At 46.9% G+C, this 143,757-nt stretch overlaps 2 protein-coding genes across 4 annotated transcripts; both read left to right on the plus strand.

The window, feature by feature from the left end:
* The first annotated feature begins 18,321 nt into the window (after positions 1-18,321).
* On the plus strand, positions 18,322-76,631 carry SSH3 (slingshot protein phosphatase 3). Its single transcript, XM_029575969.1, is given in 15 exon segments — positions 18,322-18,774; positions 31,371-31,408; positions 31,599-31,791; positions 39,844-39,962; positions 44,659-44,730; positions 52,743-52,808; positions 56,987-57,181; positions 57,280-57,373; positions 57,685-57,813; positions 58,080-58,126; positions 61,520-61,666; positions 67,579-67,779; positions 70,981-71,581; positions 72,435-72,800; positions 72,802-76,631. Coding segments are annotated over 15 exon segments (3,609 nt in total). The 5' UTR covers positions 18,322-18,336; the 3' UTR covers positions 73,705-76,631.
* An 8,452-nt stretch (positions 76,632-85,083) lies between these two features.
* Positions 85,084-142,357, plus strand: LOC115074985 (MLX-interacting protein-like). Of its 3 annotated transcripts, XM_029575027.1 has the most exons (18): positions 85,084-86,387; positions 86,722-86,828; positions 99,865-99,947; positions 107,419-107,508; positions 113,804-113,845; positions 114,998-115,157; positions 116,132-116,227; positions 116,881-116,940; positions 117,077-117,132; positions 118,510-119,083; positions 123,308-123,354; positions 128,925-129,024; positions 131,079-131,152; positions 131,298-131,414; positions 132,227-132,354; positions 135,146-135,269; positions 137,377-137,506; positions 140,748-142,357. In XM_029575027.1, exons 1-18 carry the CDS (start codon positions 86,014-86,016, stop codon positions 140,867-140,869), a joined length of 2,484 nt encoding a protein of 827 aa, XP_029430887.1. In that variant the 5' UTR covers positions 85,084-86,013; the 3' UTR covers positions 140,870-142,357. The 3 variants fall into 3 exon arrangements, with proteins under 3 accessions (XP_029430887.1, XP_029430888.1, XP_029430889.1); XM_029575028.1 differs by lacking the exon at positions 116,881-116,940 and having other exon boundaries at positions 85,085-86,387; XM_029575029.1 differs by lacking the exon at positions 107,419-107,508 and having other exon boundaries at positions 85,086-86,387.
* The last annotated feature ends 1,400 nt before the right edge of the window (positions 142,358-143,757 follow it).

The raw sequence follows: 143,757 nt of genomic DNA on the forward strand, positions 1-143,757 counted from the left end.
CTTCCGGGTTCTGAAAAATGTAACAAAGATTTACTTCTGAAATGAATGGGTTTCCACTTGTTTATTATAAAGCAGCTACAGATGTAAAATTTGTAGGTCCTTTATAATAAGATTCTTCTTATCGTCCCCCAGGTCAGGCTAGATGCATGTTTTTTTTCTTCCCTACCAGCAGATGGAGACAGACAGACAAAAGCTTTACTGCACTCTTGATACTTAACCCTCAGTGCCACCTGAAGAAATTGCTCCCAGAGGTGTGAATTTAGGGGATTCTGATAGTCAGTGGGGCTGGCTTCCACAGATCCTATTCTTTTCCTCTCGTCTGTGTATGGCTCAGTCCTGATTCAGGAAGATTCAACTCAGGGACTTATATTTTTTACCCTCTTCCATTGTTTTTGGTTTTGGGATGCTCTCTGCCTTTAAGAAACACTGAAGGCAATACAGAGAGCGGCTGGGAATCATTAAGGTCCAGCGGCTCAGGGCAATTGGTTCTTCCTCACCAGGTTAGGGCCTGAATAACTTGCACAGAGGTGTGCAGAAGGCTTGCTGTAGAGAGGCCGGACAGCTCAGGAGAGTTGGCAGTTCCTTCCTGCCTAAGCTGCACGGAGGGTGAGGTAAAGGTGTTGTATTCGAGTGTTGCCTTTTCCCATGCAGACTAGGCAGGATGACCGTGTCTGGGAAGCAGTATCTCGAGCATGGGGACTAGAGGGCAGTTTTATTCCTCTCTGGTATGTGTTAAACGTGCAAGGGTGGTGGAGAGTCCTTCTAGGGATGCCCATTCAGCCACGGATCTTAAAAAAGAAAAAGCGAAGAGACAGGAGTCCCACACTGCGGTTTCTGCATCTCAGGCAGAAGCAGAGAGCGTGGGGACGGCAGCCATCTTGGTAGCTGCTCCCGTGGTGCAGGGAACTTCAGGGGAGGATTCCCAGATCCTCCACTTTTTTTTTTTTTTTTTAATATATTTAAAGTTTTTATTGAACCAAGAAATAATTCAGAAGATCATGTATCAAAATTATACAACTTGACTCAGCTCAACACCCCGATTTTTTTTTTTTTTTCAAATTTTCCCCATCCCTTCCTCCTCCCCCCCCCCCCCCCCCCCCATCCTTCCCTCAACAATGTTCATGAAAGGAGTTGCCTGAATTGTCCATACCAAATCAAATATGGTCCCCACAGTGAAATGTGAAAGGACTTTTTCTCCGGACGGCAGTAAGGGAGCTTAAATAATGAACAGTCCAAATCCTATACGCAGGTTTAGGGGTGCAGGGTTCGGTCTGCCTCAGGGCACTGCCAGCTGCCCTCCCACCTTACTTGCCATCCTAAGTCTGGAAGAAGACAACGTGTATTCTCCCCCGAAATAGACTTATTAATCAGATTTGGTATGATATAACATTTAGAAAATAGCAACAATTCCTATCTCTAACCTCCTGGTCACTAAGCATCCATTTTCCCTAAAGAAAGTTCTGTACCATGGGTGGTAACAGACTTGCCATAAACCTTAGCCTGCTTAATATATTAACACTTATGGCTAACTTGCTTACCCTTGGTCTAGGCTTCAGGCAATATCTCTGTTCACCTCTGAAGCAGGCTCCGACTGGAGAGCTGGAGAATGGGGGCAGGGGACAGGCTTGGTACTGGCAGAGCAGGCAGGGGATGCCAGAAGGAGACTTGCTTCCGGCTCTGGTACTTGTCGGCTGTCTGGGTTTGCTCTTGCCCCTCACCGACAGACTCCATCCTCCTCTCCGCACCTGAGCAGGCAGCTCGTCTCTCCGGTCTCCGGGCCACACCTATGCTTCTCCCTTCGATAGCAGGGAGTGCGGATCTGCTTCTGAGCAGCCTCTCGCTTGCAGGGATGCTCAGGATTCGCTCTCCGGGTTTGTGCTTTCTTTCTCCCTTCCTTTTTCAGGGGGTCCTTTGCTTGCCTTTCTCCTGCTTTTGGTTTCAGGGTCGCTCTCCCCGGGGAGTCTGTTGCTTCAGTCTCCTTTTTCTTCTTTGTCCCCCCGTCTTATACTTCCCAGCTACTTAATATGCATAATCTCATGCATAACCTCGTGGTAGGTGGAGGGTCTTTGCCACATTGCAGGACTTTCCCCCCCTTCCCATTACTTCGGGAGGGGTCCTGCCATGTTCCCCCTCCCCAGTTCTTCGGGGGCAGAACTGTCACATCTGTATGTGAAGCTGTCTTGCCGTATCATTTTTCTCTGACCTATGGACTCGCCTTGGCTCATCCCTGACACTGGCTTAGGAGCTTAAGTCACATTGTCTCTTTGCTTGCTTTGCTCCTATTGACACAGGGACATGTAAACAGGCACATCTGATAAGGTATCCTTCAGTGTAACAGCACAAAAGTTCTTCATTTTCCACTGAGTCAGTGCAGTTTTAAAGCTCCCTTGGGTAAAAGTCTTTCTTCTTTCTTGCGGTGACAGTGTCTGGGGCCCGTCACCTCACTGACCTGTAAGTTTCTTGGCTATTCTGATTCATAGTTGGTGAATCCGGTGGTAAAACATGAGATGTCTCCCTACAATCCACAACACACTCGTTCTGGAAAGTGGTTTTCACAGCTTTCCAAATTACCATCACTTCAAAGAACTAATGTATGGAGATCCTCCACTCTTAATACCGGCTGGGCAGAGCCTGGGGGCCCTTCAGAGGAAGGCAGGGGTTTCTTATGACCTGCCCTTTGTGTCAGAGGAGGAAGGGGAACACTTTCAGAATTTCTATTATGGATGTACAAGGCCGTTTTGGTGAAAAAGGGGGCTGTGTCTGGAAGTTCTCGGCTGGTGACTCGTCCCAAGAAGAGGAGGTTAGAGCCGGATGCAGACATGGGTCTAGATTTAGGAGGCTCCGGGGAGGATTTATTTAATTACAAAATGTATAGTCTACTGATCCTCAAATCTCAGCAGATAACAAGCGACATGCATAATAATAACAGAGTACAACTACAAATAACTGAACAAATCCTTGGAACAGCCACATTAAAATCGGCAAAGAAACTCAAAGCATCAACAAAACAATACGAACATAAGATTACAAACGAACACATGCAAAATATATAAAACCAGAAAGGAAAACATTCTCAACTAATGTCAGGCAGCAAAAGCAAGAGTAAAATCAGCCTTAAGCTTCAGACAGCAAAGTCAGTCATGTCCAGCCTTAATGTCTTCAGGAAGGGCTTTCCACAATTCAGGACCAGCTATGTTAAAAATCTGTGCTCTAGATTCAACCAAGTGTGCCTGTTTAAGTGATGGAGAGGCTGTACGGGCTGCACCCACCCACACTCGGCAGCTAGTGTAAGTCTGAGCTTTCACGTGCGAGTATGGTAATCCTAAGAGCAGAGCATTACAATAGACAAGGGCGCATAAAATCAATGATTGCATGGCAGTATGACAATCTGAATAGGAAAGCACTGGTTTCAATGACCGCAACATAAACAACTTGTAACAAGAGGCTGGAACCAAAGTATTAAGAAGTGAGTGTAGTGACAAAGATAAATAAACTAAAATCCCCAGGTCACGAGCTTGCAATTTGATAGGAATGGAATGCTCACCAAACGGAAAACTGAAAGGAAATTCAACAATCTCTAGGTATCACACTTTCAGTTTTTTGAATATTTAGTGCCAGTTTATTATCATGTAACCAATTTTTAATTTGAATCAGACAAGAAGATACTTTTCTGAAAGCAAGATCAGATGTAGAAGTAACTGGAACGAAAAAACTATATGTAGGCATACATTTTAAAAGATCAATCACCAAAATACAAGTCTAAATTTGTTTGAATTAAAATGAATTCCAAAATCCCAAGAGCAGCATTCAAAGCACACTTCATTTTACTTATAAGAAGGTAATTTTGGTGTAATACCCCTCACCTCTAATCTGAGGCTCCTCCAGCATCATGCTGCATCCAAAGAACATGGCTGAGCTTCCATTAGCTCTGAACTCCTTTTATAAGTCCACCAGCTGGGATTTCCTGTGGTGCTGGTTGATGTCATCACATCCTCTGAGTATATAAGGAACCAGCCATTTCCTCATCAACAGGTCCTCCTGTTTCATAGTGCGTGTTGCTTCTCCTGATCCTGCCTTCACGTCCAGTTCCTGTTCCTCTCTGTCTTTCCAACTGTTGACCTTACCTTGCCTCCCGTTCCTGTCTTTACCTTGCCTTCAGATCAAGCCTTGTTTCCGCCCTAGTTCTGCTCTCCCCTCCACTCCCTGGACCCATCCCTCTTTCTACCTTGCTTGTTCCAGTCCCTGCCACTTGCTTTGCCCTCTCTTGCTCCCTCTCCGTGCATTGGCTCTTGTTTTCCTCTGGACCAATTTCTCGTGCTTGACTGTCTGTTATTTGACTCTCCCTGAACACTGCCGGCCCTGTCCTCTGCTTGGTGTTTGTCTCTGCCTGAATGCTGACTGCCCAAACCTCTGCTCGGAATGGAACTATTTGTATACTGTCAGCCCTGACCTTTGGTCTGTTCCTGAACTTCCTTTGCTCAATTGGACCTCGCCTAAGTCCTGTGAGCCCCCAAACCCAAGGGCCTGAAGTGCGGGGGAAAGGGGTTGGCAAAGGTGAAATCTAGACCTTGTCCCTGAGTGTGTCTGACTACTAATGGCATGGGCCTTATGCATTCACCTGCTAGGCTAAGTCAACTTCACCTCAGTTCAAAGGGTTCACTAACCATGACAGATTGCTGAAGCCATGAGCTTTGTGGAATCATCGGCCGCTCAGGCCAGACCTGATTTGGCCTTGGGAGTCCAGCAACATCAGGAACAGCTTCGACAAATTGCAGGCCTCCTCCAGGAAATGGCCGACTGAATGGGAGCTCTACAGGACCATCTCCTGGTACAAGCTCCACCAGTCCCACCACCGTCTCTGGCTGTCCATACCTCTGGACCTATATATTTTCCGCCTTTTCCAAGGTACAATGGAGACCCGAAGGCCTGCAGAGCTTTTCTAAACCAATGCCTCATGCGTTTTGAGCATCATGCCACCAGTTTTCATCCGACCAACGAAGATTACATTCATTCTTTCACTATTATCGGGCTCCTCCCTCTGAGGAATTCTGAGGAGTTTCTTGCCCAGTTCAGACACATCTTTGATGAACCCAGTCACTCCTCTTCATCTGCCTCAGAACCCTCCATCTCAAGCAAGGGACTATGTTCCTGGGAGATTACATCATTCATTTCAGAGCTCTGGCCTCTGAACAGATGGAATGAAGAAAGCCTTTTGGCAATACTCTGGTAGGGCCTAGCAGAGCATATAAAAGGCGAGCTTGCTGGAAGAGATGTTCTCATGGACTTGGAGGATCTCATCAACCTAGCCATCAAGATAGATCTTTGTTTCCAAGAATGAGCCAAGGAGCAGGAATCCTACTGGCGGCATCTTAAACTGGCTTCTAGATTCCAGCGCCCCTAGTGGCTTCCTCCAAGGAACAGGTCCCACCCATGCAACCTGAGGAGCCCATGCAACTTGTGACAACAAGATTGTCACCAGAAGAGAAGCAGAGGAGAAGAACCCTTAAGTGTCTTTATTGCGAGAATCCCGGTATCACACAAATCCTATCAGACAGAGGTTCGCCTCTAAGAGGAGGAATGCCATCACCACCCTATACCCCATCCATACATTTTAAAACCCAGTTGCCCAACCCTCAACCACAAAACCTTATTTATTAAAAGGATAGCAGATCCCCTGAAAACTGAGGAAAAAACAATAAGAAGTCTTTCAGTTCTGGCAAGATTACCCATCGTACGGGACCCATGACTGCATATATTAATTTCCTAACTCTGCCGTTAAAACTCCAACATGGGAACAACAGGAACCACAAGTGGATTATGCATGTTCATCACGTACTGTGGTTCCAGATGATGCTGAGCTCCCAGAATTTTTCCATAGCTGCTTGCCTCCTTTCAACACCCCCTGCCATTTGGGATATTCTTTTCTGGAATTGTTCACTTTGGATTCTGCAGCCAAATGCCCTTTGATATCTGCCGCACTCAGGACTGTGGCTCCTCCTCTCTGGTTTTAATCTTATAGTGGTGAACACTGGAGGAGAGGGGCACAGCCACTTATATTTTATGCTCTCCTTCCACTGCATGGTGGTGATTTCTTTCATTTCTTTTCACTTGCAGATAAATCATTATAGAGCTCCACTAAATGGCCATCCCAGTCCAACAAGCCCATCTTCCTGGTCTGTCGAACGATCCGCTCTTTAACTGGAAAACTGTGATGCTAGGCTCTTATATCATGTGGGACATTTCTCTGCAAGTCCCCCCAAGCTCTGTTCACCTTTTCAATCAGAATTTCAGACTCCAAACTGGGACTAGAGCCCATCACCAATATAGTCTTGCTTATATTTATAACCACTTGAGCACAGTCTACATAATCAGACATCTCAGGGATACCCCTGAAGGCAAATTACAACACCTGGATTGGTTTTAAAGAATCTTACTCTTGTCAAATAGCTCCATATGAGCCTTTTCCAGTTTGTCAAGGGAGTTCTGCATTCACTTCAGTCATCACCACCTCCTTCATTTTGGCTTCTGCCTCCTTATGTTCTTATAATTAAGTTGACTTAGAAAATAGCCACTGCTATTACTAGCGTCAGTAGCATGGGATATACTTAGTTTTTTGGGGTACTTGCCCAGGTACTTGTAGCCTGGATTGGCCACTGTTGGAAACAGGATGCTGGGCTTGATGGACCCTTGGTCTGACCCAGTATGGCAAGTTCTTATGTTCCTCTATCCTCCTCCCTATGTCCTCCAGCTCACAGTGCAAATCAGCCATCATATCCAATAGCTCCTTTTTGATCCTCATCATGTTTGCCTCAGATCTCTAAACCATGTCTTAAACTCATCCCGGGATGGGATATCAGCTGCACCAGAATCACTGCCTTCACCTGTGCCGCTACTGTCATCCTCATGCGAATCACAATCCCACGGGATAATTGCAGGGAGCGACAGTCACCACCATGAGAAACTTGCTGGGTAGACTGAATGGTCTTTTTCTGCCATTATTACTATGTTAATAATGAGTGAGAAACAGTGATTAAGAGACCTGCTCAGACCAGGGAAGAGAAACGAGCAGACTTTTATGGACATGTACAATATTTTCTATATATCACTTCAGTAGCTAAAGCAAAGGCAAACTATTCCTATTTACAATAGAGAAATATCCAGTAGATTCTAGATGCTAAGATGGCATATTTCCCAGACTACTTGTGTTTAAAACTTTCTCAGTCGTGCAGTACTTTATAAAAACAATACCCCAGCTTACTTCTATAACAGCCATAAAGGGAAGGTAGGGAAGGGATCACCGGAGCCAGAAGCAGGTCATTTACATTTTCTGCCTTTCTGGCAAAACTGTTGGCTAAAGCCTTAGCTGGTGATCTGTCATGGTAGCTCTGCTTTATACCTCGTCTAAAAGCTCTTTCTGTAGAAGGACAGAAGGTTAACAATATTATTTAATAGAACAAAAAGCAATCTCAGCCTGGAGCAGAATAATACTGTGTGTTGGTCTGGGGGCCCAAAGAAGGGAGAGGTCTCGCTCTGCATCCTGTACTCCTACCATGGGTGTCTCACAGGCTGCTGGCTCCTCCCTGAGGTCTCTCTTCAACTGCTTGTCTTATTTTCATATTTCGAATGCCTGCATTGGGTGCCGTCTCCTCCATGAGGTCTCTGTCTGTTTATGCTTTATTTCATATGTTAGATATCTCTTCGTGTTTCCTTCCCTGAGGTCTCTCTTCAGCTGCTTGTGCGGTATTCATAATTATTTTCTTCGCCCCCCCCCCCCCCCTGTTTCTGCTGTATTTGTGCTGTAGGTGTCTCTGTGTGCTTCTGTCTTCTATTCTGAAGTCTCTTTTTATGTTGTGTCTGTGGACCCTTGGGCGCTGTGGAGATGACTCCGCCCACGGGGAGGGGCCCCGTGGGGAACCACAGCGATAGGCTGAACTCGGATAGCAGACACGGAATGAATGGAAGGCTTTATTGTACTACTGCTGTAGATAGGTGGTATGAAGCAGGAAGGTAAGGCACTGAGGTCCGCGAGGTGCCAATACGTTCAACGGTCTCGGATGTAGAATCTCTCCCAGATGTTCAAGTGAGGTGGGGACCCACGGTGCGGACAACGCCGAGCCCGGTGGGTGGAGTTGGAGCACCGGATCGTAGAGGTACTCACAGGAGTGTAGGCGTCTTCCCACCAAGAGGGAAGGAAGTAATTTTTCAGTCACCCTTCCTTACCGTGAGCTGGAAGCTGTAAGGATTGCTTTCAGTAGTAGGCCTCTCCCTCCATGAAGGCTGTTTCTGATTGTTGAGAGGAGTTGAAGGGAAAGAAAAGGAGAGAGTCAACCCCCACCCCTAGACACAGGAAATTGCAAGGTTGGAGTTCAGGATTCATCCACAGATCAACTGGGATAGTTATCATTCTATGCTCTGGAGGATAAACCTGTTCCAACCCCAGCGTGCAGGGGGACATCCACAGAGCTAGAGACCATTTAAATCCTGGCTCTTGTACAGCAGATAACACTGGATAAAAATGGACACTTTATTTTTGCACCTATTGATTATTTTGAGAGAAATCACAGTAAACTTTAATTTGAACACCCATCCAGTGCATCCAACCTGGTTTGTAAATGTATCTGTCCCAAAGAGCTATAGTAATACAGACACATGGGAAAACATCACTGCCTAGGCCAAGAAGGTCTGTGTTCACCCCCATAGAAAGACACCTGGGGCACAAAGGAGAAGGGAAAGAGTTGTGAAGACATAAGAACATAAGAAATTGCCATGCTGGGTCAGACCAAGGGTCCATCAAGCCCAGCATCCTGTTTCCAACAGAGGCCAAACCTGGCCACAAGAACCTGGCAATTACCCAAACACTAAGAAGATCCCATGTTACTGATGCAATTAATAGCAGCGGCTATTCCCTAAGTCAACTTGATTAATAGAGATGTGAATCGGAACAGGAATCTGTTTTCTTAGAAGCCTCTCACGAGGGATTTTGTCAAATGCTTTCTGAAAATCCAAATGCACTACATCTACTGGTTCACCTTTATCCACATGTTTATTAACCCCTTCAAAAAAAATGAATCAAATTTGTGAGGCAAGACTTCCCTTGGGTAAATCCATGTTGACTGTGTTCCATTAGACCATGTCTTTCTATATGCTCTACGATTTTGATCTTGAGAATAGTTTCCGCTATTTTTTCCAGCACTGAAGTCAGGCTCACTGGTCTATAATTTCCTGAATCGCCCCTGGAGTCCTTTTTAAATATTGGGGTTACATTGGCCACCCTCCAGTCTTCAGGTACAATGGATGATTTTAATGGCAGGTTACAAATTTTAACTAATAGATCTGAAATTTCATTTTTTAGTTCCTTCAGAACCCTAGGATGCATACCATCCGGTCCAGGTGATTTGCTGCTCTTTAGTTTGTCAATCTGGCCTACTACATCTTCCAAGTTCACAGTGATTTGGTTCAGTTCATCTGAGTCATCACCCTTGAAAACCATCTCTGGAACCAGACAGCTTTAGTTATAAATTCTTTTGTATGTCCTTGGAACCAGTGACAATCCAGAACAAAGGGTTACACAATTATTTTATACCACGTTTCTAATAATAAAGGAATCAAAGTGGATTACAATAAAAAAAAAAACATCAAACAAGTCATATAAATACAATACTTAACTCACTAATCAATTTATAGGAAAAGCAATGCAAATAAAAAAATTACACATCATAACCTTGCAGGCACAACAAACATCACATGTAATTTACTATATAACATCATGACCAACAAAACATAACAACAAAACAGTTTCATGGAATCAGCTTTACTGCAGCATTTTGGATCATCTGCAATGCATATACCGGACTTTATTGTTATACATCTATATCAACTTCTCTAATAGATTCTGTCATGCATGCCATGCTTCATGTGGAGGTGGGGAGGTGATCCAACTGCTGGGTGAAGTTGTATATCATCTGCATACATTTTGCATTGGATGCCATGTGAGTCTAAGCTTCACCAGCAGTTGCAAATAAATATTAAATAATACGGCTAATAGCGCTGATGCCTGCTAGACTCCTGGTGGAAGTAGCTTTAGGCCTGAAGAGCTATCACCCATCGTAACCTGCTGAGTAGTTCTGATTAAAAATGAACAATACCCACTGCAGCACGATTCCTGAGACCCCCCACAGGATCGCAGCTGATTCATGAGCCCACTGTGGCAGATGGTACTGAATACTGCAGCATCTTTAACAATTTAATGGTAGCAGCACTGGCACAGCATCCCCTCCTTCCTTCACATCTGCCTTACCCAGCCCCTATCCCCCTTTCTTACAGCATCCATCCCCACTGCCTCTCCATCTTTCCCAGCAGCTGTTCCCCCGTCTCTCCTTTCCTCGTACAAGCTGGGAGGTGTGGAGGGAGCTTTGCCGTTATTCCTCACCGCCACTCTGCCTCCTTTTGTGCCAGCACCGCAAGCATGCTGAGAGCTCACGGGCCAGCACTTCCTGCTGCTGGTCTCAGCAGAAGTGCTGGCCTGCAAGATTTGAACCTGCCTGCAGTATCAGAAGGGGCAGAATGTTACTGCTCCTCCTGCTAGCAGCTCCTCGTTGTCGCCTGGTGGGACCTGGAGAACCCAGCCAGGCACACTGCTGCATCTGTCCGGCTAGCTCCACCCAGGGTGGTCTGGGGATCCCAGCTAGCCACACTGCTCCGACCCAGCTTCACTATCATTTCTTGGCTGACTGGGGCCTGGTGCCGAATCTTTTGCTGCACATCCCCCTACATTTTGGCACTGTAGGCAACCACCTAGTTTACCTAATGGTTGTACCAGTCCTGGAGCCCCCACAGCCTCATCTTCCTGTAGCAGTTTCCTGACTGCTCAGCAGGGGGCAGTCAGAGGGCAGCTGGATGCAAGGTGCCTAGAAATAAGAATATTTTGAAGAAAATAATTTTAAACAAGTAGAAAGAGCAACATACTATCGTTCTAGTCCCATTGCACTTCGTATTGCAAAATGCACAAGATTGCTTCCTTTCTGCGTTCCTGAATAGCACTGCCCAAGCTTGAAAACAAAAACAGTCTAATATCCCCACAATGAACCAAGTTTGGTTGAGATAGGTCCAGGCGTTCAGAAGTTATAAGGGAGAGGGACACTCATACAGACAGTCATTAGTATGATCTGATAAGCCTCGTTTCGTATTGAACTGAGGCTAAAATGGCTATCCTTCCTCCTCTGGGTGTGTAGCACTATATTGTAGCACTATATACCATCAGATAGCATTTCTTGCTGCAAGCAGAGCCGGTGATGGGTTTCTGGCTGCCCAGTGCTACTTCAAAATTTGGCATCCCTCTGCCCCATCCCCTGGCCAACACTGGTGCTTGATGAGGCTTCATTTGATATACTCCCCCCCTCCTACCTGGCTGCTGATGATGAAATCTTGCAGGCCAGCACTTCTGCTGAGACCACCACCACTGCTACCTCACCTGCTCAGATCCTCAAGTCTGTACTGGACAGTCGCACAGATGCCTGCACGCAGGAACTGTAAACTGCCGCGTGCTCACAATCCCAGTGGCAGCATGGCGCTGCCTCTTCCCCTTACTTTGGAGGGATGCCTGGGGGGGGGGGGGGGGAGGAAGGGCGGCACTTTGGCAGGACACTGTAACTTGTAATTATGGCTTGAGGCTGGGGGTAGAACAGAAGAAGTTAATGAAATAAGCTTTGCAGAGCTGCTTGACCAGGAAGCCTGCTCCGTGCACCAATCCTCAAAAACTCTCCAGACCCTCACCTCCGCCACGGAGGTGGAAGACTTTCTCGTCTGCAAAAGAGTAGAGATAACATCCTCAGAGTAACCTTTCTCTCTCAAGTGTTTCCTCTCAAAAGCCAAGCTGCAAGATAGAAGCGAGCCGCCTGATTTGAAAATATGGGGGACCTTGGTGCAGACGTTTTGGCAGATGAATGAGCCTCAACGGGCCGTCTACTGCTAAATTGATCAGATCTGCAAACCAAGCCTCTGAGCCACTCCAGAGACACCAAAATCAAGTGGCCCCGGTGAACCTCCACACGTCGCAAAATCTTGCCCACCAGCGGCCTCCAGCGGAAAATCCCGCAGCCAAGGAAGAACCAAGGCATCGACTCCCTCTGCGCCGCACTCTCTTCGAAGCAGGGCGCCTTAGCATTTTGCGGAGTTGCCATTAAATCCATGCAAGGCTTTCCCCACCTGCAAGCCGTTGCTTACACCGCCAGCTCCCACTCTCCGGGGTCCAGCTGTTGATGGCTGAGAAAATCTGCTTGCACATTGTCGGTCCCAGCTATGTGAGAAGCCGCTGTCAATGCCAGATGCCGCTCTACCCAGTGGATTAGCTCCTGAGCCACCGCTCGACTCTCGGAATCACCTGCCGATTGATACAAGCCATCGTGGTCGCAATGACAGACAAGATTCTGACTGGTCGGCCGCACAAGAAAGGAAGAAAATCACTCAGCGCCAATCGCACCGCTATCACCTCTAAGCGACTGATGGAACATGATGCTTCTTCCGCCAACCACTGGCCTTGCACAGACTGATCTTAGTAGACAACTCCCCCGCAGTCTAAGAAGCAGCCACACATGAAGTCAACATGGCCACCATTCCCCCCCCCCCCCCCCCCCCCGCTGCCCAGGAACAAATCTGATGCTTCCCACAGTGCAGGCAGAAGCCTGTGAGACCCGTGCTACTGATCGGACCCCCCCCCCCCCCCCCCCCCCCCGTGAGCAGCCCCAACTGCCCTCTCCCTCCGAGAGGCAGCGGGAGCAGAGGCCACTTTGGGAAAGCCACTCGTGCAGAATACTGCCACGTGGCATGCCACTTCATTCTCCGAGGGAAAAAAAAACTTACAAGAGCCTGTGAAGCCGAGCCCCGACTGGTGTCGGCCTCGCTCTGCTGCCTGGCAGCAGCGCCTTTCACTCTTCCCGTCAGTTTGCTTTTTTTTTTTTTGCTTTAACAATCAACAAAGAAAATGAAACAGGAATCACTTCCCTGTACTGAAGAGAAGCCACAGGCTCTGTAGTCTCTTCTGGAGGAGAGGGAACTGGTCCCACCAACTTTCAACCCCCCCCCCCCCTCCCCGTCCACCAACCTTCTGGGAGGAATTCACCAGTTCATCCTGTTCCTTCTTTTTTTTTTTTTAAGTACAGACTGCAGGTTTTGCACCTCCACCATGTGCTGGAGACAGAGAAACACTGAGGGACTGCAGGTGTCACTTCGGGTTATGTTGCAGGGTCAGTAAAACTTTCTCGGTCTCCATCTGCTGGACTGATCCGGGAAGCACAGAGCGCTTTCCCCTTCACCTGGAGGAAATACAGTATGGGATTCTGGGGGCTCCATTGTACAAGATGCCGAGGCTTGGATGACCATGCTGGGGAGTTTAACAAAATTTGGAAAGAACGCATGATCCCCCCCCCACCCCCCTTACTTCTCTTGTATGATCACTTGAACAACAGCTTTTCCCCCACATGTTAATAGAGCCTTTATCACATTGATTCCTAAGAAAGATAAGGACCCACTTCAGCCGGGTTCTTACAGGCCAATGTCACTGTTGAATTTTGATATTAATGCTGCTCATTTAGCCTGTGTCGTTCCTTCCTTGATAGGGAACCATCAGGTGGGCCTTGTCCGAGTACGTCATCCAGTCTTTAATGTGCGGCATGGACTACCTCCTCCAAGACACCTTCTTTCTTGATTAGTTTTGACGCTGAACGGCTTTTGACTGGGTTGCATGGGGTTACCTTTTCTTTGTTTTACAACAGCTTGGACTTCGTGTTGACTGGTTAAGGGTGGTTCATTTGCTTTATTCGGCTCCCACTGTTAAATGGATCTCCTCACACAGGAATGGCCTTTACAGCGGGGTACGAGGCAAGGTTGCGCTTTTACTCCCCTTTTATTTATTCTCCCTTTGGAGCCGCTATTGAGGGTTGTTCACGATAACGCTGCTATTTCCTGTATTTTGTTTGGAGCCAAAACGGTTAAGATCGCGGCTTATACGGATGACTTACTGGGTACATCTTAGTAACCCCGTGGCATCGCTGACTGCTTAGATGATGGAATTTTCTCTTTTGGGCTCCTTTTCTGGTTTTAAGTTAAATCAGAGGTCCTGGCTTCTCCCGTACGTTTTCAGGAGGAGTGGGGTAAGAAGCTTCAGCTTCAATGAGCAGGGGATTCTTTTCACTATTTGGGGGTCCAACTATCCACAAACCTAGCCTGGATTCATGATTTAAATGTTCTCTCTTTGTTGAGGTTTTTAAAGAACACATTTTGGAGTGGAAGTACTTGCCCCTCTCTGTGACGGGCAGGGTGAATTTATTTAAAATGCTCCTAAGGCTATATATTCTGCAAACCATTCCCTTGGTGTGGCAAAGACGGGATATCAAATTGGTTTATGTCATGCTGCTCATTTTGTTTGATAGGGGAAGAAGGCACGGATTTCCATAGGTAATTTGGTGGGCTCCTGGCAGCAGGGAGGTTTGAGGATCCCTGATCTGGAAGAGTATAACATGGCCTGCCTTTTGTGACATGTCAAGGATTGGCTATTTAATTCTTCATATTTCAACAGCTCTGGAGTTGATTAAACCGTTAGACCCCAATTTTGTGTTGCATGCTCACTTGCTTAGTTCGCCCATCTATTCGTTGCAATTTCTCTATAATTTCTTTACGTAAGGCATGGGTCTGTCTGTGCTCTCTACTGGGTCATGATCCGAAGGAATCTGTTTATTTACCTCTTAGGGGCAATGTAGATTTTACTCCGGGTATGCAATCTTTGGCATTTCTTCAGTGGGCAGCATGGGGAGTGGTTTATCTTTTGGATGTTTTGGATCCTCAGGGTGTCATGTTGTCCCATCAGGTGCTACAAACGCAGTTTGGCTTTCTCCCAGGACTTTTTGGGCGTACCTCCAGCTGCGCCATTATGTATCTTCGCTGCAGATTCTCAGTCTTACTGATGCCTTTGTGGAGCAGCTTGAGGAGTTTTTTCAAGCGGAGAGGCGTAAGCGGTTAGGGATATCACACTTGCCTAAATCTCTAGTTAGATTTAAACCCGAGGTTTCTTGCGTCTTGCTCCATGCAAAGTGGAAGGCGGAATTGCCTAATCTTTATTTTTATTTTATTTATTTGTATGTTTTTATATACCGAAGTTTGGCACAGGCCTTCACTTCGGTTTACAGGTATAACAACGGTTTACATGAGAATTCAAAACGATTTACATTAATAACTGTGGTAGCTGACGCAGGCCATCACTCCGAAATACGAGTATAACAACAGTCTATATGAACAGTCAAAATTGTTTATATCAAAAACTGTGGGAGAGTGGTATAACAAGAGTTTACATAAACAATCTTAGTATTTACAGAGTGGTATAACAAGAGTTTACATAAACAGTCTTACTATTTACATTAATAACGATGGGGGTATGGTTTAGTAATTATATCAGTTAATTTTAGTGGTTTCATAGTAAGGTGTTGCATCGTGTTGAGTATCTATTACAGGAGGTAAACCATTGGTTACACTGAGATCAGCTGGTTGTAATGCAAAGTTTAAAGGGTAGGTAGAGTTATAAGGTGATAGGAGTGTCTAACGGTGATTATTTTCTTGGTTAGGTAGGGTCATATTGAGTTGATTTCCCTCTTCTCTATTCCTTTAGGCGCACACCTGAGCTGACGGAAGATGCAACTTTGTGGGAGATGCAATACACTTACCCCCATCATGGCTGCACAGAGTGGGCTATTTGGTATCAGTGCTGTGAAGTACTTATTGCGTTTGGTGGGACAATCACTTACTTTTGCCCCCCCGAGGGTGTTCTTTTTGATGTGATCTCCTTTCTTCAGGATCAAGGGAAAGGACCATTGTCTCTTGCTTCGGAAAGCCTGTCTTATAGCACAGAAAGTCGTTCTTTTGCAGTGGCGCAAAAGGGCCTCTTCCTACTTTTTGGTTGTGGAGGAATACATTCCATGCTTTAATGCAAATGGAGAATCAACTTAGGACTCAATCTTTTAAAAGTAAGCTTGATTTTATTCATGTCTGGCACGCTTATCTCCAGCAACTATCACCAAAGGCAAGAAGTGCAGAAATGAACTATCCCGGATCTGGTACAGCTTGTTAACATAGAACCCTGATAAGATATCTTACTACTGGGGGGGGGTGGCTCTCGCTGGTGGGGAGAAATAATTGAAAATGTGAAGGCTCAGTCGACTGTACCCTGATTTTGATGTTTGGCATGCTTCAGAGTCATGTATGTCAACTCGTATTGTTGTTTTTCAATAAACAGTTTTAAATATAAAACAAATCGAAGCAATTCTTTTTCACTCAGCGCATAGTTAAGCTCTGGAATTCATTGCCAGAGGATGTGGTTGCTGCAGTTAGTATAACTGGGTTTAAAAATGGTTTGGATAAGTTCCTAGAGGATAAATCCATAAACTGCTATTAATTAATAAGCAATAGTAGCTTGAGATTTATTTAATGTTTGGGAACTTGCCAGGTACGTGTGTCTTGGATTGGCCACTGCTGGAAACAGGATACTGGGCTTGAGGGACCCTTGGTCTGACCCAGTATGGCAGATCTTATGTTCAGAGCTTATGTGTCAGTAAACAGATACAATTTGGTGGAATTCCGTTTAGGAAGAGGAACAAGACAAGGTTGTCCTCTGTTTGTCCTATCCTTGGAGCCTTTACTTCAAAAGATTTGTGTCAATCGAGCTATTCATAGCGTTTCCAAAGGAATGCGTTTGAAAGAGCATTTTAAAAGGCCTGTTTTCACAGAGGATATTCTTCTTCATCTTGCTGCCTTCAAGTTAAATCTAGACAAATGCGAGACATTACCAACAACTCCAGAAGTGAGACAAACATGGAGAGAAGAGTTTCCAATGGGATAGGTTGATGAGTCTTTTTTATATTTGGCTATCATCTTGCATACTGACCCAGTTAAAATGTATCAAATAAATTTTAAAAAAAATACTACAAACTACTGCTAATACGTTGAAGACCTGGAGAGTATTCCCTGTGTCCTTAGTGGGAAGAATTCATCTTTTTCAAATGATCCTTTTACCAAAATGGCTGTACTTAATTCAGACAATTCCATGTTACTTGACAGGACAAAATTTGACCCAAATAGAGAGTTTAATAAGAGGTTACCAGTGGAAAAGTAAAAAACTGAGAGTAGCATGGATCAAATTGGGGGGGGGGGGGGGGGGGGAGACCGTAAGTTTGTACCTGAGGCAATGGCGCAAGGTCACGAGGAGCAGCAGCGGGATTTGAACCCCGGGGTGCTGCTCTAATCACCACGCTGCTTCTCCCTTAATGCTTCACCCTTTTGCATAGAGCAGCTTACAAGGTCCCCACTTTGCTCCTTCCAGCATCACTTTTCCCCATGTCTAACCACAAAGCTCTGTAATGATCTGAGCAGTTGATATTCTGCCGTTGTGCAGCTTGGCAAGTGAGCCGGCTCAACCTCTCTGCCTAACTTAGCCTATATCTATGCAATGGCAGGGCTGCACTACTGAATATCTCAGACTATTCTAAAATTAGCCAACTTGGCTAACTTGAAATATCGGCATTAGCCTGACATGTTATCTGGCTTACTCAGCTCCTCCCTGTTAGGCCCATTCCCCTCCCACCAATTAGCCAGATAAATATGTATCTGGCTCAGTGGCCACGACTCACCCTGGCTGGATATTTAAAATGTATTGTTATAGGTGTTATTAGAAAAAGCAATAAAAATGCACCACTTAAGCCAGATAAGTTGTGACTTAGCCGGCTAAGTGGCGCTGAATTTGAATATCCTAAATAGCCAGCAATACTAGTGTGACTCCCAGGCCCTCTGCATGGCCTGCCAGACAGACCTGGCTACCTGAGCGTCTGTGTTGCCATTAAGTCTTGCAGTTTGCCAGTCAGACCCTGCTGGTGGTTTCCTTCTGTCAGGAGAGTCTGAGCTAGGCGACCACTGACCGTTCTCAATGTCCCTCTCACCCCCTCTCAGATGGGTGGCTGCTGCCCACATCCCCTTAGTAAAACAAACAGGCTTAGTCCCACATTTAAAAGGCTGACCCTCCTCCCTGGTCGTCAGCTCAGCAGCAGCAGGAAGCATGCACTCTCGGTCTCTGCGGCTGCTCCTTCTCCTCTTCCTAAGGGAAAGGAGGGGAGAGGTGAAGAAGGTAGACGAAAGTGAGAGAGAGCACAAGGGAAAACGAGTGAGAGGGTGGAGGCGATGATGCACCCCCACCAACCGGATCTCCTTTTGCAAATCCTGGAGTCGCCCGTGGATGTCATGAATGAAATTCAGTTGCATCCTTTTATTTGAATTGGATTGGGTTTTTGTTTTTTTTGGTGCATGGGCAGATTTGGAAAAAACCCACCACCAACGTCCTCTTCTCGCCAGAGCGGGGCATGGGGCAACGTCTTCAGCCTGAGCCTGTGGCTCGCAGGCAGCCTGGGTAAGACCCTCCCCCGTGAGGGAGGAGGGAGCAGGAGGAGGAGGGAGGAGAGAGCCAGATCCTGGAAGGGCAGCCGCTTTTCTTCCTGGTTCAGGGCTGCAGAGGGCAAGGAGGGAGCCAAGAAAGTTCGCTCCCAGCCCTCCCGGAACTGGCGGGGGCAGCCGGCCCAGCCCTCGCGCCGCCGCCGCCCAGGGCGCCAGGGCGGCCCCGGCAGAGCTCCGGGAGGCCCCCAGCGCTTCGTCTGTCGGTCTGAGCCCCCCCGGGCTGCCATGGCTCTGATAACGGTGCACCGGTCGCCCTCGGGGAGCCCCCACGGCACCCCCACAGCCCTGAAGGTGAGTGGCTAAATCGCCTGAGCCCCCAACTTCTCCAAGGGACAAAAAGCAACTTTGGGGCTGCTTCAGAACGTGAAAGCCCATCGTCTTCTTGCAGAGTTTCTTTTTGTCTTTTTTTGAAACGTAACAGGGTGCAAATACTAGCAGTGTAAATTGAATGCATTTTCTGCTTTCTCCACTAGTTCTTATTTTGCTTATTGTGCGCTTTATGATTTCTGGTTCCCTTTTGCTGCTCTTTCAACTGGTGTTGTGAAATCTAAAGCGTGGAGTGATGTAATGCAGAGAAGTGTGAATGTTGGTACTAGCTCGCTAGTGCACAGATCCTGCTCCCTACCCGCAGAGGTTGGTAGAGGGAGGATCCCCACTGTCCTCACAGGCTTGTCTGAATCCTGGCACTAGTGAGCAGATCCTGTTGTTCTCAGAGGGTGGGATTCTGGATCCTGGCAGTGCTAGTGTGTATATCTCACTGATCTCAGAGAGTGGGTGCACGAGTCCTTGCATTAATGTGTTGGTGTGTGGATTTTGCTGTAAGCGGGGATGGGAATGTGAGTGCTGGCACTAGTGCGCTGGTGCGTGGATCCTGCTCTGTTCAGGGGCTGGATGTGAGAATCCTGGCACTAGTGCGCGGATCCTGCTCTGCTCAGGGGCTGGATGTGAGAATCCTGGCACTAGTGCGCTGGTGCGTGGATCCTGCTCTGCTCAGTGGTGGGATGTGAGAATCCTGGCACTAGTGCGCTGGTGCGTGGATCCTGCTCTGCTCAGAGGCTGGATGCGAGAATCCTGGCACTAGTGCACTGGTGCGTGGATCCTGCTCTGCTCAGAGGCTGGATGCGAGAATCCTGGCACTAGTGCGCTGGTATGTGGATCCCACAGTGGTCAGAGGCTGAATGCGTGAGTCCTGGCACTAGTGCGCTGGTGCATGGATCCTGCTCTGCTCGGAGGCTGGATGCGAGAATCCTGGCACTAGTGCGCTGGTGCGTGGATCCTACTCTGCTCGGAGGCTGGATGCGAGAATCTTGGCACTAGTGCGCTGGTGCGTGGATCCTGCTCTGCTCAGAGGCTGGATGTGAGAATCCTGGCACTAGTGCACTATTGCGCAGATGCGTGGATCCTGCTCTGCTCAGAGGCTGGATGTGAGAATCCTGGCACTAGTGCGCTGGTATGTGGATCCCACTGTGGTCAGAGGCTGAATGCGAGTCCTGGCACTAGTGCACTGGTATGTGGATCCCACGGTGGTCAGAGGCTGAATGCATGAATCCTGGCACTAGTGCACTGGTATGTGGATCCCACAGTGGTCAGAGGCTGAATGCATGAATCCTGGCACTAGTGCACTGGTTTGTGGATCCTTTCCAGAGCCCACCCTCTTCAGCTGGATATGCTGTATTCAGATTTTAAACTATCAGTGAGAACCTCACTGAGGTTCTGATAAGGATCAGCACAGCAGGAACTTTCAGAAACTTTAAACCTCAATATCTCCTCAGGCATATAGTAAACTTCAGAACACAGGTTTATCTTTCTGTCAGCAGCTGGCTTTAACCATTTTTGCTGTTGCTGCTTTAAACTGCACCTTGTGACACTCCAGCTACAATCTGCCATAGACACGTGTTCCTGCTCACGGTGTGGTGTAACTGGTTTGTTCAGTTTTGGGGAAAAATTCCTGCTGCTCCAGAACTCTCAGCGTAAGACGTATTCCTCAAAAGTTGCTGGTAAAATTCCAGCACTAGTATAAGACAGGCTAGCACAGGCCCCTATGGTGCGGATCGGAGTGTGAAGAGAGCGCTATTCTGCTTGCCAGGGAGCATTGGCGCTAGTGTAGTGGGCTGCGCGCTCTCTTTCTGGGCTGAGCGCAGGGCTTTCCTATCCACACCTGTCAGCTCATGTGCCCCCTTTTAGAAGGCAGCAGCGAGAGCTGGACCCAGGAGAAGCCAAGAATTGTGCAGTAAATAACTTTTTTTGTTGTTGAAGTTACAGGCTCGCTGGGAGGAGAGGGTATATTGGATGATGATGCATCTGCAGTAGAGGAGAGCACGGTGCAGAAGCTATTAAGCAGTCTGTGCGGTTTGTGAAGATTTGAGAGAGACTGGGTTAATACTCAAGTAGTTTAGGACCCCAGTGATCTACGGTTTTATCATTAGAGAAGTGTTCTCCACTAGGACTCCATGCATGTAGTTAGCATGTGGAATCCGTGCAGCCAGGGCCGGCTTTTGGGGGATTGGTCCACTGTGTGCTGCAAGGGATGGTGTGGGAAATGGTGCAGGGATGGTGCTGCGGAGGATGGCACAGGCTGGCGCACACTAGGGGACTCCATCGCTGCCTCTCGATTGGTCTGAAGAAGGGCTGCCCTTCCCGCCACGGCGATACGGCTCACAGGAGGGGGATGAGCTGTTGGGTGCTGCCACTATTGTGATTTGGGGGTCCAGAGAAGAGCGGCTGCCATCCCCGTCGGGTGGCCCGACCGGCGGGAGAGCAGTGCTGGCAGCCCAGGGCATCTAACTGCCTTCTCCTGCTGCCGGCACCTCTTTCTCCCAGGCTGCCATGCTGTTCGGTCGTCCGATCTTTAAACAGATGCAGAAGTCGGCAGCTAGAAGTGGCAGGCCCCCAGTGCCCCTGCTGCCAGACTGCCGGGGTGAAGGAGAGGATTCGGGAGCATGGCCAGCCATTGCACCGGGAGTAAAGTTTATACGTTTCCCAAGTAAGGAGGAGAGTCCTGGAGTCCTTCTTTACCTTGCCGAAGGATTTGTGAGAAGCCTAACGCGCTGCGGAGGTCTAGGGGTATTCAGAGATTTGGCATTCTGTCCCCGTCACCTGCACGTGTGCCCAACCGCACCGGTTACTACAGGAGGCAGCTACAAAGGCCGGGCCTCCATTTCTGCTCTCCTGCCGGACAGTGGGATGGGAGGAGAGAATGGAAGGTGAGGAGGGGGACAGACCCTGGGAGGCAGGAGGAATGGCTTCCAAGCTCTCAGGGAGGGGGAGGGGGAGCTCAGCAATTCTCTCTCCTATTTGGGGGAGGAAGTGAGAGCTGTGACTCAGGGATTGAGCTGGGAGGACAGCGGGGAAGGACCTGGAGGGCTGGAGAGGGTTGAGAGGAAGTGGAAAAGGAGCAGGTGCGTTGGAGAGAGTGAGAGAGAACTGAAATGGGGAGAGCTGCGGAAGTGGCGAAAGCGAGGGGGATGGAGAGAGCTGGGGATGAGAGAGAGAGGAACGAGATGATTGCAGGGGGGGGTGGGTACAGAAGGTGGAATGGAGGTCTAGGGAGGGGGGGAATGAGATGGAGAAATGGAAGGGCTGGGGAAAGGGTGAGAGTGAGATGGGAAGCCGGGAGCATTGAGAACTGGAAGAGACGTTGGAGGTGATGGGGAGACAGAGGAGTAAGACTGAAGGTGGGGAGAGTTGAGGGCAGGTGTGGAAGATGGTAAAGAAATGGTGATGGAGGCTAGAAGAGGATGAGAGAGGTGACTGGAAAGGGTGGGGATGTGTGGAGAGTGTCAGCGTGGGGATAATTTGTTGGGGAGAAGGACAGATCCAGGTAGCTGGAGATTGGTAAAAAGAAAGGAGAGATAGAGGGGACAGCTGGGGGAGGTGTCAGGTTAGGAGAGAGAGACTGCGAGGAGTGGGGAAAGGAGGGATGAAATCTAACTGTTAGTGGATGGAGAGCCCGAGGCAGACAGAGAAATAGAGAGAAAACTGCATGTCCTTCTGTACTGTGCAACATACACAGATATCCGAGATGCACATTCTAATTACTAATCTGAAAATAAAATGCTTTTTTGCTGCCTTTATCTGGACATTTTATTTTTGGAATTGCATTGGCTCTGGTCTCTTTTTTTTTTTTTCCAGTTTCCTCTTGTGGGGCTTCTAACGCCTTTCCGCGGGTTTCCTTTCCATTTTCTGTGTGTTTTTTCTCGCTCCCTGTCATGGTAACATAGTACATGACCTCAGATAAAGGCAAGTTGGTCCATCCAGTCTGTCATCTTCATTTCCTCCCCTCCATGATCCTCTCTTTCTCCGGTCTTGCACTGTGTGCAGAGAGTGGCTTCTTGGGGTTTCCAGCTCGTTTCTTGTCTGAGCATTTCTATTTTGTAGTCCCTTATTCTGGGTTTGGGGTGGGTCGTTCTGTCTGTCTCCTGCATGTGAGGGATTCTGCTAGCAGTCTGTGTTTGGAATTTGTAGCAGTTCAGCGTGGCCTGCTTTTCTAGTACAGGTGTATTGGGGTTCTAGGGCCCAGTGTAAGATTTGGCGTGCTACTCTTTCATAGGCAGGGTTGTCGCTGTTTGAGTCTTGGGAATTGATGCTATTATGGTAAGGCAGGTTTGTAGGGATTTATTTTACTTCACAAAGTGTCTGGTAATGGAGGTGCTTCCTGTTGCTGTTAACTGAGGTAACCCCAGAATTTATCTCTTTTGTGTATGCCGAGTTGTAAGGTGAAAGCTCCTAGTTGTGCTGTGCACTCATTATTGGAGGAGTTTTCTGTGGATGCAGAGGTGCAGGGTTTACACTGGGGTTCTGTCCAGACTTCATTAGTGGTACCCAGCATGGTGGGGGAGGGGGAAGCACTGCACCAACAGTGCCTCAAGCAGTGCTGTTCACTTCCGGTCCTAGAGGACAGTGCATTCCCTTAAAAAGTGAAAGTGAATCCCACTGGCCTAGGGGCAGCAAAAGCCTGAATGTATTACTGGGGGAGGATTGGGCAGGGATCATGCCAGGGAGAGCAAAGATACAGAGACCCCTGAAGAGGATGCAGGCGCTAGCAAAGAGAGAGGCAATTCTGGTCATTGAGGGCCATAAGCTCTGCAGGTTTTCAAAATATTCAGGCTGAATATTCATGAAATGCACCACCTCCATCCAGTGTGGATATCCTGAAAACGCAACTTGTGGCACTCGAAGACCGGAGGTGCCTATCCCTGCGGTAGGACAAGTGAAGCTAATATTGGTTTTGGTGGGGGGAGGAGGGTCAGAGGGGGTACCACAGGGCACTAGTTTATCCTAGAGCCAGCTCTACATTTAGCTCTCTCCATCTGTCCTTGCTGTAGTCGTGTTTGTGATGTCTCTGGATGCTGCTGTCTCTTCCCCTGAGGTCTCTCTCCATCTGTCCTTGCTGTAGTCGTGTTTGTGATGTCTCTGGATGCTGCTGTCTCCTCCCCTGAGGTCTCTCTCCAGTTGTTTGTGCTGGATTCATACTTTGGGTGTCTCTGGATGCTGCTGTCTCCTCCCCTGAGGTCTCACTTCTGCTGTTTGTGCTGTGTTCATACTTTGGGTGTCTCTGCATGCTGCTTGCTGTCTCTTCCCCTGAGGTCTCGCTTCAGCTGTTTGTGCTGTGTTCATACTTTGGGTGTCTCTGCATGCTGCTGTCTCCTCCCCTGAGGTCTCACTTCTGCTGTTTGTGCTGTGTTCATACTTTGGGTGTCTCTGCATGCTGCTTGCTGTCTCTTCCCCTGAGGTCTTGCTTCAGCTGTTTGTGCTGTGTTCATACTTTGGGTGTCTCTGCATGCTGCTGTTTCCTCCTTTGAGGTCTGTTTGTGCTGTATTTATGCTTTGGGTGTCTCTGCTTGCTGCTTGCTGCCGCTTCCCCTGAGGTCTCTGTCCAGCTGTTTGTGCTGTGTTCATACTTTGGGTGTCTCTCTGTGCTGCTGTCTCCTCCCCTGAGGTCTCTGTCCAGCTGTTTGTGCTGTGTTCATACTTTGGATTACAAGTGCATTGGAGCATGTTGTTGTTGTTCACCATGGGAAGGGTAAGAGGAACTGACAAGATGAGGGGAGGGGACAGGAGATCAGACACACAAGACATGGCAAGTCTCATGTGAGAAGGCCCAGCCAGCAGGGGCATGGGCTGTAGAGCTGGGTGGCATCTCGGTGCTGGCTATTGGCTAATGCCCTGGTGTGACCACACCTTGAGTACCGTGTGCCGTTCTGCTCCCATAGAAAAGGTGCAGAGAAGGGCAACCAAAATGATAAAAGGGAAGGAACGAGTTCCCCTAATGAGAGGCTACACAGGCTAGGGCTCTTCAGCTTGGAGAAGAGAGAGAGAGGGCTATAAAATCAGGAGTGGGGTGGGGATGGTTATTTAATCTTTCAAGAAGTGGTAAGAACTAGGGGACGCTCCATGAAACTAACTGGCAGCAGATTGAAAACACATTTACAAAACTGGTTTTCCAGTCTACGAGTCAGCTCTGGGATTTGTTGAAGGCGTACGTGGTTAAGTTTAATAGTAGAGCTGGATTTGAAAAGCTTGGGACAGGTTTCTGGAGGCCAGGTCTATGTAGGCCTGAGGATGGTTCTCTCTCTTATTTCTTGTAAGGGATCTTCCTGTTTAATTTCCGCTGGGTACTTCCTAGTGAGCTGGACTGGCCCCTGTCAGAGGCAGGATGCCGAGCTCCATGGGACCAGTGGTCTGTCCCGGGATGGCTTCATGGCCAGGAAGTGCTGCAGGGCACATGTGAAGGGGCTCGTCCAGGAGGTGCTGTGGGGTATAGTTTGGGGGGGGGGGGGGGCTCAGGGAATGGGCAGGGTATGGAGTTCCTGCAGGGGATGTGGTGGTGGTGGTGGTGTTGATTGTGCGAGGACAATATTGAGGGGGTGGTGCAGGAGTAGCTGTGTGGGGATAGTGTGGATGAGGCAGGTGCAGGGGATGGTTCATGGCTGCGGGGAATGGACAGGGTATGGAGCAGGAGGTGCTGTGGGGTATGGTTTGGGGGATGGGGCAGGGTATGGAGTTGCTGCAGGGGATGTGGTGGTGGTGGTGGTGTTGATTGTGCGAGGACAATATTGAGGGGGTGGTGCAGGAGTAGCTGTGTGGGGATAGTGTGGATGAGGCAGGTGCAGGGGATGGTTCATGGCTGCGGGGAATGGACAGGGTATGGAGCAGGAGGTGCTGTGGGGGATGGTTTGGGGGATGGGGCAGGGTATGGAGTTGCTGCAGGGGATGTGGTGGTGGTGGTGTTGATTGTGCGAGGACGCTGTTGGGGGGGGGGGGGGGGGGGGTATGGGAGTAGCTGTGTGGGAGATGCAGGTGATAGTACAGGGGATGTGGGGGATTGAATAGGACTGGCCTGGAAGTTGGTCCCTCGTGTGCTTGGGGGGAGGGAGGGTGCGGGGTATGGAGCAGGAGTTGATGCAGGGGATGGTGGTGAGGGGGGCAGGAGGTCCTGCAAGGGGGTTGGTGTGGACGTTTGACCCATCAGATGCTTGCATGGATGGTGCAGGAAATAAGTGCAGGGGCTTTGTGAGATGCTTTGCAGCATTTCTGCTTCTAACTTCTCCCAGACTTTCACAACTTTTTGCCTTTTCCTGTGTCGTCTTTGTGAAGTGAAAACGTTGTAGCCCGACCCCCAGCAGCGCGCGCTCGCCCTCTGGCCCCTCTTCTCCGCCGGGGCGAGCCCGACGGCAGCAGCAGAGATGCCGCGCACACCCGCGCTAGCAACCGTCCCTCCGCCCACCTCGCACCATTTCCTGTCTCTTTTTTCATCTTACAAAGAACTTCCTCCCCTGAAGGCTGGGACCCAGTTCTGTTTCCACTGAGTCTTTCTGTTCCTCCTGGCAACGAGGACACAAAACCTCCGAGGGGGACCCCAGCCCTGCCCACGGCTGCTTCGGTTTATTTATAGAAGCACCTCCAGCAGGCCCTGGCCTTGCCGGCTTACAGTTTTGGCTTCTTAATGACGTCTCTGAAATTGTGGCAGAGCCAGGCGCTCCCTCGCTTGTGCTGGGGGACGGTGCCGGCCTCCCCTTCGGCTCGGTGCTCTTTTAACGCCCAGGCTGCCCTGGATGAGTGGATTCATTTTGGGGGCCACTGAAGGCCTTGTCCCATTTTTCCCAGTTTCTAGCCCCGCCTGCCGCCCTGTGTTTCATGGACTCTGAAATCCTGTCGGCTAGCGGGGAGGGTGAGGGGTGTGGTCCGGGAATAGGACAGCGGGACTGGGTAGAAAGGAGCAGGGCTCCCCCCCCTAGAGCTCGGTGGAGCCGATCAGACCACCAGGAGCGCTCTAGTGCCAGGAGGAGGTTTGCACAGTCTCTAGGGGTGATGCTTGTAAGTGGCATTGCTGTTGTTTTCCAGGGCAGGGGGTGACAGCTGTATACCCACCCCTCTGCCCACCCCAGTGGGTCCCATTTTGTACTGTGCTATCCCATACTTGGGACCTGTTAGTGTGTGTCGTGGGCATTTACACGATGGGTAAGAATGAGTAGACTTGGGGACTGCCTGATGTGGCCTTTTCTGGGGTAGATGTCTTCAGGGGGAGGCCTGCTAGATTTTGGTGAGGGCCCTGGTGCGGGCATTAGCATGCATCCAACGCAAGAGCACAGATGCAACTGGATTGTGACCTCCTTTGGCGTGACCCAGGTGCAGGGCATGGCAGTCACCTTCTCTCCCTGACCCTGTGCCCAGGCCGAGATCCCCGGCCGTGGTTCGTTCTGCTGTAACAGTCACCACTGGAATGCGCATCTAACCTTGTCCAAGAGCTCTCCTGCTGTTGTCCAGGGCTTAGTTGCTTATGCAATTTGGTTTGCCTGGAGCCTTCTGGACCTCCCTGTCCACTATAGCATTGCCCAGGACACAAGCAATCCTGCACCTAGTGTAGGCCAAGGAGGTGAGGCCTGCAAGACTTTTGTGTTAAGCTTTGCACTCGCGGGACAGTCGGGCAAGCCGCCTCACTCACCGAGCCGCCGACTCTCTCTCGCGGCTGAATGCTGCCAACAGCTGCCCGGGGCTCTGCCAAGCCACCGGCCTCTCTCTGTGGCTGAATGCCGCCAGCACTGCCCTGTCGCCACAGTCATGGTCACGGTTTCCCGTAGGCGTTCGTACACACACGCCCGACAGCCAACCATTTAAGAGGCCTGTGGCGGGAAACGTTGCCCGGCGTGCCTTCATGACATCAGACAGCCCTCCCTAAATAAGGGCTCCTTGTCTTCGACTCCATCTGTCCGCCGCCACCTGTTCTGAGCCCAGTGTGCTACTGGACTCTTGCTCTTGGCCTTCGGCCTAGGCACCCGCCTACCTTTTATCTATTTCTCTCTATTTGTTTATTTATTTATTTATTTGCCTCCATGCTATTGTTCGGAGCAGATTCCGATTTTTACATACTGTACATAATAATACAATTCTGACACGTCTGGCGCAGATACATAAAGGAGGCCCTTACTACCTTTGTGAGATTGATTTATTTATTTAAAAACATGCATTACCCGCCCTTCGTACATTCAGGGCAGGGTACAATTGTATATTCACAGCCAGTGTAACAAACAATAACAGTAAAGAAGTCGTATCCTATCTCAGGGGTCAGGACTTGCCTCTAGAGGTAAGCAAACTGTTTCAGCTTTCAAATGCTTTTTTTGAACAAAGAGGTCTTCTCTGAGGCTTTCTTAAAGAATGTGGGTTCTTTCGTGCCTCTTATTTCCTTTGGGAGAGAGTTCCAGAGGAGGGGATGGGGGCCTGCTGACGAGAAGGCAGGTTCCCTGGGCTGCTTTCGGAAACGGGATATGTAGTGAAGCTTGGCCGGAGGCCTGGAGAGCTCTGGCGGGAGTAAACGTTGCAATCGAGGTGAACTCCCAGACTTTGTACTGAGGCCTTAGGCTGTGGGAATTCCTTGCAAGCGAGGACGGGGATAGTAAGGGGTGCCCTTGCCAACTTCGCAAGAGGAGCCCTAAGACTTGCCGGCCGCCAGAACCCAACCAGCGGGTGCCGCTGGCTGGGTATAGCTGAAGCCCCAGCCTGTCCCGCCACTGGGGCGCGTTCACCTGCTGCCGGCGTAGGCCGCGTAGATTCGCCTGTGGGGGCCGCAGCACCAAGGGCTCACGCCAGCCTTTTCGCTCTTCTGGTGGAGGTTCCCCCTCCCTAGAAGATCTCACCAGGTCCCCCTGCTGAAGGTTATGTCTCCAAATGGGTTCGTTTTGCGCACATACGAATGGAAGGTATGTAAATGCAGTACCTTAAGTAACATAATAGCAAGAGAATGGAAAAAGGGAGCATATAAATGTAACAATTTCATTAAGTTCAAATCTTAACAAAAATGTTCTAATCTTTTTCTATGTACAGGTATATTTCTCATAAACCCAACTCCCCGAGACATGCGGCTTCAGTTTACCAAAGCATTTATACTTAAAAACACCCCACGCCTCACTCATACATAAAATCCATATACACACACAAAACTAATACCACAACCTGAATTGCCTGTACAAAATATTACATCAGAACAATCTCTTTTCCATTAAATACAATAATTAATAATCAAATGATGGTGACCCTTTTTTTTCCCCTTTTAATCGGGCCAGTGGCTCCCAATACAACTGGGACACTATCTGTCTCTTTCAGCCACATTTTCTTGATCTCTGCATTTTTTGGATAATTGAGGAGCTTCTCTCTCTCTCTATACTTTGTAAGGAATAGTCGCTTGGTACTGATACTTCTCTAGTAGCGATGCCGCTCTTGTGTTTTCTCCTTCCCCACGATGCCTGGTTTTCATGCATCAAGCTTTGTCCCAGGTGAGTGCAGCTGCTTTATTCTCTACACTTCTCTCTGGGTTGTGATCCCAGAGCTTTCCTGGGATACCCGTTCTGTTACCAGCAAACCCCCCTGCTGTGTGGGTAGCAGGAGACAGCAGGTTTTCTCTTTCAGCACAGTGCTATCCAGGTAGGCTCTTGGTTGTCATCATCCTTCGCGCCTCTCCATCGTGTGGGCAGGAGTCACAGATAACCGGCCCCGTGCCGTCTGAACACTCTTGCAGGTCTTTAACACGTGTGTGCGTGTGTGTGGTCTATGTATTCGGCTGTGCGACTCTTATCAGGCTGCCTTCAAAGCAGATTACCGGACATTCACCTGTTGTTGGCCAGCACAGGATGAGATGTGACCCCATTTGGGGCCAGTTTACAGTGCAATGACCTCTATAACAAGGGGCCTTGGAATTTACAAGGGTCCGAGCCTTCTCGGTAGCCGGTCCAGTTCTAGGGAACTCCTTACCCAAGGAATTGATGCAGCACCAATCGGTTTAAAAAGGCCTTAAAGACCCTACCTATTCAGACAGGCGTTCGGTCTAGATGGACCCTCATCCTCGGGCTTGTTTCAGACTCTCTATTACCGTACATTATATTTGTAACCAGGTCTCAATTTGTCTTGTATTTTTATTCTGAATGTTACTTTGTAAGTCACCTTGAAATGGCTTTCTGAAAGTGCGACCCATACATTTTAATAAGCTGAACCTGCCAGCGGGGAATGTTTTTTTCAGCAGAGCCTGTTTCCCGTACAGTGAGTCAAAGCCTGGAGCCGAGATGGTTGGATCCTCAATAAGACCCTTTTTTAGATGCAATTTCAGCAGTGCAGAGCCCCGGATCGGCCACGGCCGGAGGCAGGGTGCTGGGCTCGATGGACCTCTCTGGTCTGACCCAGTTTGGCATTTGAAAAGTGCGTGCATTTCCCTTCCTCACAGCCAGCGAAAGTCCGCATGGGGGGGGGGGGGGGGGATCGAGAGTAAAAGCCGTCGGGCAAGTGGAATGAAAATCCCTGTTTTTGCTCTCGATTCCCCTGTGCCAGGGGTGAGTCGGGTCTGTGCAGTAGTGGCCAAGGTACGGACGGACGGACGGACGATAGGCTCGTCGGCAGTGCCTTCTCCAAGTCCAGCTGGCTCCCGGTGGCTTTGCCTGCATCTCCCGCGCAGCCGCGTGCTGGCGAGGTTTTGCCCGTGGTACTGATTATGGCTCTCATGACCTTGTTTGGATGCTTCTGTGTTCTGACTGCAATATTATCAGTAGCGTCTGACAGTGACAGAATAACATTTCTTACAGATACTTATTGGTGCAACCCGCATAGAGAGCACTTAATGTTAAAGTGTGCAGTGTGCGTGTGTGCAACCTGTTCAGAGAGCGTATTGCGCAGAGCACTGGAAAGCGTGCAGCTCAGATAGTGGCCAGTGTGTGTGTGCAGACCGTGTAATGAGCACCGGTGCAGCGTGCGTGTGTGCAACCTGTTCAGAGAGCGTATTGCGTAGAGCACTGGAAAGCATGCAGCTCAGATAGCGGGCAGTGTGTGTGTGCAGTCCGTGTAATGAGCACCGGTGCAGCGTGCGTGTGTGCAACCTGTTCAGAGAGCGTATTGCGTAGAGCACTGGAAAGCATGCAGCTCAGATCACGGGCAGTGTGTGTGTGCAGTCCGTGTAATGAGCACCGGTGCAGCGTGCGTGTGTGCAACCTGTTCAGAGAGCACCATTAAAGTGTGTGTGAGAGCATTGGAAAGCATGCAACTCAGATAGTGGGCAGTGTGTGTGTGTGCAGTGCACATTTTGTGCACTAGTAAAGCGTGCAGTCTGCATAGTGAGCACTGTTACAGTCTGTGTAGTGTGTGTGTGTGCAACCTGTTTAGAGAGCACCATTAAAGTGTGTGTGAGAGCACTGGAAAGCATGCAGCTCAGATCGCGGGCTGTGTGTGTGTGTGTGTATGTACAGTGCACATTTTGTGCACTAGTAAAGCGTTCAGTCTGCATAGTGAGCACTGTTACAGCCCGTGCTGTGCGAGCAGCCAGCCGAGCATTATTAAAGCTTGGGAAAAGAGTGTCGCCTATGAAATAGAAAATATGGGGCTGGCTAAGCAAGCTCTGCTTCTCTTCTCAGGATGAAGAGCGCAGCAGGAGGAGTCGGATGCAGAGACGGTACGAGACCCCTCTCCGGCGCGCTTTTCCTTGGCTCGCTCTCTCTTTCTCCTTGGCGTCTCTCCTTCTTTCTCTCTTTTTTTTTCTTCTCCCACCTTTTCTTTCTGTTTTTCTCCTCTTTGCCCTCCCCTCTGCTTGCCTCGGGCTCTCCCTGCCACGTTCTTCACCGTTTTTTTTCTCTCTCTGACAGCCACAGCTTCGTCATGGTGAAAGGGGCAGCCCTGCTCCTACAGGAAGAGGAGGAGCCCGACAGCATCCAGGCCATCCCGCCGCCATCCCTAGGCCACAAGAGGAGCAGGAGCGCCCAGACTCAGGACCAGCAGCAGCGCTGCCACCTGCAGGCCATGGTGGGCCTGCTCCGGCCTCAGGATGACATCAGGCTGGTGAGTGTGACCCGCAGGAGCCGCCGGGCCTTTCTCCTCGGCGCTCCGCCTTTCTCATCACGTTTTTGGGTTACAAAGCCATCTGGATGGGCCAAGCCCGCCTTGTGTTCAAGGACCGCTGTGGGTCTCTATTTTCAGATTTGAAATGGGGCAAAGCCAAGACGTCTTCGGCCGGTCGGTAGCGTTTGTAGTAACGGGTGCCGGTTGGCGGCCCTTCAGCCTCTCTTGTAAGACCCTGTTTCCAGGTCAGGTCAGTCCAGGTTTTCAGCTCCGGTCGCAAAGCTCGTTGAGAGCTTCTCGATGGGGAAACCTGGCCTGGCCTAAGACCTGCAGCCTGCTCTTAACCCTGAATTAGTTCGACATATGATCAGGGTTGCTGATCGTTGACTCCTTCCTTTTTTTTGGTTGCAGTCCTGAAGCAGGTTTCTCTCCGTCTTTAAAATCCTGGGAGGAAGGGCAGCCCTGGGGGGGGGGGCCTTGGTGGTCGTGCTGCCCGCTGCCATTCCTGAGCCCTGCCTCTGCCCGCCAGGGCTGCTGTAGAGGCAGGGCTCATAGGTCCCCACTGGCCAAATTCAGGGTGCACGTGTGCCAGAAGGAGCTGGGCTAGATGGTGAATAGTTTTTATAAAAGGAGGAAAAGCCCTGGCTGGCTGAGAGTGCACCCGATAGAAGCTGGCTCCAAGTCAGCTGGAGAAAAAAGAAAAAAGTCACAGGAGGAGTCAGTGATGACACGAGGATAAGGAATAAAGGTACAGATTATGGCACAGCCACAATGGGGGAGAAAAACCGCTCAGCAGCATAGATTACTTTTTTTTTTTTGTGTGTGTAATTCAATATTTATTAATAAAACTCATCATCAAAGCAACAATTGAAGTGTCAGTTTGTGCAATAAATTTGCAAAATAGCCATCAAATATGCATGCACACCAGAATTATAGCATGCGAAAAGTACAAAGCCCAGCAATATCGTTCAATATATGGCGTAACGCAGTGGCAATAAAACATCCCAAAAAGTTATAGCGGGCTGTGTTTGCTACCTAACCGTGATTGATCCGACTTCCAGACGTTAGCAGAGTGCGCTCGGGAATCGTTCTCGCATGCAGCGAGCGGCCCCCAATGGTAAACTCTCATTATTTTATTTATTTGTTTTTACTATACCGATCTTCAACTGGTTGTAGCACATCAGTTTACAGCTCAAACAGAGGAATCTATAAGAATAGAGTTCATATTTTAGATTGAAACATTGTAACATGATTAGTTTAATAACATGGATAACATTGAGACATTGTAACATGATTAGTTTAATAACATGGATAACATTGAGACATTGTAACATGATTAGTTTAATAACATGGAAAACTTTGAGACATTGTAACATGATTAGTTAAATACATGGATAACATTGTGACATTGTAACATGATTATTTTAATAACATGGAAAACTTTGAGACATTGTAACATGATTAGTTTAATAACATGGATAACATTGTGACATTGTAACATGATTAGTTTTGTAACATGGAAAACTCTGAGACCTGAGTGAATATGTGACACGGGGAACTAACTCTGTGATAAGTACTTTTGTGGCAAGGGTAAGTTTGGAACAAGGGTAATTTTGTGCCTAACGTGGGTGTAGATGTAGCCAGATGGCTTGATTCGCATTGGATTAACCATTCTAGGTTCTGTTCTGGGGTGGGGGGAGTGAGGTGTGTGTTGATTGTGGGGGGGCTCAGCTTGGTGTGTGATGTGGCGCTGTGGGAGATGCTTTTTTGAAGAGCCAGGTTTTAAGGTGGTTCTTGAATGAATGGGTTGTGGAGTCGAGCGCGAGTTGAGATGGTAAAACTGTTCCAGATTGTTAGGGATCGCTCTCTTGCTGACGTCACATGAGACGAGCTGACTCCATTTTTGTCAACCGCGGTGATCCGGTCCTGTTTTTACCTCACCGGATGCCTGCACTGCTGTTCTTGGGGGGGGGGGGGGGGGGGGAATCGGAAGTGCAAACCCCGGCCTGGATTAGCCTATCCACACCCTTGAGAACTGCTGAAGTGGGGGAGGGCCGAGGGCTGGGTTACAAGAATCGCTGGAACCTGACGAACGGGGGGGGGGGGGGGGGGGGGGGGGTGGTGGTGGAAAGACTTGGGGGGGGGGGGGGATGGGACGTTGCGGTGGTCCGGGAAGGAAGGCGGGGATTCTGCTTAAGGCCTTTGTGAATCAGTGCAGCCAAGCCTGGATGGACCAGGATTGGGAGCCAGCTTTCCCCCCCCCCCCTCCCCCCGGAGAAGGGGGGTGACCGGGTGTGGTTTCCTGCTGTCTGGGGCTCACGTGACCTTCTCTCACTGGCGCCCCCTGCAGCTGGGGTGGAAGGCGGCTCCGTTCACAGAACGAGCACCGCTCTCTAGGTTTCTGCACACTCGCAGTGTCTCCCCCCCGGGCTTACGGGAATAATCTGTATCAAAAAGCTCGTTTCCATGGGGGGAAAGCATTTTATCCACAGGAACTGGCTTCCCACATTGCCCTCCCCATGGGGAAAGGATTGAATGATTCCCGGGTCCTGTCCCTGCTCAGATTGGGTTTCTGGCCTGCTGCCGCTGCTTTGCTGCCGTTTCTCCTCTTTCCTGCGCATTCTTTTGTGGGAAATCTTTGATTTTTCTCTGTCAGCTTTGGAAATGTGCGTCTCTGATCTCCTTTTTATATTTTGCACAGGAGGAAACTCATGACTGTTTTTCTGTCTCCGGCGCGGCTCTGCACGCAGAGTCTCAGGCTTGTGGTGCTTCCCAGTTCACTTTTTTTGCCTGCACGTTTCTATTTATACATTTTGGTGTCTTTTATTTTGTATTGGGCGAGGGTCTGCCTGTGTCCTGCGCGTACGACCAAGGTAAATTTCTGTGGCCGGATCTCCAGCAGCCCGGCTTGTTCTGTTTTTTTTCCTACCTGGAGATGCATTGGGGTTTTAGGGCCTGGGGGGGTTAATATTTGCGGTGCTGCCTTTTCACAGATGGCGTTGGTGTGGTTTTGGCGGGGCAGGTTTGCTACATGGGTGCTGATTGTGGTTTTTTTGTAGGGCCCGGTAGCAGAGGGAATTTATCAAATAGAACATAATCCTAAAGTTCTGAGGATCCCGAGTTGAGAGGAAACGAAGGTCGAGCCTCTCGGATTCTCGGTTTCTTTATATGACTAGTACGGCGGTCACACTATTTGTGTCTTCTTTGCTGGGGGGGGGGGGGGGGGTTTCCGTGGACGCACACAGTGTCTGCCACAGACAGGGCCGGAGAGAGAGCAGGAATTAGGCCCCTATGTAACGTCCTGATGTGATACTTAATAAGGGAAATCATTTTCTAAATTTCCCTAATAATTTGTATTTATTTAAGAAGGCTTTTCGAGCTTTTTTTGTTAGCAAATTCTTCAATTACAATTGAAATTTTTATTTATACATGTTAGAGATAGATTTAGCTTTTGTTTTTTTAATTTTGCCCAACAAAAGTCGGCCCCAGCCAGATGGCCATGCTGGCACCCCCCTCTCTCTTGGAGTGGCCACAGAACCGGAGCTGCGGGCTTTCTGTCCCGTTCTGTAGAGTTTGGGGTTACTCGCGCTGCTTGATTGATTAACCCTGCTGAGTTACTGAAATGGTGGTTTTACTGGGGGAGGTGGGCGGTTTGAACCTGGCAGCAGATTTCTTTATTAAATACAAGGCCCCCTTGCATCTCTTTATAAGCAGCATAATACAGCTCCTAGATGCACTTCTGCCCAGTCCAGGGGGAAATGAGAGTTTGTGCGGGAGATGTTTTATCTCTTCCCAGGTTCATGATTTGCAGTGGCTCTCTAGCAGGTTTTGGGGAGATGATCAGATCCCTCTACATACGCAGGTGTTTGGCTCTCTCCTAGCTTCCCTCCCTGCTGCGCGCTCTCTCTCTCTGCCCTTCTCTGCTCCTCGGCTGTAACTCTCCGTTTTCAGCTTGTGGTAATGTTGATTTTTTTTCTTTTCTACTGGTTGTTTTTTTTTTGGTTTGGTTAATTTCCCAGCTTTAATTAGCAGACAATCCTGCCACTCCTTAAAGAGACACACATCGTCCGGGACTCCACCCCTATATATATATATATATATATATATATATATATATATATATATATAGTGTGTGAGGGGAGGCTGGTAGAATTGGCATCTGGGTGGGGGGTGGTATAAGTGTCTTTCTTGAGTTTGTGCCGAGGACGTTGTGTGTATCGGATCTGTATTGTCTGGAGATGCCTGTGTCTAAGGCAGGTGGAGGTGTCTGCAGGTGTATGTACATCTATTGGGCACGGTGTTATGTGCCTGGCGCTGCCTGGGTGTCTGACTATTTATGTTGGGACGGTGTGTGCCTGCCAGTCTGGGCCTGCGATAGGGTTTTCCTCTCCCTGGGAGTCCGTGCTGACGGGTGGATGTGTACCTGTGTGTGTGTGTACCTGTGTGTGTGTGTGTGTGTGTGTGTGTACCTGTGTGTGTGTGTGTGTGTGTACCTGTGTGTGTGTGTGTGTGTACCTGTGTGTGTGTGTGTGTGTGTGTGTACCTGTGTGTGTGTGTGTGTGTGTACCTGTGTGTGTGTGTGTGTGTGTGTGTGTGTGTACCTGTGTGTGTGTGTGTGTGTGTACCTCTGTGTGTACCTGTGTGTGTGTGTGTGTGTGTGTGTGTGTGTGTACCTGTGTGTGTGTGTGTGTGTGTGTGTGTGTGTACCTGTGTGTGTGTGTGTGTGTGTACCTCTGTGTGTACCTGTGTGTGTGTGTGTGTGTGTGTACCTGTGTGTGTGTGTACCTGTGTGTGTGTGTGTGTGTGTACGTGTGTGTGTGTGTGTGTGTGTACCTGTGTGTGTGTGTACGTGTGTGTGTGTGTGTGTGTACCTGTGTGTGTGTGTACCTGTGTGTGTGTGTGTGTGTACCTGTGTGTGTGTGTGCGTGTGTGTGTACCTGTGTGTGTGTGTGCGTGTGTGTGTACCTGTGTGTGTGTGTGTGTGTGTGTGTACCTGTGTGTGTGTGTGTGTGTGTGTGTGCGTGTGTGTGTACCTGTGTGTGTGTGTGCGTGTGTGTGTACCTGTGTGTGTGTGTACCTGTGTGTGTGTGTGCGTGTGTGTGTACCTGTGTGTGTGTGTGTGTGTGTGTGTGCGTGTGTGTGTACCTGTGTGTGTGTGTACCTGTGTGTGTGTGTGTGTGTGTACGTGTGTGTGTGTGTGTGTACCTGTGTGTGTGCGTGTGTAGGGGGTGTTAGTGTTTTGGAGGGGAGAGGAGGAGGCATTGACTAGTGCTCGAGTTGAGAGCTCAGAAATGTTTCCTGTCATGAAGAATTGGACAGGCCAAGGCCTGTGACTGTGAGTTTGCCCCCTGTATTCTCATGTGTAAGCGGGTTTGGGTTCTGAGCCAAAATGACCGACCCAAAATGGAATCCTTAACCTTTTTCCCTCTCTCCAGCTGCCTCCCTCTCCTGTGCACAGGACCCGGGGACCCGGCGGCAGCGCAGAGCGCTGGTGTCCGGCCTGGCCCTCGTCCCGGGCTGGAACGGCTCTGCTCCAGACGCTCTTGGCAGTCGCCAGCGCTAGAAAACTAATTTAGGGAATCGGTGCCAGGGCTTTTACCTTGGCTAAGCCGCTGTGCACCAGACATCTGTTTCAGGGGGAGGAGAGGGGGGTGGAGCCAGGCAGGGCTCACTGCCAGAAACTGGAAACTTGATCCCAAATTTGGATCAAATTTGGAACGATTGGCTCCTGTTGTCTGTTTCTCTGGCTTAAAATTTTTTTTTCACTTTTCCCAGAGCAAAATTATCGGAATTCTTTCCATCTTTTTAAAACCTTGTTTTCTTCAGCAGTAGCAGCATCCTATTAGCTTGCACTGCTGAAATGCCCCTGCTGGAGAGGGAAGAGCAGGGGCAGCTGCAGGCACCTACCCCCGCTCCCTGTTCTCTTCATTACCACAGTGCCCCCTGCTGGAGAGGGAAGAGCAGGGCAGCTGCAGGCACCCACCCCCTCTCCCTGTTCTCTTCATTACCACAGTGCCACCTGCTGGAGAGGGAAGAGCAGGGCAGCTGCAGGCACGCACCCCCTCTCCCTGTTCCCCTTATTACCACAGCATCAACTGCAGGGGAGTAGAGCAAGGCAGCTGCAGGCTTCCTCCCTGCCTTCTCTCCACTGCCCCCTGCTGGAGAGGGAAGAGCAGGGCAGCTGCAGGCACGCACTCCTTCTCCCTGTTCCCTTCATTAGCACAGCACCCCCTGAGAGATGTAGGAGCAGGGCACCCTGCCTCCTCTCTCTGTTCCCCTTATTACCACAGCATCAACTGCAGGGGAATAGAGCAAGGCAGCTGCAGGCTTCCTCCCTGCCTTCTCTCCACTGCCCCCTGCTGGAGAGGGAAGAGCAGGGCAGCTGCAGGCTTCCTCCCTGCCTTCTCTCCACTGCCCCCTGCTGGGGAGGAAGGAGCAGGGCAGCTGCAGGCTTCCTCCCTGCCTTCTCTCCACTGCCCTCTGCTGGGGAGGAAGGAGCAGGGCAGCTGCAGGCCTCCCAGTTCTTCTGCCTGAGTAAAGGAGAGATTTATTTAATTTATGTAAACATTTGTATTCCGTCCTATGTGCAAAATTGTGATAGACACAGAAAGTGAGAATGCAGCAGATACAGGGAAGGGGAGAAAGAAAGCCAAACCTTCCTCAAAGTGAGGCTCCACAGCCCCTACACGTGCACACGCTGGAAGCTCGATAAAATGCAATATCAAGTCAAAGCGAGACCCAACCGAAGGTTTCTAAGTCTGTGCTGGATATTCTCCAAGAGAAGTAGTCGTGTGTTCTCCTCAGAGTGCTTTAAGAAGTCCCCTTTCCCAGCCACCCCCACCTCAGTCACACGCTCACAGGTTCATATCCCGGCCTCAGAGGAACCTGTTCCAGCCTGAAGAAAGGGCATGTCTCCTTTAATATGCTGATTACAGCCCAAGAAAAGTGTCGGGCTCTCTTACGATGCCGATTCCAGCCCAAGGAAAGGGCAGGTCTCCTTTAATATACTGATTACAGCTCAGGGAAAGGGCAGGTCTCCTTTAATGATCCAGCCCGAGAAAAGGGCAGGTCTCCTTTAATAGTGAAAGAAGGAAAGCTGGATAAGTGCAAAGTGATACCTGTAGAGAAGAGCAACCCGCATTATAGCTACACAATGCAAGGTTCCCCATTGGAAAAGGATCCAGGCATCGTTGCTGATAATGCGTTGATGTCTTCTGCTCAGTGGGTGGCGGTGGCCAAGAAAGCAAACAGAATGCTAGGAGTTATTAGGAAAGGAACGGTGAATAAAACAGACTTTCATATAATGCCTCTGTATCGTGAGGGCACTTTGAGTACTGTGTGCAGTTCTGGCCACCGCATCACAGAAAAGAAATAACAGAATTAGGAAAGGTACAGAGAAGGGCGACCAAGATGATAAAGGGGATGGAACGATCCCTATGAGGAAAGGCTGAAGAGGTTAGGGCTGTTCAGCTTGGAGAAGAGACGGCTGAGGGGGGATATGATAGAGGTCTATAAAATGAGTGGACTGGAACAGGTAAATGCAAATTGGTTGTTTATGCTTTCAAAAAGTACAAAGATTAGGGGGGACACAAAGTTACTGGGTAAAACATTTAAAATAAATAGGAGAAAATATGTTTTACTCTATGCACAATTAAACTCTGGAATCTGTTGCCGGAGGATGTGATGAAAGCTGTTAGTTTAGCTGGATTTTAAAAAGGTTTGGACAAGTTCCTGGAAGAAAAGTCCATAAACCATTATTAAGGTGGACTTGGGGAAATTCACTTCTTATCCCTGGGATAATAAGCAGCTTGGAATCTATCGACCTTTTGGGATCCTGCCAGGTATTTGTGACCTGGATTGGCCACTATTGGAAACAGGTCTGACCCAGTATGGCCGGTCTTATGTAATATTATACTGATTCCAGTCCAAAGAAAGGGCAGGTCTCCTTTTAATGTTCCAGCCCGAGAAAAGGGCAGGTTTCCTGTAATGCTTGGTGTGTAATACGGACTTGCTTGGCTCGGTTCTCAGCTCCCGTCTCTCTGCTTTCCTCAGGCTGTACGGCTGGAGTCTGTAAGGGCTCATCGGATCAGGTACCTGCTGGTTGTTTCCACCCTTGGGAGCTGTGGTGAGGATGAGACCATTCTGCTGGGGGTCAACTTTCCAAGTGACGGGTAATAATAATTTAACTTATTATCTACTGCTATGAGCATGCACAGGCCCAGGGTAGCTATTACATGTTCAGAAGGTATGCGCCACAATGGGAAGGAGCAAAGTGAGGCTGAAGTTATCCAATGGCGAGATCAGTACAGATGAAACACGACTTGGTATGAGCCGAGGACTGAGTAGGGAGAGTACAGGTGGGGTACAGAGGAGGGGAAGTGACGTGAGGAAGCACAGAAGCACAAACGGGGAACAGATGAGGTACAGGGAGCGTGGAGAAGCACAGAGGAGGGGAGGGGAGGGAGTGTGGGGACGCACAGACGGGGTACAGACTAGGAGCAGGGAGCATGGGGAGGCACAGATGAGGTACAGAGAGCGTGGAGAGACAGATTTGGTATAGGGAAGGGAGCATGGAGACACACAGACGGAGTACAGAGGTGGGGGAGGGAGTGTGGGGAAGCACAGTTGGGGTACAGAGGTGGGGAGGGAGCATGGGACGCACAGTCGGGGTATAGAGGTGGGGGGAGGGAGCGGGGGAAGCACAGTCGGGGTATAGAAGTGGGGGGGAGGGAGCGGGGGAAGCACAATCGGGGTATAGAGGTGGGGGAGGGAGCGGGGGAAGCACAGACGAGGTGGGGAGTGAGCGTGGGACGCACAAACGAGGTATAGAGGTGGGGGAGGGAGCGGGGGAAGCACAGTCGGGGTATAGAGGTGGGGAGGAGCGGGGGAAGCACAGACGAGGTGGGGGAGGGAGCGGGGGAAGCACAGACGGGGTATAGAGGTGGGGGAGGGAGCGGGGGAAGCACAGACGGGGTATAGAGGTGGGGGAGGGAGCGGGGGAAGCACAGACGAGGTGTAGAGGTGGGGGAGGGAGCGTGGGACGCACAGACGAGGTATAGAGGTGGGGGAGGGAGTGGGGAAGCACAGTCGGGGTATAGAGGTGGGGGAGGGAGCGGGGGAAGCACAGACGAGGTGTAGAGGTGGGGGGAGGAGCGGGGGAAGCACAGTCGGGGTATAGAGGTGGGGGAGGAGCGGGGGAAGCACAGTCGGGGTATAGAGGTGGGGAAGGGAGCAGGGGAAGCACAGACGAGGTATAGAGGTGGGGGAGGGAGCGGGGGAAGCACAGTCGGGGTATAGAGGTGGGGGAGGAGCGGGGGAAGCACAGTCGGGGTATAGAGGGTGGGGGAGGAGCGGGGGAAGCACAGTCGGGGTATAGAGGTGGGGGAGGGAGCGGGGGAAGCACAGACGAGGTATAGAGGTGGGGGAGGGAGCGGGGGAAGCACAGTTGGGGTACAGAGGTGGGGAGGGAGCATGGGACGCACAGTCGGGGTATAGAGGTGGGGGGAGGGAGCGGGGGAAGCACAGTCGGGGTATAGAAGTGGGGGGGGAGGGAGCGGGGGAAGCACAATCGGGGTATAGAGGTGGGGGAGGGAGCGGGGGAAGCACAGACGAGGTGGGGAGTGAGCGTGGGACGCACAAACGAGGTATAGAGGTGGGGGAGGGAGCGGGGGAAGCACAGTCGGGGTATAGAGGTGGGGAGGAGCGGGGGAAGCACAGACGAGGTGGGGGAGGGAGTGGGGGAAGCACAGACGGGGTATAGAGGTGGGGGAGGGGAGCGGGGGAAGCACAGACGGGGTATAGAGGTGGGGGAGGGAGCGGGGGAAGCACAGACGAGGTGTAGAGGTGGGGGAGGGAGCGTGGGACGCACAGACGAGGTATAGAGGTGGGGGAGGGAGTGGGGAAGCACAGTCGGGGTATAGAGGTGGGGGAGGGAGCGGGGGAAGCACAGACGAGGTGTAGAGGTGGGGGAGGAGCGGGGGAAGCACAGTCGGGGTATAGAGGTGGGGGAGGAGCGGGGGAAGCACAGTCGGGGTATAGAGGTGGGGGAGGGAGCGGGGGAAGCACAGACGAGGTATAGAGGTGGGGGAGGGAGCGGGGGAAGCACAGACGGGGTATAGAGGTGGGGGAGGGAGCGGGGGAAGCACAGACGAGGTGTAGAGGTGGGGGAGGGAGCGTGGGACGCACAGACGAGGTATAGAGGTGGGGGAGGGAGTGGGGAAGCACAGTCGGGGTATAGAGGTGGGGGAGGGAGCGGGGGAAGCACAGACGAGGTGTAGAGGTGGGGGAGGAGCGGGGGAAGCACAGTCGGGGTATAGAGGTGGGGAAGGGAGCAGGGGAAGCACAGACGAGGTATAGAGGTGGGGGAGGGAGCGGGGGAAGCACAAACGAGGTATAGAGGTGGGGGAGGGAGCGGGGGGAAGCACAGTCGGGGTATAGAGGTGGGGGAGGAGCGGGGGAAGCACAGTCGGGGTATAGAGGTGGGGGAGGAGCGGGGGAAGCACAGTCGGGGTATAGAGGTGGGGGAGGAGCGGGGGAAGCACAGACGAGGTATAGAGGTGGGGGAGGGAGCGGGGGGAAGCACAGACGAGGTATAGAGGTGGGGGAGGGAGCGGGGGAAGCACAGACGGGGTATAGAGGTGGGGGAGGGAGCGGGGGAAGCACAGTCGGGGTATAGAGGTGGGGGAGGAGCGGGGGAAGCACAGTCGGGGTATAGAGGTGGGGGAGGGAGCAGGGGAAGCACAGACGAGGTATAGAGGTGGGGAAGGGAGCGGGGGAAGCACAGACGAGGTATAGAGGTGGGGAAGGGAGCGGGGGAAGCACAGACGAGGTATAGAGGTGGGGGAGGGAGCGGGGGAAGCACAGTCGGGGTATAGAGGTGGGGGAGGGAGCGGGGGAAGCACAGTCGGGGTATAGAGGTGGGGGAGGGAGCGGGGGAAGCACAGTCGGGGTATAGAGGTGGGGGAGGGAGCGGGGGGAAGCACAGTCGGGGTACTGTAGTTCTCAGTCACCCTAGGTTGGCCAAGTTCCTTGGCCAATGTCAGTCTGGAAGGAAAGCTGCCCTCACTGCTTTGGTCTCTTCCTATTACCACCTATCGTTTCTATAGTATCACTAGACATATGCAGCACTGTGCAAATACACATAAGAGAGTCCCTGCTCTGTAGAGCTTACAGTCTAGTCTGGACAAACATACAGGACAAAAGAAACTGGGAATTTAATTTATTGAGAAAATGTTTAAAACCAACAAGGCTGTGATCATTTTCTGACCTAGAATCTCTGGGTTTCATCCAACTAAAAGGTTTCCGAAAATGTATTTATCACATTAAAGCAAGATTAAAATCAACAAGGCTCGGATCAGGGAAAGCCAGGGTTAAGATTTAAGTTCTCAGCTCTCTGCCTTGCCAGCAGGGGGCTCACTAGAGCTTGATCCTTGGGGATCTGACAGGTATGGGTGCAGCTGAAGGGTTCTCCATGTGACCAGTGGTTCAAGCAAGGAGGCCTCTCAGCCAAATGTGTACAGAGTGCTTGTGAAATCTGAGACAGCCGGACTGCTGGTGTTACCTTAACATAAAGTGCTTTCAGACCTTATAAATTGTCGTGATACTGCTTGGAAGTGTTCCCTGTAGCTTGCGATGGAACAGTCCAAGCGCCATTCCCTTGCACGCCTCAGAAAGAGCAGCGGGAGCAGGCAGCGATGGGCTGGGGGAAGGCTCTCAGGAGGCTTATTTTATGAAGATGGAGAACTGTCTTTGACTAGAGCATAGCTGGAGAGAGCTACTAGATGAAAGCTGGGGGGGCCTCCAGTGCCGAGCTCGCTCTGTCACTGGGCAGCTGAATTCAAGCCATCGGGAGCCAGCCTGGGGACCCGGACTCCTGCTCTGGGTATTCTGGGATGTGTAGACCTGCATTTGTTTCCTTGAAGGAAGACTACAAATCCCAGAATGCTTGGGGAATCTGCCTTTTCAATCACAGCGCCACTGATGTCATGGCGCGAGCATCTGCGGCGCGCACCAGTTCCATTTCTGTAGGATAACAAACCAAGGAGGAGGAGGAGATGTGGAGTTTGAGGTGATTTGTCAAGATTTACCTGACCTGAGAAGTAAATCTTGACCGAGGTGAAACAGAAGAAAGCTGGTCCTGTACGCATATTAATTACATACATTCCTCTTCCCTCCCTAACGGGTTCTCTGGGTGAGCTCGCCTAAGGACCTGTAGTCTTTCTGGGAGACAGCAGGCGCGGCTGCCGTGTACCCGCAATCTGCTTACGCATCAGAGGTTCTAGGATCCAGAGCCAATCGGAAAGCTCGTGCTTTATGATGTCAGGCGCTGTGCTGACCCCTCGGGTGACCATTGTCAGGTGGGCAGCAGGAGGGGTTGTTGGCAGGAGCAGCCACCCTCTTGCCCTTGGGGGCACACTGTCAGCCCAGCTGTGAAATTGCCTTGGCAAGAAATGAGAGCAAATATTTAAAAAAAAAAACAAAAAAACGTTTGTTCCTGTTCTGGCTTCCATCTCTTCCACAAACAGAGATGAGGACGGATGAAAGGTTGCTATGTTGGCAGCTTTTGGATTTCTCATCTGTTTGGTTGTTTGTTTTTTTTTTTTTAATTCAAACTGAAGTTCATAGAGAAATTTGCTGATTTATGCCAGAAAGACCTGAGCTTTTTTTTTTCCAAATCGAACACCGTGCAGCCCGGTCTGGGCTGGTTGCAGAAAGTCCCAGCACCCAGGCCCTGCCACTTTTAAAGCACGAGCTTGTGCGAGGCGGTTCTCTGGTGCCCCCGAAGACGGCTTGGTTTCTGGAAGAATGCTAATGGGGGGGGGGGGGAACGTCGGTGCTCACCCCTGTTTTGTGTTTCTCTGGTTTCAGGTGCAGCAGCTGCACCATCGGGATGGTCCTGCCTCTCTGGTGTAACACCCAGGTCTTCCTCGACGGAGATGGGTAAGAATCTCCCAAGACCAATGTACATTGTACTTCACCAGGGTACTCTTAGAAACGGGGGTAATAAGCATAATTTTATTTTTTTTTCCTTTCCTTTGATCCAGCAGTTTCCTCCTGCTTTTCTGGTGCTGAGATCCTGGCCCAATGAACCTTCATTTGCAACTACCCGGGGATTCCCCTCCTATTTTAAATTCCTCCCTCCCCGTGCCCCCAAAACTCAAGGAGTCTGCTCATGGCGATGACCTTCCTTCAGCCAGCGGCCATGCACCAGAGCTCCCTGTGGAACCTAAATCCGGCCACCAGGTGTCGCCCTTGCACAGTGTCCTGAACCCTAGGTCTGTGGGTGCCACCTCTGCGGCACACCCGGCCCTCCCAGGCAGCAGACGACCCCACTCGGGGATGAAATGGGACACTGAACCACCTGAGCTGTCCGTCTGGCCCGTTCTCTCTCTCTCTGCCTTGCTTCGCTGGGAAGAGATGATCTTTACAGCCTACAGGCTGCATTGCCCCCCTGGTGGACGCGCACTGCTCAGTGGAGACTCGTTTTGCTGTCCCCTGGTTTGGCTCTTTTCTTGGTACCTGTGTAGTTTATAATATTCTGGGCAGGCTTGTCTCTTACCCATGGAAGTTCTGCTGCACAGGCAGGGACCCGGGGGCATAGGATATTATGGCTCCATAAAGAGAGCCTGCCTGCCTGCCTTGATTTCTGTGCCCTGTTCTTTAGCCTACGTTTAAAAAAAGGATCTCTCTTTCTGTGTGGAGGGTTCCAGAGGTTGACACTAAGTCTTTCCGTAGCTCAGACTTGCAAACGTTTTGCTCAGCCGCAGTTGGAAGGCAGGGGAGCCTCTTGTCCTCTCCTCTAGCGCCACGACCTTTCTGAGCTACCACAGGTGACCTTCACTTCCGGAGGTGGTCAGTTGCCAGTGGACCGAACGCACGTCTCAAGGAGGTACTGAAAGTAGTCTGCTGCAGTTTGACGTTTCCTAACCCAGTAACCTCTAAATTTTATTTATTTTATTTAAATCTTTTTCTATACCGTCATTAAGGTGGGTACCGTCACAACGGTTTACAGTAAGGCACAAAAGTAATGCTATTAAAATCTATCATTTTACACAAGTGCCATAAGGTTCGGTAACATAGTTTTTAATCAGTTAGTTGTTAAATGTGGGGACCTAACCTCAGCGGACGCTGGCGGGCTTTCCCCCTTCACTGTAACCTCCGGAATTAACGCCACTCGTCTGGTATGGAAGTACTGGAGTGCAGCAAAATGCAGTTCCTGTGCCCCAGCGGTGCTCCCCCCAGGAGCTTTTCCTGCTTAATTCTGGCCCTCATGTTTTCCAGTCATTAACAGTCTGCAGGTTTTGTCCTTGTCTGAAACGCTGAGATGCGTGCGTGGAATGTGCTTCCCCTGCCCTGCTTGCTTCCTGCCAGTCACGGGTTCTTTCCCAAACCTTCTCAGGCACTTTCTAAATGTCTGCAGTATTTGTTTTGCATAATACAAGCTCCAGTTTGCAAATATTTGAAGAAGTCTTCAGGTTTTGAGCTTGAAGCATGGTGTTGTCCTTCTTCTTTTTTCCCATTTTATGCACCCTTCAGAACGAAATCTCATCCAGGACCTGTACAAAGGCCTTATCACCTTTTCCCTGCTGGTTGCACGTCTCCCGACCATTCCTGAGTTGACGTCATCAGATAGGATCACCCCAAAGTGTCTCTTCTGGGGTAATATTCCCAGATGACAGGCGTGAACCTCACTCGTAAGCCAAGGTACATCGGATGCTAATGGTGTCCAGAGAGGCTCCTCCTGCAGTTTATAGGGTGCAATATGTGCAGGCCGCATTGCAAGCTTCTTTGTAATCAGGATGGCGGTGATCAGTACAGCTGGGACTACTTCTCTATCTTTCTGCCACATTTTCTTGGACTCTGATTGCATCTCTTGGTACTGTAGCTTCTTCTCTCTCTCTCCACACTGGAATAGTCACTTGGTCCTGATGTTTCTGTTACCAATTCTGCTCGTCTCCTTCACCACAACGTCCGGTTTTCTTGTGTTGAGCTTTTTCTCAGTTAGAATTAGAATTCCATGCGATCACAATGACTTTCTCTCAGGCTCGTGATCCCACTGCTTTCCTGGTGGATGTTCTCATGTTTCCCCAGTCCCCAGTGGATGAGCCGTGCCGCCTTGTCGTGCCTTTCCGTATGCAGATCTTCTGACATCAGCACGTCACATTCGGCGACGAGATGTGCAACTCTTTCCAATTCTATTTTACAGAATCTGCATTCTTTTTTCTTTCTTTGCTGGCAGTGAGCCGTCTTGTCCATACTCCAGAGTCCTGTGCTGCAGTTATCAGTCTCTCATCTTTAGGTTTAAGTTTGTCAGATTTTGCTGAAGTAACTCTGTGTTTCCCACTGTATTTTGATTTTTACCAATTGGTTTTTCTCTGTCGACGAGCAGGAACGAATCCACCGTAATGCATGGGTGACGTCCTTCAGCGGCACCGACCCAGACCCAGCTGACCGGGCTCGGTAAACATCTCACGGGGCAGGGGCGGGAGTTTCTGAGCACGAACACTGCTTCAGGAGTCCCTCTGGCTTTCTTTGTCCGAGCTACCTCACGGTCTTGTTCTCAGTCTCTCTCAAAAGATTTTGTTTGGGCTGATTCTTTGGCCTATTTCTTCCTCTGACTCTTCCTTGTTTTTACTTTTTGCCACTGCGTCGGCAGTTCCTGAACAGAACTTTTAAGTTCTACAAAAAAAAAAAAAAAGACTGCAGTTGTAAGGCCTGCATTGGTGAGCGCCAACTGTCCATCCAGCCCTGCTCAATCTCTGCCACTGCTGCCTGGGCCCGGATCACGATGCCTCGTGGTAGGGCAGCAGCGCCGCATCTCTTCTCCGAGCAAGGCGTCAACGGACTCTCGGCACAAGAAGGATCCTTTCTCCCCATTTCCCTCCCCCTCCCCCCCCCCCCCCCCCCATGGCACCAATACCTGGATCTGTCCCAGGTCAGGGGATCGGGCGTGGTGCAGAAGATCAAGGCACCTGCTGGGTTCTAAAAAAAATATAATGGAGGAAAATTCAGAGGAGATGTGAGAAAATACCTCCTCAGGTAAAGACGGCCCTCCCTCTATCCACCTGGAAGTACACGCGGGGTGTGAGAGGGCGGTGGAGACCAGGAAGAGCCCACCAGGCAAGGTGTGGAGGTAAGCAGATGGTTGGCTGAATTCAAGCGCGCTTGGGAGTGACGCAGCGGGAGATGGTAAGGCCGAGGGAGAGATGACCAGAGACCGAGCAGGGCCGTTTGTGACTCTCTCTCTGCGCAGGGGCAGCGAGCCACAAGTGTTTGCCCTGTGTGATACAGCTTGAAAAGAGGGTGCCCTGTGAACCGCAGTGGCACGTCTGCCTTTTTCCACTGCTTGCTCCCATCCGGTCTCTCTGGAGCTTGATAAATTATTTTCCCACAAAAAGACTACAGAGAAACGTTTGTTGCTATGAAATCTTCTCTTTTTCGGAGCAACCTGCTACTGTTAACATGAAAGGAAATTAAGTTATTGGTGCTGGTTAGAAATTTAGCCCTGCAGCATCCTCCAGCTCGTTTAGAAGCTGCCTCTGCTGGTGCCATGAGCCTTCGTTCGTATCTCAACAGTTTTTTGAAACTATTTTAACCTTCCCCAGTTAGCAGCAGCAGTCCTGGCCAGGACCCCCGGACTCTCTGGTTTCTTCCATAAGCTGCAACGTGTGTCCCTGGCATTTGGACACTAGGTGTCACTGTTGTGTGATGGCTGAGACTTCCCAGCCCTGGCTGGCTTAAGAAACAGCAGCCGGACTCGGATTTCCTGTTTGACCACACGCAGCTCCTGCCACTGAGCCTCTATGCCAGCCCATTGAAGGGCAATACTCAAACTGCCCAGGCCAGGGGCTTTGTACCTGCTTTTCTAAGGGAGATTTGCCAGGGGTCCCATTGCATCTGTTTTTTTTTCTGAATGTAACCATTTTATGGAAAATACTTCTCGTAGACTGGAAAATAGGAAGGGCCATGTTCTCATAGGGTTATATGCACGGGCATGCATAAGCAGGTCTGCTGGACATTAGGCTTGCACTTTATAAACTGCAGCCAGAGGTGCCTGTCACCACCTCTAAGATACACGTGTGTGTTCCAGGACTGGCACATTTTGTAATGCAGGGATCTCGAAGTTATACACCTAGTTCATAAAAGCACTTGCATATATTGTAGAGGTAATTTAATTGTAACGTGTGAGTAATGACCCTCGGTTTATGTGTGGAAGGCGGGCATTTTATAAAGCTTGCTGATGTTTGCGTGCCCCTTACTAACGTATCGAAGGCTGGTTTGCCAACAACTCCACCAGTTCACCCACACCCCCCACCATTTGCTGCAGACGCCCCCCACTCCCCCCCAAAAAAAAACAACTGTAGGAAAAATAGATTTGCTATCCATGCCTTGTTTAGCAAGTGCCAGTGTGGGATGACGTGCCTGCATGCATGTACTTCCTAACCCTACGCAGGACGCCCTCTAAATTCCCTCTTTAAATGCACGAACTTATGCGACAGTTCACGCGTCCTCTCACCCTTCTGAAAATGTGCTCACCACACACGAGGCTGCTTACACGTGCGCACGCTGATTCTCCAGCAGACCTCCCACAATAAGGCTCTGAAAATAACCTGCGTTATTTTCCAATCCCGCCTAAAACACGCCCCTGAGCACGTCCTCCCTCAGTCCGGCTAGAAGCACGGGTGCTAGGGAACCCCGCGCGTGGCCTTCTCTGCCTTCTTTTCCCAATGTTTAGGTATTTAAGTCTTACCGGCACTCTGTGCATTCTCTGCTGTGCCTCAGTGCCCTTCCTCCCCTCTCCTCCAGTACAGCGCACGTTGCTACGTATAGGACGATAAATGGCAAAGCATGCCAGCGACAAAGTAGGTAGCATGTTGAACTGAAGCAGTCTCGGTAGGCTTTCCTTTTGTTTTATCCTCGTCCATGGCCGAAGACCAGGAACATCTTCAAATCAGCAGCAACTTTTAAAATTCCATTCCTCGTGTTAAACTGCAGACGGGGGTCGATGCTGTAGCATGTGGCGTGTTCCTCCAGTTTGGCATTATTTGTTTTAACAAAGCGCGGCCGTCTTTTCCGTTTGTTTTGAAACGTGTTTGGCTTGCTTGCATTTTTTTTTTTTGCAGCCACTTCATTTAAAAATCGGCTTATGCCAACTGAAGGATTGTTTTCCATCCAAGAAGGTTCGTTCCCTGCTGACATTTTATCTGGAGGATTGAATTGCATTCTGCTTGCTGGGTTGGCAATATTTGTCCAATTATTTTAATGTCTCCTGTCATCCTGTTGACCTTCCGTGCTTTTTGCTGTTTACTCTTAAGTTGTGCATGATATTTATTGGCCTGTATTTGTATTGCTGTGAATTTTTTTTTTTTCGGTTCCTATCGTGCGTTGCTGTGAGAATCCCCTGATTCGGCCACTAATCAGATCAGAATGGAAAGTAAAACTGAAAAATCTCCCATGTAAGCACACTTCTTTTACAGACTTAGGCTGAAGAAGGATACCGCTCGTGTTCGGACACATCTTACATCGTTCCAGTTCAAGATATCGCAGTCTGTGGAGAATTTCAGGTGTTTTCTAGGATTATTATGATCACCGGAGCAAAGTACCTGAGCGTGTCGACTCTGGAAAAACCAGGTTGAGCACATCGGACAGTCGTCTTCCTCATAAACCTTAAACCCAGCAGAGCTTGACAGGCCGCATGTCCCCTCTCCCAGAGAAAGCGTTACTTCCCAGCCTGGCCCCTTCCATGGGAATCTAGCACAGATTGTGATGCAAGGCTGACCTTTTTGCCCTGCTTTGTGACGATTCTTAAAGCGAGAGGATGCGCGTCCTTTCACTTGGAAACTTGCCGTGGATATAGAGTGCATGCGGTCAAGGGGCTCCTGCTTTTTCTGCAGGAAGAGTTTTGCTGGAAAGGTTGCATGGGAAGCTATGAAAATGCCGTCTAGGTGCGCACTTTTCCTCCTCTGACCTGAACGAGCCCCTGGGAACGACGCCTCGCGCATCGCGGAAACCAACGAGGAAGGGAGGGCGATTCTCAGACAGGTAAAATGCCTTTCCCCACGCTGTCATCCTTGCACTCGTGGTAGACGACATGTTACAGGTTAGGGGAGGGTTTGCCAATATTATTTTGAAAATTGCTTTTGTAGAGTAATCCAGTTAAGCTTTCCCAACTGTCTGGCCCATAAATACTTCCTGAGTCCGGAAGGTCTTCTCACTTGAGCGAACGGTTTTTATTAGTCTCCTTATTTGCAGGGAAAACTGTAAGGTCATCATGTCTTTGTTTCTGTTCTCCTTTAATAACTCTTGAACCGCTCATGCAATGTCATTCACATTTCTGCCACAGATTCTCCTGGCTCACGCATTTTACGTGCCCTAGACACCTCTCCCCTTCTCGACCCTTAGAATTCCCTTTTCCGTTCCTTTCCCATGGGTAATGCACCCTGCCAGCTCAATCCAATTGAAATCTCAGGGAACTCAAGAGTGCATTCTGATGTCGTCAAACATTTTGAAAGCTGCCCTGCCATTGGTTACTAGTCCTAACCATAGGCAAATGAATGAAGTGAGGCATTATGAAATGTCCACCCATCTCCTTGTTGGAAACTGAAATCCATCTTTCATCAAGTAGTGTTTCGTACCTTATCTGGTCAGTGCGGACAAAGCACTGGACAAATGACGAAAGAGCTTTTCTCCTTTCAGATGAAGCATTATCTGATCATGAGAAGGGGCTGGAGTCTCAACTCTTCTCTGTTCATGCGTCTGTGTTCTTGTTGATATATTGTTCTGCGGAGTAATCGTTATATAAAACGAAAGGGCTACAAATGATGCTTAAATGCATCCTTAGGCCAAGCCAGTCTTACAGTTTATTTATTTATTTAAAATAATTTATATACCGGAGGTTCCTGTATAATATACATATCACCCCGGTTCACAAGGAACAGTAACTATCGCTACATTTAGCGGTTTAGTTATGCTCAGACCTGTGCCCATGGCAGCAATATTACAGGGGTGGCAAATTTCCCGCCCCTCTCTTGCCGTGCCACAATCGGCCATTCCTGCCTTGGATCTCTGAAAACCACCCCTTTTTTTTCACTGCCCCGGCTGTCCCCGCAGACTTCCGCAGCAGTGGCACGATTCTCAGATAATGGTGAGCCTGGGGACCGAGTCTGCGTTTACAGGCCCCAGCTGCGCGTGGAAGTTGAGAGAGGGGGGGGCCTGTGAATGTAGGTTCAGTCCCTGTGCTCGGGGCAATCTGAGAAATGTGGAGGTTCTGGGGAAGGGAGAAGGGGAAGTGGTGGGGCACTCCCGCTGACAGTACAGAGGGGTAGCAGCTGCCCAAATCTGTCACTGATTCTGCTCAGAAAGGAAGCTGACATCGTTCTTGGTGGCTTATTCCTTTTATAAGTGTAGATTTCCAGAGTTCTGTCGTGCACTACGTTTCTGGCACAGATCACCTTAGCTTTGTGCAAAAGTCCAGTGAATGCTAATGTTGTCTGCTCCCTCGGCCGTTCCCAGCTGTCCAGTGCCATTCCTTCTCACATTATTTGCTCCACCATTGCAGGCAGAATTGCTTTGTTTCCGTGTCTGATGTATTCCTCCTAGGCTCTTCTGATCCTTTAGTTTTGCTCAGGTTTTCCTTCACTTCTTTGGCATTTTCTGATTAGTTGTTTTATAGGAATCGAGGAGTGTGTTCTACTAAAGCCTCCATCTCTGTGCTCGTTCCTGAGCTTTTCCCCATCTCTCTCTCTCTCTCTCACTCACACATACTTCTTCTTCCTTGCTTACTGTGGAGTGCATTACCACCTTGGGGGGAGGGGGAGGGGTAAGGCCTTCACCCCCAGCATCTTGGGTAAGAGGACACCTCTGTCCCAGTCATTAAAGAAGACTTGGAAGCTCCTTATCTCTGTTTTAAGACTCTTGTTCCTAATCTCTCTTTACTTTCGTTGTTGTTTTAGTGGGTTCAGCGTGACTTCGGCTGGCGAAACACGGATTTTTAAGCCTATCTCCGTCCAGACCATGTGGTGAGTGTTAGACACCTCGCCTCATCTCTCCTGTCTCCTCCGATTGGCTGATGAATGGGATGTCTCTCTTGTCACGGCTGTCCCAGGATTTAGTTGCCAGGATGCCCCCGCTTGTCGGTTACAGCTGGGCTTCCATGCTGCTCACTTCCCTGAAGTCTGCTTGGTGACTTAACTATTTATTTAACCTGCTTATCTGAAATTCTTACAAACCGCTTACAGTCGTACTAAGCAGCGCACATCAAAACGTACTAAAACACAAACAAAAGCGAGCATAGAGCAAAGAGGCAAAGAATTTGTCTATATCAAACGGGACAAATTCATCAAATGACATGAGAAAAGCTGCTTAGGGAAAGATTTAATATCAGGAGAAAGTCACAGATGGCTGGGTAGAGCACTGCATAATGTTGGACTGATTACAGAAAAGGCCAAAGCACGAGCTTCCACAAGACAAACACGTTTAAATGACGGCACAACCAGTAGTAGATGATAGGATGGTCCATTCCTTTTAATTGCTAAATACAAGTGTCAGAAATGTAAATGGTATTCTTTGAGCCATGGGCAAGGCTGGAAGAAGCATTACCAAGCGAGCTGCTGTATTTTGAAGTAACTGTAGAGTGTGGAGCCAATATTTAAGTAACCCAATAAGTAAAGCATTTCCATAATCAACTGAGGTTAAGATAAAAGCCTGAACTGTTGCCCTAAAGACATTGTTTAGCAGAAAATAACTCAAATGTCTTAATAATTTGACCTTCTAAATGCCTGTTCCCAAAAGCATTCTAATGCTTTTGGGAACAGGCATTTGGGAACAAATCATGGCTGAGACAAGCTGAATTCCTAAATTTCTAACAATCATTAAATGGTATAAAGGTCCCATCGATTGTTAAGCCTTGATATGATTCTGGAGCAGGATGATGTGAAAGTCACATAGCTCTCTGCTTTCAATATATTCAACACCAACTGGTTGGATAACATCCAAGATTTAATTTATCCCATGCAGTAATTAACTTGACTTAATGTGTCAGCATGAACAGGCAAAAATATCTGAATATTATCTGCATCAATTCTATAAAAAGTTGACAACTGATCAAGGATCTGACAAAGTGAGCAAAGATAAACATTAAGGGGTGAATTTTAAAAGCGTTGCTTGTGTTTAAAAGGCCCATATTCGCAAGTTTCTGAGCCTCGTGCAAGCAACGTGTATTTTAAAAGCTGCAAATTAAGGGCTGGATTTTAAAAGCCCTAAGTGCGCTGGGCCTATTTTTTAAAAGGCCCAGCCATGCGAGAAAAGCCCCGGGATGCTTCGAGAGAGGGGTGGTCCAGGGGTTACAAATATTTGCATGAAACAAACATAATTCTTTAACACTGTTTTCTCAATCACATTTGCCAGAGTTGACAAATTGGAAATTGGCCTGTACGCCACTTTTTAAAACAGGGCGAACAATTACTTTTTAAAGGCATCAGGAAAGATGTCATCCTGCAAAGAAAGGTTCACAATTTTAAACAAAAAAGTTTAGAAATAAATTTTTCCCAACCCATAAAGCCCCAACTGGACAGGGATCAAGAGGGCAAGCAGATCATTTCAAACTATTCAAGATGTCTTCCACTTCTGTAAGAGATTCCAAGTTGAAATAGTTTCAAGAATTTCCGTAGATTGTAACGGGTGATAACACCCAATCTCATCAGAATGGAATCGACTTTGTCAAATCTTTGCTGATTACTCTGTAAGCAATCGGGGTACGTCTTGTCTTAGCACCAAAACTTGGTGGCCTACTCAAAGGGTTAACTATATGAAACAATTCATATGGCCTGCTAAGTGACTTATTTAACTGCTTAGAAGAAGAATCTTTTTTTGTTGGGATTAAAAAGTATGAAAACAACAAGAGTAGTACACAAAAAATAAATAGATGATAAAATATATAAATACATAATTAAAAATGTGATAAAATATTACAAATTCTATCATCAAAGTAGTAAAATTTATAATAAAACAATAACAAAACATACTCTTATGTGTTGATAGAATTTTATGGCTTCTTGTTAGGGAATAAGGACAAACAATTATATAATCATTCCCAAAAGTAGACATCTTGTCAAAACATGGCTATGTCAGGTGCATTGGATCCATTATTATACTAATTTTATGTTTGATTTTATTGTAAATATGCTGCTGTTATTAAATTGTAATATTTTATCACATTTTAAAATTCCTTTATATATTTTATTATCTGTTTACTTTTTTGTGTACCATTCTTGTTTGTGTGGTTCACCTACCTCTCTGTCTTTCATGATTAAAAAGTAATCTGTAGGCCTTGTGAGTTTGTTAAAAAGCTTCTGCTTGGCATACAACCTGTTTTTTTTCTTTTCTCAGTCAACACTTGGTCAAACCATAGCACAGGACCTCTAGGTCTCTTTATTTTCCATGATTTCATAGGGGCTACATCCTGCACTGTGAACATTGGGTAGAGTTAAATGAGTTCACCAGGGCATTAACGGACTCATAGGCAAGATCATTTGTCCTCTGTGACCAAGCTCTACAGAAATTCTCAAACTTCAAATGACTTGTGTCTCATTTTCCAGATTTCAGGTTATCTTACTATTTAGTTGAAGCAAATTAAGCTGAAATGTGATCTCGTGATGGTCTGACCATAAAACCGGATCATTAGACAAATTTGAAATCAGTCCAGCGTCGTCAGATACAGCATGAATTATAAATTGGTGTAGAATATGACCAGATTTGTGAGTTGGAAGAGAGAATCAGTTGTTTAAGCTGTAAAGCAGCTAACAATATCTGAAGTTCTTTAAATAAACGTTTGAGCATAATATCCATATGAATAATTAAATCTCCTAATACAGGATTTTTCTTGTCATAACAATGGACATGAAATAGTCGTCCAAGGATAATAAATCAGGATTCTCTAAGCCCAGAAGATGATAAATCAAGGCAAAAAGCCAATCATTCAGTTTCAGCAGCCATTACCTACCTGCAGATCAGTGGAATAGAAATTAATTAAATAAATAAAATAAATACGTGAGTGCAAAATTAGATAATTTTTATGTATAAGTAGTATTCCACCATCCCATTTCCCAGTCCTTGCTTGATTAAAAAATGTATAACCAGGGGGAGATAAGGAATTTGAAAGAAGAGTGTCATAATCATGGCGCCATGTTTCAGTGAGCAGTAACACGTTCAATCTGTCATCTGTAATTAAAGAGAAGAGTAGAGCTACCTTACACTTATCTATAGCTTATACATATGTTTGCTCTGTTTAGTGCTCGATATTTCGCTTCCTTGTGTCAGAGGTGGTAGAAGTACAACATTGTGCGCAACAGTGGGTAGTGCATCGATTCTTAGACCAAGGAGGGTTACTCTTTGGGGAAAAAAGCATAATGACCATTACCTTGAACAGCAGAGATGGTAAATTCAGCAGGAGGCATAATCGGAACACAAAAGTCAATCCAGGAAGATAAAAATGCATTGCAAGCAAAGGCGCTCACCCTTTACAGGTGCCTTTCACTGACCTTTGGAAGAGGCCCCCTGGGTCTCAGTTGTTGATGCCTTTGGGAACACGGAGTTAGAGGCAGGGTTAGCAGACCCTAAGGAAAGCAGCGGTGGGGGGAGCTCGCTCAATGGAAGAAGAAAAGTCAAGACAGGGAAAGCGCACAGTGCAAAGGTCCCGGAAGGAACAAAAAGCAGCAGAGTCAGATAATGTTCTTGGCACTTTTCAAAGCTCAGCGGGCCTCGGTCATTGTTGCCATCAGGGAAGGCCAAGTTGGAGGCAGAGTTCGAGGCGGGATTAGCAGGCTCCAAGGAAAGCATTGGGGGCTCGCTCAGTGGAGGAACGAAAGTCTAGGCCAGTAAAGTGCAAAGGTCCCCATGCCATCTGTGCAGTGTTCAGAAGACCAGTGCTGGTGGCAAGTGAAAGCAACTGCTGAGGGGTTTCGGGGCAACAGGCATAGGAAAGCACGGGCAATAAACCGATACAGTAACTATTCAGGCAGGAAGGAGAAAGGGGCAATAAACAAAGAGAATGGGGAGGGGTAATAAAGAGATACTGCTGAGCGGGGAGAGTAGCAGGCAGGAAAAACTCAAGGGCAATAAAAAAATAAAATACGGGCATCGTAGAGAAGCTGGAGTCTGGTTGGGTCTGCTCGGTATCTCACGTCTCTTTTTCCCACAGGTCCATGATGCAGGTATTGCACAAGGCCTGTGAATCTGCCTTACTCAACAACCACTTCCCTGGTGGCTGTGCCCTGGAATGGGCGTACTTCTACGAGAGCACCATCGCCTCTGACCAGAGCTGCATCAACGAGTGGAAGGCCATGTCGGACCTGGAGTCGGTGCGGCCCGACTCTCCCGCCATGTTCGCTGACCAGTCAGTATGCTCCTCTGGCTCCTCACGTCTCTTTAGGTAGGACTCAGGGGAAGGAAGAATCACCCTACCCAATCTCGCACTGTTGTTGTTCCACACAGGCCAACGGAGGGCGAACTCACCGAGCGGATGATCAGGGCCAAGCTCCGGGAAATCATGATGACCAAAGACCTGGAAAACATCACCTCCAAAGAGGTCAGTGGGGGAACAAAATGATGATCAGGAGGGAGGAGATCATGGAATGCAACGGCCCAAGCTGTAGATACGGTACCTCTGATTCTGTTCTGATGTCTGCACGTTCACCCAAAACTCTGTTCTTGGGCAGTGCATACAAGAGGAGCTCTCCTTTTGTTCTTTCTCCCTCCCTATTTTCAGAGTCATTCGTTTGATTTCTCCTTCATGCTCTCTTGCTCTCCACCTGCTTCCTTCTAGTCTGTACCTCTTTCTTTTCTTGCCTCTTTACCCACTGGGTTTGCTTCTCATGTCCTTTCCACCCGCCTCTCTAGATCCGGAATGAACTGGAGAAGCACGCAAACTGCAACCTGAAGGACTACAAAGAATTCATTGACAACGAGATGTTGCTGATCCTAGCCCAGATGGATCGGCCGTCCCGGATCTTCGATTACCTCTATCTGGTACGTACGCCACCTCAAGGGATCTTGCGACCTCCCAGGCCTCCTTCAAGCCCACCCTAACGGGGAAAGGATTCGATCTTAGTGGAACTGCTCGGTTCTTTAGCAAAGCTGATGTAAAAGGGCCTCGTAATTCTGTAGAGGTTTAGCGAGGGGAAGAGCTAAAGCTTCGTATTGGGTGTGATTAAGGCACTAGGGTTTTGATCTGCTCTATATATATATCAGCCGATTCACTGCTCCTCTTCATTTTCCTTTTCCTGGCTCTCTAGGGCTCAGAGTGGAATGCCTCAAATTTGGAGGAACTTCAGCGGAATGGGTAAGGCTTTCCTCCCTCCCACCCCCATGCTCAGCAAGGTTTGGTGCACTGTCTCTTATCATGGAACCAGAGAACTGAGGTGGCAGATTCTGTATCCCTGTGCCCATCCCTGAGCTCTCCAGTCCTAGAGGTTACAGGGGCTGTATCCCTGTGCCCATCCCCTGATCCATCCAGTCCTAGAGGTGACCGGCTCTGTATCTCTGTGCCAGCTCCTGAGCCCCGCAGTCCTAGCGGTGACAGGTTCTCTGGGGACAAGCAGGATAGCAATCCTCACGCCTGGGTGCATTTGACGGTGGCTATGGTACTCCTGGCATCAACAGTGCCCATGGCGCCTGCCACAACATCGATGGCACCGTCTGTGCTTGGGGCATCAATGGCTGTTTTTTTGGCAGGGCCTTGTGAGTTTTGTTTTCTTATGTACCTTTCAGTAGTTTGTGCTTCATTTAATTTTTTTCAATGTTTCTCTCTGCCGGCTGCATGGCGAGCCTTGTGCCCAGTGCAGCTTGGCGGAGGTTTCTTTTTCTATAACTAAATAATGCTGCAGCCGCAGCTTATCAGTGTTACCCCTCTCCTACTGCCTTTGTTGGTGCATTGTGAGACCTGCAGTCCCTGTATAGCTTGGGTAGGCCTCTAGTCTGGGGACTTGCCTGAGTTCCCATCCAGGCAGGAGTTCCATGAAGTTTTGTCTGACCGCTGGGGCATCGATGGAGGCCCAGACAGTGAAGGAATTCCAGGACTGGAACGTTCCCATGAGGAGGAGAGCTCATCCTCTCCATGCTCCTGGGGACTGGGCTCCATGGGCCTGTTAATCTTCACCTCTGGTGCCCTGGATGACATAGCTTCCCCTCCTGCTTGCCAGCTTGCTCTAGTGGAGCAAGAAGTCTGCATGGAAGAGAGGGTGAGCATGAGCCTGGGCATTCAGCTCTGCTGCTGCACCGTTGGTGCCGTGCCCTGACATCAGTCAACCATGCATATCCACATGGCAGAGAACTGGTGGTCAGATGCTGGGCGTGAACAAGTACTGTGGGCACATTCACTGTAAAGCACCATCCATGCCATCCAGCGCTGTGGGCACCACCGACACTGTCAGCTGCCATCAAGTACCAGGAGCGCCATTGAGGCAGTGGAGGCCACGCTGCAGGCGCCATTGAGGCTATCGAGAATTATGGGCACCACTGATGCCGTGAGCATTGTTGGGCATTCCTTTGATGCTGCTGAGCACCGTGGGTGCCAATGGACACTACCAAGGCCATGGGAACCGTTGAGTGCCAGGGGCCCATTGATGCTTTGACCACAGTTAATGCCATCGATGATGTGGTGGGCACACGGGCGCTTTTGATGCCAGGAGTGCCTTAGCTGCTGTGGAATGCAGTCCAAGCCATAAAGCACGTTGACGGGGCCAAGCACAGTCCAGTACATGCACCGTGAGTTGCCATATAGCAAAGTTGGACCACCCAGGCCACGTGCGCCAGTTCGGAGAGCCACATGAGTGCTGCCAGTCACCATCAGATGCCAATAAGTGCTTGGCTCCATGGAATGCTATGTGACACTGAACGCCAATGGGATTGGCACAGTTCCAACTTGCAATGGGTGACTGTCAGCCACAGTGCAGAGCACCACCAGGCCATGACATGGGCATGTTCAAAATACGTTACAAAATTAGTCTTTGGCAGAAGGAAATTTGAGCATGTTACTCTTCTATTGTTGAATTTCCTTGGCTTCCAATATCTCTTAGGCTTCAATTTAAAATAAATGTTTGACCTATAAAGCCTTGCGCTCGGGGACACCTTCATACCTTTTGACCTTAATTGTTCCCCACTATCTGGTCTGCTTATTGTGCTCTTCAGTAGGTTACAAACAACTAGGGAAGTCAGTTTTTTGTATCTTGCTCCAAGTCTTTGAAATCCTTTTCTTTTAGATTTGTGTTTAAAAAAAAAAAAGTAAGTACCTTAAATTTAGGAAAATTAGAAAACTCCTTTTTCTGCAAACTTTTCCATCTCCTTTGAGCCAGTGTTTTATTTACATTTTATATTTATTGACACATGGGTTCTTTTATTGTAATTTACTAATGGTTTTATGTTGAATGATAATTTGTGATCTGCTGTAATTTATTTAGTGCTTATTTCATTTATTATTTTGTTTTGTTTATATTGATTCATGCATTTATTTGCTGTTTGTCTTTTTATTAATTAATCTTTTATGAAATTTGGATTTAGTGTTTGTTTTACATTGTAAGATACGAGTATAAATAAATAAATGGCTTGCCAACATGGATCCAGGGGCTGGTGCTGCGACGTCAGGTGCACATGTGCCACTGATAGAGAGGTGGAGCACCACTGCCGACCACTGCTCCTTTTTGTTTTGGGTAGCCAGTAGCTTGGGTAATTACCCATGTGTGAGGACTGCCACACATGGAGAGAAATAGGTGACTTACCTGCAACAGGTGTTCTCTGAAGCAGAGCAGAATGTTAGTCCTCTGGATTCCCTGCCACCTCCCCTGGGAGTTGCTCTCTATGTCTTAGCTTTATCATAGGCTGAGGAGTCCTGATAGGAGGCGGGGAGGTGACTACAGCTGCACATGCTCAGTAGAGTATGCTAAAAGGTTCTGAATCTTTGAAATCAAAGTTTCGACCCGGGCTCTGCCTGGTGACCGTCACCCATGCGTGAGGACTGAGATCCTGCTGGCCATCAGAGAACACTTGTTACAGGTAAGTAACCTATTTTTTTATGTCTCTGTGCCAGCTCTTGAACCTTCCAGTCCTAGAGGTGACAGGTTTCTCCATCTCTGTACCAATCCCCTGAGCCCTCCAGTCCTAGAGGTGACAGGCTCTGTATTGCTATGCCAGCCCCTGAACCATCCAGTCCTAAAAGTGAAGGGCTCTGTATCTCTGTGCCCCTCCCCGAGCATTTCTGTCCTAGAGGTGTGAAGGCTCTGTATCCCTGCACCCATCCCCTGAGCCCTCCACTCCTAGAGGTGACAGGCTCTGTATCCCTTTGTCAATCCCCTGAGCCCTCCAGTCCTAGAGGTGACAGGCTCTGTATCCCTTTGTCAATCCCCTGAGCCCTCCAGTCCTAGAGGTGACAGGCTCTGTATTGCTATGCCAGCCCCTGAACCATCCAGTCCTAAAAGTGAAGGGCTCTGTATCTCTGTGCCCCTCCCCGAGCATTTCTGTCCTAGAGGTGTGAAGGCTCTGTATCCCTGCACCCATCCCCTGAGCCCTCCACTCCTAGAGGTGACAGGCTCTGTATTGCTATGCCAGCCCCTGAACCATCCAGTCCTAAAAGTGAAGGGCTCTGTATCTCTGTGCCCCTCCCCAAGCATTTCTGTCCTAGAGGTGTGAAGGCTCTGTATCCTATCAGGCTTGTCTGTGCTTCTTTACCTCTGCGTTTCAGGGTTGGCCATATCCTGAACGTTACACGTGAGATTGATAACTTCTTCCCCGAGTCCCTGAAGTACCTGAACATTCGCGTGTACGATGAGGAGCAGACGGATCTCCTGCAGCACTGGAAAGAGACGTATCGCTTCATCAGCAGCGCCCGGTGAGTCGGGCTCCCACCCTGCTCTGCTCGCGCCAAGCTGGCACTGCACCGGTGAGGGGGGGAGGCAGCGACTGGCACTCTCCGTTGCATTGCCTTGTTCACTGGCTGGATCGTATGAAATTTTGCGTTTATCAGTTACGCCCCAGCAAACTAAGCTAGAAATAAGCTGCCGCTTGTCATTTCAAGCTTTTTCTTCTCCAGCAGAGTTCTGAACTAGAGTCGGATCCTGGGGTTAATACACCTGTGCTTTTGAAAGCTGCTTTGCTCACCCCTGCAGCTGGGATCTGAGGGGGGTTCAGAAAGCTTTATGTCCAGCTTTGCATAATTCTTGTGTCGTAATAATTGGGATCAGGATCTGGAGCGGATCCGGGGTCTGCTGATCCAACCGACCTGGATTCACCCAGCCAAGCTTAGAAAACCAGACACTTAACTATGGAAAAAGCAACCCCACAAAGCAACCTGGGAATCCTTCCCTCCCCCCTCCTCACCCCAGCGGTTCCCAGCAGTGCCGTCCCCTTCCCTTTCTCCTTCCTCACTTGGTAAAATGGGAAAACGTGCAGGCTGGGCTGATGCCCCCGCCCTCCCTCTGTCTGGCTGGCAGCAGGATCCTCCCCAAGCTTCTCCTCTCCCTCCTCACCCCAAGCTTCTCCTCTCCCTCTTCACATCATTTCTGACTAGAAAGGACCCCCAGCGGCTTTCGGTGTTCATGGTTAAGTTCTGATAGAGAGGAGGGAACAAGGATTTTGTTTTGTTTTTTATTACTGTACAGAGGGAGGGAGGGAGATTCCTGCTGCTGGCTTTCATTTTAAACTTCTACAGCATGGGGAGAGGGAGAGGGAGCAGCCGGGTGGTCTTAAGTTTCACTTATTTTGGATCATCAGGAGGAGGAATGGAGGGAGGAAGGTACATCGGTCCAATGGCACTCTCTGTTTTTAGCTCATTGGGCGGGAAGGTTGTCCAGTTAATTTTAGGCCTGCTGTTTGGCCGACTGGAGTTGACTGGGTAACTTTAGGTGGCCAGTGCTGATATTCAGTGCCGACCAGCCAAGATATAACCCAGGCCCCAGGATGCCCCCTTACCCCGCTCTCTTTTTGTCTGGTTAAATCTTGTGCGAGCTGCGACTTGCCTGGACAAAATTTATCAGGTCAGCAGAGGGAATGGATTTGAAACATGAGCCTCTGCCAGCTAACTCCAAAAGACAGCTGGGTAAACCTTTTAAATATCTACTTCAAAATGCTTATAAAATGCTTTCCTAGTCTTTGAAAAAACTGTCCCAAAGAGTGTACAAATATTAAAAAAAAAATGCAAGAACATCCAACATCAAACATAACATTAATAAATAAAAACACAGGACGTTGTCAGCAATTAAAACAATAAATAAGAACAGAACACCCAGCTAAAACCACCAACCCTCCTCTAGGCCAAATCACCCAATTCAAATTATCAAAAAAACTTTGCAAATCATCAGACAATTGAAGAGTTTGCTGAAGGAGTCCTTTTAAATATAGTTTAGAGTATCCAAAAGGTCTGACTGGAGAAAGCTCTTCTGGTATTGTTATTCATTTATGAGGGCTTATATTCCACTTTTACAATAATTCTTCAAAGCCGAGAACAGCAAAATGGAAAGAACATACAATGCAAAACAACAATAAAAATACAAGGAAATAAAACAAACACCCTAAAATACACACAAATCTAAATAGTAAAAAAAAAAAAAGCTTCATACTAAAAAAGAACAATAATGTGTATATTGCTTAGAAGTTTCTTAGGAGATTAAGAAATGTTAATAAAGATAAAGATAATATAACAAAATTCAAGAGAGCCTTAAAAAAAACGTATTTATTTATTTTGAAACATTTATTATCTGCCCTTCCTACGTTCAGGGTAGGGTACAATAAAACACAAGTAATAAGTTACACATAAATAATGGATAATAAAGTAAAATTCACTAAAACATAAAATAAAATACAAAATTACAATAGTGGATGAATCAGTTCTTTGTCAGTATATACAAAATCAAGGGAGGCCTGGGATAATTATCTATTGTTGCCCTGATTAGGGAAGGCTTTCTTAAATAAGTTACAAGTAAATTTTCAAAGGCCAGCGGGTGCAAATACCGGTGGTTACGCGCGGGGCTGGGCCCGTCCCACGCGTAACCACCGATTATACACAGAAGTGCCAGGCCTCTCATAAGGCGCGCGCAGATTGCTTCTGCTCCAGAGGAGTAGTACACAGCGAAATAAAAAATTGGGGGTTACGTAGATTAGGTTTAGGGGGTGGAGAGAAGAGGGGAAGAGGGAGGAAGGAAGGAGGCGCTAAGGTGGGAGCACGCATTTCTTATAGTGTTGCATTTTGTTCCATTCAGGATGCACTGCATGCATAGTCAGGCTTGTTAGGATTTTCAGTTCAATTTACGTCTGCACTTTTTGGTTCTTAATTTGTTGTCCCATATCTTGTATTTGGTAAGGCTCGGTTTGTATTCTGTGTATGTGAATGAGGTGAGAGATTTCCTTAAGAGCAGGCAGCATGCGCCTATATTTAAAGGCCATTGGTGGGAAAGGCACCGATGCGCCTGGCGGTGATGTCAGCAGGACTTCCCTACTTAAACAGGGCCTACGCTCCCTGTCATTGCCTCGGCAGCGGGTTTCCTGCCTAGCAGCAGTGTCTGTAGGCACAGGGTTTCAGTGCTCCCGATTCCTTGCCTCATCCCTAGACTCTTCGCCTTGCCTTATCCCTAGACTCTTCGCCTTGCCTCATCTAGCCTTTCTCTAGTCTTCCTCATCCAGCCTTGTCCTGTCCTGTGTGTCTTCGTCTAACCTTGGCCTGACTCTCCTTATATCGACTTCTTGCTTGGGCCTGACCTCGATTGCCAGCCGCCTAGGCCTGATCAAGATTGTCTGCTGCCTGGATCTGATCATCCATGTTAGCCGCCTGCCCTGAACTTGGCCTGTCTGCTGCCTTTGGACTCTTACTCTTTTCCGCCCTTGTCCTGCTGACCTCACCGCCAGGCGCATCGGTGCCTTTCCCACCAATGGCCTTTAAATATAGGCGCATGCTGCCTGCTCTTAAGGAAAGGGCCCAGAAGAACTGAAAGACGGCGCTGTCCAGCTGCAGCCTGGATGCATGAGCCGTGCAAAGCGGCCCTGGTCTCGGGAGGCGGCATCCTGCCTACGGAGGAGCTGGCACGTCGTCGGCTGTGAGTGAGGTGCTCACAGGGCCGTCCCGCGAGCCGCAGACTGTGACAGTAACCATTATCCACTTTGAATTAGTGCTAACCCTTAACACCCCTCTCACCCAAGCCTCGGTCCAGTATATTTTATTTATTTACAAGCCGTTAAGCCCGTTAAAACGGGCTACATCCCTCTGTCTCTCACCTCCCCCTCATTCTCTCTCCCCTCACTCTTCACCACCCCCTACCTCCCTCCCTCCCTCACACTCACCCACTCCTCCCCACCCTCCCTCTCCTCCCACTCAGTCCCTCCCTCCCACTCAGTCTCACTCACTCCCACCCCCCTCTCTCCCTCCCTCCTCTATCCCTCTCACTCAGTCCCACTCCCTCCCTCAGTCCCACTCACTCCCTCCCCCCACCACTCAGTCCCTCCCCCCCTCAGTCCCACTCACTCCCCTCCCCCCACCACTCAGTCCCTCCCCCCCTCCCTCAGTCCCACTCACTCCCCCCTCTCCCTCTCACTCAGTCCCCCCTCTCCCTCTCACTCAGTCACACTCCCTCCCTCCCCCCTCTCACACTCCCACTCCCTCCCTCTCACTCAGTCCCCACTCCCTCTCCCTCTCTCTCCTCCCCTCTCACTCAGTCCCTCCCTCTCTCTCTCCTCCCTCACTGCTGCCGCCCGTCTTCGCCGCTGCGGCCCTGACTCTCCCCTCTCCCTCATTCTCACTCTCCCCTCCCTCCCAGCCCCTCCCCCTCACTCAATCCCTCCCTCCCCCTCCCCCTCAGCCCCTCCCAGCCCCTCCCCCTCAGCCCCTCCCCCTCACTCAATCCCTCCCTCTCACTCAGTCCCTCCCTCCCACTCTCACTCAGTCCCTCCCTCTCTCCTGGCCGCTACCGCTACCTGCCGCTACCGCTACTGCCGCCCGCTACCCGCTACCGCCGCCGCCGCCGCTACCGCTACCACCGCCCGCCGCCGCCCGCTGCCGCTACCGCAGGTGCCGCCGCCCGCTACCGCTACCGCCGCCGCCCGCTGCCGCTATCGCCGCCGCCGCCATGTTGTTTTTTTTTTGACGCTGCCTAAGAACGACGTGCTCGCCCGCACATGCGCAGTAGAGCTGCTCTCTACTGCGCATTTGCGGGCACGTCGGTCAAGCTTCGTTTATTAGATAGGATTTTAGATTAATGATGTATTATTATTTTTAAATGGCTTTTTATGTATTTGATTGCTCTGTAAACCACTTTGGGTTGATCCTTGATTTAAGTAAAGCAGGATATAACATAAGCTAATTGTACGGGAGTAAATGTGAAGCCCCATTTATCTGCACTTATGAGGTGTTTCAGGTGGTGCATTTGGGGCAGAGAAAGCATTTGTGTGTATACATTTGATTTTTGAAATTATGCACGTAAATGTTCATACAGACAGGGCTGATGCAAGAGGACCTTCAATCATGCACCTCCACCCTCCCCCATATCAGCAGCTGTGGCTCCAGCATAACATTCCCGGCTTTGACACAGCACCTCCCTGGGTTTTGGCGCTCGAGGAGACCGCCTAGTTTGCCTAATAGAGGCACTGGGCCTGCATACAGAAAGTTTCACCAGGCGCATGATTATAGTGGGACAACCTGCAGCTTTTCAAAGTAGAAATGTGCGCATAGATCTGCTTTGAAAATTCAGTCTAAAGTCTGCAGACTTTAGCCCTACATTGGCTATAATGAAATTACTCTCTGTATTTGTACCCAGAAGGAGTATGAGCTTCCCCATGTAATCTCGCTATATAACACTCGGCTTCCCCATGTAATCTCGCTATATAACGCACGGCTTCCCCATGTAATCTCGCTATATAACGCAGGGCTTCCCCATGTAATCTCGCTATATAACGCAGGGCTTCCCCATGTAATCTCGCTATATAACGCAGGGCTTCCCCATGTAATCTCACTATAAAGCGCTCGGCTTCCCCATGTAATCTCGCTATAAAACGCACGGCTTCCCCATGTAATCTCGCTATATAACGCACGGCTTCCCCATGTAATCTCGCTATATAACGCAGGGCTTCCCCATGTAATCTCACTATAAAGCGCTCGGCTTCCCCATGTAATCTCGCTATATAACGCACGGCTTCCCCATGTAATCTCGCTATATAACGCACGGCTTCCCCATGTAATCTCGCTATATAACGCAGGGCTTCCCCATGTAATCTCGCTATATAACGCTCAGCTTCCCCATGTAATCTCGCTATATAACACTCGGCTTCCCCATGTAATCTCGCTATAAAACGCTCTGCTTCCCCATGTAATCTCGCTATATAACGCACGGCTTCCCCATGTAATCTCGCTATAAAATGCACGGCTTCCCCATGTAATCTCGCTATATAACGCACGGCTTCCCCATGTAATCTCGCTATATAACGCACGGCTTCCCCATGTAATCTTGCTATATAACGCACGGCTTCCCCGAGCGCTCTCGCTGACTGTATAATAACGCAGGGCTTCCCCCGAGCTCTCTTATTGGCTGCACTGTTCACTTTTATTGTGATGGGTGCCAGCCCTCTGTTCTCTCATCAGCTGAGTTGGTTCTAGTGCAGTCAATAAAGGATTATTTGAGACTTTGGCCATTTTGTATCCTGGATCTCCTCCTTGAGCTCTGCCATTGGCTTGGGCTCTTCCACCCGAGCTCTTGTCCTCTCTCCCCGGCTGGACATACTTGCATAGTTCAGGTCTCTGAATGACTCTGCCTTTCCTCTTAGGAAGCTGAACTCGAAGGTCTTGGTGCACTGTAAGATGGGGGTGAGCCGTTCGGCCTCCACGGTTATTGCCTACGCCATGAAAGAGTACAGCTGGACTCTGGAGGAGGCAGTGCGGCACGTGAAGGAGAAACGGCCCATTGTCCAGCCCAACCCCGGCTTCATGAGGCAGCTGCTCACCTACCAGGGCATTCTGGATGCCAGGTAAGCAGGGACGCGGCAAGGGCCTTTCTACTTTCATGGGGGAATGGTTGTTACATTGATTGTAATTTTGCTCTGGCCAGATCTGGTATCCGTTGTGCAGAAGGTAAGAAACAATAAATAAATACCTGGGGGAGGGAAGAGGTGGCAGAGGTAACCGGGAAGGGAGAGATGCAGCAGGTAGCGTATGTGGGGGAGGGATTGGGGGGGTACTATAGCTAATCAGTGAAGAGACAGGGGAAGGTGATAGGGGACTGCAGGCTAAGGGCAGAGTAGTTATGGAGCAGCCTCCCAGCTGTGCGAGTCCCTCGTTTTGGTTCATAACCTTGTACTGCGCCATCGCGTTGGTGCAGAATGGTGGAAGACGGCTATCCACGTGTCTCAAGGCAGTTGGCGCATAAATCTGCCGCTGTCTGATAGTTACCAAGAGAGAAAAAGGGAGAGCAAAGGGACATAAGAAGTGGGGAAAATCAGAGAATGGGGGTTACTTGGAAGGATTACAGTGGATGATATTAAACCCCGTGTTTTACTGACCTGAGCTCCAGCAAAATTTGCATTTTGAAGCCTGAAGTTGCTATGCATCCAAAAGCACAAATTCTCAGCTTTTTGGACGTCAAAATACTAACAGAAAGGAAAAATGATTGAAACTGAAATTTATCAAATCCTGAGTGGGGTGGGCGGATACATAGGGAACGGTGATTTACCCTAGGACTAGGGGGAGGCTCCATGAAACGAGCAAGCAGCAGCTTTAAAACAAATTGCAGGAAATGTTTTTCCACTCAGTGCGCAGTCGAGTTCTGGCATCTGTTGCCAGAGGATGTGGTTCAGAAGCAGCTTGGATAAGTTCCTGATGGGAAGGTTCATAACCAGTTAATAGCCAGCGCTTATCCCTGGGGGTGCGATACAAGAAATAGATCGACCATGGAGAACCTGCTGGGTACTCGCGTTCCGGGCTGGGCTCGATGGACCTCGGTCTCACCCAGCGTGGCACGTCTTGTGTTAAAAATGACTCCCGTGCTCCTACTTGTGGCAGCAGCGTTACAAATAGAGCTTAAAGGGCTCAGCCCGTCCTGACGGGGCCCTTCCAAGAGCAGGCGCCAGGGTGGAGAGCCAGCCTGCAGCACAGGATACCCGTCTCGCTGTTCAGCCCACCAGCTACAAACCACAAGGGTAGCAAGTGCCCATCCACGCTAGGACAAAACTGAGAGCTGCTCTTTTGTGGTCAGGAAGTCCCTGAGTGTCCACAGCTTAAGGTTTCGGCTATTACAGGCAGGAAATGTGTCGATGGGCCAGAAGCCTTTCCTTAGTTACAGAATTCCTGCCCCTCCACGTTATCCTCCTCTGCTCTGCCATCTGCTTTAACCCTCACCTTCTGCTGCCCAGCCATTGCCTATAATACCTGCTAACCCCCTTCATCTTACTCTTATCTTAATGTTCTGATATCTCTACCCCCTTATAATAAGCTACCGTCATGTTTCCCATTAACCCTAAAATATGTTTACCTCATGTTAAAATATTCCACCTTTTTTGTTCAATATATTCCCTCATAAAGATGTTACCGCATAAATATGCAACCCTTTATGTTTATCCCATAAATGCCGTTACCTCATAAATTTGCACTTTATAAATATGCACCTTACAAATATGTCCCCTATATACTGCTCACAATTGTCACCTTGATACCATTATAATAGGCTGCCTTTTGTTACCTACTTATCGCCTTTACCACCCTTAAATCTCTTACCTTAGCTACCTCCCATTTCCTTCTCAACCCCCCTTACCCCCATCAATTATTTAAGCTTCTCTCTAGCCAGCAGCTAGTTATATTGTATATATATGTTTTATGTTTAGGTTATATTGTATATATTATATATATATATATATATATATAGTTATATTGTATATATATGTTTTATGTTTAGGTTATATTGTATATATTATATATATATATATTGTTATATTGTATATATATGTTTTATGTTTAGGTTATATTGTATATATTATATATATATATATTGTTATACTGTATATATATGTTTTATGTTTAGGTTATATTGTGTATATATATATATATATATATATACAAGCCGTAAAGCCCGTTAAAACGGGCTACATCCCTCTGTCTCTCACCTCACCCCTCATTCTCTCTCCCCTCACTCTTCACCACCCCCCTCCCCCACCCACTCCTCTCCACCCTCCCTCTCCTCTCACTCAGTCCCCCCTCTCCCTCACTCCCTCCCACTCAGTCCCCCCTCTCCCTCCCTCCCACTCACTCAGTCCCCCTCTCCCTCCCTCCCACTCACTCAGTCCCCCTCTCCCTCCCTTCACCCACCTCCATTTCCTCCCGGCGCCGTAAGCGCGACTTCCCGCAACCCTCACCCGGCTCCATTAACTCCTCCCGCTCCTGCCGGCAGATCTCGGGGGGGGGGGGCGGGAGTGACACCCACCCCCCCCCCGAGATCTGCCGGCAGATCTGGGGAGGAGAAGCAGCGGCACCGCGCGCGCGCGCGGCGCCGCTGCTTCTCCTCCCGCTCCTGCGGCCCCACCGCCATTTTTTTTTTCTGATCGACATCCTTGCCCGCACATGCGCAGTAGAGCTGCGCTCTACTGCGCATTTGCGGGCCGTCGGTCACAGGCCATTTATAAGGTAGATATATATATTATATATATATATATATATATATATAGTTATAGTTATATTGTATATATTATATGTTTTATGATTAGGTTATATTGTATATATTATATGTTTAGGTTATATTGTGTATATATATATATATTGTATATATTATGTTTTATGTTTAGGTTATATGCTATATCAGTTGTTACAAGATATGCAAATCAATTTGTCTTTCCATTGTTAATTTACTTATCGCTCACCTCTACCTTCTAGGCCTTTCCTGTTTTACCCTTAACCAAGTTCTTGTAACACCTGGTCCAGTGTTAACTTCCCTTTCCTTTCTAATGTTATAACCGAATGATGTGCTCCATGAATGTCGATATAGAAAAGAGTTCAATAAATAAATAAAGCCGAGCCAGCCCCGGGGCATTGTAAGGTAATTTCCCAAGGCAGCAGCTGTGTCATGGGCCCTGGTGATGGGGCGAAGGGAAATGTTGACACTGTTAACAGCTAAACCCCCCCCCCCCCCCCCACAAACCCAAACAAAAACGCTGTCTCTTCTATCTGTGGCTTATTTTCTGCAGCAAACAGCGCCACAGCCATCTCTGGGAGCGGAAAGACGATTACAACCCGCTGGAGAGCCCCGGGGATGTGGCTGAAAGGGTCATCAACCAACTGGAGGATGGTTTTCAGACGGGAGAGACCACGTGGTATGACCAGCCCAGCCCTGAAGAGGAGGAGGAAGAGGAGTCTCCCGCGTCCCCTCCTTATTGCTTCCGACCACTGAAGGATGTCCCAGAAGAGCTGGAGTCCTTAACTGAATCCCCCGAGGGCCTGCCCGAGGGGCCCCTGCTCTTCCCTCCGGAGCGGCCCGACAGCCCTCTTCATGCTGCCATCCACATCCAGGGGCCAGAGGAGATGGGAAGCAGCTCTGATGATTCCCTGGCAGAGGAGGTCAGAGGTCACCTCCCAAGTGCCAGGCTTGAGGAGTCGCAGGTGTGGTCCACCTCGTCCTCCCTGTCTGTGCCGTCACCTCTCACGCCGCGCCGTCACAGGATCAACCTCTGGTCGGTGATGAGGTCCATTAGTGAGATGGAAAGCCAAGAGGTCACGGCCCCGCTCCCAGCAGCGGCGGCGGCGGCGAGGGATCCTGCCATTGCTGACCACCCGGGTGATGAAATAGAGGTGAGAGAGAGCGCACCACACAAACTCAATCATTTCATGCCAAATTCAGCACTTGGTAAGCAGTCAAAGAGTTAGATGATGTCAGTTCAATTCCCCGTGAATAAGATTCCACATCACTTAAAAAAAACAAAAGCAAAAAAAACCAAAATAGCATTACCAGTGTTCCTTGATGATATTCTTCAAAGTAAATCCAAGATTGATGGATTTTATTTATATTTCTAAGTCGTTTAATTCAAAATTATAGCTCTAAGCAACATAGACCAGTCAATAGACAAACATAAAAATAGTACAACAAAATATAAAACCACCAATGAAAATTAAAAGCATTAAACATTCAGTGATTCATCATGCTAAAATATAATTACATGACTTAAAAGGTTCTGTAAATATCCATGCTTTCAACATTTGCAGAATATGAAATATTCCCACATCTGTGCCAGCTTTTGTGTGTGTGTGTGAGTGTGTGAGAGCGTGGGTACATTTGCACGTGTAAGTTTAGCTGGGGGTGGAGTGGAGGAGGGCTTTCCTCTTACATGCAGACTTAATAAAAATCGGCCAGTACATGGGTGCATTTCAGGAAAGAGCAGATGTAGCTTGTGCGGGTGGATTTAGTGGATATTTTCAAAGTGGAATTGTGTGCGTAAGTTCACTTTGAAAATTAGTGCAACTTAGATGTGGTTTTGCTGACTATCCTGTGCCGTCTGTTTGAATGTGAGCCCCAAAGTATAAAGTCAGCTTTAAACTAACTCAACAGGAAAAATGGTAAATGTATGGCATAAAAGCCAAGTGAAACAACGTTTGCTTCCTGCACAGAACGAATATTTAGAGAATCTTTTTTGATTTCCTTTCTCAGGTGTTTGGGTCGCTGCCACGGGCAGCCCCCGAGGGCATGAGCTGTTCCTGTTCCGATGGTCATCCAGGGACGCCGGGCAGCAGCGACAGGACAGACTGGAAGCTAGGGCCCAGTGTATCCAGACGCAATGCAAAAAAAGCGTCTGCCCCGCCAGGCACGGGCCGTGGCGGAGAGCGTCACGCAGAGCCACGAGCAACTGGGGGTGGAAGCAGAGCCAAAGTTAACCAAGCGGACGTCGTACCATCCGGAAGCGGGGAAAGTGCGAAAGCAAGCCTGGGTGCTAGAGAGCCTGCGGAGCCCGCCGGACGGCAGCGAGGACACGGCGTCCTGCAGAGGCGCCGTTCCCGGCCCGCCCCTGATGCCGCCGCCTGAGAGCGGCAACACGGAGGCTGCAGAGCAGCTTGCCGCACGGCCTCGGCTGCTGCACCTTCAGTCAGTGGCTGAGCTGAAGGCGGCGGCGCTCGTATCCCGCCAGGCCAAGGCGTTTGAAAAAATGACATCGCCTCCGGGAGCAGGAGGCAAGAAGGAGCGAGGGAGTGAGGCGAGGGAGGACGGGAGACGTGAAGGGGAGCCAGGGAGGGAGCCTGTACAGAACGGGAGGAGCACGGGCCAGCCAGAGCGTGAGAAGGGACTCGATGGGAGCAGTGAGGCAAAGCTGGAGGAAGGCAGGACGACTGGGCCGAAATGGAGCAGCGAGGGACAACCAGGGAGCGAGACCAGGCAACATGCGAGAGGGGAGGGAGAGCCAAAAACCGAAAGGGGGCAGAATGAGAGCAGGGAGGGAAAGCTGCTGGAAGGCAGGGAGACGGGGCAGAATGGAAGAGAGGGAGAGCCAACGTGTGAAACCAGACCCAACTGGGCACATGAAGGAGAACCGGAAGGAGCAGGGGGACTGGGGCAGAATGGGAGGGGCAAAGTAGAGCCAGGAGGAAAGGAGACCAGCTGGAACCAGGCCAGTAAGAAATGGGCCCCGCTGCAGCTTGCAAGCCTGGCTGAGGAGCAGGTCTCGGAGGCCCAAAGTGGAGGCCGTTGGAAACGGCCCGAGCTGCCCTGTCCCACTGCATTAGCGTCCAGCACGGGGGCGGCGGCTGGCGGGGAAGCTGACCTAGCTAACAACCTCCCTTCCGTGCCACGGCTGGAGAGAACGGCATCTGGAGGCCGGAGGATGGTGCGCCAGGGTAACGTGGACACGGTGGAGCCTTCCGGCGTGCTCGCGCCAGAGGACGGGACGTCATCTGGGCAGCCCACTCAAGCCGAGGGCAAACTATAGCCAAGCCACCGCTAAAGACTTCATCCTGAACTTTACCTTGATCACATCTGTCACTCAGTCCGGTCACTCTCACAGATAACGCGTGGCGCTATCAGCACATGGCATTCCCTTAAGCAAGAGCGGAGGGACGTGGTGGGCTGTGATGGGTAAGAGGTTTTACTGGCCTGGCCTTGTTATGCAAAAGGGGGTGACTGGGCCATCCCATGAGACAGAGGGGCGTCCTTTGTCACACCCAAGAGGTGTTATGATTGGGCCATGTTGTGCAAGAGAGAAGGTGGCCCTGACCCACGTTGGGCAGCAGAGGCCTGGGCCTGGAATCAGGGAGATGGAAGAAGTTGGCCGAAACCTCCTGTCGGACGTGGGGAGACGTCAAGCCCCCACCCAGCTCCCACCCTTCCCTCGCTGTAGCAGTTGGTTTTCTTCTAACAAAGTTAATAGGATTTACAGGCTGGCAACCTTTTTGGGCCGAGTGAGGCACCATCCCTCATGGTGCTGCCCCTGAAGAAAGCTAAGCCCTAGCAGGAACTAGAACAGCCACGCTGCAGAGGGGAGAGGTCCCCTGCCAAGAATCGGCCAGGCCTGTTTTCCCAACCAGCTCCCTTCTGGCTTGCCCCTCTCCCCTGGAGCCCGGCACCGACAGCAGTTTCAAGACTGGTTGGCTTTGCTCTGCTCAGCTCATCCAGCATCAGGTTAGCTGTAGGCCGGCCAATGAGCTTTGAAACGGCTCTCGGTAAAGGTATTCAGGAGCGTGTGGCGCGCCGGGAACAAGGGCGTGGTGTGCCACACGGGCCTGCCCTGGGGAGCTGCCGCTCCTTCATCTGCTCCGACCTGTTCCATCCAGAAGCTGAGCTTCAGCCTATTCAAATACAAAACAGTGCAGATCGGAGCTTTCCCGTGGTGGACGGGATGCAGCGAGCACGAGGGTCTCTGGTCTTGCACAAGTAATCGGGGGAAAAAGCACAGCACTTGCTGAACAAATCTATGCAGAGTCTTGCAGCACAATTGCCCACTGAAATAGGAAGGAGGAAGATCTGCTCCCAGCTATGGTGGATGTGTTTTTAGCTGGTGATATGCACCGAAACCCTGTGACACAATCACCTTTCATGATTTTGAAGATTCTACATGGTTTACAATAATAATCAAGGCAGGGATTCTTTGCCCTGTCTATTGTCCTGAGCTGGAGGGAGGGGAAGGAGATAGCACTGTGACTATAACAAGAGGGCAGGACCATACAAGAGACATGCAGGTCCTGTTGAAGCCATATTTTCTGTCTTCTCACCCACACGATGACTGCCTGGGCTTTATAGGTTCTCCTTACTAGCCAAGGGGCCTAGAAGGGAAGTCCGATTCCAGTGGCAGCCTGCCACCTCGCATTATCACTTCTGTGCCACATTTCACGTGCCAATGGTCCTGGCAGCCAGACCCTGGATCTCCTCAGCGGCAGTTTGATGGGGGCCAGCCCGCTGTAGCATAATTGACTAGACATTTTGGGTAGCCAAATGCATTCTGGGTGTTGCAATAGGCCCCTGAACAAACACACACAGATTCCATTGTGCAGTTCTGTTAGGATGGAAAGTATTAAGAACATCACCAAATCTCAGTCCCCAAAAGAGACCTGACACACCACACCTGCAAAAGCCCCCCAGGTTAGAGGTGGGATTCGGGACCAGTCTGTGATTTATTTCGACCCAGCTCTGGTTTTCCCGTGCTCGAGCAATCCCATTACTAGCAAGGAGACAACTACTTTCTTTCTGGAGGAAAGACAGCTGTGGTTTGCAGGTGCACAGGACAGGTTGCTTCACTCCTGGTTTTACCGCATTGCATGCAGGGACTTGTAGTTCTGATTTCTCTGTTGCATGCAGTCAGGTAAAATCAGGACTGGGTCAGACTGTGCTGAAAATCTGGAGCCAGAGGGCAACCATTGGTGTGCCAGGCTTGTTCGTATTTGCAACTTAAAACTGTGATTTAAAAAAAAAATATAGGTGGAGGAGAGTATTTTAAAGTGGGTGCTTGTTTATTCATAATGTGGACTAGAATCTTACACAGCAGGCTTCAGGGAGCACAGGAGGACTCGTTTCACATGGTCTCCAACCACACCACTTTTCCTGCACTTTCTGAATAAACATGCACTGATTCTTACAGAGTCTCTGCTGAACGACTGTCCCTTCCTTTGGGGCATCCGGGCGTCCCACTTCAGTGTTCTTTTATCCTCCACTGGGGCCAAGCCGCTCAAGATAATGAACTCGTTGCTCAAAGTGTGATACGTCATGCGACCTCCGTGGTTAGAGGGCAAACGGGCATAGCATCCTCTCCACTGGACTGTCATTGCCAAAATGCATTACAAGTTTTTCCTTCCTCTAAATGTAACATGGAGAGCTGGCTCCTCACCTCACCCAATGGTGGCCCAAGGCATTAAAGTGAAGGGCTTCCGTTTCTAAGCCCTTTATTAGACCCCCGAGGGAGGTCTCGGAGACCAAATACTGGTAAATGGTATATATGTAAAACAGCAAGTCCTTAAATTTGCTTCTTTACAATGACCGGTATCTTTTTTTTTTAATACAAATGCTCACAGCATCCACGATGTGAAACATTTGAATTAAAAGAACAGAATGCAGTTTACAAGGGGAGCTTTCCGCTGCAGGAACACTGTAAATTCTCAGGGGCTCGTCCTGCCACCATGAAAGCGGAGCTCGCGCTGAACCGATACGATTGCCATTAATGTATTTTGGACTGATGCGAACGCTGAACTCTTTGCTGCTTCTGCCAATGTGGGCAAAATCTTCCTCTTTCGGAAAACATTCCTTTGTGGTCCCGGCTGCAGAATGTTTTTTTAAGGTTCCTTTTTAAATGTTTTGTGTTTTATATTTATCAGCATCAGTACACACTTCCTGAGAATAAACCAAAGTTTTCTGCACTGGTCTGAAGAATCCAGTCTGCCCGCGTTTTTTTGTTTGTTTTCTTCCAAAGAGTGGATCAGGCAACTAACAGCCCCAGTCTGGCGAGGCCATCTGCCAACACTAGAACTGATGCACAGGGCAAGCAAGAGATTTGTAGAGGGTAACACGGAGGCAGTAGCAGAATTGGGATTGGAACTCATGGGACCTCTGAGTTTTCCAGACTGGTGCCTGAGGGCACTAAGTGCTGGCATCTTTCATTGTCGTAGTGCATTGGTTGGTAGTAAAAACGTTCGTCGATCATGTTCCGCACACTTCTAAGTGCAGGAGAATTGCAGAAATTTGGCCGACTAGCTTCTGCTCTTAATAAATCCCTGGGGGATTGTTCCTAGCAGCCAGGTGTGCACCTGGCCTGCGACTGTTACCACCCCCTTTCCCACCAATGACAGGGGACATCTAGGTTGCCTCCAGGGGTGACACAGCTTCTTATGTATTAGCCCTGTAAATTTCAAAGAAGAAGATAACACCTGAAATATTCCACCAGGCATGGGTGGTGGAAGTGAACAGGGTAACAGATTTTGGACCTGCTTGAGACAGATAAATGGAGAGCAGCAGTAGAAGCAGAGTTGAGAGATCAGATGAAAGGCATGGGAGAGTGGAGGTTGACTTGTGTTTAATCTGTTTATTGAACAGTAAAGCTTATTAACAAAACATGCCTGGGTACAGGTTCCTGAGTACCCAGGGCACATGTGCATAGAACATCAAAGAGTAAACAGAGAATACACATCCTACCCCTCGCCACCCATCCAACCCAAAATGTGAACAAGTCGCAAATATGAAAACCAGCTATAGACTAATAAGTGTTCAATATCATACTCTGAGCGGGAGGAGGCAAAGAGTCAATGTATGGTAGCCAAATGTCCAACTGCTTCTGCTTTGGGAAGGCTTTGTCTTCCAAGCATCAATTCCATCAACATTAACTGAGGGACAGCATTCCTCCAGAACATAATGGGGGGATTGGATTCTTCTCTCCACTGATGACCTCAACTTCATGTCCTGTGTGATTTGGGAACTAAAACAAGATATGAACATGGAGAGAGAAATCTGTAACCGCAGATCTTTGTTCCATTAAGACCATAACCCTTCGAGTGAGAACCCAGGAAACTTAGGGAGCAGAGACTTTTATGCCGGCCTGGATCCTTTCAATCAAACCAATCTTGTAGTAAGTCCCATCTCAAATCAGAAATTAAGGCTGAGGGAAATGTAGCTACATAATGACGTAATTGTAAATAACTAAAAACATTGACTGCGCTTTCCCCCAGCTTCTGTTGCAAAGTGTGATATGGCAACAGTTTCCCCTCATCATCTAAGAAGTGGGAAACAACCGAAAAACCTCTAGAAACTCAATCCTTGTAGATAAGCCTATCTACCCTAGGTTGAAAATTAGGGTTACTTACAATTGGGAGAAAAGGAGACATGGATTTATTTACGTGCAATTTAGAAATGATCCATTGCCAGGTTTTACGGGCTGGGACATCAAAACATACTTCCTCAAATAGGGCGGCAGTTGGGAGGAGGCAGCGTGTATAACGAGCCGAAGATGTAGGTTGTGTAACGGCAGATTCATATTCAATACCGCAATAAAAGGAAGTATCCATTCCCCAGGTGCTTTGCTAGCACAATGGTTATAGACTCTCAAATCTGGGAGACCCATCCCTCCTTCCCACCCCAAACCCATTAACTGAGATAAAGGCACTCCAGCCTTACCTCCCTTCCAGAGTAAAAAAAACCCACAGTTCTTTATGTAAGGCCTGCATATCTTTGGAACTTAACACCAGTCAGAACAAATAGCCATTTGGGCAAGATGGTCATCTTAAATAGGTGGATCCTTACCCCCAGATAAAGAGGTCCAGTTTCACAAAGATTTGTTTGTTACTTTATGCAGTTTAGCTAGGTTAAAAGAATGTAAAAGAAGCAGGTCTTTAGTTAAGCTGGAAATGCACCCCTCCAAGCAGTGGGACCCCCCAAGGGCCAATAGCCATGGCTTCCGATTTATCTAAGTTCAGCCACAACCCAGCTTGCTCTCCCTGAAGAACAAGTTCAGATAATAAAACAGGCAGAGTATTTTGTGGCCTAGCAATATGAAGAAAGAGGTCGTCCGCAAAGGCAGTGATTTTAAAAGTGTGCTTCCCAATACTAATATCCTCAATCCGGTCATCCTGTAAAATCTTCCGAATAAAGGGGTCCAACGATAATGCAAACAGTAGGGGAGACAAGGGACATCCCTGCCGGATACCCCGATGTAAACTAAAAGTCTCAGTGGATCCCCCATTAACCAATATTCTCACCTTGGGCTTAGTGTACAATAGTTGAATATACCATAAAAATGGGCCCCGAAAGCCATATGTCTGCAGGACTGCAAAGAGATGCTCTCAGTTGACCCTATCGAACGCCTTTTCAATGTCAGACCTAATGAGAAGGGAGTTCATGTGATGTTGTATAGAGTGTTCCATGGAAGCCAACACTTTCTGGACAGTTGTAGCCACAAACTGCCCTTTAGTGAAGCCAGCTTGTTCTGGGGATATCAAAGTTGGCAATATTTTGGCTAGATGATCAACAAGGATCTTAGCTAATCACTTTACATCAAAATTCAATAAAGAGATTGGCCTGTATGAGCTAGGCAATAAGGGATCCTGCCCTGGTTTGGATAAAACCACACTGTTAGCTAAATTGGTCCTCCGGTAAAACTCTCCTGTTTCCAACAGAACGTCATACATTTTTCTCAATGGGAGACAAATCTGATCAATCAGAAGTTTATAAAATTCACCAGTCATACCATTGGGACCAGGAGCCTAATGTAACTGTGAACTCCGAATAAGGGAGTACAGCTCTGTCAGCAAAAGGGGCATTTAGCAAGTTTAAATCTTGTTCCTTCAATTGGAGGAGGGGGGATATCCCTTAAATATTTAACTTCTTGCAGATTATTGGGCTCCAGAGCATAAAGATTCTTGTAAAATCTTACAAAGAGATTCCCAGTTTGTGTAGTACCTCTAACAATGTCACAACCCCTCGTTCTCAGTTACTACATAAGTTTTGCCTTTCCAATGTTTCTCTGCATTGGTAACAGTCTCCCAGCTTTATCGCGGTGAAGAAAAAAATGTATATTTATAATATAAAATGCTTTGTTTTGTTTGTTTGTATATCAAGGTGTTCAAAGCAGCTTGTATGTTAAGGAACCTCAATTTATTGTCAGTGATAGGATCAGAAGCAAACCTTCTCCTATCAATTTGTACCTGTCTTTCTAAACCAGGGGTCAGGAACCTTTTTGGCTGAGAGAGCCATAAACGCCACATATTTTAAAATGTAATTCCATGAGAGCCATACAATATGTTTAAAACTAAATACAAGTAAATGTGTGCATTTTATGTAAGATCACACTTTTAAAGTACAATAAGTCTCTGAAAATATTACACCAGGCCTTAAGACACCAATACATCTCCTATTAGGAAAACGGACCAAGTCAGGCTGCTATAGAGTCCTACACAGAAACTACACGCCAGCAGAAAACCTCACCTGAATCACGTGCTGTCCCTCACCTAACATAGAATAAAGAGACCAAAACGCATAACAAGAAGCATGCAGACAAAAACTGAATTGGAAACTGCAACAAGCCAGAGTCTCTGTATGCAGTGTAACAAAGGAAAAAAGAAACATCACACATCCTTATAAAACAAATCAAGAAATATAAAATCATCAGCAGTAAAACTGTACTAACAAAAAGAACATATTTCGAAACAGCTGATGAGTGGAATATCCAATAATTAAAAACTCATATAAAACATTTCCAGATACCAACAAAATATTTCAAAATAGCAGACACAAAGATCCAGTAATGAAAAATAATAAGGATACAAAAATTTTTTTGCTCTGCATACCTGGGAACGTTTGATATCCAGGTGTCCTGAGATTGTTCTGAATTAGCAGGAGGTGGGGTGGTTTGCTTGGAACTTTCTCCTCTCTCAGTCACATACCAGCGCTCTCTCTCACACTGGCTCTCAATGACACACCTATACACACATGCTCTCAGTCACTCACATATACAAATGTTTTCTCTCTCTCACTTATATAGGCTCTTAATTACACATTTACACACATGCTGTCTATCTTTTCACGCTTACACACACACAGGCTTTCAATCACATAAATACATGCTGTCTTTTTCTCTCACACACAGACTCTCATTCACATGCTTACAAACATGTCCTCTCTTTCTCTCATTTACACACAGGCTCTCAATCACATACTCACATGCTCCCTCACCTAAATCAGCTCTCAATCACACACATGGTCTCTCTCTCTCATTTAAACACAGGCTCTCAATCACATACTCACATGCTCCCTCACCTAAATCAGCTCTCAATCACACAGACACATATGGTCTCTCTCTCTCATTTAAACACAGGCTCTCAATCACATACTCACATGCTCCATCACCTAAACCAGCTGTCAATCAGACACAGACACACATGATCTCTCTCTTACTTATACACACAGGCTCTTAATCATACATACACATGATCTCTCTCACACACAAAGGATCTCAATCATACACACATACTCTTTCAAACAAACAGGTTTTCAATTACAAACTTACACATACAGGTTCCCAATGGTAAACTTACATTCATGCTCTCTCTCTCACAGGCAGGATCTCAATCACAGACATACTCTCTTTCACATATACAGGCTCTCAATCATTCACATACATGCAATCTCTCACTCACACACACAGGATCTCAAACACACATGCTTGCTCGCTCATTCATTCACTCTCTCTCTCCCCCTTCCCCCCCCCCCCCGGGAACTCGCGGCAGCAGCAGCCACCTCCCAACGCTAACCTCCTTCATTTTCAGCCCTCGCGGAGGCGAAGGCGGAGTCCCATCGGCCGCGGTTGAAGATTTTCATTTTCCTCCGAGCCGCGCTGCAGTCTTCTTCCCGTCGGACACTAGCGTGCCTGCGCGGGTCTTCCCGCGCAGGCACCCGATGCTCTCCACTTCCTCTTCCGGGCCGCGGGAAGAAGAGAGCACCGGCGTGCTCTCTTCTTCCCGCGGCCCGGAAGAGGAAGTGGAGAGCATCGGGTGCCTGCGCGGGAAGACCCGCGCAGGCACCCGATGACTCCAGCGCTGGCACCCGGATGACTCCAGTCGGCGTGCTCTCTTCTCCTCCCCCCCGCGGCCCGGAAGAGACCACACTCCTCCCCCCCGCGGCCCGGAAGAGACCACACTAGCGTGGTCTCTTCTTCCGCGCAGGCACCCGATGCTCACCACTTCCTCTTCCGGGCCGCGGGGGGGGGGGGGGGGGGGGGAGAAGAGAGCACGCCGGTGCCGCTGACTCCAGCTGTCCTGCCGCGTTCCGCCCGGGCTGACAGCATTTTAAGCCCGGGCGGCGGAGGACCGGGGAGCAGCTGGGTCAGCGGGGAACCGCGAAGTATGGCGACACTTGTCTGCGAGCCAGATGCAGCCCTCAAAAGAGCCATATCTGGCTCGCGAGCCATGGGTTCCCGACCCCTGTTCTAAACCAAGTATCTCCTTAGATCTTAACTTTTGCTTCCGGGCAGTACAGGCAATAACATCTCCCCTTAGTACTACTTTCGCCATTTCCCAAAATGAGAAGGGTTCTTGTTTGGGCGTTTCGTTAAAGCGTTCAAACTCCTTCCAATGGAATTCTGAATAGTGGTATAAATGTGATTGGAATTTCCAGGAACCAGGCATATTTGTTAGCAGGAAGCCCTCCAGCTGGAGCCACACTGGACATGGTCAGAAATTTCAAGTGGGCCAACAGCGGCATTTGCCACTTCAGAAAAGGAAGTTTCAGACAGGAGCAGAGAGTCTATCCTGGATTTAGTGTCATGCATGCTAGAGAGATGAGTAAAGGCTAAGTCAAGAGGGTGAAGCAACCTCCACACATCTACCCAAGAGAGCTGGTCACATGGAGAAGGTATGCCCCGCCTCAAATCCTGATTCGACAGGGGCTTAGCTGGTATCCCATCTATGGAAGGGTCTGCAACTACACTTAAAATCTCCCCCAGCAGAACTGGGACATGAGAATATTTAGAAACTATCAATTTTAGCAAAAACATTTTTTGGAATAGTAATTTGGGGCATGATCACTGAACATGCCTTCATCATCTTTGATGGTTTTAAATAAGTGAAAATGTAAATATTTATGTAAGAAAATAGCCATCCCTGCCCTGTGAGAGGTAGCAGAGGCATAGAAAACAGCCTACCCAGTTTTTTTTTTTTTATCATGTGCAAAATCTGTAAGAGGTGTTTCCTGCAGCAGTGCAATATCCACATGCATACGGTTCATGGCCTGCGTCAGTTTACATCTTTTCACCACAGATCCTACACCACAGACATTCCAAGATGTGCATTTTAACCCTTTACCCAAGATACAAACTTTGAGTGAATAACCAGGGAAGAGTGTATAAGATTAACACAAAAGGAAGGGGACCTCCCAACCTGGGTCTCCCTCCCAAGTAGCTCCAAGAGTTTAGTAAGAAACTCAAAATATATGTTCACAGCTGATCACCCTTCAATGACAAACACAGTAACAAAAAGGCAGCCCTGAACACTACCCAAAGAACCAACTCCCCCCTTCCTCCCATCCATCCTACCAGTACCCAGAGAGGACAAGAAAAATGATAGGATTGTAAAAGAGGGCGAGAGTATATATATATTTTTTTGCATGTTGGGTTATAATATGAACAATCCTAGTTCTGCTCTGCACCTATTGCAAATCTCAAGTTCTTATGATTCTTGCTGTTTTATTGTAGTTAGGATATATTCTTCATTTTTGGAAAGAGGATTCATAAAAGAATACCTTGATATTTTGTGTTATGTATTTGGACATGTTGATTTTGAAGTTTTCTTTTACTTTTTACATGATATTGCTGTGTATTTATAAGCTACAATACATATTGAGCCAATATTAAAAAATATCACATGAGGCATGGTGGCAGTTGCAGACTACAAAGAAATCCAGTGTGAGGTGCTCTCTATGGCATTATGTACTGATGAGTACAACTAGTTGGGCCTGGCCGGCTCCCCAAAAATTCAGTCCTGGATATGCCACTGCTCCCCCTTTCCTGTTATCCTTGGTACACACTTTAAGATTGACATTTTCAGATAAAACGCCATCTTTTGCTCATGCCATGGTGACTGCAGGAAGGGTGTAATAACTCCCGAAAACTAGGACCCTATTCAGTTAGTCCACTAAGAAAGTGCAGACACAGGGGAAGGATTTAATATTCCAATAATGTTAGTGGCATGACAGTTTCACTTGCCTTGCCCCGCCCGGTGCCACAGAGCGGAGGACTCACCGAGGCTCAGCTGATTGGCTGCCTGCATCCAGGAAGCGGCGCTGGAGGGCAGCCAGACCTAGCAGACTCCTCACTTGGAAGTTAATAATTACGCTCTGCTGACACCGCCGCTCGCACCAGGACGGCGCGTTTGTGTAGTTTTTTTTTTAATCGATCGTACATTGTAAAACGAAGTAGCTAACGGTCGTCTGGCCGCGCGGATCGCGCGCGCGCGCTCTCGACGGTCGCTGGCATGGGGGCGGAGGAGCGGCGAGCAGGCGGCTTCCTATTAGCTGGCGCATGCGCACGGCTCCTTTTCCGGGTTGCCTTGGAGAGCTGAGGCTCGAGTCAGGCCTCTCCCAGTGTTGCCAGGTTTTCATGAAAGAACAAGCACTTTTTTCCAAAAAAAGCCCAAAACACATGAGATTGAAACATTTTATTTTTTTTATAGCAGTTAATGCCCTCACATACTCATACCCCTCTCCCCAGCCCCCTCCAAGCAAATCTCTGGCCCCCACACTCTCATTCCCCCCTCCCTAACCCCTCCTAGCACATCTCTGGTCCCCACACTCTCATTCCCCCCCCCTCTGTAACCCCTCCGAGCACATCTATGGCTCCGCACACACTGATTCCCCCCTCCCTAACCCCTCCGAGCACATTTCTGGCCCCGCACACACTCATTCCCCCCTCCCTAACCCCTCCGAGCACATTTCTGGCCACGCACACGCTCATTCCCCCCTCTCTAACCCCTCAGAGCACATCTCTGGCCCCCCCCACACTCATTCCCCCTCCCACCATACTAACTCCTGATACCTGGCTGTAGCTGCACACTCTGGATTCCTTTGCTGTTGCTCTCCAACGCTGTGCTGCTGCCCGCGTGCGATGCGGTGCTAGCTGGGTCTGCCCACAAACTGTGTCGTGTGCATCAACAAGGCTTGCAGCTCCTGCTCTGATTGGCTTACTGCTGCACTATAGGGATTGGGTGCGCCTGCTATGGACAGGCTTCATCGCAGCAGCAGCAGCCAATCACTGTAACATGATTCAGAGCACAAGTCCTGCCCAACAAGCCCAAAAAAACCGCGACTGGCAGAAAAAAATAGCCCAATTAAAAGCAACCCGCGAATCGGAAAACAAAACCGCGAATGACTACAAAAAGAAGCCCAATCTCGCGGTAAATAAGCGAGGTTGGCAACACTGGGGCGAGCAGGCGGCTTCCTATTAGCTGGCGCATGCGCACGGCTCCTTTTCCGTGTTGCCTTGGAGAGCTGGGGCTCGAGTCGGGCCTCTCCGCTTGGGTTCCGGGCGGAGGACGGGCGAGCAGGCAGCTTCCTGTTAGCTGGCGCATGCGCACGGCTCCTTTTCCGTGTTGCCTTGGAGAGCTGGGGCTCGAGTCGGGCCTCTCCGCTTGGGTTCCGGGCGAAGGAGGGGCGAGCAGGCAGCTTCCTGTTAGCTGGCGCATGCGCACGGCTCCTTTTCCGTGTTGCCTTGGAGAGCTGGGGCTCGACTCGGGCCTCTCCGCTTGGCTTCCGGGCGGAGGAGAGGCGAGAAAAGGACCGGAAAAAAATGGCAAAGAGCGGCGAGAGCGTGGCAGATACCTGCACTCACTTTAGTCTCTGGGATCTTATCCTAAATTCTACCTTGAGCGGCTGAAAGAAGAGGAAATAATTATCATTTCCAGTTCCTGTTTGGGCCATTTAATAACTGATGATGAAGTGGAGACCTCTCTGTTTATGAGTTTTTTTAAATAGTTACAAACGGACTGTTCAGTTTTAAAACATTTTGGGTGTTATCGTTTCCTTCATATTTAAAACCTGGGCAAATACATTTTTTGTTTTCTGTCACTGAAAATTTTATTTTTAAATATATTTTTTTCAAGGAAAATTATTTTACATTTTTCAAGTTTGAGCTTCTGAATTCGACATAAAAATTCTAGAAGGTTGTCCTGCCAGTTATTCTAAGTACTTAAAATACATAGTTTTTCAATTGATAAGGTGATTTAAAGGGATCTTCTTGGGCAACTTTGATGTCGTGGTGCGCTTAACTACTGCTCTTGGTATGAGGCCGGAAAGGGAGAAACCGAGAATGCCCCGTCCCCAGATTATTCACAGTGGGCATTTCATGGTGTCAGAGCCACATGCGGATCCAGATCCTGTGCTCAGCCCCACTGGTGGTGAAGGAGATGAAGGTGAGGAGAAGACTTTGCCCTCTGTGACGGTCGTAGATCATGAGAAAGCGGGGCTCCTCATCACCTCTGCTGTGCCAGGACATGGGCGCGAGGGACAGCGGGTGAAGAATGCTGGCGCTTACGACTTTGACACGGTGAACATGCGCACATGCCAGATTTACCGCTTTGGCCCACGGAGCAGTGGGTATCTGAACATTGATGCCTCCCTCACTAAGCTGTTTGAGTGCATGACCCTGGCATACAGGTGAGACCTTTTCCATCATGCTATGTATTTGTTTTCTCCAACTTTCCATCTCAAAAGCAAAAACCCTTTATGGACAGGGCATTTTCTAGCATTTAATGCCCTGCTATTGAAGGCCTTTATCATAGAAACATGAACGCAGAAAAAGACCATATCCTCACAACCACTCAGCTCTACAATTCCTACCACTTCCTTAGCGATCCCCTGTGCTTGTCCCATACTTTCTTAGCAAATTAACTAATAGTAAATGCTTAGCTGAATAACGTTTTACACAGCCCAGTTCAGCTTCGTGCAAGCAGCTTAGTTTGAATTTTGCCTTTTCTTCCCTTTCTTACAGTGGAAAAATTGTATCGCCAAAATGGAAGACGTTCAAGGGTTTAAAACTTCTGCAAAGGGACAAGATTCGCCTCAACAATGCTATCTGGCGAGCATGGTATCTACAGTGTAAGTGCCCACATATCACCAGTCACCTGCCTATTCCATTGCACAAATCTGAAACTAGTATGCAATCTAATTGTAAATAGCTATTAGTTGGGTGATTAGCTCAGGAAAACTCATGTTGGCATTGGAGGCTGTGGTAAGACGTCTACCAGGAAACAGACTTAACTTTTATCCCATATTTTGCGGCACTGGAGAGCTCCTCTTCTGAAAATGTCTCCCTTGCAACCATGGTTTAAAATCGTGTCTTTGTTAAAGTCACTGAGGCCAATACTATAAAGTGTGCTCAGCTGAGCACACTATTAACAGGCGGTTTGACACGTGTTTTTAACGCATGTCCACTACCCCTTATACTATGAGGGGTTTAACACGTCAAAAACACGTGTCCAACCCTCTCCCCCCCTCCCCCGAAACTAATAGCGCTCATCACATGCAAATACATGTTGATGAGGCTATTGGTTTTGAATTCCGGGATACTGAAAAAAAGTGTGGCCAAGAGCCTGAAAAATTGTACAGAAAAGCAGAAAATACTGCTTTTCTGTACACCCACCAACTTAATATCCTAGCGATATTAAGTCGGAGGAACCAAAAATGTAAAAATAAATAGAAAAAGTACCGGTCAGTCAGGTTAGGAAAATGGATGCTCAATTTTACTGGCATCCGTTTTCCTAACCCATGGCTGTCTGCGAGTTTGGAAAACCGACGCTTGTAAAATTGAGCATTTGTTTCCTGAACCTGCTGACAGCCACCTCTCCTGGGTTTCTGCTAATAAGGAGGTGCTAGGGACAATAGTGTACAATAGTGTGTCCCTAGCACCTCCTTTTTAGCATGACCCCTCATTTAAATACAGGATCATGCGCGTTGGGAGAGTGGGTGCTCACCACTGAGTGCCTGTTTTCCCACACTCTTATTGTATCGGCTTGACTGTGTATAGATAACCCCATATAGTTAATCTGCAACACATCTGTAATGTTTGTAGGTTTAGTACAGTGTTTCTGTCCCCTGTATGGATTCTTTTGCGTTTCCAATCTTTCTATCATTAGGAGTCTGCATGCATGGTCTTCTTTCATAGTCCTTGTATTCTGATTTTTATCAGAGGGCCATTATGTGTGTGCTGTCCTTTCTCCTTCTCACCTGACTCTCATTTTGGAACTATCATTTACTGATTCTCTCTTTCTGCTTCTCTGCTCAGAAACTTCCTGTATCTTAGAATAACCAGCAAGTCTGGTCCTCGATTTTTGCCTTCTGAGTAGCAGCAGGCTGTGATGTACAATTCAGCAGTTAAGGCTTTGCTGCTATATATAGTAATATATTAAATGATAATTAGCTCATCTAGTCTGCCCAGTTATTCTTGTCCACACTGCAAGGATCTATCCCAGTTGGCCAGCTGTAGAAGCTGTAGAAGCTTAACCACTTACAGGATATGGCTCCTCTTGTTGTCTTCCTCATTAATTATCTGCCATCGTGGGTAGATGAGTATACAAGTTCCATCTCTTAATTCAACACTTAGCTTCCTCCCATGTTCTTACCACCAGACTTTGTACTAATGTAAACTGGTACCAAATCTAGTGAGGCTATTGCCTGACCATCCAGTCACCTAGGTCTTTATGGCTTGGATGGATGGTACCCAACTACCACCCACCTAATGGCATGGACCTTGATGGGTTCTGAGGAGTTGTAGCTTCCTGGTTCCAGCCCACCTACCTTATGACTTTGTGTCCTTAATTCCCGCTTCCTTTTTTTCTACTCCTTGTGTTTTCCTTATCACCTCTCCCTTATATCTGCTTGAGGGAGTAAAAGAGAGATTTCTTAAAATACTGCAACTTCCTAACCTTGTCCTCTACATCTGTTTCTGTTCTTGACTTGTGTCACAGACCTAATTTCCTTCACCGCTATTGGTAGGTCACTTTCTCAGGAAAAAAGGATTCTGTTGTGTGTGTTTTCTGAATCTTTCTCCCTCCAACTTCATATTATGACCCTGTCCCATATATAAGAATATGTATAGCAGAATCCTAATACTCGCCCTATGTCAAATCTTTCAGGTTTTTTTTTTAAGCTATCCTCTTACAGTTTTCCTAAAGCTATGGAAACAGCCAGGCTAGGAGGAGAAAGAAGTATTAATCCATTTGTTTTAGCATTTAACAAAGCAAAATTTTGGACAGCTGCACCAAAGTGCTGCTTTTAAAAATAATAGCACCTAGTAGTGCAGGCGGATGAGGTGACGCAGCAAAAAAAAAGGGAGATTCAGGAAGGGACATCAGGAATCTTAAATAAAACTGGGGATTTTGAGAATTGTTCCTAGAGGGGCAACATTCATATAAGGGGAGTACCAGAGAAGGAGGAATTTTCCAGTTGGTGAAAGGTATCTGTAGGCTCATTCTCCAGAGGGACTTGCCTGATGTTGAGGCTCCTGAGGTGGTGGTGGACCAAGCACCCAGAGCTTTGAGGAAACCGATTCGCAGTCGAATTGGAGATGATATTGCAATACCTTCATCACTTCCCTGTTACAAATAAGATAATGCAGTTGGCTAGAGGCATGGGACAATCATTGGGAAGGTAAGCCTATTTAAATTTACAGTGATGGATCCGCCATCTCGCTGCGGTAGCGTGTAAGTATGCAATCCCTTACCAATACGTTACGGGCAGAGAACATTGGATATGAATGGCTAGATCCATTTGGAATTTCTTCACGATCAATTGCAATACTTCAAGTGCGATCTGTGGAGGAAGCAGTGACCATCTTTCAAAAGGCGGGTATACAGATGGAGGAAGATTTGAATGCTAAAACGCAGCAACGCCGTGAAACCTCTCGGCAGTGAATTGGTAAAGGCGGGAAGAGATTACGTAGGAATTCTGACAATGACTTGCAATTGAAAGACCCTACAACTTGAACGGACGACTCGCTAAGGTGGTAAAGCACTAATCTTATATTTCTTGAAGTTGCCTAGCAGCATTTGCCTTGGGTAAATTGGGCGACTAGTTATGTTGTATTTGGAATCTGTGCTTTGATGCAGGAAATGTTACACAGTTTTGAAATAGGTTAAGGGGTAGATTTTAAGAAATTGTGCGCGTGCTACCTGGCGCGCACACGTGGACGCCAGGACATGGTCCTCCAGCAGAGCAGCAAATGGCCGCTGTGCTGGAGGCCTCTAGCCCGGACCGCCCCTTTTTACGAAGCCCTGGGACTTAGCCGTGTCCTGGGGCTTTATGCGCGTCGCCGGGCCTTTGTAAAATAGGCCCGGCGCGCGTAACCCCACCTACGTGCGTAAATGCGATGGATTTACACGCCCAGGGCTTTTAAAATCTGGCCCTGATCTTGTTGCGGTAGATGGGCTGGATGTTCAATATGTAGGACTTGTTCTCTGAAGAGCTGGAACTTTTGGATGGTTTCATGGGAGGGGGCTGACTGTAAGGTGAAATATTGGTTGCGTTAGGGGTTGGAGTATAACCCTTATCCTTTTATTGGGAAAAGTGGTTGATATAAAAATAATGAGAGAGGTCTAAATTCACATAGAAAACGGCACTTAGTACTTGAGGAAGCAAAAACTTCTCGGGCCCACATATCTCTTTATACAGGAAACCTAATTCAAACGAAGAGATGAGTACTTATTAAAAAGTAAACTGTGCCCTATTATCTTTTTTGCATCAAACACTTTGTGGTAAAACCATGGAGGAGTGGGATTAAGATTTTGCTTATTTTGCAATATGAGCTGCTAGGCAACAGAAAAGATTTAGAAGGCACATATTTGGCTATTAATGTAGGAATGAGTGATATAATAGTTACAGTGGTAAACAAATGAGTGATTTCCTATAAGGATATGTGGTCCTGGGTGGAGATTTTAATTTGACTTATAATAGGGCACTGGATAACTCCAATTCCCATACAGACCTGTTAAAAATCCATAGAAATACATTTAAAATTTTGGCTTCTTCATAAGGCCTTGCTGATATTTGGCATTATGTAATCCTTCCCATTATACATTTTTTTTCTAGAGTTCATAAATCGTACTCTCATATAGATTTATTCTTTCTCCACCAACTTGGAGTGTCAGTATGTAGGAACTATTGCATGGGCTGATGTCGGGACCATAGAATGTGAGCTTTCGAAAGTGTTGGAAATGATTCTTTATTATAAGATTTACAGCTGTGTCCCAAATTAAGGCAAGGTATAAGGGAGTATTTTCATTTTAATGATGATGCAGAGGTTTCTCAGCAGACGTTGTGGGTTGTCTTGTGGGGTCAGCTGATTTCTAAGGCTGCAGCTGTAAAATAAAAAAAGACAAAAAGAAAAATTAGATTTATCTATCAGAGTTTAGTCATCAGAGAAATGGGAGTTCTAAAATACTCGGAGAATTTGATGAGAAACAAATAAGATTACCTGTCAGGAGATTCAGTATAAAATTGACATTAATCGGCAGGATTATTATGAATGGTGAAATAAACCCAATGAATAAATTACTGGTATGGCAAGAGACAAACTGTTCTAAAGCAGCTTTTGAAAATAAGATATCGCAGGGACTGTTTTATACGATAATGACCACATTAGCGGTTTGTACAATTTATCAAGAATTGTATGCAGCAGAAAATAACATCACTGCAGAGGATATTGAAAGCTATGTGGAAGAAGCTATCATCCCACGTGTATCCTCTTCAGGTGGCTTTGGAGCTAGATAGGGCTCTTACAAGTTTGGAAATCGATATGGCAATTTCGTCTCTAAAAGTAAACAAATCTCCAGGGTTAGTTTTATAAAAGGCTTCGGGACGTCTCAGTTGCACATCTTCAGACCCTTCATAACTCATTATCACCCAGCTCTATGACTTTGGCAGGTATTACCGTTATCCCTAAGCCAGGCAAAGATGATACTTTATTTAGTTCTTTTAGACCAAGCTCATGTTCAAATATTGATTTAAAGATAATTGGCTTCTGGATTGAACAGGGTGTTACCAGAATAGGTTCATGTTGGGTCTGGCTTTATTCCAGGGAAATAGGCCTCAGACAATATTTGTAAAATTGCAAAGCTGATTGGGACCGCAAAAGAGAGGATGAAGCCGGCAGTGATGCTAGCAGTTGATGCCGAGAAGGCATTTGACCGCGTTCACAGTGGGTATTTGTGTTCAAAGTATTAAGTAAGTTTGGTATAGGTCCTAAATTTATAAAATGGCTGAAGGCAATGTCTCTTCCCCTAAAGCGTGTATTAAAATTAAACTGTTTTTATTCTCATATGTTTGTGTTGGGAAGAGGGACAAGAAAAGGGTCTCCATTATTTGCTTTGGTTATGGAACCTTTTGCTGGAAGAATCCGACAAGATGGGAATTAGCATGGGATAGCTATAGCCTAGTCCCAGTAAGATGTCACTATTTGCGAATGACATCCTGTTTACCATGACCCTTGTCCTTAAAGAATTAAGAGTTCAGTTGAGACTCTGGATTTAAAGTCCATATGGGGAAATCAGAACTACTCCCAAATGTCTCAGATAAAAGATGTGTTCCCTTTTCAAATGGGCTAAAGAGAGTATTTGAGCGTTCAAATAGGAGCTGATTGGCAAAAATTATTCCAGTTAAATGATCTCCCTTTAATAGGAAAAACTATGAAGGAGCAGGAATTATGGTATCTTCATCAGTTTTTCTGGTTAGGCCACATAGCAACAATCAAATGGCTCTGCTTGTTCAAACGTTGCCAGTTGAAGTGCCCGATGGGTTTTTGAAACTTCTACATAAAAGGCTCTTTCAGTATATCTGGGAAAAGACCTCCCAGGATAGCGCGACAAATTCTGTTACGGGAAAAAGCTAAGGGAGGGTTGGCAGTTCCTGATTTTCAGTGCTACTATGCTGCAGCACAATTGAGGGCTGTATATCATTGGTTCCCAAAAAGCAAGATTAAACAATGGGTGTACATTGAGCAAGGAGGGCTGTCTCAGGAGTATTTGTACTCTGGGAACATCCCAAGGGGACTTTCTTAAATAAAATAGATAATTCCTTCACAGCATTAACTGTAAAGATATGGACCAAACACAAGTCTAGATTAACAGGACATAATGAATATTCTCTGTTAATGCCAGTGGGTATATATCTAACAGAGTAATGACGGCAGAAAGACCAAAATGATCCATCTAGTCTGCCCTGCAAGCTTCCCACGGTAGTAACTGCCGCTCCGTGCAAGTTACCCCCATGTTTCTCTTAAGGGTATCTTAAGAGAATTCAGCAACTTTGAACCCTTTCCTTTGCTCTGACAAAGCCTCTGATGTCCGGATGGGAATCAATTTTCGTAATAACGGGTCAAATGAGAATATATAAAGTAACGGGGATAGGGAGCAACCCTGCCTTACTCCCTTCTGGAGATAGAGCCTCTGCGAGGTTAGGCCGTTGACTGTGATTTGCGAGGCAGGAGAGTCGTATGATAGTAATAGATAATTTATGAACGCCCCCGAAAAGCATATCGGTTGAGAAGTGAAAAGAGATAAGCCCAAGAAACTCTGTCGAACGCCTTTTCAGAGACAAATCCCACTGCTAAAGCCTCTTGTTTCTCTTCCTGACAGAATTTCATGGCCGTTAACAATTCTGTTAAGGTGTTCTGAGGGTTTCTCTGGGACTCTTTGCCACAAGGAGGTTAAATCTTTAATATCCACTTGAACTTCTTTATTCCCCCATTGAAGATTCCAACACACTCGACCTGTTCCTCCTGCTTTGAGAACTTGGCAAGCAGATCCAATGTAATAGGAGCCAATGAATAACAAATTTCTCAATAGCCGCCATTGCAAACCAGAGACTGTCCATATGTGATAGGACTTTGTCAGTCACTAATAGTATCCCCAGGTATTTTTCTAGTTAAGGACAGTAGGAGGAGTTTTGTGTATTTGGGATTCGTCCCTACGCCATAAGCCCAGATTTTTGTGGGAGGCTTGTGAGTGGTATAAATGTCTGTCTCTCCAGTCTTTAGTGGGAAGGTGACTGGAGAGAGAAAGATTGGAAAAGGAGATGAGGAGAGCTAAAGGTTCCCCCAGGATCTTAAAAAGGCAATTCAAGCAGGACGTTTTGTAGGAAAGAGATTTTGAGAAGGTTTTTAGATTGATTGACCAGGGCCTAAGGAAAGGGCTTACCCCTACCCCCTGCCCAGTGTCCCAGGTGACTGGATCAGGGATCTTTTTGCCCAGGCAACCAGTTGACAACCTGGTTGAGCCAAGAACTCAAGAGACTTGACAGTTTTTGGCAGGGATTACAGTTTACCAGTTTTGACCCATTTTTTAGGTTTTTTTCCTATAGGTTTTGCTTGGAGATATTCATCCATCAGTCCAGTTATATGCTGGAACTACATTCTAGTTATTCCTCACTGGTGAGGATATCTCTTCTATGGATGAAGGTACAAGATCAGGGAGAGAAGTGAGAGAGGGAAGAGAATGAACAAGGAAATCATTGGTTTTGTTTTGGTGATTTGTTTGATGCAGATTCTTATTTTTGTGTTTTTTGGCTTGGATACTTTTCTTTAAATTTCAGTAAAGACTTTGAGGATGATATTCGGAAGCTATTTAGACAGATAACTGAAAAGTTATCTAGCTAGAGTATGCATGGCAGCTACTTCCCTTTATTTCAAGGAAGGCGTTATGGTATTGTGGACAACATTGTTTTCTCAAAATAACTTTATTTTTATGGAAATATCGGAGGAAAACATTTTAGATATTTTCAACCGGTTCACTGTTTGTCACAGAACCAGATTAGAAGTCGGGTTGTAAGGCACCCTCTGATTTTGAGAAATTTTTGTTTAAAGCAAAATATTCATAGAGGATTGCTTTCTAAACTGTATAAAACTATTAGCACTTCCACTGGGAGAAAAGGTAAGGATTGGGGAAGGAATTGGATGATCAAGTGTGGGAGGATTGTTACATGGCAGTGGCTAATTGTTCCATTTCATCTGCAATAGTCAAATCAAATTACAAATTAATGTATAGATGGTACCTGATGCCTGATAAAATCCATAAGATGTATCCACATTTTCCGTCTGCATGCTGGCGGAAATGTAGCAGTATCAGAAAGATTTTTTCTTATATGATGGACTTGTCCAAATATTGTGCCCTTTCGGAAGAATATTGGGACATTGGTCAAGAATATGATTTCTCTTCAAATACCATGGGATTCTAAGGTCTTTCTGTTATCACAATATCCAGACTGCTGGCAGTGGAAATAAAGCTTCTGATTAACCACGTCCTATGCGCAGCTCACTGTGAAGTTGCAGCACATTGGAAATGACCAGAGTTGCCTCCCTATGGTTGGTATTATGCAGACTGCGGACTATTCACTATATGAGCTACCTCACTGCGATTAGAAAAGATAAGGTACTAAAGCATATAAAGGTGTGGGAACCATTCCTGAAATGGTATAAATAACATTAACTTTTTCCATCTGTTTTAGTCTACCTACTCAACTGGTTGTACAAGTTTCCTGTTATCCAGTGAGGGTGGGGTTACATTGGGAAAAGTCTTTCATGGTTGGTTGTTCTTTTGGTTGATCATGAAGTTGATGATAACTCTTTTGTACTGTGCACCGTGATTAATACAAATTTTACTTGGGTAAATAAATTTATTCTTTATGCAACTGAAAGATTTAAAAATACACAAGGTGAGCACCTTCCGTCTTGTCCTGCTACACCAGTTGAACTATGACAAGTGGGTTATTTCCACCTTCCAGCACGTGGAGGCAGACAACACTGATTTCTCTTGTGACATCACAGCTTCTACTTAAGAGGTGGTGTTAGCAGTGAGAATCCAATATTTTCTGCCTCTGGGAGATGGTATGGCTAGGTGGTGCAGAGGACGTCACTGGATCTAGGGATCAGACTCCGGGTTAAGCCACTGGCTGCGGCCAGCAGAGCAAGCTCGTTTCGGAGTGCCCAGTCTCTTTGGGGATTTGGTTGAGCTGAGGAAAAAAATGTTTCAAGCTTTGCTTGATAGGCAGGTTTGCTGGTGGTGTCCTCCTCTCTCCCTCCTCCTCCTGTGCTTATGAATAAAAAAAAATAAATTAGCAAGGAGCTATACAGGGGAGCTTCCCTCCTTGGTACAATCAGGAGGAGCTGTTCCCTAAGGCCGTTCAGGTCCATGTGGTGAGCAGCAGTCTGCTCCGGAGGAGGGAGGGGGATTCTGTGATTGGGCTAGGTTACATCTGCATGGGCCAATGGAGAAATCGAAATGCGTCTGCTGCCTCAGTGCCTATGGAGTGCATGGGCAGCTGCAGAGAAGGGGCTTGCTCTGCCTGGCCTGCATGGATATGGGAAAGGTGCCGGGAGAGTGCTCCCTCACTCTGCAGCCAATGCAGGGCCCTTTCCCATTCGTGAACAGCAATCACAGGCAGGGCTGGAGGGCTTACCACATGGTCTGGTACAAGTCCTGCTTCTCCAGCAGCCATTTTGCAGGTTCCTGTGTCGGCAAACTTGTGCGGGGCACTATCGGCAATGGTATGTGGGGAGGTCGCGATGCCTCCATTGATGGTTTCCAATGGGACCCTGGTGTCATTTCCCCCCCCCCCCCCCCGGGTTGCTAGGAAACCTTTCACCGGAGTTCTTTCAATTCTTGCATCAGACCTTTTGTGTATTTAATAGGCCATCAAATTGTGTGGCTGCAGAGGCCTGTAAGGTTTCTGAGTGCTTGCCCTCTATTTTGGCACTGCAGGTGTTGCCCAAGAAAGTGTGAGCAGCCATTGGAGCCCTGGGCCTTTCATAGGAGCAGGACAGCTCGGAGGGCTATGGAGAAGTTCAGTCTCTTTGGAGGAAGGAGAAGTTCCTTCGGGTCCAGAGGATGAGTCCAACATCCTCCTGTTCCATAGGGATGACATTGGAGGTTTGATAGAACAGCTGGCTTCTTAAGGGGAAGCAGAAGTCCACTAGGGCTTTTCCCTTGCCCCCCCCCCCATGGTGGAAGAGATGAAGCTGGCTGAGTGGGAGTTCCTGGAATTGGCATTCGGAGGTGAAACTCTTACAGAGCTTGTACTCTCTCTCTCCAGTCACCTTGCAGAAATATTTCCAGGTCCTGATAGTAGACGCCTTAGTCACAGCAGTGATTTGGTGTACTACTATTCCAGTGGAAGGAGGTACATTTGTGAAGGACCCTCGGGATCATAAGATGGAGCCTCTGCTGAGGACTGGTGTAGTAGTACTAATGAAAAGGAAATTAACAGGTAAGAAAATGTCTCCTTCCATTTGTTCGGCCTTGGTGGTCCAAGCACTACTGCGATGGATCCAACAGCTTCCAGCGAGTGAAGAGGTGGCCAGCATGGAGTTTGTTACAGCCTTTCTGGTGAATACTCTGTATGATTTGTTATGGATTTCCTCTCTGTTAGTGGCCCTGTTGGTCACGGTGTGTCATCTCCTGTGACTGCGTAATTGGGCGGCTGACTCTTGGTCCAAAACATGTCTAGGGCAGTTGTCTTTTATGGGAAGGCTGTTGTTAGGGGAGGATCTGGACCAGTTGGTTAAGAACCTGGGAGATTCTAAGCCCCAGCACTTGCCGGAGGACAAGGGCTGCTCTATTTATAGGGCCAGCAAAGGTTGGGGGCATTTTCAAGCCTTGAGGTGGTACCAGACAGGTAGGCAGTTCTTTGGTGCCTCTTTTGGTTTGAGAGACCAGGAGCAGTCCTTTAATGGAGCCAGAAGACAGAGGGCTGATGCCGGTTCCTCAATTGGGTCTAGTAGACCCTCCTCTGAGATCCAGCTAGTTCACACTCTCCTCCCGTAAGGGGGCCGCTTGCAGGAGTTCTTCAAGGAGTGGACCCACATAACTTTTGATCAGCGGGTGTTGGAGATTGTTCTCTCAATTTACACTCTGGGCCTGCATTGTCCCATATGAGATGTCTTTAGGTTTCTCCCTGTTCTATTCCAGCCAAGCAGTAGGCTGTCTGTGGGATTTTGCTGCAACTGCAGTTCTTGTGAGCAGTGGTACCTGTGCTTTCGTTAGAGCGGGGCCATGGCCTTTATTTCATTTATTTTGTGGTGCCCAAGAAGGACGGTTATTTTCGTCCCATCCTGGATCTCAAGGGTGTGAACCACAGTCGGCGGGTGCTGCATTTTCACATGGAGACACTGTGGTCCATGCTCGCCGCTATACGTTGGAGAGAGTACCTGTGTTCATTGGATCTGTTGGAAGCCTACCTGGGACAGGAATAAAAGGTACCTACGTTTTTTGTGTGCTGTTGGAGAACTTCCAGTTTCTCCCTGGCAGGCTGATATTTCATGTATTTTGGCTTTTCTTCAGGGTGGTCTGGACAAAGAGCTGGTTCTGAATTCCCTAAAGGTGCAGGTGGCAGCTATTTCTTGCTACCGTGGGCCTACATTGGGTGTCCCTATAGCGACTCAACCTGATGTGTCCCAGAGGGGCGTAAAATGGTTGTGGACACCTTTCTGGCCTATTGTTGCCCTATGGGACCTCAATATGATGCTGGGAGCCCTTACAGGGGCTCCTTTTGATCCTTTGCAGCAGAGTTCCTTGAAGGATTTGTCATTGAAGACTGCCTTTCTGGTTCCTGTGTGTTCCATGCAGCGGGTCTCTGAGCTTCAAGCTTTACCTTACTGGGATCCCTTCCTAGTGATTTTGGTAGAGGTGGTGGTTTTTCGGCCAGTGTCATCCTTTCTCCCAAAGATTAATTCTGCCTTTCATATTCATCAACTGATTTCACTGCCGTCCTTCTCTCAGGAAGTGTGTGGACAGGAGTTTTGGTCCTCAGATGTTTGTACATGCAAAGGGTTATATTAAGGTACTTGGAGGTTACTAATGCCTTCTGCAAATCGGGCAGGTTGTTTATTCTTTCTGGGGGTTCTTGTAAAGGTGACATGGTCCCGGAGGCCAATCTGGCTCGCTGGATAAAAGAGACGATTGATTCGGCTTACTTGCTGAAGGGCAAGAAGTCTCCGCTGCGTGAGCTCTCTACTAGGGTCCAGTTGGTGTCTTGGGTGGAGATGCACGCAATTGCACTGGTCGATATTTGCAGGGAGGCCACGTGGTCTTTCCTACACGTTTTGTGAGGCATTATTGGCTGGACGTGCTGGCGCAGGAGGGATACGGCTTGCGTTGCGGTGGTCCTTGGGGCGGCTCGCGCTTCCTCCTGCCCAGGTAGATGAAGGTTTGGTACTTCCCACTTGTCATGGCTGGACTGGTGCAGCAGGACGAGATGGAAGGAGACATTTCCATACCTGTTAATTTCCTTTCCATTAGTCCTGCTGTACCATTCCACGACCCATCTGAGAAGTGAGACTTTTTCAGACTGTTCTAGTTTCAGCGTCTGGTTGAGGACCTTGGTCTTTCTTGTTCCTTAATTTTAAATTCCTTTTCTTCCTCTCTTTGTGTTAGATTGCAGGGAACCTTCTTTTTCAGTTTTCTAGTTGAAATTGAACATGTTGATGAATGGGGTCTGATCCTGGATTCTCACTGCTAGCACCACCTTCTAAGTAGTGGTTGTGATGTCACAGGAAAAATCAGTGTTGTCTACCACCTCCTGCTGGTAGGGGGAAGTAACCCACTTGTCACAGCTGACTGGTGTAGCAAGACTAATGGGGTGGAAATTAACAGGTAAGGAAATGTCTCCTTCTATGAAAACTCCTTAAGCAATCCCCTGAAGTTCCAAGGTGGGTGGTAATCGGTGAATCTACAGCTGAGGCAGCTGCTAGTCCCTTTAAAATCTGTCTGAATCCTCGACGTGCGCACAAGTTTTGCAGTGCTGTACTTTCTTGTGTTTTGCCTTTTGTGGTGACAATCAGGGACTGTGCCTGATGTCGTCAAATTCTCGTGATGTCATAGCAGGAAAAAAGCACATTCTAAGCGCAGCATTCCCTTTTCCTCGTGCAAGAAAAAATATTGTCTGAGCTAGCAGTCACGTAAGAGAGAGGCTATTGGCAGGAGTGTCCTGCAAGTTCTAGTCCTGTCCTCCAGTTGTGTTCTGATAAGGTGGAGGTTCAGGTTCTCCTGCAGGAGTCGATTTGACGGAGCCAGTGTTTTCTTTTGGGATTGTTATACTTTGTCGCAATGTAATAAACTGTAGTTCATTTTATTGTTTCCTCTTCCCATAGATGTGGAGAGGCGCAAGAACCCAGTGTGTAATTTTGTCACACCATTAGAGGCAAGTGATGTGGACTTTCACCGCAAGCCAGAGGTGAGCCTGACCTATTAATCAGAGGTAAGGTGGGGAGGAAGTTACGAGAGAACAGTAGCAATAGGATTCTCAGATACTCTATAGTCATCGTGTAAGCACTGAATGCATCCTGTGTTATCTGTATTTTGGAAGGTGGACACTGCACTTGTAGTCGATAACAAAGGGTAACAGGAGGTGACTGCTTGCATTAAAGCAGTGCTATAGTAAGGCATGGCACTTTCCTTAAGAAGAGTGAGAGGCACAAATAGTTTTCAGGAAGGGATCTATATCACAACCAGACAACTATACATGCTTTGCTAGTGTAGAAGAACCTGCTCCTCCTTAATTGATTCCTGAAAAATTAGGTATAATGGTTGAAAAACCCATTTTACTCATTTCCTATAGCACCCTTAGAAACATAGAACATGACAGCAGGAAAGGACCATTTGGCCTATTCAGCCTGCCCAATCTCCTCTGCCCAATCTCCCTTTCAGTGCAACACCATAGATCCCAGCTGATCCCCTGCCTCCACCTCCCCTCTGTACTTATCTCCTGGTTCCTGGAATTGCTTTACTGTTTGGTCTCCATCACCTCTAACGGGAGGCCATTCCATGCTTCCACCACCCTTTCTTTGAAGACATAATTTTGAATGCTCCCGAACAATGTTTCCTCAATTTTTTTGTGGGCTGTGTGCACAGAATGTGCAGCATAGTATACAAATGTGTGCACAGTGTTCTGTTTTCCTTTTTTTGTGTGTGCTTGTTTCATGATCTGGGTTTCACATACACGGCTTGTGGGGAACGTTGCTCCCTCTTGTTCTAGAGTATTTTTTCCTCTGAAAAAGATTTGCTGCTTATGCCTGATTTAAACCTTGGAGGTATTAGAATGTCTCTTAGATATGCTCCCCTTCTCTCCTCTCCTCTCCTCTAGTGTATGCATGGTTAGGTCCTTTAGTCTTTTGATGGAGATCGTGTGCCGTTGTGATAATCTTTCTTTAGATCATCTTAGCCTGACTATATCCTTTCAGAGATCTGGCTTCCAAGATTCTAGTGGAGATAGAAGCAGGCAGAAATGAACTTCACCTGCTTTTGATGCCTTTTTCTTTTTCATTTTGTCCAGTTCTTTATTTATAATACTTGTTCCTGAGTTGTGCAAACCTGACCCTGCTTAATGTTAGATCAGTAAGAGCGGTAGAGCTTATCTTTTTTGGTGGACTTTTCACCATAGGTACCGATGAAGAAAAGTTATCCCAGATAATTTGTTTCCCATTTCATCCGCAAAAGAACCTATAGCATCCTTTGTCAACTTTTTATCTGGACTCCAGGGTTCACTTTTAAGCACTCATCCGCCAAAGGGTGCTTAAAGAAGAAGGTATAAATACAATTAAAAAAATTCAAAAAACTGAATGACCGGGCCACATGTGACCATGACAGGGCTAAATGTAAACATTTATTTTATTTATTTACTTTGATTTCTTCTATACCGACGTTCCTGTATGGAATACAGATCACACCGGTTTACATTGAAAACAGAACAGTCACTTGGTGGCGATACAAGGAACATTTACAATTTACAATTTAAAACAAGGAACAATTAAATCAAGTAGATAAAATAACTTCAGTACAAATTAAATCAACAATTAAATCGAGTAGATAAATAATTTCAGTGTAGAAATAAATAACTTCAGAGCAGTTAAAAATTATTATTATGTTGCCATCAAGTAATGAACATGGAAGACTAAGGAGCTGTTGAGTTTTAGGTAGAGGGCTCCCAGCTTGAGGAGCTAGTTAAGGAAGAGCATTGGGCTGTGAAATGATATCTGCTGAGTTACAGAATAAATGCCGGTTAACTTGAGCAGGTAGGATAGTGGATTAGAGTCTAACAGGACTGGGATGCCATAAGGGGGGGGGCAGGAACATGATGTGGGCAGATGAACATGCTAGGTTTGAAAGGGGGGGGATGCCCTGAAAGGGCTGGGAGGATTAATTCAAGAGTGCGACATACCCTAGACTGGGAGGTGGCTTCAAAGAGAGCTTAACTCTCCGGTAAAGGCTTGACTGAAGAGCCAAAGAGCCATGCACTCTGCATCCACAGGAATCCCCTCAACCCCCAGAGCAGATCTAGGGCATTACCCTGTACAACTCTCCTACAAAAAAGATATTCTGGTTCTGATGACATCTCAGTAAAAGCAAAACAAACTCCCTTTACTACCAGGCACAATAGCCCTCCTTATCAAAAGACAGCAATTTACCACTAATGCATATCCTATTGAGAAAACACAACAAATAAGATTGATACAAATGCCTACATCCTAGTAAAATACCTCACTTCGATCACACACCCAGAACTGACCTTCATCAAGGTCAGAAAAACCACAAATTATAAATATGGAGACAGAAACTGGAATGGAAAACCAAAAAAGCCACTCTGCATGCAGTGCGAACCTGGAGAAATGAAAAGAGAAATATAGCACCTAAAATAGTCCCAAGATCTGCAATAATGCACACAGTTACACCTGTGATTATGGAACACACTCAAACAGTAACAACCCGGTCTAAGAAATACAACTATTAAACCAGGCCTTGAACACTAATACATTTCCTATTGGGAAAACAGAATAAGCCAAGCTGCTATAGAGCCCCACACAGAAATAACTGTAAAGCTATACTAAAAATATTACAAAACAGCTGCTGAACAGAATAATATCAAAAAATGCCTAAAAATTATTAAAACATGTCCAAATATCAATAAAATATTTCAAAACAGCAGACATTGCATAATACCGAATCAAGAAAAATAAATTTAAAAAGCCATCTTTACTAACCGTCTCCAGCAACTCTCCTACTCTTTTCCATTCCAGGCCAATAGCACTCACCAGAAGCAGCAAGGGCTGCTGAAGCTCTGTCCTCACAGTCCTCTTCCTTCACTCACACACACACACTCACACACACACACACACACTTTCTCTCATATACAAGCTCTCAATCACACACACACACTTTCTCTCATATACAAGCTCTCAATCACACACACACACACACACTTTCTCTCATATACAAGCTCTCACACACATGCTCTCGCACCCACACACACCAGCTCTCACCCAGACACCCTTTCACACCTATCTAGGTGACGTGTGAGGTCCACCACCTTCACAGCAGGTAGGCATGTTATCAGGCAACTGGAGGTTTACTTTTGCTTCCTCTTTTTCTATTTCTTCCTCTTCATTAATCCAAGAAAAGTTTGGAAGGATCATTTCTTTGAATCATATTTTAAGTTTCAAATTATGTACATGTTATTAAAGAGCTTGAGTCGGTTGTAAGATTTTCTTTCTTGGCATTGACATAAGAATAATGGCTTTGTGCTGGAGCTGCACCATGGTAACAACCAATGATGATGTCACAGAAAAAGGTGTGTCCTTTGTCTCCATCTGCTGGTAGGGGGAGAAAACCCACATAGGAAATATCCATACTGTTATCAGACCGAGGATCCATCAAGCCTAGCATCCTGTTTCTAACAGTGGCCAATCCAGGATAGAAGTACCTGGCACCCAGACATTAAATAGATCCCATGCTACTTATGCCTGTAATAAGCAGTGGTTATTCCATAATTCAGCTTGATTAATAGCAGTTTATGGACTTCTTCTTCAGGAACTTGCCCAAACCTTTTTTAAACCCAGCTTCACTATCTGCCTTAACCACATCCTCCACTAATGAATTCCAGAGCTTAATTGTGTGTTGAATGAAAAAGAATTTTCTCCAATTTGTTTTAAATGTTCTACTTGCTAACTTCATGGAGTGCCCCATAGTCCTTGTATTATTTGAAAGAGTTAATAACTGATTCACATTTACCCTTTCTAGTCTTCTCATGATTTTAAAGACCTCTATCATATCGTCCCTCAGTTGTCTCTTCTCCAAGCTGAACAGCCCTAACCTCTTCAGCCTTTCCTCATAAGGGAGCTGTTCCATCCCCTTTATCATTTTGGTTGCCTTTCTCTGTACCTTCTCTATATCTTTTTTGAGATGCGCTGACCAGAACTGCACACAGTACTCAAGGTGTTTTACTGTATCGCGTGCACAGGACAGGCATTAAGACATTCTGTTTTATTCACCATTCCCTTCCTAATAATTCCTTATGTGCCCCTGGGGAGAAGGAGACCAGGGCTAAAAAGCCCTGATTGGGAAATAAGTAATCCATTCCCCAAATTTTTCACCGAGCCAATCTCTCTCAGCCTAATTCCTCAGAGTCACAGCACAGAGGGCTTGAGACATCCTGAGGGCTCAGAGGAGGATTCACATGGAGAAGGTGACTTGTAAGAAGGCAATAATGTGGTAGGGAAGAGTTTTAGAAAGGAAGAGCTGGCTGCACTTAAAAGAAAAGACGAGCAGTCATTATACTTAACCGAGGAGGAGGATAAAGATCATGGAGATCCAATCCTTGGGATTAAGAAACCAGCTAGGGCCTTTCCGCTTCCTTCAGCTATCAGGGAAATGATTATGGCAGATTGGGAAGCCCCAGACACAGCCCTGAGGATCAGGAATATGATGGAAATATTATATCCCCTGCAGCAAAAGGAGATAGATCAATTTTTTAAAGTTCCAAAAGTGGATGTGTCGGTCACAGTAATGACAAGGAAAACCTCGATTCCACTAGAAAGAGGAGCAGCCCTCAAAGGATTCACAGGACTGGAAGATAGAATCTCTCCAAAGAGATCCTTTGAGTTAACCAATCGATCTCTGCAGGCAGCAAAGATGAAATGGCTACAGCAAGGGCATGTGTAGGTGAAGGCGAAGTAAACACTGATGTAGATATGAAAATTGCCAAGGTAGAGTCAAGGGCAGTGTTTTTGGTGGCTACTTTGTGCAGTCTAGTTAGGACCACATCCAATCAAATAGCTTCAATGGTTATGGCAAGGAGATTCTTGTGCCTAAGACATTGGGCAACTGACATGCCTTCCAAGATTCTTCTAAACAGGCTTCCCTTTAAAGGCCGCTTATTTGGGGAAGATCTAGAAAAACTGGTAAAGAACCTAGGAGAATCTAAACCGCAGAGATTATCAGAAGACTGAGGCTGAGGGATAGCAAGAAGCTTTGAGTCACCCCAAAGATTCAAGGCAATATAGGCCAGCTAGGGGATCATACCCGCAGGGGGGAGGACCCAAGTTAGATTTTTTTGAGGTAGCCAGAAGGGAAACAGAGAGCTTCCCAAGGATTGGGAATTCTCAGAGGTTCCAAATGAAGTTTTTTGAGTCCACTCCTTACTTCCTCTAATAGACAGCCGGCTAATAAGGTTTTACGAAGAGTGGATCCATATTAAAAAGGATAGATGGGTCCTAGAGATTATTTGGCAGAACTGTGCCCTCAAAATGGCTTCCCTTGTTCCTGACAAATAGCTAATGTCCTCATGCAGATCCCAAATAAATAAAGGAGCCGTTCAGTCAACAATAGAGGAACTGTGGCACCTGGAAGTGATAGTATTGATCCCCAAGATAGGAAGGCGATGTTATTCACTTTTCTTTGTAATTCCAAAGAAAAAAGGCAAGTTTTGCCCAGTATTAGATCTAAAAAGGGTGAACAGAAACCTCAGGATACCCCAATTCAGGATGGAAACATTGAGGTTGGTGATGGGAGCAGTAAGGAGAGGTAAGGAACTCCCTTCTCTAGATTTAGCAGAAGCATATCTGAATATCCCCATCAGGGAAGCACACCAGAGGTATCTGAGATTTGCAGTCCTAGGATACCACTGTCATTCAAGGCCATGCCTTTTGGTCTGGCCACTGCAACATGCAATTTTACCAAAGTTATGGTAGTGGTGGCGGTGGCATTGGGGAAGGAAGGGATTCTGGTCCACCCCTGGTAAGGGCCAAGTCGAAGCTAGAGAGCAAGCAGTCATTGAGGGTCATTGAGGCCTCAACCCACCCGGGGTAGGCACTGCTTGGGCACGTTCCATTTGTCTGGACTGGTCTGCAGGATGAACAGAGAGTTTAAATTTAAATTTACTGGTGACTTTCTTTTCCTTGAGTCCTGACAGACCAGTCCAGACTCTCCTCCCCATAGGAGAATTTTTATTTTTTTTATTTTTCCCTTTCTTATTTGCTGTGGAAAATGGGAGGGGAGAAAAATTGAATTAAGAAATTAGGGGGAAAGGCTTTCCTCTCTTACCATTAAAGCTCATGGCGGTGAGGAGGAAAGAAGGAAGGGGAGATAGAGAAGGAAGAACCTTTTCAGAATCTGGATAAGTACATGAGCTTATTTTCTTTTTCTCTTTTCTTATGATTTGCCTTTAACTCTTGTAAATAAAAGTAGTAAATAAAGGTGGAGCAAAGTACGGTACTACAGGGAAAGGAAGCTAGAACAGGCTACTTACTGTGCACCCTGCTATTCCAGAATATATAGTCTGACATCAAAAAAAGAAGAAATGTTCTCTGCTTCCACCTTCCAGTGAGCCAGTGTGTCCCATTTTTCTGGACTGGTCTGTCAAGACTCAAGGAAAGGAAATTAACCATTAATTTTAAATTACACTTTCTTAACTTCAGAAATAACCGAGCACATGTACCTCAGCTTGAGCATTCTGGTGGAAAAGGGAGTTATACATTGTAAATAAATTAATAAAGTTTGGAGGAAGATCATATTGCTGATCAGATTCTAGGGAAAGGTGCTTATTGGGGATTTTATGTTAATTGCCATAGTCTGGATCAGGAAAGGGTTATAATCATGGCTGCAAAATGGGCTACAGAAGCTGAGTATTTGTTCTGTTTCCCTGGTTCACCGCAGAGAGAGATATTTTTTTATTTTTTATTTATTTATTTATATTCTACTTTTCAGCCACTTCAAAGCAGATTACATTCAGTAATCAGAAGAAGGTTGGGTTTGTTGGCCCTCTGGTCTACTTTCTATCTAAACAAAGTTTGTCAGGGGTTCTCAAGGGCTGCAAACAGGTCTGGTTTTCAAGGTAGCTATGCAAATTAGCCATGTGCAGATGTCGTCTATTTATTGTGGCTATCTCTACAAGTTGACCTGTTTGGGGCCTTCATTGAGAACGCTTGCATTTCTGTTAAAGAGCGCAGGGTGCCCCCTTAGAATAAGGGTTCTGCTTCAGTAGCTTCCGACTCTCCTCCTTTAGCAAAGAAACACCTTCATTTGCCACTCTTTTATTTTGACTCCAGTTCATATAAGTGGGAGATGTAAAACTCCTCTGTTTCTCCCTTTATAACAATGCACTGCAGTTTTTGTTCGGGGGCATGCCAATTGATAATAGTGCAACTGATGGTTGCCACCACTGGCCTGGGCAGGGTGAGACTGGCACATAACTCAGTGGGAGGGGGGGGAGCAGGATTGGGAGTTGTCATCTCTGGTGGAGGCAGGTCAAGATATAAAAAGCTTGAAGAACAGGGGTAGAGAAGACATGGAAAGGAACAAGGTCATTCAGATTCCCGGGGCAAAACTTTGCTTCCTTCCTCCAACCCCTGCTTTTGACTGCATCTCTCTTCCAGGCTGTGGTCGTAGAGGGGAAGTACTGGAAAAGACAAATTGAGGTTGTCATACGGGAATATCACAAGTGGCGAACATATTCCAAAGCTCTGGTACAGTCCCTTAGTCTGTTTCTCTTTGTGCTTTTCTCTCCCGAGTCATTCTGTATTTTGCTCTGTCCTCCTCCTGCTCATTTGGCTTTTCTTTTTCCCTCTTCCACTGATATCTCGCCTCCATCTCAGAATTACTTCTCTAATATATAATAGGACCTATTTCAGGTACTAACGTAACAATTGTAATGTAATTAATGAAATGCTCAATCTTTATATTCAAGATTGATTAAAATAGAATTTTAAAAATAGTTTGTGGCTTTGAATTCTTCCAGATATAAATTGAATAACTACAAAATGGATATATTTTTAATAATTCCAAATGTAGACATTTTTGATGCACACATTTCAGTTCAGTCAGCAGCAGAAGAAAGTGAAAATGAGTAAAGTACTTTTCATGCCAAAGCAGCTGTGTGTAACTCCTGACGTGCCAGCTTTCAGCTTTAGTTAACGTGGCTAACCGGCCTCTGACATGGACTGACAATTGGGCTTTCTGGGTCACAAAGAAGGGAAGGAAGGCTTGTGGTCAAATGAGATCTAAGAGGTGGCTACAGAAAGTAGTTTGGGCAACCTGATGGGCCCTTTGTCCTTATTTCTGTCAATAAAATCATGAACAGGTTTAAAGTAAGTACAGAGCCTCGTAAAAGTCTTCACACCCTTGTACGTTTTTCACATTCTGCTTTCTAAAAAACATACAAATCAAAATGCATTAAAGTAGGAGGGTGTTGCATTGATCTATACAACATATTCTACACTTTCATTATGAAAGAACAATTATACAAATACTCCAAAAGGAATTCTAAATAAAAACCCCAAAAGTCTTGCATAAGTCTTCACAGCCTTCTCATAGCAAACCCAAATTAGTTCCAGTTCAAGAAAAATTGCCTTAAGGCCCATGATAAGTTAAAAAGAGCCCACATGTTTCCAATCACAGCAAAGGTCAAAATATGCTAAAGAAGGAACTGCTGAAAAAACCCTGGGAAAATAATATTCAAGGTATAGATTGGTGAAAGGCCATAAGAAGCATTCACTGTGTTTGAATGTCCCTTGGGGCACTGTCAGGCCCATCACTGTAAAGTGGAAACAGTTTGGCGCTAGCAAGACATTGTTGCAGTCGATTCTTCCTCCAAAATCAGAAGCCATGGGTTAACGAAACTGTGAAGCCTGAGATTATTTAAAAAAAAAACTACAGAGGCCTGTGGCAGAGACTAAGGAAAATGTTGATATTTCAAGATTCTCATGGCCTGTATTGGAAGGTGGCAAAAAGGAAGCCCCTTTTGAAGAAAAGTCATATGATGTGCCGCATAGCCTTTCTAAAGAAACGCTTAAGAGACCCTGCCCGCATATAGGAGAAGGTTTTCTGGTCTGATGAGATCAAAGTGGAACTTTTTGGTCTCAGTGCTAAGTGCTGTATGTAGCATAAAACAATGTATTAAATGAGAGTCAAAAAATTCTCACCATATGTTACAAACACATGTACATTCGTTTATTATTATTACTTAATAAAAAAACACAAAATCCAAACTCACTCCACATTCACGCCATAAAAACACTGGTATTCAAAAGTGTTAACTTTGCCCCTAAATGCAAATACATCTCACATCAAAAAATCAACATCTTGTACAATTGAACCACAAAATGTTGCTATAAACATCAAAATACAAAAATGTGAATGACTGCAATACAGTGAAGTTCTTGTATCACTGAAAAATAATATTCATATTTATCAATGACATATCAGTTATGGGACTTCTTAAGTTTCTTGACATCCCAGCAGAGCCTTCAACTCTGTCGTCCCGTGATGTGCTTGACACAGTGCTCCTGAAAAAGTGGGAAACGCCCTTCTCAGGACAAACAGTGGCTAGGAAGGTCAACTTGAAATTCAGATTTTAAAAGTCCCTGAGATGTGCAGCTACCCCACAACTCAGTAGTAGTTGAGTTTGCAATGAAAAAGGCAAAAAAGACTAGACTGCTCTCCAATATGTCACCAGGTAAAGACCACAAGCTCCTAGATGACTTTGGGGTAAAGGTCTTCCAAGGAACCATGTTAGCCGCAAGAATAGAGCAACATCAGTTCTGTATAGTTCAATACTTATATGAATGTGTACAAAACCTAAAGCCATATATTCACTCAGACTCTGATAAACAGTTTACGTCCCAACCACTTCATGGCCTAGACTAGAGGAAGGTTTTAGATATCTCCTTTGCACGGTCTATGGAGTATTTGATACACTGGCGAGAACGTCTGCAGCATCCATTGGTACGAGAAGGATGGCTTGGTTGCAAGCCAGAGTTATCAGGGAAGATGTCCATGAGGAACTCGCTGATCTCCCATTCTTGGGAGAACACTTATTCAGGGAAAAATTAAGAGAAGCAGTTACTCAGATCAAGGAGCAGACTGTAGCTGTTCGATCCATGCTGACACAGAGCAAACTGGGGTGGGGGGCAGTAATCAACATTATTTTTCTCAGTATAAACAGCCAAACTACTAACTTAGGCAGTACTGAATCTACCAACCTTACTGTCGGCCTTTTTTCCAGCAAAGCCATCAACAGCCACAATCCTCTCAACAAAGGGGGATGCCAGACAGCCTGGCAAACACCAACCTTCCACAAAAACTCAGCAGTTTTTAACCAATCCATCACCACAGCTACAGATTCCGGTCAGGGCAGGATACAAAACTTCCAACATGCCTGGATAAAGATAACCACACACCAGTAGGGCCTCAAAATAATTCGAACAGGTTATCACCTCAACTTCTCCTGCCAACCAGTGTTACCTCATTCAGCACTCCCACCCAATCATCTGCCTCTCCTGACTCAAGAAGCATAGAAATTGCTCCGTCAGAGGGCAATATAGGAGATACCATCCCAAGATTACAAAAAGGGGTATTACATTACTTCCTTATTCCCAAAAAGACAGAGGATCTTCACCGCATCCTAGATCTTCTGTCATTAAACAAACATTTCCATAAGATAAAATTCAAGATTACATCTCTGGGCACCATATTGCCCTTCATCCAGCCCATCGACTGAATGTGCTCTCAACCTAAAGGATGCTTTTGCACACATCAGTCCAAGCCTCCTGTTGGCACTACCTCTGCTCCCAGGTTGAACAGACACACTACCGACACAAGGTCCCCCTGTTTTGACTCTCATTTGTCCCAAGAGTCTTCAGAAAATGCTTAGCAGTGGCTGTGGCATATCTTCGTCATTCCGGAGTGCACCCCTTTCCCTATCTGAACAACTGGTTAATAGTATCACACTGAAATGCTGATGCACTGCCTAGAAACTTTGGGGTTTATCATAAATTATGGGAAGTTGATGCTCACCGCCCCCCCCCCCCAAACACAACAACTCCAATTCCTAGAAGCCCCAATAGATTCAATCAGATTCAAAGGCCTTCTCCCTCATGAGCGGACACTCAAACTTCACATCTTAGCAAACAGACATCTATGGCGCAAGAGAACATCAGTTTGACATGTACTTATGGTACCGGACATATGGCGGCTGCCATCTGTGTAGTTCCGTTAACATGACTACATATGCGTCGTTTGCGGTGGGGTTAAAAAGGCAATGTTGCCAATTCCTTCAACTGTTATCAACAAAAGTGCAAATAACACAATTGATGGCACGGGAGATAAAATGGTGGCTACAGCCAAACATATTGGAGGAAGGCAACCCCTTGCATCCAGTCTCACATCAATTAATCCTAACGACAGACGCATCCACAAAAGGGTGGGGAGCTCACCTTCTCTAATACAAAATGCAAGGTCTTTGGAATCGCGACAAATGGACGTGCTTCATAAATCTTCTGGAATTCAGGGCCATGTGACATGCCTTCAGCGCATTCGAGAACCTCAAAAGGACAGCTCTGATGATCCACGTGGACAACCAGGTAGCTATGTTCTATGTGAACAAACAAGGAGGTACAGAGTCTGCGAGGAGGCCTTGAAAATATGGGCATGGGCAGACAATGCCAATGTAATTCTACAAGCCATGTTACCTGCCAGGCATTGCAAACGTGGAGGCGGACCGCCTCAGCAGAATTTTCTGCCCACACAAATGGTCTCTAGCGCAGATGATGGCAGATGACTTGTTCCAACATTGGGGTCAAATCTGGATAGACCTATTCGTCACGGAGCACAACAAGAAAGTTTGCCAGTATTGCGTTGTCCAGGTCCTTACTAGGAAGCACTGGAAGCGTTCCTGTTGTCATGGAGCAAGGGACTACTCTACATGTTTCCTCCACTACCACTAATTCCCCAAACTGCAACAATGCATGCAAATCAAGCCAAAATGATTCTAATAGCCCCTGTCTGGTCCAGGCATCCATAGTATACATATCTTATACAGTTCTCAAACTCCCCTCCACAACACCTTAGGAACGACCCAGATCTGTTGACAGAGGAGGAAGAATATCTTCTCCATCCGATGCATTCAACTTTGAGCGCCATAGTGGTATACCATCATCAGGAAAATGGAGCTCCAGTTTCCATAAACTCATTAATTTCTTCATGAAAGGACTTCACCTATAATCCCCAGTGAGTGAGCCCCAGTGTCATGGGAAATTTATATAGTCCTTGTGTCTCTAATGAAATGTCCCTTTGAGCCTTTGGAGATGGTTTCTTTAAAATTCCTCACGTGGAAAGTGATCTTCTTGGTAGCAGTGATCTTTGCTCGTAGAATAAATGAAATGCAGGCTGTGGTGCATTTTCCATCCTATCTCCAGTTCTTCCCCGACAAGATGTCCCTCCGACCTCACCCAAAATTCTTACTGGATGTGGTATCGCCATTCCGCTTGAACCAGAGCATCTCGTTTCCAATGTTTTTTCCAAAATCACACAAGCATGAAAGGAAAAACTAATCCATATACTGGATTGCAAATGAGCCCCTAGCATACTATAAAAGATGGATTTAGACTCATAGGAAAGGATCCCAACTGTTCATTTCTTATGACCCTAACAGACATGGTTCACCAATGACAAAGCAAATGCTCTCTTAACTGTGTTACATGCTATGCTGCGCACTCACTCAATCTTCTGGACCCTGTGACAGCGCGTTGGGTACGTGCAGCAGTTGCATCGATTGTGCACTTGAATAACATTGTCACTGAGGACATACGCAAAGCTGCCATTTGGTTGTCCACATATACTTTCACATCGCACTACCATCTTGATAAAGCAGCCATAGCTGACAGTGCAGTGGGAACTGCAGTTCTCAATTGTGCCACCACATCTTAGTTGGCTATCCATGAGGGAGCCTGGGTTGCAAAAAAAACAAACCAAAACAAAAAAAAAACCCCCCAATAATAAGACTTTACTCCCCTAGCAACCCTCAGCTTGGGATTCCCCACAGATCATGGCTAATTCAGCCTTCTTATCGATGGAAATAAGCAAGTTTGCTTACCATAAACAGTGTTTTCTGTAGATAGCAGATGTTAGCCGTGTGAAACCTGCCCTCCTCCCTGGCGGCAACTACTGCGAAGGACTCAGCTAGCTTTCTGGTGGTGCGGGAAGACCCACACATGCTTAGTACACAAAAGCGTAACTGACTTTGAGAGACAGCTTTGCAATATGGCACCTGATGACATCATCCCATCGAGCATAGCTAATTTAGACTGCTAGTTTTATTTAGCATTTTTTCTATACCGACTTTCATGGTTAAATTACCATATCAGATAATGATATGGTAATTTATTATTATCTGATATAGTTGCGGGAAAACACCATTATGGTAAGCAAAACTTGCTTTTACTCTTAATTACTTTTAGAATATTTCCATAATTGTTCTTTCATAATGAAAGTGCAGAGTATGTTGTGTAAATCAGTGAAACAAACTCCTACTTTGATGCATTGTGATTTGTATTTTTTAGCAGCAGAATGTGAAAAGTATACAAGGGTGTGAAATTTTTACAAGGCTTTGTATGACATAATATTAAAATGAAAACAGACATTATCCATGGATTATATTTGTGCTAAATGTTTTATTCTTGAATGTGGAGTTTACACACACAATATAACATATTCCAAGCTCTGATTCTGTAGACATTTCATCCCTCTCCTTTAGATTTTTATCCAATTTGTGTCTGCCCCACCCCCTATAATTACAAGAAAATGTTGCATCAAGCACATGAAAGGAATAGCAGCGTAATAAAGCAACACCTTAGACTGGACAAAACTCTCCATCCTACTTTGGCAGCCCAGTACCTGACATAGACTTGTCCGTTTTCTAGTCCTGCACTCACCTAAGCACTGTTCGGACAATATATCCTAAGGGGGGTTTCTCTTCTGTTACAGTTCCGAAAGAAGAAACATAAGCCTGTGTCTACATTCACCCAGGTACTGTTTGCTCGCTGCCACCCTTCCTGCGCCAGCGTAGAGTTTCTAGTGACCTTAATTGTAAGGAGCATATGCGTGTGAGGACTGCATGTACGAGGAGTCTGTGTCCGTGTGAGAGCCTTTGGGGAAAATGGGGGCCTCTCTGCTTTTGTGGGTGTTTCTGGATTGTGCCAAATGGAAGGGAGTAGGGGTGGGGAGACGGATTTGTTAATTTACTGTTTTGTTTTTTTTCATTTTTATAAGTGGGAATATGTTTTCAGTACACATGCACCACATCCAGGACTCAAAGAATTCATCTCCTTTTTTTTTTTTTTTTTTCCAACTAGCATTATAATAACCAAAACAAACCAAAATAAGTTTACAACGGGACGGGAAAGAAAAGTTAGCAGGCCATTAAGCTAATATTAAAGTCAAAAGTATGCCTGACACTGCTAGTTGGAGAGACGGTTATGTCCAAAATTATACCTGTTCTTTGGGTTGTGTGTCTTTATGACAGCAAAACTGAAAAAAGCAGTTGGGTAAATTAACGGAGGTTAAAGGCTGAAACGTTTCTGAGATCGCCAAAATCTTTTCCTCAGTCATGTGGAAAGGCCCTTGGTAGGCCTGAGTGGATCTCTAAGCTTGCATAGTCTTTCTCCACAGTGGCTTCGTTGGTTCTTTTATAATTCATGTTATTCTGAGCTAACTTGACATTCGTTTTTTACTTACTGTGTGTGTTTTCTGCATCTTTCTTGTCACAGGCTCCGATGTTTTTGGGGGAGGCACCTGTGATTGTATCTTCCTCTGTAGGGTGGGAGTGCATGTGAAATACCAATTTTCAATCCCCCTATGCTGATTGTTTTCAAAAGCAACTCCCTGTGGAGTTTCCTGATGAAACTCTGCCCGTAGGCCGGCACCACGGGGAGTCTTTACCTCACGTGCTTTGCAGTGTGTAAAATACAGCGGGTGGTAAAGCGGACACGGGAATCTAAAATGAACTCCTCATCCCGGCGCTGTCCCTTTTCCGGAGGGGGGGGTTGATTTTCAAAGATTGTTATCTGCAGGTAAATGCTCGTATCTCATGCTTTCTGCGTGGAAGACCTGCGGGTAGGATTGCCTCGCTGCGCTTTCGTGCCTTGTCCTACCGTGGTTTCTTTCTTCCTTTCTGGACAGAGTGAGTATGATCCCTTGCAAGGCTTTGGCGACCTGGCCTGTCCTGACTTCCCCATGGATCTGGACCCGCTGCATGATCTGGACATTCTCATCGCTGAGTTCACCGACACCCTCTTCTCAACGCGCAACCCCTACGGCGGGCCCAGCCCCTGCGAGTTTGGTAAGAAAGGGATCTCTCGTCGCCTTGGGATGGCAAGCAAAAAAAGACTTTAGTGACGAGGGAGGAGCAGTTAGGAACGGTCTTCTGAGAGTGCCGGGAGTTTGATTTATATCTCTTAACAATACAGAAAAAAAGTGGCATGAGAAGTAAACGGTATAGAGTCAGATTTTTCTAGAGCTCTTGAGTGCCGTATGCTGTAAGATGCACAGAAGCACAAAGGGGGAGAGAGAGAGAGACACCTCCACCTTAACAAACCTTGTTCTCTTGGAACCTGGGATATGAATGTGCTTTGAAAGCTGTTTGGTGGCTTTCGTGGAAAGAGTGGATAGTCTTGGTTCTGTTCCAGGGAGCAGGTTACCACAATACAGAAAATAGCTCACAGTTTGCACAGACTAAATATTACTCCACCAGAGAGACTGGATTATCCTTCGCTTTGAAGGTCCCTACAGAATAAGGCACATTAACAGGGCAGTGTGTGTGAGGGAAGCTTCTGTCTGTGCTGTACCTGTCAGTAGTGGTAAGGTAAAAACAAGGATAGATGGCCTTTATCTTTTCTAATTTTTATTAGCGTAGAGACATGTATATAAAATGCCCACGTATATACACATCTCTACTCTAATAAAAGGAAAAGATAAAGGCCATCTATCCTTGTGTTTACCTGACGGCTATTATAGATCGCCTACCTCTTTGTTTTCTTGACCTGTCAGTAGTGGGACTATGTGTATATGTGTGAGGGAAGCTTGCACTGCTCTTGGCTGTGCTGTTCTGTGGTAAAACAGTGAGTGTGTGTGTGTGAGAGAGAGGGATCGGTGCCTTCACGTGATAAGGACAGAGAGAGCTGCTAATTTGGAAGAGAAGGCATAGTAGTTTCACTTTTTCTCATCTTAACCTCGGTTTGTGGGGATTTCTGAGTGTCTGTGGTTTGTGCTGCAGTAATATGCCTGACTGGCGTTCTTGCTTGTATTTGCCTCTAGTGCCTTTGGGGAATGCGGATATGATCCAGCCCTCCCTGAGTCAGCTGCACCCTAACCTGGGAGATGAGTTCATGGATACCCTGGAGCCCATTAATGGTACGCTATCTCGCCTAGGTCTGGGCCAACAGCACCAGGACCCAAAGGTCATGGTACTTTGGAATTTTCCCAAACCGTCTTCTCTTTCAGTGTGCAATGCATGAGGAAATGGCCTGTTACTCCTGCCTACCCACTTACTTCAGATCTAGGAAACAAGGGGTTATTGCAGCTCTCACTCACGCGTTCGTTCCTTGTATAGAGCAAGAAGCGAGAGTACACGTAACCGACCACCTGTGTGGTTAGGACATGCAGCCGAGAGCACGGTCCAAACCCTGATGCACATGAGTGGCTTATGTCACTCACATTTGTAGCAGTGAGATAGGGGAGGGTCCCTAAGCTGCAAGAAAAAAGTATTTTATCCGCCTGGAACTGACCACAAACTGGATATAGAGTTCTGTTCATCAACAATGATTGCGATCCAACAATACAAGCCAGGTACAAGGACAGACCAACTTCTTTTCCTAGCGCTTTCACCTAATGAGTCGCAATATAGAGCAGAGGAACCAGGTGCTGGGAGTGAAGGGGTGGATGGGCAGGTGCGATCCTATCTTCTCTCTCTTTCTCTCTGTTCTTCCGTTTGCTTACATTTTGTGCTTCTGCCATGGGATGGCCTTTTAGGTTTCCCTATATCTTCTCTCTTTCCTCTTTTGCAGTTGCCTCTTCTGACCCTCCGAAACCTCCCTCTTATATTCCTGAGTGTGTTCACAAAAGAGGTAGGCAGTCCCTTTCCCATTCCCTTTTCTAACTTCTTCCAGCCTCCTCTCTTTGTACCCTGGCCCTCTGCACAGCAGCAACATCTTCTGACATTTCAAATGTATTGAAAGAAACTTGTGTTTGTCTTTTTTGTAGATTTTTTTGCCGCTTCCCGCTCTCTCCCATTGTCAACAAGTCTTTCCTCCTCTCAGGTAAGAGCCAGAGCTGGGACGGCCATGGGCTTAGCACTCGTTCACTGAGTGCCACATCTGTACCTCCTTTATCCAGATGTTCTCCGTGGGCCAGGCATGAATGGAACTTGGTAACTGCTACTAATTAGGGTTGTGAAATTAGTTAAAAGAAAGACTACTAAGCAGTTGGGTAGAGTTAGAGGTATTCTGCATAAGGGTAACGTGTGCAGGTTTTCGAGAAACATCCCAATTTTAGACTGAATCCTTTCCTTGGTACAAGAGGAAGGGACCTTAATGGCCTCCAGATAGATGCATTTTTAAACCTTGTTTTTATCTAACTCCTTTGGGTTTTCTTTTAATTAATTTAGGGCCTGATTTACTAAGGCTCTTCTCCCATACTATATCTATGGGACAAAAGCTCAGCAAGTCAGGCACTTGGGGTAATTTTCAAAAGGATTTAGACATTAAAAAAAAACCCCTCCTTTTGAAAACTACTAAGGTCTGCCTTAAACAAAAGTGCATTTAACAAAGCCTTAAATGTTTTTAAAGAGTCTGACAAGCGAAGTGGCACAGGCAGAGAGTTCCAGATAATAGTCCCTTGCTGGATTGAGCCGAGCAGGTTGTAGTGATGGAGTATCCAAGAGAGCTCTCTGGGAAGACCTCAGCTGACCAGAAGGGCAATGCACATGTAGCAGTGCCTTGCACCAAGGAGAGGCTAAGGAAGATTGTAGTGCCAATCTTATACTGCGTCCGTTGGATAATTGGTAACCAGTGAGGGTCAATTAAAACGGGTGTAATATGGTCCTTGCGCTTGTTACCAGATATTAAGCGAGCCGCTGCTTTCAAGAGTAACTGCGATGGTTTTAGCATCTTTTCAGGGAGACCTAAGTGGATGGAATTGCAGAAATCAACAAGGGGCAGAATCCAAGCCTGCACAATGTGTTACTTTTGACATATAAATGTAATAAAAAGGTTGATTTTAGTAGGGATTCCTGTAGCACTTCATGAGTGCCATTAATCATGATCCTCTGTAGTCAGATAACTGATTTTACATGCTTTTGGTCCTAGACCCGTTTCTGTAAGATCTATGGCTATCTTTTTGACAAATACCTTAGCAAATCCAGAGCAGGGAAGGGATTACATGGAGATATATATATATCTCAGTGTGTGTGTGTGTGTGTATGTATGTATGTATATATATATATATATATATATATATATCTCCTTGCTAATAACCTTGAAAATCTTTATTTTTTCCCTAGTTGCATGCATGTGCCAGGAATCAGAACTGTGTGTGCCACGAGCTAGTGAATAGAACTAGTTCTGTTATTCAGTTATTTTTTTTATACCTGCCTTTTTGTCATAGATTCTGCATTTAATTTTGTTTTTCACTTGCAGACCCCATCCCTTCCAGATGTTGCCTTAGAGTCTCTCCCACTGCACCGTGAATCTGAGATTCCATCCTTCATAGTGAACCCAATTGGCATGGCGTCAAAGGTGGACCCCTCGCTGGCCTCTGCTGCATCTATGACCCCTGTCCCTTTTCCACTGGAACTTAACTCTCTGGGACACCTGAACGGGCACCAGACTCTGTTACCCTTTTTCTCCTCCTCCCCCGTCACCCTCAGCCCTCCTGTACCAATGCAGTTGCCAGAACCCACACCACAGGGTGCAACCTTTCAACTACAGCCCCCTCCAACCATTATGTACCAGCCCCCGCTTTTCTCCATGATCATGCACAGCCCTGCGTTGGCTGTGCCAGCTGGCGATAGTCCTGCTGCTGCGGCAGGCATCGATCCCTCGCCAGGCCAGAGCTCTTCCGGAGGGACCTTTGCAGTGCCAATGTCTGGCCCACCGGTGAGAAGAAGCAGTGATGGTCGCAGCAGGCAGTTTATAAAGATAGCACCGAGGAGTGAAGCAAAGCCACCTATAGGAACGGGCAGCGCTTTCATGACCCACTTGGTGGTTAGAGGTAGGTCTGGCCTCAGCACTGAGAGAAATCTAAAGATGGACTGCTGGGCTGAGACCTCGCAGTCTTTGTGGTATACTTTGCACTGTACTTATGATGAACAATTTGCTATACACAGTACCCGCTGGAATCTGATGCCTCCCAGTGAGAGTCAGATGGGAAGGAATAAGCAGAGAGATGATAGCTGGATGGGGATGAGGAGGGAGGTGTTATGTGGTCACTTATTCAATCCAAGAACAGATTTTGAAACTTCTTGGGAGGTTGTTCCATATGTCCACCACACTTTGTGTGAAGAAATGCTTCCTTACGTTACTGTCTTCTACTTTTTCTACCTCCTGCCTTGATCCCTTCTTCTAGAACTTTCTACTGAAAGATGTTTGCAAGTTGTACATTATTTGTAACTTTTGAGAGGTTTTTTAATGTCTCTCTCTCTCATATTCTGCCTTAGGGTGTGTTGTGTGTATATACATATATGTGTATATATGTATAATTGTATGTATGTCTCTTCATAGGGCTTTTGGAGCAGGCTACACCATTTTGATAACTCTTCTCCAGACCATCTATCTTTTCTCTGTATCTTTTTGGAGGTATGGCCTCCAGAGTTGAACACAATCTAATTTAATTTCTTATATACCACTAATACAGGTTGACCACCGTAGCCTGACATCTTTGCAAGTCCCCTAACACCAGGGCTCACCTGAAGGTCCCAGTAGTTACTGTGCAGGTCTCCCCTGTACCTCTGTACTTGCGTTCTGCTTGCTTTTGGACCCTGCCCACAATGCTATTTCCGGAGGGTTTTTCTGGGAACACTGTGACTCCACAAACCTGGGGTCCCACAGTTCCCAGAGAAATGTTCACAGACCACGCATGCAAAAACACTGGGATCACCGAGCTTTTCACTTACCTGTGATACAATCAATCTCAAGCAGAGTGGGAATAAATTAGAGAGTTTAAATCAAAAATCTTCGTAAAATACTTTAAAAAAAAAAATATCGGGGATTGCTAAAGTTGTCAGTCAAACTACTTATTTGTTATGTAACGCACTCTTCATGAAGAATAAATCACTTTCAACCAACTTTCAGCAACTCTCGACATGGATGTTTCAAATGAGTCTTCCTCAGGAGACCTGCAGCGGAGACCGACAATTGTACTAAATCAAACGAGCTCTTAAATTAAAAAACATGGTGGTCTTCATCCATTGAAAACATTTCTAATATTTAAAGAACCACAGGAATGAGTGCTGATCATAAAAAAATAATGAAGTTCCCACTTTAAAAATCAAAGGAAAATAGCCCAATCCACAGTGCATATAAGTCCCTTAAAAAAGACGAGTCTGTAATTTAAAATCCCATCTCTCTTCGAGCTGCAGCAATGTGTAATCCAGGTTTCCCCTTCACTGTCCATCCGCTTTTTGTTGCACCGCCATTATTTGTGTACAAATGTGTGAAAGATCTGGGGGATTATTTGGCATGCTAATACTTTCCTCAGGTGCAGTTGTGACAGTTCCCAGGCCTGTTGCCTCTCACGACACTGGCTTCATCGCATGCGATGAGATCTGCATGACTTTTAAACAATAACTGGTTAACAATATTTCAGAATTGCTGTCTGTTATATTTGAAGCAGGATTTTCACTGTAATTGTAAGGGGGTGTATTTTATTCAGTGTCCTTGTTCCCTATTGTGTATAGGGAAGACATCTCATATGATTCGCCAAAGGATGACGTTAGCTGTGTTAACCCGTTGAGGCCCCCACCGTAGAACACTGTATGGAGTCTCAACCATCCTCATACTTATCTAAGATGGGGAATTTTGTACATTTTGTGCCTTTGATTAATTTTTTTTTTATATTCTCCTTTTCAGCATTTTTCAGAGGGCTTACAATCTGACTGGGTCATTTATCATTTTGCGTTACAGTGCAGCGCGCGCTAATATGCAAATGTCACATTAGTTATGCAAGTGGGAGGAGTTTGGGTAGAGAATGCATGAAACTAGTAGAGAGTACATTGAATAAATCAACTCCTCTCTTACCTTTCATCACTCTAAATAACAGAAAATCTTCAGTGATGTCAGCAGTGCTGTTTGTATGTAAAACTGCCCCCCAAACCTCACTCCGAGTTGTGTCCCCTTATATAGTGGTCTCTAGAGAGGCCTTCTTTTTGAACACAGGTGCTATTTCCACTCTATTTTGATGCATCTAGGTTCAAGTTTGTACCTGAAGCACTGGAGGGCAAAGTGACTTGTCCGAGGTTACAAGGAGCAGCAGTGGGATTTGGTTTCCCTAGTTCATAGCCTGCTGCTTTTAGCCACAAGGCTACTCCTCCACTCCTTCACATGTGGATGTTGCTTGTTCTATAAAAGCAGTTAAAAAAAAAATCCAATTGCCATTTAAATCTATCCTGCCACAGTGGAATCTAAATATGGTACTAAAGGTGTTAACCTCACCACCATTTGAACCATTTAGGAAGGCAACAATAAAGAATATAACCCTAAAAACAGTATTTTTAGTAGCTATATCGTCAGCAAGACACATTTCTGAATTACAGGCAGTCTCTTGTAGGCATTGTTTTTAAGTATTTATTCGGAGTCAGTGAGAATAACTCCTCTTCCGTACTTTCCATCTTAATCGGGTCATATATTTAACGGCTTTCAATAAAATTGACTGCAGGGGAAGGCATAGGTCTCTGATGTATTTAGATGTGCAATAATAAGTTATTTAGAAGCAACTAATTTACTTTGACAGAATGGAGGTCGTCATAAAGGTGAGGTGGCCTCAAAGGCTACAATTTCAAGATGGCTAAAGGAAATGATCGCAACAGCTTATATCATGTGGGGGAAAAAAACCACCTGAGGTTTTGAAAGTGCATTCATTACGAGCACATTCTGCTCTTTGGGTAGAAATTGCGGCAGTGAAGCCACAAGATAGATAGATTAGATGTATAAAGCTGCAACATGGTGGGCCGTCAGCTCCGTCCTCAGGCCTCCCCCGGTGTCTCTGGCTCTGCCAGGTCCCCGGCGTTCCTGGTCCTGCTTCCACTTCTCGTCGGGCCTCTCTGCGTGGCCCGCGGAGAAACGCTGCTCCTCGCACCACGCCCCTCCCTAGGTGCACGCACCATTGATTCTTAAGTAGGGACTGCGGCGGGAATCGAGCCATGGCCCCGGATGATATCAACCTAACCTACAGCAAGAGAGCTTTAGCTTTCTATCTCAAACACACAGTGGGCTACAGGCAGTCCTCGCAACTCTTTATATCCTTTGACACCATCAGGCTGGGCGTTGAGGTGGGGAAGCAAACCCTGTCCAACTGGTTGGCAGATTGTATCGCCTTCTGCTATGTGCAGGCGGGCTTTCAGCTTGGAGGCTGAGTAAAAGCTCCTTCTGTGAACGCCATGGCGGCATCGGTTGCCCACTTGCAAACAGTTCCCATTGCTGAAGTCTGCAAGGCCGCAACATGTAGTTCCCTACACATGTTCGCTGCCCACTGTCGACATGACAGCAGTTTAGGCCAATCTGACCTTCACAATCTCTTCTGGGCTTAAACTCAACTCTCCCTACCATTTTTTGGGTTTAGGCTGTCTCCCTATGTTACCAACAGCACTGCAGTTATTTTTGTGCCCGTTGGCACCCGGTACGGTGCCCGTTGGTCATGGTTGTTGCTGGGAGTAGCCTGTAGCTTGGTATTCACCCAGCTACCATCCTCCTTGTCCTAGGAGAAAGCAGACTGGCTTACCTGTTACAGATGTTCTCCTAGGTCAGCAGGATGTTAGTCCTCAGAAAACCCGCCCACCACTCTGAGGAGTTGGGTACTCCTGTGTTCTGTTATTCCTTCACTCGTGAATTGTATGTTACGAGACTGAAGAGTGACCCCACGTGGACGCGCAGATAGTGGCATGCTGGGCATGCTCAGTGTGCCAGTCTAAGTTCTAGAAACTTTTACAAAAGTTTTCTATGCCGGGCTCCATCTGAAGATGTCGCCCATCTGTGAGGACCAACATCCTGCTGTCCTAGGAAAACACCTGTTACAGGTAAGCAACTCTGCTTTCCCCATTTTATACCTATTTAAAAAAAAAAATGCTTCATACATCTGGTGTAATGTTTAAAAGTGCAGCTTTTATCAGATAAGTGAATTATGAGCAAACAAAGATTTCACTAAAATGTAGAAAAGACAAACATGATGTTGTGTTGTCAGATTGTTTTCCTGTGGTAATTTTGGTTTCTTCCTGCCTTCCAGCACCAGCAGCTCCACAGTCCCTCCTGCCTGCAAGAAACTCCAGCCAGGTAATATTTCTTTCTGTACCTTTTGTTGTCTGCCACTCGGCCAGTCAGATTTCAGTGTGTGATTTTCATCCTGAGGGTTCAAAATGTGAAAGGGGATCAGCAGCAATAAATGAATGTTCTGTCACACATTGAAGGCTGGCCCAGGGTCATTTTTTTTTTGTCTGTGCCAGTTTGACGAGATATTTCTGTGACTTGTGAATATGGTGTATTTTTGACACCAGAAGGTCACCAACAAATACGAGTAACACAGAATGTGGCTGTAATGACTTCCAAAGAAAAATCGCAGCTTATGGTAACAAGATGCCCTCTTCCATTGTTGAGATTTCTAGGATTGCCAAATGTCCCTTCATGATGTCTCCCCATCTCCTCCAGCAGACGTTGCCTTTGCCTCTATGCTGACGCTTCTCTGGAATTCATACTTACATGCGTGACGAGAGAACTCCTCCTCTTTCCAGCAGCAACTGTTACGGCTAAGAGCTGTGTGCTCTGGTTGAGTCTCTGTGATGGGTTGGAGGGGACCCACTGCCGACAGTTGGGCACACAGGGTCCAGAAGATAGCACTGAAACCCAGAGAAGAAAGTTATAGCACTGTGCATCCTCTGAGGGCCTGTTTGGTCAAACTTGAACAGTGTTTTGGAAAAAATGTAAAGTTCACTCCTTTCTCATGGTACAATCTTTTGTGAAATATTAGTAATTCCATTTCATTCTGCTATACCAGCCCAGAGAGTTCATCTAGATGAGTTGTGTCCCCGTACCAGCAGATGGAGGCAGAACGCACAGATTTTGTCCAAGGCGTCATCACCACTATATAGAGATGGTGCAGCGCTGAGAAAAACCAGTGTTCTCTGCCTCCAGCAGATGGTTGGACTGGCAGGTGGTGCAGCAGGATTTTATGTTCTGAGGCAGCTAGGGCCAGGCCCCTGGGATGCTTAGATGAGCCCACTTGAGGGGGTTTCTGGTCCCAGAGGGGACTTGGTTGTGCTGTGGCAGGAGAAGGAGCGAGGAGGAGATTCTCCTTTAAAAATAAATAAATACGTTCTGGAATTACGGTGTTATGGTGGTGGACCCTTGGACCGAGGGGGAGTTGGTTCTGCCTGTGGGGAGGAGCCCCACCGGTCCCCACTGTTGGTAGGACAGGAGTGTAGTAGAAAGGAAAAAAGACTCCAGCCGACTGTGTGTATTATAAACAGACTGGGATATTTGGACCTCCAAACATCTACTAGGTCCATCCCTAGTGCAAAGGATCTGAGACCCTTATTGGACTCAGCTCCCCTCTGGTGGGATCTGTCCAAGACAGGATCCATATAAGCACTCCAGTTTCCCCCCCGTGAGAATGGGATGTCCCAAGAACCTGGCCAGTTTTGTTTTTAGCTGCTCATAGAACGCCCTTCTGACTCTAATCTGGCCCATATATATTAACCACCACCACTGTCTGCTCATTAACGGGTTCTCTTCAGAAAGACACACTGCCCTCTGAATTCTTTTGTGTCTTGTGTATCTTCAGCGGTAGAGCCTTGAGGATCAGAATGCATCACCCCTGCTCTTAGAATTATGAGAATAATACACCTGACCCACCCAGTCACGTAAAAGCGCTATGGCTGTCGAGCGCCTCTTTGGGTAATGAAAAATGTCTCTCCTCTTAATAGGCGAAGAGATACCTCGGACATCCAAGGACACTGTTAACCCCAGAACTACCCATTTTCCAGCATCAAACAAAGCAATTTCCAGTGCCTCCCGAATAGCCCACTTCGTATATCCATGTGATTAAGAAATCTAGACAGAAATAGACCAGAACCTCTGCCCAATGAAGTTTTTTTTAACCCAACCATTAAATCCCAAGAACACACCCTACCCTGAGCACTGTTTAACCCATCAGCAGTCCTGCTCTCACAGATACATTGTCATAGAAAAAGGAATTTCCTACCAAAAAGGAGCATATGCTTGCTAGGAAGCAGGCACAAGGTGGCAGCAGATTCTCAGTAAATACCGGTGTTGCAGTTACACCTTACTGCTAAGTATTGGGCATTTCTACATTAAAACTGCCAGATTGCCCTGAGAAAGTTGTTCAAGAATTTCTTACTAAGGTACAATTTTACTTAATTTTTAAATGGTGACATAGTGTTTTCTCTTTAATTACACAGTTAATGTTGTATATTGCAGGCTGAGAAGAGCAGTTGATTTATCCTTAATATAACGTTCTTCATAGGTCAGTTTAGGGAATATTTGGTTTATTTTTTCTTCTGTGGCCATCACAATTCTAAAACACCTTTATTAGAAGAATACATAAAAGCAAGTCACCACAGTTACTTCCATGTGTGGTCTAATATCAGCATGGCTGGTGCAGATATCTCCCACAATGTCTTGCTGTCTTTAATAGACAGAAATCTCAGCCTCGACCATATGCTTCACCATCATTGTGAAGAGGGCAGATCTCTGAGCCCAGCAATCACATCTGCAATACTCGGGGAAGGGGTTCTTCTCCTGTTTTCCTGTGCTTGTTCCTTAATTTCAAGAGCTCTTGCTCGTGGAGACCATTTCTGTGCCCTTTGAACTTCATCAAGAGATGACATCATGGCTTGGTTGTGACACTGCAGGTGGCTCTGCAGCCATTTTGGAAAGAAAGAGAAGCACAGTGTTCTATAAATGGCTCCTTGTTTTCCAGTTGGTCAGGCTGGATTTTATTTATTTATTTATTTATTTAAAGGATTTATATACCGGGGTTCCTGTATAGTATACATATCACCCCGGTTTACATTTTGGTTGATGTATGTGTTTGTTAGTCCTCCTCTCCTGATATCTCACTTCCTGGCTATTTACACCATTATGTTCATCCTTGGATCAGAGACTAGCCCGGAAGAAGGAGCAGACGGTTCATGTTTTCCCTCACTAAGACCATCATCTTGTTAAACTAACAAATGGGATCACAGCTTGCAAATGCACAAATAAATAATATGAGCTGTGTGACTGTAATAAGTTTTGGCCTGGTTGTTACAGGCTGGGTTTGATCCCCCAGGCTGGCCAGGTGTGACAGGATACAGCCCATGTCCTGCACTGAGCAACTGCCAGGTAGCCCAGAACTACCAAGAGACCAGCAAACGTGCAGAAAATGCTGTCTTTATTCCTCTCCTAGGTTTTTACGTCACAGATAAAGAGGTTTTTCTGAGTACCTGGATAGAAACCTGTAATTGAACATTTCCCCTCACTTAGCAGCTGAGGAAAAAAAGGGAGAGGGCAGGGGATGTTCTGGAAACAGGGCCTAAATTTAGCCAGGGAGTGCAGATATTGAGCGCTATCCAGTCAAGTCTGTGTGGGTGAGTCTGTAGCGTAAATGCTGGGTATATTCAGCAGTAGATTTTCCTTGGATGAAGTCCCTCTGAATTTCTCACCTCCAGTTACCTCGCCACCTCACAGGGGCATTCCAGACATGTACAGCAGGCATTTATTATATACAGACTTCATGCAACATCCCAAAGCGCTCTTTAGAGCTAGAGCCCTGGCATCTCAGGGTCTGTAGTTAGTTTAAGGTCTAGAGCCCATCTCGAGTGCTAGCTCCAAGCTTACCCCGGTTCTGTTCGCCTGGCAGCCTTCTGACCCCCTGACTCTGCCTCTCATGAGCTCTGTCTCCCTGGCTCTCCCAATCAGCCCTGAAGTCATTACATGCTCCGGGCTGCTCCTGCTGATCTGCTTCCTATTCTCCTTGGGACTATAATTCCCAGTAGGCTCTTTCCTATTCTTCCCTATTACAAAGCAACATCACAGTGTCTGGCTGAATGAGCTGGATGTCCAAATGGACAGCAGGAAGCTGTCTGGCTAGAATCCCCAATGCATGATAGAGGTTAAAAGAAAAGGGCCATAATGGTTAAATTTTCATCACACTGGCATGACCAGTGACTTGTACCAAACTTTCCTGCTAAATTAAGCTTTGAGAAATGAGATTTAGTTACATTAAAATATCTGATTTGTCCTAATGGCAAAAACTGTGTAATAAATAAATAATAGAAATTGCTTAATAAGCAAAAGATAGGGCAATCTATTCTTTTTTTTTAACCTAATTAGCCGCCTTGAAATCCTTGTGAGGTGTGACAGCGTTACAGTTCTCTCAATACTTAAACACACAGGAGCTCATTTTCAAAGGAGTTACATGTGTAAATGTTACATACTATCGTAGCAATTTAAAAAAGCCATTTACGCACGTAAAGTGCACTTACACGTGAGTATCCTATGGACAATTCAATTGCATATATTGTAGCAATTTCCAAAAGCCCATTTACATGGCTAAAGGGCATTTACACATGTAAAACCCAATTTTAAGTCTGTAAATGCTTTTTAAAATCCAGGTGTAAGCCATGAGCTTAAGAAGACTGCATTAGTAAAGCTTGGTTAGTAGAAGATCTTTTCTATCTAGTTAGCACACTGTAACCTGCTGACTTTGCATCTGCCTTTTCCATGAATGCGGCAAAACCTGAGCTGAATCTCCTGTGGCTCTGCGGTTTCCTTGGGAGCCACTGTCTGGAGCCTCCTGGAGATGGCTCGGTGCCATTTGACCGTGACCTCACAAAACCCCTGAAACTCCAGAACCAACCACTGGAATTCTTTGAGCAGAAAACTGTGACAAACTCTGTCCTTCCCTGCTCAGCTGAGCTCGCTGTGTGTGTGTGTGTGTGTGTGTGTGATATCTTCCTGCACGATGGCTGGGAGCGATATGGCAGAATCCAGCACAGATAATGAGGGATGGAGCAGGGCACTTCTCCAGCCACCCAGCACAGGAGATGGAATTTTCCTTGAATAAGTAAAAACGTGGCGCTCTTTCTACTCAGAACCTGGATCTGGGCACGGCACTCAGGGAGCAAGGCCAAAAGCAAATAGCACTTTATATGCTGGAAGGAATTTCCGGGAGATACATGGAATTCACTGCTCTTGGCAATGACTGCAGGCACTTCAGAGTTTTTCCTTTGTTTATAATCTGCCTTCTCCAACCTGTCTCCAGTGTCGTCACTGGAGCAGGTCTGTGTGCTTATAATTTGTGGCTACGTTTTGTAGAAAGGAGGAAGTGGGAGCTTGTGGACTCTAGTCCTGGTATAGCCGTTGTGTCTGTGACCTTGGGCACCTTACTTTATCCATCTTTGTTACTTCTTTATAAATAGACAGTAACTGAATTGGTCCTTCTCAGCTGTTGGTGTGCAGCCACCCCGGTGGTGGCTGCAAAATTTGCTTTCTGAAGTGCCCTGGCATAAAATACGCTAGGGATTATTTGCAGTTGCAGATGCTTTATATGTAATACAAATTATTGCTGTTACAGAGCCCCTTTCTAGAGTAAACAAATCTTGATTATAACAGATTGAAGTATTGTCCTCCAAGATAATTTTTCCATGCTTTTATAGCATTTAGATCGTGTTCTAACATACACTGTATATTAAAAAATATAACACCTATTTGACAATAGAACTGCTTTTCTTTCTTTTTCTCCTCTTTGGGTCTGCCGTTTTTGTCTTTTTGAACTCTGCTTCTTCTTCTTATCTTTCTTGGTCTGCTTCTGTCTTCCATCTTTAACCTTGTCTTATCCTGAATAGGTCTGTGAACTTTCCAATCTCTCCTCCACGGTCCTGGTGAATGCAGCACCGAGAACGGAAAAGGCAGATGTACCCCTGTCCATCAGAGCAGCCACTGCTGGTAAGAGTTCTGTGGTTATATCTGTGGCAAGGAGATTTTTACACCTAGATGTGTTGGTCATGAGATTGTCAGCAAACACCCTGACCAACCATTTACAGCCAACAGGTGCTGCATGTCTCCTCTGTATGAATAGAACTTACTTTCAGGATAGTTAACTAATGAATACAGGCACTAACCAGTGTCATGGCAGCTTTCAAAATACTCTGTATGAATAGAACTTACTTTCAGGATAGTTAACTAATGAATACAGGCACTAACCAGTGTCATGGCAGCTTTCAAAATACTCATATCCAGTAGATGGTTGTACTAGATACACCGCATCGGTCTTCCTGTTTACCAGACAATCCCAGAGCTAGACAATCAAGCCCTTGAAGATATTATGGACTGGGACTACAACAACCTCCTTAAGAGCATCCACGAACTGTAGGATATCCAGCATCTTGTGCCTGGAGTCTTCCTCAGTCAGAAGCTAGAAGGGAACAGACTCCGCCATTGCTCATACAAATCCTGCGAATTTCAGGTCCTCTGGAAGTGAGCAGCATCTCTCCTCTGGAGGAGAGTGCTCAGAAAGTAGTTCCTCAGAGGAAGAGACCGAAGACTCATCTTTCCACGGGTCATAAGGGGCATCAACCTCGCTTTCTGGCAACACTGGTGGGGGGACACCAAGAGTCTTCCTCATTCGGGAGCTGGAAGGGGACCGACTATGCCATTGCTCATACAAAGCCTGCAAATGTCAGCACTGGGGGCAGCGGCGGAAACCGGGGGACTCCATGGAAAAAAGCAACTGCCAAGCGGTCGATGGCCGACGGCCACCAGGAGATGGTACTGTCGGTAATCAACCACAAAGAACGCCTCTAAGCCAGGAAGGGATCGAGGGTCCCAGTATGGGAAAAGAGCGAGAGATGAACTCAAAAATACAGTTTTCCAAAGAAAAAAGCGTGAGCTTCATGTCCGCAAGGCAATAACTCCGCGGAAAAGAAGAGACTGAAGAGGGACCCCAGGTAGACACATGGATAGTGGCATGCTCAGTGTGCTTAGTCAAAGTTCTAGAAACTTTGACAGAAGCTTTCCATACCGGGCTCCATCTAATGATATCTTCTACCGTCCTGCTTCTCCTAGGAGAATCAGTTTGCAAAATATCTTCCTCTCTGGAATAATAGTTGTAGTCAGCAATTTTTGCTGTGTCCTGGTCCACATATAGTTCAACAGTGTGAGAGTCTTTATAGTCCAAAAGATATACCAGGTTTTCATCAAAGTTGATTTCATGGCCCTGAAACATTTCTAGAATCTCTATCTCTGTGGGAACAAGGTCTAGTTCCAGATAATTTAAGGACACTCCCCTACAGTGACTATAGAGTTCTTAGACAGTGTAACTAAAGAAACATTACTGGGTAAGGGGACCTTACTTATAACATCATGTTTGTTAGAAATAGCAATCTCTTTCAGTGGAATGCTAACTAACCAAGCGTTGATTGTAATAGCAACCTTGGTTTCAGAGAATTCATCATATTTTGTCATGGTAAACTTACATTTCTCTTAGACATTGTCAGAGGACAAACCTTCAGTATTATCTTTTAGGAAAGGCTTAATGGGGCACAACCAATATATGTCCTTTATTTGTTGGCATAGGCCTAAGTTGGGAACTAAATATTGCTATGGGTTGTCACTCTGGTATGCCAAAAGGGCAGGTGTATCTACACACAGGTATGAATTCTGTTCAAGTACCTCCGGTAATTACTTGTTTCAGTTGGTAAATGTTCTCAGGTAAAATGAAAGGCAAATTTAAAACATAGGCAACCTCCAAATTCTCAACGTCATTTGAGAATTTGGTAATAGGTGTGCCTGACCTTTTGAATTTGCACTTTCTGAGCCCCAGTGCATTTCTGATCAGTCGCACTTTGAACATTTGTGAATTTGCTGCTCTAATTGACATTCCATTGCTTGCATATACCATACCTTAGAATGTCTCTACAAAGCACGTATTGAGTTCTTCATAATGTGCATGGAGCAGCATTGCTCACTCACAATTGTCTTCTTTCTGTGTTGCTGATTAGATTTTAAACCAGATGAAGAAGCTGTCACTGAAGAGGAAAGCACATCATCATCACTAAGACAAAGTGCGGCAAAGGTAGCATAATTACTATCGCAGTCCATTACTAACACTTGTGTGTACTGTATGGGCCAGGCGTCTCCAAATCCAATTGCTGTCATCTGTTTTACATCAGTTTTTTTTTCTGATTGGTTACAAACGGATCATGTAATGCAATTTGTAGGGCAGGTGGAGACCAACGCCAACGTTTGCGGATCAGGCACGACGGATGAAGATCAGCTGTGGCTTAAAGGTCTTGGCCAGCCTGGTACTGCCTGTGCATGGCCAGCCCAGTGCAAAGGTAACTCAAGCTTGTCTCTGCTTCACCATTTATTTTCTTGGCATACTATGAAGGCAGGCACAAAAAACATCTGAATGCAGCTCTTCCTTTGTTGTCGTCTCTTCTTTGCACATGTATGTTCTCCTTTCATAAATTCCTCTCCCTCATACAGAGGAAATGCCTGCAGGAAGGAGCCCACTTGCCCTACCAAAATCAGTCATGTCTTCCTCTCCCATTCCCTATCTTTCTTTTTCTTTCACTATTTGTGTGTGTCTGTTCTCTCAACAGAAGAAGAAATGTTTCAGCAGACAAAACTGTAAGTGAGACCTTTTCATTGAACAAATTTAATCCATCTGTGACTTGCTTTTGAGAAGTAACCGTCCCTGTCAGTGAGGAAACAGCGCAGTTACGTTGGGTTTAAATAGCACAGACTCAGCAAGATCTTATATTGCCTGCATATTCTATTACAGCTCAGTAAAGGGAACGGGTGGGGTGAGAGGGGGTTGACAGTTTAATGGGCCTATATCTGAGAGGGTATAATAAGGACATTGGCTTTCTCACCCGTTATCAGATTCAGACCCTTTGAATTATAATGTTTCACTCTCTCCAGCACCTCCCCCAGTTCTTTCCCTTTACTGAATTGTAATGGCACATGCAGGGAGCCTAGGCCTTTGCTGATTCTGTATTATCTAGACTCTGTGTAATTGCACTGTTTCTTCATTGACTTAATGAAGCGAGGATAGCTCAAAAGGTCCCACCTGCAACTTGTCTGTCAGCTCCTTACTTAAATATGTAGAAATAACTTGACAACCACATTGCTTTGCTGTCCGTAGATGACTAAGGCTGCCCTGTTGGAGAAGTCGGTGGGGTATATCACACGGCTGCAGCAGGAGCGCCGCCGCATGCTGGAAAGCACGCAGCAGCTGCGCACTGAGATGGAAGAACTCAATGCTGCCATCAGGTGAGCGAGTGAGAGCCGTGCAGGCGTCCTGCTTGCCTTCCCTTCAAACTTGTTTCCGCTTCCTCTGCTTTTGGTCTCGCTTCCCTCCCCTCCTCGTGTGTATGCAACGTGATGCTGTACGTATTTTCTGTAGACAGTCAGGCCAAATTCAGCCACACAAAGGGTGACGACAGCTGGTGTGGATGTGCTGCATGGGAGTTCCCGTGCACTGGCCTCGCATGAGTCTCTTCAGTCTTTTTCTTCCACCACAGCAGCAAGACGTGATTTACTGTCTCTCAGCTGGCCTGTCTTTTACCACATTTCCTCTATGGATTTCCTCAGTTTTCTGTTTCATGTCTCTCTTTGCATCTCCTTAGCCTAAAAAAAACAAAAATAAAAATATATAATTAGGTTTAGAGTAGATTAGTCATGTTGGGGAAACTGCCGCTCAAGCAATGCAGGAAGTGTAACCATAAAATGGCCACAGCAGATCAGCTGTCTAAAATGTCTCGGACCATCACATGACATTTCCAGGTTGGGTCATAATATCGCAAAGGACAATCGATAAGTGAAATTGCTTTAGGAGGCCTCTTCCCCAGAGGGGAAAATAACCTCAATTTTAAAAATACCAGAGCCTCCTAAAGAAAAGACCTTAGTCTCTTACAAGCATAAAATCAGAGTTTCTTCCTCCCACTCCTGTTGGAATAAGAAGAGATCCCTATTGGGAAAGAAAGAGGCACATACATCTTCTAAAACATCAGAGGGATCTCGTGTGATGCTGAAAAATTTGGCACCATCTACATCAAACTCTGCACAGGCAAAATCCATAACGCATGTGTTGCTGGCACCATCCATTTCGGCTCCAAAGTCATCAAGGTATGTAGATGGTTCGCTCATCTCCATGCAGCCTTTAGTGGGATGATTTATACGAAGCCGGATTCAGTTGAAACCTCCCCTGAAGCCTTTCGCTGTGTCTTGGGACCTCAGTGTGGTGTTGGCTCAGCTGATGAAGGCTCCTTTTGAGCTGCTGAGCTCCTGTGACCTGAAATACCTGACCTGGAAGGTCATCTTTTTGGTGGCGGTTACTTCAATGCACAGAGTCAGTGAGCTTCAGGTGTTAGTGACTTATCCTCCATACACGAAGTTCTTTCATGACCAGGTGGTTTTCTGCATGCACCCTAAGTTCCTGCCCAAGGTGGTGATGAAGTTCCATCTTAATCAGTCAGTCGTCCTGCCTACCTTCTTTCCCAAGCCTCATTCGCACCAAGGCGAGCGGGCGTTGCACAGTCTGGATTGTAAGATGGCTTTAGCTTTCTATCTGGAGCGGACAGAAAGTCATAGTCGGTCCATGCAACTCTTCATCTCTTTTGACAAGAACAGATTGGGAGTTGGTAAGCAGACATTGTCCAGTTGGATAGCGGATTGCATCTCTTTCTGATATACATAGGTGGGACTGTACCTTAGTGGTCATGTCAAGGCTCATTCTGTCAGAGCCATGGCGACTTCGGTAGCCCACGTGCGGGCAATTCCTATGGAGAAGATTTGCAAGGTGGCATTCCCTCCACACTTTGGCCTTTCGCTACTGTCTGGATAGGGATGACCAATCTTTTTCAGCTCTAGAACTGAACTCTTCCTGCCTTGAGTCCACTTTTTTCAGGTTCCGGCTGTTTCCCTCTGTGACCAACAGCACCAGTGTTGTTGTGCCCATTGGCACTTGGTTAGATGTCTGTTTATCCCTTGTTTTCAGGAGCAGTCGGTAGCTAGGGATTCACCCATGTGTGAGGACTACCACCCTGCTTGACCTAGGAGAAAGCAGAGTTGCTTACCTGTAACAGGTGTTCCTCTAGGACAGCAGGATGTTAGTCCTCACGAGACCCGCCCGCCAGCCCGCGGAGTTGGGTTTCTCCTATGTTTATTTTATTTTTCTCGTAATTCTATGTAATTCTTCATCCCTTCTATGTAATTCTATGCTGGGCATGCTCAATGTGCCATTCTAAGTTCTAGAAACTTTGACAGAAGTTTTACATCTGATGATGTCACTCATGTGTGAGGACTAACATCCTGCTGTCTTAAGAGAACACCTGTTACAGGTAAGCAACTCTGCTTTCTCCTAGGACAGCAGGATGTTAGTCTTCATGAAACCCACCCGCCATCCGCAGAGTTGGGTTTCTCCTACGTTTGTTTTAGTTTTTTGTAGTTTTGTGTTATGAGATTGAAGATGACCCCCATGTGGACTCATGGATTAGGGCTCAGTATGCTCGGTCAAAGTTCCAGAAACTTTGACATAAATTTTCCGTGCTGGGCTCCATCCCATGATGTCACCCATGTGTGAGTTTTAACATCCTGCTGTGCTAGGAGGACACCTGTTACAGATAAGCAGCTTTGCTGTACCTTACCTTGGTATTAAAATGCTCATGTTGCCATTCCTGAGTAGTATGTTATTGTACTTAACTGTTATATTATCATACCTAGGTAATACTCGTGATAAATAGTTAAAACCATTTTGGGGTAATATGTTACAGTAAGAGGATAATACTCTGAGTTAATAGGGTTGTGTAAATAGTTAAGGGTAGAACTTGGAAATGTGATATTAGTGACTAGGGAATTTTATATTTGCATATCTAGATAATGTTACTGTAATTTGTTAATAGCAGAGCATAACTTTGCTAGCTCTAGGAGAGCTCTGACTACAGACCTGCAGGCTTATTTGCATAGGAGGACCCAGAATCCTTTTAAACTCAGGCTTTGCAGCTGTGGATGGATGTAGTTTGCCCTCAAATCACTGTATGTGACTTTGGTTCTGTTCTTGCAGCACTTACCAGCAACAGCTGCCAATTACAGGAGCTCCAGTTGTTGTCCAGCACTCAGATCATATGACCCAGTTGTATGATAGCTACGTCCGAAGCCGGACCTTACAGAACTGGAAATTCTGGATCGTATCCTGACAATTTGGTGATCTGTTTCTGTGATCTGTATTGCATTTTATTTATTGTTATACTTTGTTTTCAGTTTATATTTAATTTTCCTGGGAAAATGAGTGGAAAATTGACTTTTCCATTGATTTTTCTCCTTTGTGTTATAACTTTTGTCCACTGATTTGTTTTGTTATAACATAGAAATTCCCAGGAAAAATAAAAACTGAAAACAAAGGTCACTCTTGATACTTCCCTGGTTCTTTTGGTCTAAAATAGACAAATCTTTACTTTGGGACAGAAGGAGATTTGAGGGTGAGAGGAATGGATACAGCCCCTCCCAGTGTGGGACAGAGGGAACTCTGGGGGTTGAGAGGGATGAAGACAACACCCCAGTATGGGACAGAAAGAGAGGAGACAGCCCCTCCCAGTGTGGGACAGAGGGAACTCTGGGGTTGAGAAGGGATGAAGACAACACCCCAGTATGGGACAGGAGAGGAGACAGCCCCTCCCAGTGTGGGACAGAGGGAACTCTGGGGTTGAGAAGGGATGAAGACAACACCCCAGTATGGGACAGGAGAGGAGACAGCCCCTCCCAGTGTGGGACAGAGGGAACTCTGGGGTTGAGAGGGATGAAGACAACACCCCAGTATGGGACAGGAGAGGAGACAGCCCCTCCCAGTGTGGGACAGAGGGAACTCTGGGGTTGAGAAGGGATGAAGACAACACCCCAGTATGGGACAGGAGAGGAGACAGCCCCTCCCAGTGTGGGACAGAGGGAACTCTGGGGTTGAGAGGGATGAAGACAACACCCCAGTATGGGACAGAAGGAGAGGAGACAGCCCCTCCCAGTGTGGGACAGAGGGAACTCTGGGGTTGAGAGGGATGAAGACAACACCCCAGTATGGGACAGAAGGAGAGGAGACAGCCCCTCCCAGTGTGGGACAGAGGGAACTCTGGGGTTGAGAAGGAATGAAGACAGCACCCCAGTATGGGACAGGAGAGGAGACAGCCCCTCCCAGTGTGGGACAGAGGGAACTCTGGGGTTGAGAAGGAATGAAGACAGCACCCCAGTATGGGACAGGAGAGGAGACAGCCCCTCCCAGTGTGGGACAGAGGGAACTCTGGGGTTGAGAGGGATGAAGACAACACCCCAGTATGGGACAGAAGGAGAGGAGACAGCCCCTCCCAGTGTGGGACAGAGGGAACTCTGGGGTTGAGAAGGGATGAAGACAGCACCCCAATATGGGACAGGAGAGGAGACAGCCCCTCCCAGTGTGGGACAGAGGGAACTCTGGGGTTGAGAGGGATAAAGCAACGACCCGAGAGGTGGAGTTCTTGGAGTGAGAAGGATGGAGACAGCCCACTCTCAATCAGGCCGATACAGTAAAATCGACGGGAGAGCCAGCACTCCAAGGCGAGCGCCCGCTCTCCCAATTCGCGCCCAGGCCACTCTTCTGGGCGCGCGATCCAGTATTTAAACGAGGGCCCGCAGTAAAAAGAGGAGCTAGGGACACTAGCGCGTCCCTAGCGCCTCCTTTTTTGACAGGAGCGGCGGCTGTCAGCGGGTTTGACAGCCGACTCTCAATTTTTCCGGCATCGGTTTTCGAGCCCGCTGACAGCCATGGGTTCAGAAAACGGATGCCGGCATAATTGAGCGTCCGTCTTGCGGGCTGCGGGCCGATTTTACATTTATTTTTTTTTTAATTTTTAATTTTTTCTAAATTTTGGGGCCTCCGACTTAATATCGCCATGTTATCGCCTTTGGGCAGGCATTAATTTTTGAAAGTAAAATGTGCGGCCTGGCTGCACATTTTGCTTTCTGTATCGCACGGGAATGACTAATAGGCTCATCAACATACATTTGCATGTTGCGGGTGCTATTAGTTTCGGGGGGGGGGGGGTGGCCGCACGTTTTCGACGCGCTGTTACCCCATACTGTATAAGGGGTAAACCTAGCGCGTCAAACGCGCGGCCAAACCCGGGCCAACAGTGCACTCCACCACTGTGTGGGACAGATGGGAGACACAGTTTTGGAAGTAGCCTCTCAGTATGAGGTAAAGGGAGTCCCTCTATGTGGAATAGTGGGAATTCTGGGGAGAAATTTTGCAATTCCTTGATTCTTCCATAGTTCAGCATCATCATTAAACCCTTGTTTGAAACCTACCAGAAAACAGTAAGCACCAGTAGCTTGGATGAGTTCTGCCACTCAGTGCTAACTTGGTTGGAACAGCACTGCACCCTGCCCATCCTTCGACCCGGTAAGTGTTCCTTCTCACCTCTCTTTCCCAGCCAGCTCTATTAGACCTGTTTGCATCGATGCCCTGTAAACGATCACTGTTTCTGTGGGGTGGGAAGCTTAACAAATTGGGCAAGTGTCACTGCAAGTGTAGCATATGACTCTTCCTTTCACCCCCAAGGGTCATGAGTACTACATCAGCAGCACTGGCTTCCCCTTATAATTAGAGCCAGGGTTCCATCAAATTAGTACAAAGCACTAATGACCTCCTCTAGGCAGCCTTCAGCTCCAAATGGGTGCAATATATGCTTTCAGAAGAGCTGGTGAGACTTGGCAAACAGTGCATGTCATTTTACTGTCTCGTTTCAATAAAAAATGATCTGAAGAAGTTTTGTATGGCTAAGCCAGTCACATCCTGTTATTGGCTGGACTTCTCTTGCTCTGTGCTCTGACAGGCAGGCCACTCTCTTACTCCAAGCTCTAATGTATTTTGCATGTCCCTTCTCTGTGCTGTGGCTGACTGGTTCTGTTCTGGCTCTGTGCTCTGAAATATTCCTCTACACCATTGGTTTGCAACCGAAGGGGACCCTGTAAAAGCCCCTCAGCCTCAATTGCTCTTCCTTTAATGGCTCCTGCCCCCCTCCCCCCCATTTTCAATAGTTACCCAGGCAGTTTCTATCAGCCTGTCCCCACCCTCACTAAGCTGATTCCCCCTTGCTAGGCCTCACCCCATCTTCTCCTGATGCACCCTGCAGGCACTGCCCCCAGAGCACCTGTTTCCTCCCAGCACTGTGCTGCTGTCTGTGGTATGAGCCACCCTATGCCTGAGCTCAGGCGCTGTTCTCACAGTTTTGCGAGACCCACACGGGAGTTTGGGCACTGCACAGCTCACTAAGAGCTTTGCAATACCAGAAGGGTAGAGTCAATAGCACTGAAAAGCCCTTGGGTAAGCTTGGGGAGCACTGGTTAAAAGACACAGTTGTACACTGTAAAACATGCTCATGTGTTTGAGCTTTAAAATATTGTTTCTTGTGAGAAGACAGAATGGAGCACAGTTCTAGTAGCCATGTTGATGATCCTAGAGAAACCTGGAGTCTTTGTAGGTTGTGATACATGTAGAGGGCCAACATAAAAGATGTTGTACTACATAAACTGTCGTAATTCTCTCAAGAAGGGGACCAGTGTTATTTTGAAAGCTCACGTCTTACAGCATTGGTTTTTGTTGATGTCCTTTTAAAATGTATAAGCAAAAGTAAGGGTGGGGAAGGCGAGTGGTACACTCAATGGATAACGTCCAAATGCGTAAGGTAGTGTTAGGCCCATTAAGATCCACAAAGTGACAAGGCGATTCAATCAATTGCCCAGGATTGCCCGAAAATAACTCCTCCTGATACACGTTTACTAATAAAAATTGCCTCATAATCCTGTGTAATTGACTGAATCACTGTTTAACTTTGGGGATCCTAATGTGCCTAGCACTACACCTTCTGCATTTGGACTTTTATAATGTATCCCAAGATTAAACAACACTTAGATATAAGGATGGTGTTGAGAAAGGGAATTGGACACCATTTGTGAAAAGTGTTCTCTGAAATATCCAAGAGTAGCCCACCAGAGCGAGTGTACAGTTAATCACATTGCTTCTGTAGCTATGAACAGCACTCACGCCATTACCAACAAAGAACATTTGAGTGGAGACTCATTGCTTTTATCAAGCCACTTCAATCTCTCATACATGTAAAAGGGACCCTCAAGGTGCTATATCAGAGCAATACATGGGGTACCTGCTTGGCTAAGTTTAAAAGTCTAATTTTAATATACCTTTTATTTATTTTTCCCAATATATGTTGCTCTCAGAATTTAGAAAATGTGTGCAAAGAAAAAGCTTAGCTCAAAGCAAAACAGGATTTGTATGCATAACTTAAATTGTATGTGCAAAACATAACATGGTTTGTTTGCACAGATCATGTTTTCTGCGCATAAAATAGCAAATTCAGGTCCAGGCCTGGAACTAACAGGAGCGCTGGAATCTTTACTTCCCCTCGAAGCAGAATTAACCTTTCCACACTAAGACAATGAGTGAAGCCAGCTCACCTCTCCACAGTGGGAGGAGATACTCGCTAATGCCTTCATTTGCTTGGGATTTCCCTGCAAGGTTTACAAACTCCATTTTTTGTATGCAAAACTCCTTGCTGCATCAGGAGTAAGGTTTGCATGCAAGATGTGCACACAGCTGTGAGCTTCTGAGCTTTCCTTAGTACATTGGGTCCTAAATGATATTATTCTTATGTGGGTTTTATTAGATTGCGTTGCTTTGACATGGGGGGTGGGGGAGAGCTAAATACCCAATTTCTGTCCCTAATTGATGGGTTTCCTGCAGTTTGACGTGTAAACCCCGGCTGCTATTCTACATCCTGTGCATACCTGGGCATGTTCATGTTGTGATTACCCAGAGGTTGCTGTTGCATAGGGATTGGCTTTCTCTCTTCCACCACCTACCTTTGCTAATCCACCCGTGCACTTGACCCCCACCACTCCCCCTCCCGCCACCCCTGTCGCAGCTCCTTGACTTGTGCTTCCATCAGCTGAATCCAAGTCCTGGCATCCCAGCTGCGGGCTGCTCTGTGTCTGTTCCCGCCTCGCTCCTCCGCTCCCCCCACTTCCATGCTTCTCCCTTCCCTCCTGTTTCCAGCAGGCTCACCCAGGAAGGGGGAAGGGGAGGAAGTTGGAGCAGACTCTGCAAAGCAGAAAACAGTCGCTCTGCTTCCTTCTCTAGCCCTTCGCTCCTGGTCCCTGTGGGCTCCCGAGTGGGAACACCTTCCCAAAGTGGGTGAAAGCTGGAGAAGTCCCAGCTTTGCAGCTGAGCGAGCATGCAGCAGCCTAAAACGATGGAAACACGAAAGAGATCAGTTAGATGCAAATAGTTTGTAAAGTAATATTTATTGTTTCCTGAGGGTAAAAGTCAGGGTAATGCTAGGGGTGACTATTGATAAAGCTCTGTAAATGCTCGTATTTTTATACACTAGAAAATTGCAAAAAAAGAAAAAGTATCACAATGTATGATAACTACATGGAAAAATGAGATCTAAAATGAGCAGTCATTAAAAGCTCTGTTAATTTGTTGGGTTTTTTTTGTTCATTTTCTCGCTGTCTTCCCCACCCCCACCATACTGCTGTTTCTGTCCTCTGCCATCTCCTCTCTGCTTTCATTCGTCTCTGCACTGCCCGTTTCCCTCTTCTCTTTCTCTCCCTCCTCCTTCCAGCTATGCTGGGCTGCCTGCTGCAGCTCAGTAAAATCACTTCCATCCTCTCCAACCCATCCCGTGTTCCTGAGCAGGCGAGACAAGCAGTCCTGAGGGGCAGCCAGAACAAGGGGCACAGCTAGGGGTTTGCAGCCTCTGATCAACAGACAGCACGGAGGACCCTCCTGAGAAGCAGCACGAAAAGCCAACCTCTTACTGCTGGAGAGTCCCACCAGGAAGCAAGGTTTCGTTCTCTCTGCTTCAGAGACAATGGATAGGGCCTAAGTGTATGACCAGTGCTAGGAGGTGGAGCTACAGCAGCCAGGAAGGCGGGAGCAACTCAGAACAGCACTACTTCCCTGTACTGGCCTCATCGAGATAAACGAGGACTATATATATATATATATATATATATACACACACACACAGGGCAGCCAGACTAGAGAGAGAGACTATGCAGCTAGGGGAGCTGGAACAGTAACAGAGCAATGTCCAGATCATAGGGATAGGGGAGAAAGGGCAGTATGGATTACATAGGCTGAAAGGTGAACATGTCCTCCTCTGGCTGCTTGATGACTTCATCCTCTTCTCTGACTGCCCTGAGCTTTGAACTAAACTCGCCTGCCTGTTTCCCCATAGGAAAGGAAAAGGCAATTGTTCGTGCTGAGACACATGAAAAGTGTGCTGGGGGTCACTGGGTGCCATCAATTTGACTGAAATTCAGTGAATGGGCCTAAAGTTATTAAGGAAATCCATTCACAGATAGACAGGGACAGAGACACAAATGATGATTTTATAAGGTCACGTTCCCTGAGGCTAAACATGAATCTTGTTACTGGGATAAATCTGAAACCTGTAATATTGGAAACAAATATTGTTCTGAAGTGAATGCAGTGTTTTCTTATATATGAATATTACGTTTTGTTTCCCATTTAAAAGCTGGAGAATTTAATAGTTGGTACTGTGAATAAGCTAGAGCCCTCTGTTTATAGACTTTTCATCCATTAGAGGGCATCCTAGCATTGCTTATCGCAGATGAGAGACTGCTACTTGGACACAGAGGGTTAAGTCTTTCTCTTTGTAGGTAAAGACCAATCAAAGATCTTCAACCTCTTGCACCGTGTGCCTTTTCCTTCCCTTGATGAGATAATCTTTTAGTCAGAAGCTCTGACTAGTAACTCTCTCCCTTTACTGAAATAAAGGAGAGAGAACAGGTCACGTCAGTACTTGTGGTGGATTATTGCAGACTGATGTAGAGAACAGGAATTGACACAGATATCCTAGCATTCCTATTCTCAGTCATTCTTCCCACCTTCCTGCATTCTTAGGGCCTTAAAGCAATATCTTATTGGTAGGTAAATAGCACAGCTTGAATCCCATGTCTGCTGAAGACATGATTTTGAAGAGCTACAGGATTGATATGTAGGAAACTCCAGCTCTTCATCCACCTTACTTATGTAGAATATGCTCAAATAAGTCCAGGTACCTCCTTGTGTCTCACTGTATAAAACTCTGAAATTGGAGGTCTGGATGCAGGCAATCTCTTCTCTGTTGTAAAAAAAACAAACAAAAAAAAGTATTGTTTAGATGTCCTATTGAAATAATACTTAAATGCCCTTTTATTAACTATAGAACTGTCCGTTTTGGAGTTCCTAGGATCGGGTAAGAAAAGCATCATGTTCTCCTGATTTTAGGAAAGGCAGCTTTATGAGAAAAAAGTGAAGGTGACAAACACCATGATTAGGAAGGGGAATGGCAAATAAAATGGTGGATGACATAGTGCCTCTGGATCACTCCATGGTGAGACCACACCTTGAATACTGTGTGCAATTCTGGTCACCGCATCTCAAAAACGATACAGAGAAAGGTGACCAAAATGATAAAGGAGATGGAACGGCTCCACTATGAGGAAAGACTAAAGAGGTTAGGGCTATTAAGCTTGGAGGAGAGACGGCTGAGGGGGGATATGATAGAGATCTATAAAATCATGAGAGGTCTAGAATGGGTAAATGTGAAATGGTTATTTACTCTTTCGGGTAATAGAAGGACCAAGGGGTGCTCCATGAAGTTAGCATGGGGCACATTTAAAACAGAAAATTATTTTTCACTCAATGCACAATTAAGCTCTGGAATTCATGGCTAGAGGATGTGGTTTTGGCAGTTAGTGTAGCTGGGTTTACAAAAGGTTTGGATACGTTCCTAGAGCAGAAGTTCAAAAACTGCTTTTAATCAATAAGGGATTAATAGCTTGAGATTTATGTAATGTTTGGGTACTTGCCAGGTTCTTATGTCCTGGATTGGCCACTGTTGGACATAGGATTCTGGGCTTGATGGGTCTTTGGTCTGACCCTGTATGGCATCTCTTATGTTCACCAACTTTTCTCAAGGAACACATTGCAAAAGCTGATCCTTACAGCAGAGGGCAGAACTGCAATTCCATGCAGAAATATAGATGTCGATCCGTGTACCTCTTTTACTTTAGATACAACCACTCAACTTTCACACCATTAACTTGGACGTAGGTGGAGAGTGGGATCCTGATTGAGTAAATCCTCCTCATCTGCACGGGTTCAGCTACTGACGTCTATCAAACTCGCAAACCAAGGCCACTTTAGCTGGGATGACACCACCGAAATCGCATCGAAATCCTGTTAAGAACGATGGGCGCTAAGTGTCACAAAACCATGTCCCATTACTGTGTTAGTGTATGTCCCCATCATCTGATAATCTAGGCTCCTGCTGAAGAATCACCCATGGGGTTTCTCTTGCATGGAAATAAAGTTTAACAAGGAAAATAATATAAGGCTATCGATGCAGGGTTGGGTTCCCTAAAGCAGCTTCTCCATAGGGGACCTAAAGAAGGAAGTGTCAGCTTTCGAAAGCTAATCATGAAGTTAGTCACCTTATATTATTTTCTTTGTTTACCTTTGTCCACGGGAATGCCCGAAAATAAAGTAATCACACTACATTTTCTCTTGAAGCCGTTGTCTGTCGTGGGAATTCACTGCTAAGCACTATCCACCAGACTATC

Source organism: Rhinatrema bivittatum, chromosome 13 (assembly GCF_901001135.1).
Source record: "Rhinatrema bivittatum chromosome 13, aRhiBiv1.1, whole genome shotgun sequence".
Taxonomy (NCBI): Eukaryota; Metazoa; Chordata; class Amphibia; order Gymnophiona; family Rhinatrematidae; genus Rhinatrema; species Rhinatrema bivittatum.

Coding starts and splice junctions, on each gene's coding strand:
- LOC115074985 (XM_029575027.1), top strand. CDS start 86,014: ATGAGGCCGGAAAGGGAGAAACCGAGAATGCCCCGTCCCCAGATTATT. Junction 117,133..118,509: donor CAAGTCTTTCCTCCTCTCAG/GTAAGAGCCAGA, acceptor TTTCACTTGCAG/ACCCCATCCCTTCCAGATGT. Junction 119,084..123,307: donor GACCCACTTGGTGGTTAGAG/GTAGGTCTGGCC, acceptor CCTGCCTTCCAG/CACCAGCAGCTCCACAGTCC.